The sequence below is a fragment of the Lepidochelys olivacea genome, assembly GCF_965140295.1.
Source record: "Lepidochelys olivacea isolate rLepOli2 genome assembly, chromosome: 21".
Taxonomy (NCBI): domain Eukaryota; kingdom Metazoa; phylum Chordata; order Testudines; family Cheloniidae; genus Lepidochelys; species Lepidochelys olivacea.
In genome coordinates, this window is record NC_140431.1 from 16,208,733 (window position 1) to 16,316,290 (window position 107,558).

At 52.1% G+C, this 107,558-nt stretch overlaps 2 protein-coding genes and 1 pseudogene across 7 annotated transcripts; 1 reads left to right on the forward strand and 2 right to left on the reverse strand.

Moving 5' to 3' along the window:
• Positions 1–12,327: 12,327 nt before the first annotated feature.
• LOC311511085 (ciliary microtubule inner protein 2B pseudogene) lies at positions 12,328–12,928 on the forward strand (annotated as a pseudogene). Its single transcript has one exon. The product of its transcript is annotated as a ciliary microtubule inner protein 2B pseudogene (transcript).
• A 12,648-nt stretch (positions 12,929–25,576) lies between these two features.
• INAVA (innate immunity activator) lies at positions 25,577–62,883 on the reverse strand. Of its 5 annotated transcripts, none has more exons than XM_084611067.1 (10): positions 61,525–62,883; positions 43,007–43,146; positions 39,711–39,835; positions 36,863–36,985; positions 35,393–35,615; positions 32,583–32,636; positions 32,059–32,311; positions 31,068–31,247; positions 28,981–29,713; positions 25,577–27,125 (listed from the first exon to the last, which is right to left on the reverse strand). In XM_084611067.1, the coding sequence occupies exons 2-10, from the start codon at positions 43,059–43,061 to the stop codon at positions 27,033–27,035; spliced, it is 1,839 nt and encodes a 612-aa protein (XP_084467193.1). In that variant the 5' UTR covers positions 43,062–43,146; positions 61,525–62,883; the 3' UTR covers positions 25,577–27,032. The 5 variants fall into 5 exon arrangements, with proteins under 5 accessions (XP_084467193.1, XP_084467192.1, XP_084467194.1 ...); XM_084611066.1 differs by having other exon boundaries at positions 31,068–31,244; positions 32,059–32,314; XM_084611068.1 differs by having other exon boundaries at positions 29,005–29,713; positions 32,059–32,314.
• Positions 62,884–97,753: 34,870 nt separating this feature from the next.
• On the reverse strand, positions 97,754–98,848 carry GPR25 (G protein-coupled receptor 25; the record flags this gene model as incomplete). The annotated part of the gene is made up of 1 exon (XM_084610923.1): positions 97,754–98,848. The coding sequence occupies one exon, from the start codon at positions 98,846–98,848 to the stop codon at positions 97,754–97,756; it is 1,095 nt and encodes a 364-aa protein (XP_084467049.1).
• Positions 98,849–107,558: the final 8,710 nt, after the last annotated feature.

Here is a 107,558-nt window from a genome sequence, read left to right on the forward strand (position 1 = left end):
GCCAGTGCCCCTGAGGCCTGACCCACTTTGCCACTCCAGCACTGGCTGCTTGCGGATCACATGCTGGTTTTGTGACGCCGCCGGGGATTCATTCACTAGACCCCTTCCACCTGTGGTTTATTCTGAATTCGGGCTCACAGCCCCCTCCCTGGCAAGCTATTCACCCCTGCGGGAGGGGGCTTCTCCAAACCAAACCCAGCCCCACTGCCTGCTGGTTCTTCAGCACAGCTCGCTCCTCACTCTGCCTTTCCCAGTCACCTCCCAGCAATCCAGTGTCTCCAGTCCTGGATAGGACCCCTCCCTCTCTGTTTACCCTCAGGCTCCTGGTCTCCACCCCTCAAGACACGTCCAGGGCTCTTCCCTGGCCTTCCTTTCTCCACAGAGATGCCTTGTTGATAGTGTGGACCTTGGACAGACCTTCTTGGTTTAGTTGTGAGGACAGCACCTCCCTTGTTCTCCTGACAACCAGCAAATACAAATCCCAGCAACTCAGCCTCCCCCGCACCCCAGCACAGGCAGGGGCAAAGCACCACAGGGGCGCCTGCAGATTATACAGAAGCCTTGGCTTCTCCATCAGGGGTTTAGTAGCACTGCAGAGTGGGGGGAGGGCTGGCCTCAGACTGCAGACCGTGTCCCACACCCTCTCTCCTTCTCCTCCCACTGTCCCTCCCCATAACACTCACCCTCACCTCCCCCGTCCCTGCCCCTTCCCACTCCTATTTGCCCCTCTATTCTTTCCCCCTCGCTCTCCTGTGGCTAGAGTAGTCAGGACAGGGTTAAACTAATCACAAAAGGGAAGGGTAAAAAGAGCAAAGATATGAGTGCTCAGCACAAAAATCAAGATGTTGAGAACAAAATGAATTAAGGCACCAAAGGGCAGAAGAGAATAAATTCTTGAATTTGCCTATACACCGATGCTAGAAGCCTGGGTAACAAACAAGAGGAATTGGAACTGTTCATTTATTCCATCTAGTTAATATTACTGAAACCTGGTAGGATGATTCACATGACTGTAATGTTAAAACCAATTGTTATAACCTCTTTAGAAAGGATCAGGTGGGCAGAAGCGGCGGGGGAGTGGCACTCTATGTCAAAAATGGTATTATCTGTTTCCGAGTCACTGATCACTGGGAAGACAATGATCTTGAATGCTTATGGATCAATGTTCTAACAGAGAAAGCACAAGATGGGGTATTCATTAGTGTCTGCTACAGATCATCAAATCACACCAGGGAACAGGATGACCACCTCTTTACAGACCTATCTATAATGTGTAGGGAAAAAACCATGGGGACTTCAATTTGAGTGACATCTGCTGGAGGTCTCATGCTGTCAGTACGAAAACATTCTTGGAATTTCTAAACATTATAGAGGACAATTTCCTAACTCAAAAAGTGTTGCAGCCAACACAGGGGAACTCTACATTAGACCTTGTCCTGCCAGATAAAGAGGAACTGATCACAGTACTAAAAGTTAATGGTAGCTTAGGTACAAGTGATCAAGACTTGTTCACATTTATAATGACAGGTTTCAGAGTAACAGCCGTGTTAGTCTGTATTCGCAAAAGGAAAAGGAGGACTTGTGGCACCTTAGAGACTAACCAATTTATTTGAGCATAAGCTTTCGTGAGCTACAGCTCACTTCATCGGATTTATAATGTACAAGCAGAATAAAATCCAGACCAGTAATATATAAATACTTGACGCTTGAATAGGGTCGGTTTCACAAAGCTGAAAACAATTATGAGCTAAATCAGCTGGGAGGAAGGATTTAATCAGAAAAATGTGAATGATAATTGCGAATCATTTAAGGACACCTTACTAGATGCTCCAAAAGCCACAATCCCACAGTGAAGGAAGAAGGTTCTTCTGATGTGCTGGTTAAAAAACCAACCTGGTACAGAGGGTAAGCGAAGGGAGTTGTAAAAAACAAAAAAACAAAAAACCCAACAACAAATGGAAGAAAGGGGAAGTTGATAGTAAAAAATCATAGAACTAGAACGGACCTCAAGAGATCATCTAGTCCAGTCGCCTGCACTCATGGCAGGACTAAGTATTATCTAGACCATCCCTGACGGGTGTTTGTCCAACCTGCTCTTAAAAATGTCCAATGTTGGAGATTCCACAACCTCCCTAGGCAATTTATTCCAGTGCTTAACCACCCTGACAGTTAGGAAGTTTTTCCTGATGTCCAACCTAAACCTCCCTTGCTGCAATTTAAGCTCATTTCGTCTTGTCCTTTCCTCAGCGGTTAAGAAGAACAATTTTTCTCCCTCCTCCTTGTAACAACCTTTTATGTACTTGAAAACTGTTCTCATGTCCCCTCTCAGTCTTCTCTTCTCCAGACTAAACAAACCCAATTTTTTCAATCTTCCCTCATAGGTCATGTTTTCTAGACCTTTCATCATTTTTTTGCTCTTCTCTGGCCTTTCTCCAATTTGTCCACATCTTTCCTGAAATGTGGCACCCAGAACTGGACACAATACTCCAGCTGAGGCCTAATCAGCGCGGAGTAGAGTGGAATAATTACTTCTCGTGTCTTGCTTACCATACTCCTGCTAATACAGCCCAGAATGAGGTTTGCTTTTTTTGCAACAGCGTTACACTGTTGACTAATATTTAGCTTGTGATCCACAATGACCCCCAGATCCCTTTCCGCAGTACTCCTTCCTAGGAAGTCATTCCCCATTTTGTATGTGTGCAAGTGGAGTACTTCGCATTTGTCCTTATTGAATTTCATCCTATTTACTTCAGACCATTTCTCCAGTTTGTCCAGATCATTTTGAATTATAATCCTATCCTCCAAAGCACTTGCAACCCTTCCCAGCTTGGTATCATCTGCAAACTTTATAAGTGTGCTCTCTATGCCATTATCTAAATCATTGATGAAGATATTAAACAGAACTGGACCCAGAACTGATGCCTGCGGGATCCTACTCGTTATGCCCTTCCAGTATGACTGTGAACCACTGATAACTACTCTCTGGGAATGGTTTTCCAAATATAAATCAGAAGCTAGGAATTGTAGAAAATTGATAAGGGAAGCCAGGGGACACAAGAAGACCTCTATGGCCAACAGAGTTAAGGACAATAAGGAGTTTTTAAAATATATTAGGAAGAAACAAAATGTGGACAATGGTATTGGTCCATTACTAGATGGAAATGGTAGAATTATCAAGAATGCAGAAAAGGCAGAAGTGTTCAATGAATATTATTGATGTTGTAGCAATTGTCTATGGAAAAAATCCCAAGGCTTGCCCTCCCCAAAATCAAACGCTTGATTACAGGTGTGTTAGTCAGTGTGACAAAGTTCCTCCTCTATCTTGGTGGGTCTTGCACTTATTGGCGGATTTGCTCACCTTGGAGCTTCACGGCAGCCCTCAGTTTGGCCATTTTCATGAACCTACAGTTCAGGTCAGCTCCTCCTGTGTCTGACCAGGAGTTGGGAGGATTTGGGGGGAACCCGGGCCCGCCCTCTACTCCAGGTTCCAGCCCAGGGCCCTGTGGAATGCAGCTGTCTAGAGCGCCGCCTGGAACAGCTCTGCAACAGCTACAACTCCCTGGGCTACTTCATAGAATCATAGAATATCAGGGTTGGAAGGGACCTCAGGAGGTCATCTAGTCCAACCCCCTGCTGAAAGCAGGACCAATCCCCAACTAAATCATCCCAGCCAGGGCTTTGTCAAGCCTGACCTTAAAAACTTCTAAGGAAGGAGATTCCACCACCTCCCTAGGCAACGCATTCCAGTGTTTCACCACCCTCCTAGTGAAAAAGTTTTTCCTAATATCCAACCTAAACCTCCCCCACTGCAACTTGAGACCATTACTCCTCGTTCTGTCATCTGCTACCACTGAGAACAGTCTAGAGCCATCCTCTTTGGAACCCCCTTCCAGGTAGATAAAAGCAGCTATCAAATCCCCCCTCATTCTTTTTTTCCATAGACTAAACATCCCCAGTTCCCTCAGCCTCTCCTCATAAGTCATGTGTTCCAGACCCCTAATCATTTTTGTTGCCCTTCGCTGGACTCTTTCCAATTTATCCACATCCTTCTTGTAGTGTGGGGCCCAAAACTGGACACAGTACTCCAGATGAGGCCTCACCAATGTCAAATAGAGGGGGACGATCACGTCCCTCGATCTGCTGGCTATGCCCCTACTTATACATCCCAAAATGACATTGGCCTTCTTGGCAACAAGGGCACACTGCTGACTCATATCCAGCTTCTCGTCCACTGTCACCCCTAGGTCCTTTTCCGCAGAACTGCTGCCTAGCCATTCGGTCCCTAGTCTGTAGCTGTGCATTGGGTTCTTCTGTCCTAAGTGCAGGACCCTGTACTTATCCTTATTGAACCTCATCAGATTTCTTTTGGCCCAATCCTCCAATTTGTCCAGGTCCCTCTGTCCCACTTCCCCATGGCCTCCTCCCAACAACTTCTTTATCCTCACCATAGGACCTTCCTCCTGGTGTCTGATAATACTTGTACTCCTCAGTCCTCCAACAGTCCGCGTTCTCACTCTCAGCTCCTAGTGCCTCTTGCTCCCAGCTCCTCACACGCGCCACAAACTGAAGTGAGCTCCTTTTTAAACCCAGGCGCCCTGATTAGCCTGCCTTAATTGATTCTAGCAGCTTCTTGATTAGAACACCTGCAGCCAATCAGCCTGTCTGTCTTAGAATCATAGAATCATAGAATATCAGGGTTGGAAGGGACCCCAGAAGGTCATCTAGTCCAACCCCCTGCTCAAAGTAGGACCAATTCCCAGTTAAATAATCCCAGCCAGGGCTTTGTCAAGCCTGACCTTAAAAACCTCTAAGGAAGGAGATTCTACCACCTCCCTAGGTAACGCATTCCAGTGTTTCACCACCCTCTTAGTGAAAAAGTTTTTCCTAATATCCAATCTAAACCTCCCCCACTGCAACTTGAGACCATTACTCCTCGTTCTGTCATCTGCTACCATTGAGAACAGTCTAGAGCCATCCTCTTTGGAACCCCCTTTCAGGTAGTTGAAAGCAGCTATCAAATCCCCCCTCATTCTTCTCTTCTGCAGGCTAAACAATCCCAGCTCCCTCAGCCTCTCCTCATAACTCATGTGTTCCAGTCCCCTAATCATTTTTGTTGCCCTTCGCTGGACTCTCTCCAATTTATCCACATCCTTCTTGAAGTGTGGGGCCCAAAACTGGACACAGTACTCCAGATGAGGCCTCACCAATGTCGAATAGAGGGGAACGATCACGTCCCTCCATCTGCTCGCTATGCCCCTACTTATACATCCCAAAATGCAATTGGCCTTCTTGGCAACAAGGGCACACTGCTGACTCATATCCAGCTTCTCGTCCACTGTCACCCCTAGGTCCTTTTCCGCAGAACTGCTGCCTAGCCATTCGGTCCCTAGTCTGTAGCTGTGCATTGGGTTCTTCCGTCCTAAGTGCAGGACCCTGCACTTATCCTTATTGAACCTCATCAGATTCCTTTTGGCCCAATCTTCCAATTGGTCTAGGTCCTTCTGTATCCTATCCCTCCCCTCCAGCGTATCTACCACTCCTCCCAGTTTAGTATCATCCGCAAATTTGCTGAGAGTGCAATCCACACCATCCTCCAGATCATTTATGAAGATATTGAATAAAACCGGCCCCAGGACCGACCCTTGGGGCACTCCACTTGATACCGGCTGCCAACTAGACATGGAGCCATTGATCACTACCCGTTGAGCCCGACAATCTAGCCAGCTTTCTACCCACCTTATAGTGCATTCATCCAGCCCATACTTCCTTAACTTGCTGACAAGAATACTATGGGAGACTGTGTCAAAAGCTTTGCTAAAGTCAAGAAACAATACATCCACTGCTTTCCCTTCATCCACAGAACCAGTAATCTCATCATAAAAGGCGATTAGATTAGTCAGGCATGACCTTCCCTTGGTGAATCCATGCTGGCTGTTCCTGATCACTTTCCTCTCATGCAAGTGCTTCAGGATTGATTCTTTGAGGACCTGCTCCATGATTTTTCCAGGGACTGAGGTGAGGCTGACTGGCCTGTAGTTCCCAGGATCCTCCTTCTTCCCTTTTTTAAAGATTGGCACTACATTAGCCTTTTTCCAGTCATCCGGGACTTCCCCGGTTCGCCACGAGTTTTCAAAGATAATGGCCAGTGGCTCTGCAATCACAGCCGCCAATTCCTTCAGCACTCTCTGATGCAACTCGTCCGGCCCCATGGACTTGTGCACGTCCAGCTTTTCTAAATAGTCCCTAACCGCCTCTATCTCCACAGAGGGCTGGCCATCTCTTCCGCATTTTGTGATGCCCAGCGCAGCAGTCTGGGAGCTGACCTTGTTAGTGAAAACAGAGGCAAAAAAAGCATTGAGTACATTAGCTTTTTCCACATCCTCTGTCACTAGGTTGCCTCCCTCATTCAGTAAGGGGCCCACACATTCCTTGGCTTTCTTCTTGTTGCCAACATACCTGAAGAAACCCTTCTTGTTACTCTTGACATCTCTGGCTAGCTGCAGCTCCAGGTGCGATTTGGCCCTCCTGATAACATTCCTACATGCCCGAGCAATATTTTTATACTCTTCCCTGGTCATATGTCCAACCTTCCACTTCTTGTAAGCTTCTTTTTTATGTTTAAGATCCGCTAGGATTTCACCATTAAGCCAAGCTGGTCGCCTGCCATATTTACTATTCTTTCGACTCATCGGGATGGTTTGTCCCAAACCATGGGTTTGTCTTAATTGTCTCCAGAAGGTTCCCAATTGTTCTGGAACCTTCTCTTTTACCTTACCCAGGGGAAAGGGACCTACTTAACCTGGGGCTAATATATCTGCCTTCTATCACTCTCTTGTAGCCATCTGGCCTGACCCTGTCACATCAGAAACTAGATTTTTGATTCAAAAATTCTGTTAAGTTTTTCATTATTTGCTGTGGGGCAGGGCACTTTTCAACCTTCCTTGGAAATCATTTGAGAAACTCTGTTTGCCTTCTCTGAACAGCCCCGAGCTGCACTGCCCCCAGACTAGCCTGTGTGCAGGGACCAGAGTGACCCGCCCTGGCCAGAACCCAGACTGCTCTTGGCTTCATCACAGCATATCAAAGAGCAGGAACCAGTTGCCCTTAAGCTTCTGCCTGTTATCCAGACCTCTGTGAAGCGTCCATAGCCACGTGGGAAGTGGATGCATTGTAAATGGGTGGCCAGCGGGCAGATCTCCCCTTCAGGGGCACTAGAGGTTCAATGTGCCAAAAGTTCACTCCCATCGCTCCTCTACATAGATATGCTCAGATCTGGCACCGGATCTCCTGCTCTGAACCTCATGTGCCAAGATGAGAGAGGGTTGTCATGGTGTTGGATAGATGCTGGCAGCAGAACCTTGGATCCTTTTCTATTAGCTGCCTTTTCCTCCAATACATGTTCTCTTTCCTCTATGAACACTAAGTCTGCCAGGTTACTTGGCCACTGTGATTTATTGCTCAATGTTATGGGAGCCTGCTTAGTTTTCAACCTACTCTATGATGCAGTGTGTGTGTGGGAGAGATTTTATTGTAACAGCCTCAGAGATGCTGCTGAAGGGGATCAGCTGAGCAAGGACTTTGGGAGTGGAAGCCACTTTTGGTGGATCCAGGCGCATTCAGTTCCCCATCATCTCTGGCAACATCATGATTCTTGCTGCCAGGGAGAATCGAGCTGGATTCAGTTCCGCTTAGTGAGTTGGCAGAGTTACCAGCTAAAGGTCAATGCCAGTGTCTTCACTGCAGTGGATGCTTGAGGCAGCAGAGAGAGCTCAGCTTGGCAATACCAGACAGAAGCTAGAAACTGAGCTAGGGATGAGCTGAGGCGGGGGAATAAAACCAGTTCAGGAAACTCATCTTTACAGTCACTGGTCTAATCACTAACACACCGTAACAGGCAGCCGCCACCTGAGTGCCTCCTCAAGGCCAGGGCAGCTAACCAGTATCCTGCCTCAGTTTCCCTTCTTTAGAGCTCCACCCATCCAAAGTCCTTAGAACATTTACCTTCAGGGTCTAGTTTATTTACATACAATTCAAAACACTCAGTGCTTGTGCTCCCCCCAGGACAGGATCCTCCCATGCCCCTGGGCCACTCCCAGCCCTACCTGGCTGGAGTCTTTTGGTCCCTGTGTCTCAAACTCGCCTGCAACCTCCTGCTCTCTACAGAGCGTTCTTCTTTCCTGCAGCTTCACTATAGCACAGCTTCCTCTCAGCCATGCTGGCTGTTCCTACAGGGCAGCTGCCCTCTCTCAGGCCCTATTGAGAGGCTGTTCATGAGGCACAGATGAGCTGGACCAGTTTCCTATTAAAGGGCCCAGTCCATTCTGTGACACCCTTTGATGGAAGATAGAGATTTTAAAGCCAGCAAACAGAAGTGGCTAGGGCTGGGAGCATATGCAATAAGCAGAGCCTAGCCTACCTCCAGCCGGGATAAGCTTCAGATGAAGCAGTGTAGACAGAGAAGGAGGCAGACAGCCAGAACAAGGGAGTGGCGATATTCAGATATGGAGGATGCGGTCTTCTTCTTCTTCTATGTCAAGAGTAGCAGAGTGTATCGCTATGATGCTGCCTTCGGATTTGCAAATTTGGGCATTGAGTTGTTATAGGTTCCATGGTCTGTTCTGGGTGGCCACAGCTGCACTCTGGAGAATTTTTAATTTTCCATTTGTGCATCAAGGATCCGCGCCTGCCATGGTTTGAGCGGATGCAGTTTAGGCTTTCCCATAAGCTTCGTGGAAGATCAAAGCCAAGCACATCCCTCAGCCCTCGCGGCTTCCCGCAGCCCCCATTGACCTGGAACAGTGAACCGCGGCCAGTGGGAGCTGCGATTGACCAAAACTGTGGATGCTGCAGGTAAACAAACCGTCCCTGCCCTCCAGTGGATTTCCCTGATGGGTTGCGTGCCAAAAGTTGCCGATCCCTGATCTAGACTAGATGAGAGCCTGGTAAATGGGACAATTTAAAGGTATTTCAGATATCTCATTATGCTGCTTATTCCGCAAATGCTGTATTTTATTGCAAAATTATTCCAGCCCCAGCAGATTCCAGATCCTGTTATAATAAAAAATAAAATAAAATAATGGGCATATTAGATGGTCTCGCTCCCCTGGAGTCTGCCAGATTAGTGCTTGCCTGGGGGGCCCCCACACAGACTGTTTTATACTGAGATGACCCAAAGACATACAAAAAGACACGATCACGATAAATCACATAACCCTTTTCTCTCAGTTCCTCACCTAGCTTACTATTAGATTAAAAGAGCCAAGAGTTCTCAGACATTCTGGTTTACTTTCCACCATTTTTGCTGTTTCCTTTTTTGCACCTTGCTTCCTGCAGACTAGACCAATCAGTTTCACTTTGTTTCTAAAAGTTTTTAGTTTCTCTGATGCTACCAGAGATTCTTGAATCCCACTCTAGGGGTAAACTATTGTTACCAACTAGTGCAGGGGTGGGCAAACTACGGCCCGGGGGCCACACCTTCCGATGTTTTAATCTGGCTTTCGAGCTCCTGCTGTGGCTTTGCATGGCCCTCAGAAACAGCGGCATGTCCCCTGTCTGGCTCCTACACATGGGGCAGCCAGGGAGTTCCGTACGCTGCCGCCACCCTAAGCGCCACTCCCACAGCTCCCATTGGCTAGGAACTGTGGCCAATGGGAGCTGCAGGGGCGGTGCCTGCAGACCAAGCAGCGTGCAGAGACGCCTGGCCGCACCTCCACGTAGGAGCCAGAGTGGGGACATGCTACTGCTTCCAGGAGCTGCTTGAGGTAAGCACCACCCAGAGCCTGCACCCCTGACCCCCTCCCACGCCCCAACCCCAGCCCTGATCCCCCTCCCCTCCTCGAACCCCTCGGTTCCAGCCCGGAGCACCCTCCTGCACCCCCAACCCCTCATCCCCAGCCCCACTCCAGAGCTTGCACCCACAGCTGGAGCCCTCACCCCCCACCCCAACCCCCTGCCCCAGCCCGGAGCACACTCCTGCACCCTGAACTCCCCATTTCTGGCCCCACCCCAGAGCCCTCACCCCCTCTTGCACCCCAGCCCCTAATGTCATGAGCATTCATGGCCCGCCCTACAATTTCCATACCCAGATGTGGCCCTTGGGCCAAAAAGTTTGCCCACCCCTGAACTAGTGGAATTACTCCTTTAGCTCACGGAGGTGAGAAGTTGGTGCTTCCCACCCATAGGGGTAATGTAAAGGGAAATGGCTCTCTCCTCTGATGATCTAATCTACCTCTTTGTGTGTCTGATCCAGCTCCTAGTGAAGACAGTGGTAAAAGTCCCATTGGTTTCAGGAGAGCAGGATTGGGCTCTAAGTGCTTGAAATCTTTAAATGAACACAGGATGTGATTCAAAGCCTCATCTAAAACATGGCATCACTCGTCGCAGAGCGCTCCTAAAGCAATGCCTGGGCATTGGTTCATCGCTGACTCAAAAGTAGATCTCGTGATCTCCAGTTTGGGAGACATTTGGGTTTTTTTTGGAATCTGGGTTCACTCTGGAACAGAATGAAACCAAATTTGCCAACATTTCTTTGCAAATTAAAAAAATTCATTTCAGAAATACCGAAACAGGGTGTTTCTAAAATGAAATGAGACACTGACGTTGTTGTTGATTACAGAACTGCTATTGAATAAATACTAGCCATGAAAATGAGAAGACAGTCAGTTTCACCGAGCAGCTGCCTGCGCTCCCAGGGTCTGTGGCTTCAGGGCAGCCCTGCCGTACAGACTATCCCTGGGCCAGAGACCCCAGGGCTTCTGGACTCCCAGCCTACCTGGCTCTCTGGGCTGCCCAACTCCTGAGCTGGTGTAACCTTTGGGTGGGCTAGAGTTCACTTCATTGCCCATCTCCAGTGCCTTAAAAAGAACACCCAACTCCCACAGAAAGTAGCTGGAGACCCAGAGTTCAGTCTCTAAGGATTTTCAGCAAGGATTGCACCAGGTCAACCTCCCCACATTCAAGTCCCAACAGGAACTAAAGAAATAAATTTAATTAAATAACTTTATTATTTGTTTCTTTACCATAAGATTTTATAATCTAATGTTTACAGCATGACATGGCTATTTTATAATCCACAGACATTACCTTCACAGGTTTCAGAGTCCCAGCCGTGTTCGTCTGTATCCGTAAAAAGAAAAGGAGGACTTGTGGCACCTTAGAGACTAACCAATTTATTTGAGCATGAGCTTTCGTGAGCTACAGCTCACTTCATCGGATGCATTCAGTATTTTCCACTGAATGCATCCGATGAAGTGAGCTGTAGCTCACGAAAGCTTATGCTCAAATAAATATTAGTCATTACCTTCACAGTTTTACATAAACACAAATTAAAATGAAAATCTGAACAGTTCAATCCCCACAGAAATAGTGAGAAGAAACAAAGTTCCCAAAAGCTTAGGTTTTGATTACCTAAGTCTCTATTAGAGTCTTTGATCACCAAATCTAGACAGTCTGCTGAGTCTAAAAGAACATCTTCCCTCCACTTGCTTGTAGGAATCTTCAGTTAGATCCATGCTCTTCCTCTGCCGAAATCACTGCTAGCCAGTCGGCTGACTGATTAACCAACCACTCAGTTACCTGTCTAGAGTTAAAGAAAACTCTGTTACAAGAAAATACACAACTGAGAATAGCAAACTAGAAATGACTCCTTCCCCATTACTGCATTGAAAGAAAAGTTGGCAACTCAGACGAGTTGAGAGAATGTAACTAGAACAGTTTGGCTAAAATCAAAACATTCAAAACATACAATTAAAATAGAAGTTATTTTCCCTCCCAATTTCCCCTGGCTATAATTAGCATTTCCCAGGCTTCCCTGTTCGAGGGTTCACAATATCACTAACAGGTTTCAGAGTAACAGCCGTGTTAGTCTGTATTCGCAAAAAGAAAAGGAGGACTTGTGGCACCTTAGAGGCTAACCAATTTATTTGAGCATAAGCTTTCGTGAGCTACAGCCGATGAAGTGAGCTGTAGCTCACGAAAGCTTATGCTCAAATAAATTGGTTAGTCTCTAAGGTGCCACAAGTCCTCCTTTTCTTTTTGTGAATATCACTAACCTGCTGCAAAATCCTTCCGAGGCAGGGACAGCAGCCTGCTTCCTGCTCCTGGGCTCAGCTTCTCCCAACTCACCCAGGGCACCTGGCCTTCTGCAAAGCAGCTGCCCTGCCTGCTCGCCCTCCTGGAGTCTGACCCCAGCAACAGGGAACCTATGGGAGCAGACCCAAAACTACCACCCCCAAGTCCAGAAGCTTCAGGATGTGGAGTGCTTAATCTGCCTCGCAACAGCATCCACGGCCGCCGCCTTCGCCCCCAAGCTCAGCCGGAGCCTGGTGAGTCCGGACCCGCACCACGGCCCCGGGATTCATTCCCAGGGCCCAGAACCTCTTCGCCAAGACCTACCCCGAGATCTGCAAGGAGTGACTTTGCCAGGCAGCAGCTGAGAGCCGCAGGCAAGGAGCAGGAGCTGCAGAACGCAGGGTGGCTGCCCCAGGGCACCAAGGGCAAACTCCTCACCACCAAGTACAGGACTCCGGTCCCGGCAGGCCTGGCAGCAGCTGCCCCGTATGTATCGCCCTTCGCCTTCCAACCGCAGGGCTCCCCCTACTCCATGGAGGACAACAACCCCCACAAGTGCTTCATCTCGGGTTTCACCGGCTTTGTGCCCTGTGCCCGCTTCCTGATTGGGGCAGGCTACCCGCTGACTCCCCACCACGCCCTGGTGGAGTTTGGCCAGAACAGAGGGAGCCAGCCTGAGGTCGGGAAAGGCAGCACGGTCCTTCCTCCGCTGCTGAAGTCGTACTCCACAGACATGGGGCCGCTGCCCCACTACGCAGGCTACGTCCCAGGCTACAAGTTCCAGTTTGGCCACACCTATGGGCAGCTTACCCACAATGCCCTGGGGCTGAGCACCATGGAGAAGCAGATGGCTGACTAGCAGCCTGGGCTGGACCGGTTCCTTCCCAGAGCTGTTTGGAGCCTGCCCCGCGGTGTGCACGAGCAATAAAGAGAAGGAGCCACAAAAAACAACAACAACAACAAAAACCAGTGACCAGACACAACTCACTCCTACCTGCCCCCAATGGGTCTCTTCAAGAGATATCTCCCTATTAGGCACATGAGTAACACTGGCAGAGAGTCTGGAAGCCCTGGGTTCCCTGGCGGTTGGTGGGACTGCCTTGGGGCCACAGACCCTGGGAGCCAGGCTCCCAGCTCCATGGAAAGGAATTGGAAGCTCTGAGCCCCTGCTTGAGCCAGGGCACTCAGGGTTTCTTGGCTGCCACTCCACAGCGGGGAGCCTGGCTGAGCTAGGAGCCTAGCCAGCTTGGAGAGCCCTAGCTCCAACCGAGCTCTGGGGGCTGGCAAGCTCCCTGCTGCAGATCAGGGAATGTAACAGCTGTGAGAACTCCTCCTCCAGCCAGGCTCTCCGCTGTGGGGCTGTCCACCCTGCAACACCAGCAGTTTTCCATGGAAACCTGCCTATGTTTTGTTGAATCTGCAACACTTTGAATAAAACATTTTGCTCCAGCAAATTGGCATTTTCCAACTAAACTAAGTTTCCCACTCACCGTACTTGGAAGCCCTGTCAATCCTAGACACATTAATTACTAGTGTTACAGCAATTGCTATCAATGGGTCAGCTGCACGGGCAGCAGCAACAGCATGAGCACTAGAGCAGACAGGCTGTCTTAACCACTGTATCTGGAAAACCATCTCTGAGCGATTTTCCATGACCTGGTGGTAATAACTCCTTTGAGCCCTGCCTGCGTTCGTGCCTTAGTACCTGTTGCTGCTGGACCATTCGTCATAGTGTAGAAACACCGAGGTGGATGTCACGTTCACGAGGGGTGTTCTGGTGCAGTTTATTCCTGGCCTGCTCCTCACAGGAGTCTCAAATCTCTCCCCAGTTGCACAGAAATGATGGACTGAGAAGTAGCTTGTGTATCGGTTGGGAGTTCTTACTGTGCGAAGCAGCTGCCAGGATGCGAGGTTCTAACGTAACACAGCAAGGCAATATGGACTAGTGTGGAGAAAGCGCTACATCGGCGACCGTTCCGACGAGGGTCCTTTGACTCAACCGTTGATGGATACTCCGAAACCCCACCCCGAAACCCGACTACTTGTGAGGAAGACCGACGAGCGTGACGGCCTCTCGTTGTCCGCCCCTATGGAGGAAGGCGACCACGGCTCGGGGGAGTCACCGGTGGACAAGGTGAATGGAAAAGACGTCGCTCAGATAAATGAAAGATTAAGAAGGGACGGTCGAGGATGGGGTGTAGTGGGGTTAGGAACCGACTCGGGGTTGCGTAAATCTAAAAACAAGCAGTGGGGGGGCTTACACTGTTTATTTTCTGAAAAATTTCTCAACAGCTCGACAATGCCTTTCTAGAGGCCTTTGAGACTTTACACATAAGGAGCCCTGTGGGAGTAAATATGTCATGCATCAGCTGTTTTTGCTCATGTCTGAGACACAGATCTCAAGAGGAAAATCCAGAAAAGGACAAAATGGAAGAATGAACCAGCTCAGACTCCCTAATGGTAGGGGTCATGGCATCAATTTTCACAGGCGGCTGTAAAAGGTCGTGTTAAACCAGGCGAGTAATAAAATTTGTCAGTATGAATGTGTCCCCTCCATACTCGTGTTCGTAAAAGACGGTACCAGTAACAGTCATGTCTACGCAGATGGTTCTGTTAAAGAAAATATATTACACTCCTGGGGAAGTTGGGAGTTTCAGCGGGGTGAACCCTCTTTTTCAAGTGGCTAAAAAGCATAGTAAAACTTTAAACAGAAGACAGGTAATAGCTTGGCCTTCAGACCAGGATGCTTACACTTTACCATCTTTCTCACCCACACCTATGTATTTACTTAAAACACAAAACCTCATAAAATAACCAAACCAATATGCAAAATATATTTACTGGGCTTCATCCATCCACCAGCCGTTGATGCTGGTCAGTTTTCCTTTTCAGTTGTCTCTTTCCCTTTTCTTTTGAGTTTGTTTACCCTCTGGTGTAAGGATCTCTCCTGCCATACTGTGAAGCAGACAACATTATTATTATGAAACGGTCTTGTAAACTTAAGGAAATGAAATACTCATTAGGGTGTTTTTCTATTTAAAAAGTCATAGCTTTAAAACAAAATAATCCATTTTAAGCTGTACAACAAACAGAGGTTTTGAGTTTATTTCTAACACTTTAAAAAAAACACCACCACGAACATTTTTAAAAACACATCTCATTTTGAAGAATAAAACCAAACTGCTTTAAAATCAACTTTTAAAATCCCTTTTAAAAACACATTTTGCACAGAAACTCCCTGTTAGTTTGAAACTCACCAAACCAAGCTTTTGACACGGTCTCCCACAGTATTCTTGTCAGCAAGTTAAGGAAGTATGGGCTGGATGAATGCACTACAAGGTGGGTAGAAAGCTGGCTAGATTGTCGGGCTCAACGGGTAGTGATCAATGGCTCCATATCTAGTTGGCAGCCGGTATCAAGTGGAGTACCCCAAGGGTCGGTCCTGGGGCCAGTTTTGTTCTTTTTGTTCGTTTTTGTTCGTTTTTGTTCAGTTTTGTTCACAGTTTTGCACTTGTGGGGGTTGTTGTCCTCCATGGAGTAGGGGGAGCCCTGCGGTTGGAAGGCGAAGGGCGATACATACGGGGCAGCTGCTGCCAGGCCTGCCGGGACCGGAGTCCTGTACTTGGTGATGAGGAGTTTGCCCTTGGTGCCCTGGGGCAGCCACCCTGCGTTCTGCAGCTCCTGCTCCTTGCCTGCGGCTCTCAGCTGCTGCCTGGCAAAGTCACTCCTTGCAGATCTTGGGGTAGGTCTTGGCGAAGAGGTTCTGGGCCCTGGGAATGAATCCCGGGGCCGTGGTGCGGGTCCGGACTCACCAGGCTCCGGCTGAGCTTGGGGGCGAAGGCGGCGGCCGTGGATGCTGTTGCGAGGCAGATTAAGCACTCCACATCCTGAAGCTTCTGGACTTGGGGGTGGTAGTTTTGGGTCTGCTCCCATAGGTTCCCATAGGATTTGATAGCTGCTTTCAAGTACCTGAAAGGGGGTTCCAAAGAGGATGGCTCTAGACTGTTCTCAATGGTAGCAGATGACAGAACGAGGAGTAATGGTCTCAAGTTGCAGTAGGGGAGGTTTAGATTGGATATTAGGAAAAACTTTTTCACTAAGAGGGTGGTGAAACACTGGAATGCGTTACCTAGGGAGGTGGTAGAATCTCCTTCCTTAGAGGTTTTTAAGGTCAGGCTTGACAAAGCCCTGGCTGGGATGATTTAACTGGGAATTGGTCCTGCTTTGAGCAGGGGGTTGGACTAGATGACCTTCTGGGGTCCCTTCCAACCCTGCTATTCTATGATTCTAATACTTTGCAGCCATATACTTTTTTTTAAAAAAACACACCTATGTTACACACACACACACCAGCAGTTTAAAACACCAAACCAACAGTTTGCAACAAAATATTTTTAAACACCCACATTTATCTCTAGCTTAGGCCCCTGAGTTGCTAACAATTTAAACATTAAAGCCAACTCTTTTAAGAAGACAAACAACCCCATTTAAAAAAACAAACAAAAAACCTCTCATTTTTTGCATAATAAAAACCAACTTTTAAAAACCATTTTGCACAGAAACCCCTGTTAGTTTGAAACACACCATACCATCAGTTTGCAGCCATAAAACCCCAGCAGTTTAAAACCAACGGCTTGCAACAAAATACTTTTCAATACACTCACATGCATTTAAAAGCCAATTGCAGAAAGTTACCTTCTACCACAGGATAAAGGGTTGCTGGCACATAGTTGTTCTGTTCCCCCCCATGTATGTTTGGGCCTTTGGGTTAAAGAACAAGCAAACATTTTAGTTACTATTACCCCAAATACATATGCAACCTGTGTAATACCAGAAGGTTTTTTTTGTTTTGTTTTTTGGTAATTTAACAGTATTAAGCATAACTATAATTCAAAATGTTTTTCACCTTGGCCTGATGGTGAAATGCAGCTTAAAGTTACAGGTTCCATGCTAAACAGATCACACTGCAATAACGATAGGTACCATTATTTAAAAAGGACAGCATGGCCAAAGAGTGACATTATATAATATATATTTTCAGAGTTAAAAACAGGGAGCATACCTCTTCTTGCAGTCCAGCAGCAATTCAATTCATGATAGTTTCTGTTGAAAGAGGATAGTCTCCAAAAAATGGAGGTTTTTATACCATCCTAGCTCTTTGTTTCAAACAGACTTCAAAAGTCTGTAGTTAGCAGGTTGATTCGATCACCACAACTCCGAATTAATAGATACTTAAGGACTGTAGGTCCCTCTCCCTAACATTCCTTTTTGTGGTCTGGGCTGGGGGAATTAAGTTGTATGCACAACTGGGCTGCTTTTGGCTAATTTTTTTTCTTTTTGTTAAAATACATTTTTCTGTAGGGCCTTCTTACAGCATTAAATAGTAAATCACCATACACAAGAATCCTTAACGTTACTGTACCCATTCCTAAGTGTGGGGCCCCTTGCAGCTATCAATGAATGTCTTGGGGCTTGTTTGTTTTTTAAACATGTTTCTTTCATGCTTAAAGTTTGGGGACTGTTTTTGAAATAAAATGGATGTATCACAACCATAGTAAGCACCCTACAAATACCCATAGCTTTTAAATGTTTGATTGTCTTCAGAGCAAATGCTTGTTCTGAAGTATGGTGGAGGTTTGTGAACTCTTGAAACATTTCAGTTTTGGGTTAGACCCTCGTTTCTTTTTGTAAATATATTATTTTAATGACTTTTTGTTGCTAGAAAGAGTGACCCATAGCGTTCAACCTACTCCTGGGTTATATTTAAATGGTCCAATAGCGTCTGTGGACTCCTGAGGTTTTATTTCATTTCATATTAATCAGAGCTCATCATCCTGGATTATCTGGATTAAGTTTAGAAGTGTGAGCAACAAGGGTGATGTCGTGGTGGGAGTCTGCTATAGACCACCGGACCAGGGGGATGAGGTGGACAAGGCTTTCTTCGGCAACTCACAGAAGTTACTAGATTGCAGGCCCTGGTTCTCATGGGAGACTTCAATCACCCTGATATCTGTTGGGAGAGCAATACAGCGGTGCACAGACAATCCAGGAAGTTTATGGAAAGTGTAGGGGACAATTTCCTGGTGCAAGTGCTGGAAGAACCAACTAGGGGCAGAGCTCTTCTTGACCTGCTGCTCACAAACCGGGAAGAATTAGTAGGGGAAGCAAAAGTGGATGGGAACCTGGGAGGCAGTGACCATGAGATGGTCAAGTTCAGGATCCTGACACAGGGAAGAAAGGAGAGCAGCAGAATACGGACCCTGGACTTCAGAAAAGCAGACTTTGACTCCCTCATCCGAGAGTGCTAAAGGAGTTGGCAGATGTGATTGCAGAGCCATTGACCATTATCTTTGAAAACTCATGGCGATCGGGGGAAGTCCCGGACGACTGGAAAAAGGCTAATGTAGTGCCCATCTTTAAAAAAGGGAAGGAGGAGGATCCTGGGAACTACAGGCCAGTCAACCTCACCTCAGTCCCTGGAAAAACCATGGAGCAGGTCCTCAAGGAATCAATTCTGAAGCACTTGGAGGAGAGGAAAGTGATCAGGAACAGTCAGCATGGATTCACCAAGGGCAAGTCATGCCTGACTAATCTAATTGCCTTCTATGACGAGATAACTGGCTCTGTGGATGAGGGAAAAGTGGTGGACGTCTTGTTCCTAAGCTTTTGACACAGTCTCCCACACTATTCTTGCCAGCAAGTTAAACAAGTATGGGCTGGATAAATGGACTAGAAGGTGGATAGAAAGTTGGCTAGATTGTCGGGCTCAATGGGTAGTGATCAATGGCTCCATGTCTAGTTGGCAGCCGGGATCAAGTGGAGTGCCCCAAGGGTCAGTCCTCGGGCTGGTTTTGTTCAATATCTTCATAAATGATCTGGAGGACGGCATGGACTGCACCCTCAGCAAGTTTGCAGATGACACTAAACTGGGAGGAGTGGTAGATACGCTGGAGGGTAGGGATAGGATACAGAGGGCCCTAGACAAATTAGAGGATTGGGCCAAAAGAAATCTGATGAGGTTCAACAAGGACAAGTACAGAGTCCTGCACTTAGGACAGAAGAATCCAATGCACCGCTGCAGACTAGGGACCGAGTGGCTGGGCAGCAGTTCTGCAGAAAAGGACCTAGGGGTTACAGGGGACGAAAAGCTGGATATGAATCAACAGTGTGCCCTTGTTGCCAAGAAGGCCAATGGCATTTTCGGATGTATAAGTAGGGGCATTGCCGGCAGATCGAGGGACGTGATCGTTCCCCTCTATTCGACATTGGTGAGGCCTCATCTGGAATACTGTGTCCAGTTTTGGGCCCCACACTACAAGAAGGATGTGGAAAAATGGGAAAGAGTCCAGCGGAGGGCAACAAAAATGATTAGGGGACTGGAACACGAGTTATAGATTCATAGATATTTAGGTCAGAAGGGACCATTATGATCATCTAGTCTGACCTCCTGCACAATGCAGGCCACAGAATTTCACCCACCACTCCTAAAAAAGACCTCACACCTATATCTGTTATGAGTTATGAGGAGAGGCTGAGGGAACTGGGGATGTTTAGTCTGCAGAAGAGAAGAATGAGGGGGGATTTGATAGCTGCTTTCAACTACCTGAAAGGGGGTTCCAAAGAGGATGGCTCTAGACTGTTCTCAGTGGTAGCAGATGACAGAACAAGGAGTAATGGTCTCAAGTTGCAGTGGGGGAGATTTTGGTTGGATATTAGGAAAAACTTTTTCACTAGGAGGGTGGTGAAACACTGGAATGCGTTACCTAGGGAGGTGGTGGAATCTCCTTCCTTAGATATTTTTAAGGTCAGGCTTGACAAAGCCCTGGCTGGGATGATTTAATTGGGGATCGGTCCTACTTTGAGCAGGGGGTTGGACTAGATGACCTCCTGAGGTCCTTTCCAACCCTGATATTCTATGACTCTATGATTCTATGAACTGAAAAGGAATTCACCAGCCTCAATGGCTGATGGAAGGATGAAGCCCAGTAAATATATTTTGCATATTGGTTTGGTTATTTTATGAGGTTTTGTGTTTTAAGTAACTACATGACAGGGATTGGTCCTGCTTTGAGCAGGGGGTTTGACTAGATGACCTCCTGAGGTCCCTTCCAACCCTGATATTCTATGATTCTATGATACATAGGTGTGGATGAGAAAGATGGTAAAGTGTAAGAATCCTGGTCTGAAGGCCAAACTATTACCTGTCTTCTGTTTAAAGTTTTACTATGCTTTTTGGCCACTTGAAAAAGAGGGTTCACCCCGCCGAAACTCCCAACTTCCCTGGGAGTGCAATATATTTTCTTTAACAGAACCATCTGCGTAGACATGACTGTTACTGGTACCGTCTTTTACTAACATGAGTATGGAGGGACACATGCATATTGACAAATTTAAACAAGTTTTATTACTCGCCTGGTTTAACACGACCTTTTACAGCTGCCTGTGAAAATTGATGCCATGACCCCTACCATTAGGGAGTCTGAGCTGGTTCATTCTTCCATTTTGTCCTTTTCTGGATTTTCCTCTTGAGATCTGTGTCTCAGACATGAGCAAAAACAGCTGATGCATGATATATTTACTTCCACAGGGCTTCCAATGTGTAAAGTCTCAAAGGCCTCTAGAAAGGCATTGTCGAGCTGTTGAGAGATTTTCAAAAAATAAACAATGTAAGCCCCCCCACTGCTTGTTTTTAGATTTATGCAACCCCGTGTCGGTTCCTAACCCCACTACACCCCATCCTCGACCTTCCCTTCTTAATCATTCATTTACCTGAGCAACATCTTTTCCATTCACTTTGTCCCCGGTGACTCACTCGCTGGCAGTGTTGCAGCCAGACAGGGGTTGGCCACCCCTGGGTCACTTCCCAGGTCCCTCTCAGGGTGTACGTGGCTCTGCAGAGGATCATCCTGGTCATTGGGGAAGAAGGCCTCTGTCAGCGCTTGCAGCTTCTCCCCGCTTGGGTCTGTAAATGGCCTTGGCCAGTCCTGGGCTCCCTAGGGGTCTGCAGCAGCCTCCCGGCTCAGGAGCTCACAGGAGGCATCTCTGTCCCTTTCTGCAGCTTCCCATTGTCTCCCCTCTGCTTCTTCTGGCTTGTGTGGGGTTATTTTCATGCTTGTCTGCTGCCTAGCTACAGGGAAACTGCGCAGCTGCATGGTCTAGTGGTTGACACTCAGGAGCAGGGAGTTGAGACTTTGGGGTTCTGTTCCCAGCTCTGCTGTTGTGTGACCTGGGGGAGTCCCTGGCCTCCTTGGTTTCCCTGCGAGTTAGTGGGTGATAATGATCCAGACCTGCTTTTGAACTCTGTGGATGAAAGACCTTTTATAGGGATCAATATAACTGGAGCTTCAGCCACCAGGTGCCTGGGATTTCTTCTCCCTCCTCTTCCTCACACTGTGCTTCCTCATCCCTTGCCAGCTCCATGGCCAGAAAGAGCTCCTGCCCCTCACCCCCATGCATAGCACCTGCTGGCTCTGCCAAGCTCTCTCCCACCATCACTGCCAGCCAGGACTCTGTGGGGGACAAGGCTGTGGTGCTGGCCACAGGGATTGACCAGTACCTACAGGAGCTCTTCCACCACCTGACTTTCAACTGCCAGGACCTCCTGCCTGGATTGGGCTTCCGGCTCCTGTGCTCTGTGCTGGGGCTGGCAGGCAGAGCTGCATCCCCGAGGAGCTGGTGTCCCACACCTTCCACATGCTGTTCTGTGCGACTACTTCTGCCTCAGGCCCCAGCTGGGTGGCTGCCGGTCTGGGTGGAAACGGAGCACGTGGGGAAGCCGATCTGGCTGCAGGCATGCTGGGAGAAGGGCAACTCCTTTGACCTCCCAGGGAGTGGAGCGGAGCCTAGTAGAACCCACATATCCTGCAGGAGACCTGGCTCCATCCTCAAGTAGGAGGATCCGCACAGCTGTGCCAGGGATGGCCCAGAGTGCACGGGTAAGGGGCTGGGAAGGGGAGGGAGCCCAGGGAGACGGTGGCTGGGGTGGGAGCACAGCAGGTGGTTGAGAGAAGGGTTCCATGGGCTCCTTTCTTCTCCTCCCCCAATCCCCGTTCTCTGGCTTTGGCCAGGATTCGCTTCTGACCCCTCCCCCACCCCAGGGTTAGAGACCTAAAAGAAACCACAATACACATATGGGGTGGGCCAGGGCACCCCAATTCTCCCATCCCTTAACTGACAAAGAAGACTTACCTATCCTGGGAACCCCCACTCCTTTATCTAGGCTCCAACAAGCACCTCTGTAGATGCTGCCCAGAGACAGAATATCTAATTCCCCACCTGGGTACAATTGCCAGTGTGTGCTCCCCCTCCATCTGTGCCAAACTGCACCTTCATAGGGGGAGGGGGGCATGCTGGGACACTCTGGGAATGAGGTTTGAAAGAGACTATTCTGCATGAAAACATCATTATCTCTCGAAGCCTCAGTTCCATTCAGGCAGCCAGGAAGGAGTAAGAGTCTGTTTCATAAGCCTGGAATTCCAGAAGTTAGCTGGTTTTTTGGCTGTTCACTTCCTCCTTGTTGGGAAAGGTACAGTCCAGTTGTTTACCGCTGCTTTTCACTGCATTTGTATGCAACAAAAACTCCCTTTGTGTTTATATACAAATCAAAGGGTATAGTGTATTATTTATTGTTTGAAAACATTATTTTCTATGCTCAGTTTTAAAACGTTTTTGGAAGAAACCCAGAGGAATACTGCATTGAGGCCGACTAAACAAATATTAGACTGGATAGGCTAATATGTATGTGTTATCACTGCCCTCTCCTGGAATAGACCAGGACTGCTGAGTTGTAAACCACAGGTCCTGCAAACCCACTAGCTAACAGGGGTTCTCCTTTTGCTCAAGTGGTAGGGGCCTGTGTTTTTGGAGCAAGAGGATCAGGATTTATTCTTGCTATCCTTGTCAATGCTAAGTGACCACACCTAGTACAGCATAAATGACAACCGCCAGGCGCTCAGATACTGCAGCAAAGGTGCTCAGCAGGAGTTACCTGCTTGTACCTGGATAGACAGAACCCTAAAGTCTTAAGGGACCAGCATTTTGTTACAACAGATTGAAAACTCAAATGCAGTTTTGAAACATTATGGTCAGAAAAATAAAGATATTTGAGAGATCTGGGTGAGGGAAGGAACTAAGAATTAAAATTCCAGTAAGAAACTTGAAACAGCTGACCTAAAGCTAAACCCAACAGAAGCCCAGGTTAAAACAGTTCTGACTTTCATATAGTGTGATGGACAATAGCCACCTTTTATTGATGAGTGCAACAGAAGGGAAGACAAAGAACTGTTGTCATCCAGGAATCTCAAAGGCATCGCATCCATATTGCCTTGTTGAGTTACGTTAGAACCTCGCATCCTGGCAGCTGCTTCGCACAGTAAGAACTCCCAACAGATACACAAGCTACTTCTCAGTCCATCATTTCTATGCAACTGGGGAGAGATTTGAGACTCCTGTGAGGAGCAGGCCAGGAATAAACTGCACCAGAACATTCCTCGTGAACATGACATCCACCTCGGTGTTTCTACACTATGACGAATGGTCCAGCAGCAACAGGTACTAAGGCACTAAGGCAGGCAGGGCTCAAAGGAGTTATTACCACCATGTCATGGAAAATTGCTCAGAGATGGTTTTCCAGATACAGTGGTTAAGACAGTGTCATAATCATATAGTTAAGGGTAGCATAAAATCCCTCCTTTACCTGTAAAGGGTTAAGAAGCTCAAATAACCTGGTTGGCACCTGACCAAAAGGACCAATACGGGGAGAAGATACTTTCAAATCTGTGGGGGAAGGTTCTTGCTTTGTGCTCTTTGTGGTTCTCTCTGGGACAGCGAGGAACCAGGGCAGGGAAAACAGATCTCCTGAATCCATACCTGAACTAAGCATCTAAGATTACAAATTGTAAGTAATAGGAAGGAAATGCGTTAGATTATCTTTTGTTTTAGCTTGTGAATTTTCCCCAGGCTAAGAGGGAGGTTTATTCCTGTTGGGTTTTTTTTTTTGTAACTTTAAAGTTTTGCCTAGAGGGGAATCCTCTGTGTTTTGAATCCGATTACCCTGTAAAATTACATTCCATCCTGATTGTACAGAGGTGCTTCTTTTATTTTTTCTTTATAATAAAGTTCAGTTTTTAAGAATCTGATTGGTTTTTAATGTCCTAAAACCCCAACGAGCTGGTCTGTGCTCACCTTGTTAACCTATTTGGTTGGTATATTATTCTCAAGCCTCCCCAAGAAAGGGGGTGAAGGGGCTTGGGGGGATATTTTGGGGAACAGGAACTCCAAGTTGTTCTTTTCCTGAATCTTTGTCTAACTCACTTGGTGGTGGCAGAAGTACCCATCCAAGGACAAGGAAGGATTTGTGCCTTGGGGAAGTTTTTAACTTAAGCTGGTAAAAATAAGCTTAGGGGGTCTTTCATGCGGGTCCCTACATCTGTACCCTGACATGGTGGCAGAGCAGTGGGATGATTTTGAACCAGAAGCACAAACCTCAGGATATTAAAAAAACTTTTTCCCCCCTTTCTTTTGGCTGCTTGGAAAGCAGGGAGGGGTTTTTTTTAGAGGACACTTTTTTTGTTCCCCCAGCCCCTGCTTAGTTCAGCCCCAGCCCCAGCCCCGATCTGCCCAGCTCCCACCCAGTCCCCATCACTCCAGCCTCATCTCTGCTCCTCCTGGGCCTCTTCAGCCCCATTCCCTCAAAGTGGTGGTGGAGAGCGGGGCGGAGAAGCGCTGTCCCATCCCCGTTGCTCACAGGAGGGGGAGGGAGTGGAGCCCTCTGGGCTGCTGGGCTCTGTGGTCCCTCCCCCGAGAGCGGCTTTGGGTTGCTGAGGGGCTGGGGTGGGAGAGCTCTGATTGGCTGCTCTATCCCACGAGGCGGGCAGTTAGGGCAGGCAGCCAGTCAGAGGGCTCACATTTTCTGACAGGCTGGAGCTTCTGGCCCCGCATCAAAATCTCATCATTTGGCAACCAGGCCCCATGATATTCTGCTGCTGTCATGGGGGATCCTGGGGTGGAAAAGGTTGAGAACCCACTGCTCCGGCTGGTCCCTGGGGAACTAAGGGTTAACCTCAGCTCCGACTCCCTCCGCCCCCAGCACAGGAGCTGGGCTGGCACTGATCTATTTTAAGCTTTTCTCCTGCTGCCCATCACCATAGCACCTGGGCACCCTGCGTGTATGGCAACAGCATTAGTCAAGTCCCTAATGGAGGCCCCAGCCCCGCTGGGAGGGGCCTTTGGAAGGCTGGGTTCCTGGCCTAGGACTGAGCTGAATGCCAGGTGGGAGAGCTGCTCCATTCACTACCCAGCGACGTTGCTGTCTCCTGACAAACACTGAGCTCTGGAGCAGGCACCCGGCCGAGGGTCACAGTGGGTTCTCGCTGCTGGCTCCTCCGCTCAGCCCAGCCCCACAAGGCACCCGGCAGCGTTAACAAGCCAGTGACAGCACCACACCTTCCCCAAGAAATTCATGAGACTCAATTCAATGCCTCAAAAATGAAGTCTCAGATACCAAAGGGACCCCAAAGAACAACAGCATTTATTAAAGAAGGGAGCTTGGAATAAATCCAGACCAGCATGAGCCCTTGCTGTTTGGTACAAACCCACAGGGTGGGAACCCAATACTGTACCTTATTGCAAATAAGTTAATATAAAGAAATGGTGCCACAGACACTGTATATCCTTCCTCTGCAGCGTGGGGCACGGGTCACTTGCTGGAGGATTCTCTGCTCCTTGAAGTCTTTAAACCACGATTTGAGGACTTCAATAGCTCAGACACAGGTGAGAGGCTTTTCGCAGGAGTGGGTGGGTGAGATTCTGTGGCCTCCGTTGTGCAGGAGGTCAGACTAGATGATCATAATGGTCCCTTCTGACCTTAGTATCTATGAATCTATGAAAATAAACTCAGTCTGCTACCGTAATTAGTGGGTTAATTTCTCTAGCCTAACACAGAAAGACACCTGGGCAGTTATAAATGCCACAGGGTAGTGAGCAATAGGGGACTGCTGCAGGGAACAGGGAGACACAGCAGGGATGTGCTGGCCGCCCTTCCCGCAGCCCCCATTGGCCTGGAGCAGCGAACCGCGGTCAGTGGGAGCCGCGAACGGCCGAACCTGCGGACGCGGCAGGTAAACAAACCGGCCCAGCCCACCAGGGGCTTTCCCTGAGCAAGCGGCGGACCGGCTTTGAGAACCACTGCTCTAGAGCCTAGAAAGGGGCAAGGCACGTACCCCTGTGGGAGAGCTGCAATGGTTTATGGGACTGCAGCAAGACTAATAGCCAATCAAATCCTCCCATTCCCCAGTTGCCCAAACACTCTGATCTTGACGGCCCTTGCTGCATTCTCCAGGAATGTGCCATTTGCACGGAGGTAGTGGGGTGCTCGGCAAACCAGCAGCTTCTATGCTGAATCAACAAGAGGACAATTCCCTGGCACTGGCCTGAACCAGGACACATAACGCATGACCCTGCAGGTGTCTCTCTATCAACAACATACCATGACCCCAGCAGCTGCTTGCATGATCACAAGGCAACTGCTGCTATTCTTATCAGCTGCATGACACCTGTGAAGCAAGGACGTCTGTCCCTTGGCGAATATCCAGCAGCTGAACCAGTCCAGCCCCAAGCCGCACAGGAGGTTGTGGCCCTAAGCCGGCCCTCCTCCTCTGCTGCAGCCCACGCAAACCCATAGACAGACAGAGGGGAGTTCTTGTGGGAGGAGGCACCCCATAGTCCAAAGAGAAACGCCTCAGAAGGTAACAATGCCAGAATGAATCCAGTTCTTCCAAATGGCAGTGTCCAAATAACATGGTCAGGACTGGTGCACCCGGGGTCCTGCCCCCTTGCTAGCCCCGTCCAGGGCAACCAGCTGGCTTCCTGAGTAAGCCCCTGCGCCCAGGCTCGCTGCCGCCGCTTCTCACCAGCTGGGCGCGGGGCTCTCTTGGCGAGGGCTTGGCAGCAGGCCCAGGCTGGCTCTAGACCTGAGTGATGACCTCCCCATTCTCTGGCACGTAGACCTGCACAGGAGCTCCCTCGGGGGACTGCTTCAGGACATGGATCTGACACACCTGCATGGGCGTGAAGGAAAAAGCCTTTCAGGGCAGCCATCCCAGCCAGCAAAGCAAGAGTGTGACTCAACAGCCAGCCCGTCCCGGCCGCTCACAACCCCTGGGGGTTTGGCACTATTCCCCACCGCACACAGGGAGCAGAGGCCCGTGGGAGGAAGGGACTGGCCCAAAGTCACACAGGGAGCCTGTGCAGAGCCAGGCGCTCAGCCCCAGTCTCCTGGGGGTGCCCAGGCCCCTGCCCCCAGCATAGAGCACCCTGCTTTGACAAGGCCAGCTGCTGCAGGCCTGGCCTTTGGTGCATGGGTGGAGAGGGGCTGGGTGTGCATGGAGTTACCCCAGGGATTCCTTGGCCCTCTTGCTAAGCTCACGGGTGACGTGACCCCTCATGCTGCCCACCCTGCGGTGCTCGCAGGACGATGTGGTGTGCAGGGCCGTGCTCCCCCAGGCAGCGCTCCCGGGGCGAGGACAGCTGCCGGGCTGCGTGTCACTGCAGAGAGCAGCTCTCTGGTTCCTGGCGGGGGCGGTGATGGGAGGAAGCCAGGCACAAGCCCCAGCCTGCCTGGCGTGGGCCACTGCCCTCTGCTGCAGGCAGGGAGCTGCCCGGGCAGGAGAATGGACGTGGCTCAGGGAAGGGCCTGCTGGACAAGTGTTGCCAGTTCCACAGCTCAATGGGCTAAACCTGGGCTCTGGAGCCCCTTCCTGCACTGAGTGTGCTCGCCAAGGGCCTGGGCTTCCCAGAACGCACTGCCAGGGGCAGTGTGCCCTGCTCTGCCCAGGGAACCCCTCTGCAAGGCCTCTCTGCAGCTGCCCGTGGGAGTAACTTGGGCCAGGCTGTGCGTGGCTCTTGGGAGCTGGATGTGACCAGCAGCACATTCAACTGGCCATGGGAAAACAGCAACACTCAGATGCCCCCGGCTGGGCGAGATTTGAACTTGGAGGCTTTCCAGCACATCGCCAGCCCCGGGGTCGGCCCGCACGGACCTGGGGGAAACTTGCTGGGAAGGGCTGGTCCCGCTTGCTGCTGGGGGTCGTGTGGCATGGGGAGGGGGCGAGTTCAAACATTAATAAACTCAATTCCCCCCCAGACGGGCAGGCTAAGACGAGTCCAATAATATGACATTAACCTTAGAGAGCGGGGAGGGCAGGGCCGCAGCTGGTATCAATCTGCATCGTCCCCCTGGCATCGATGATGCTGATTTACACCAGGGAGGGCCTGGCCCGCGGGCTGTGGTGCTGCCATTCCACATGCCACGTGTTACCCACACTGAGCTGAGCGTGGCCGTTCTGTGAGGAGCGTTTTACTCCCTGGCCGATCCCTTTGCAGAAGCCCAGCGGGAGGGAGCTGCTGATGGACGGTGCTGGGCCCCTGGCGTGGGCCTGCCCAGAGCAGCAGTGACCGAACGCTGTCGAAAGCCGAGAGCTGCTGGGGGCCCAAATGCTGGGTTTTGAGGGTGTCCAAGCTGGCATGAGCTGCCCTCGCTGAGAAGGGATCACGGGGGATTCCCACAGAACGGGCCCTCCCAGCAAAGCCCTCACTCCCGACCCGCAGCCCCTGCAATCCCAGCCCTGGGCTCCCCTCACACCCTGCTCTGCCGATGGGGTTTGTGTGAACTGGGGAATGATCCATGCTAGGACAGTGTATGACCCAGGACATGACTGAACCTAGGCCTGCAAAGGAGAAAGGCTGGTACATTCCTTTGCCAGCTCGCCCTTACTTGCTGGGCACTGAGAGGTGATGCTCAGTAAGGGGCCCCCAGCTTCTCCGAGTGCCCCAGGCTGTAAAGAGTCACTGGTTCCCTTCCCCTAGCACTTTCCCGGTACAGCAGCACCTCCTGCCCTGGCTGTCGCTACCCACCCCGTGCCACGTGCCGGTCCTTGCCTGAGGCTGCTGCCCGGCGGAGCGGGAGGCGTGCAGCTCCCTGCCCGGCGTGCTGCGCGCGCGGAAGGCCCCCTGCCTGTCCAACGAGTGGGGCCGCAAGGTCCGCAGCTTGGCGCGCTCGTGCCACGACTTCAGCTCCTCCGACACGGCCGACTTGGCGAGGGCCCTGCCGCTGCCAGGGGCGTAGTCCTTGAGGGACGGGGTGCGCAGGAGTCTGCTGGGGGCCGGTGCCAGCCGCTGGCCGTGCAGCTGCACCACGTCCTGCTCGGAGGGGAACGGAGCTGGGCTGCCAGCCCGCAGCAAGGGGTAGCCCCGGCAGAACTCCCGCCCAGCCACATGCTCCACAGCTGGGAAGTAACCGGGAGGCAGCAGCCGCTTGTGGGGGCTCTGGTAATAGTACGCTGCCCCGGGCCCCACGGAGCGCGGGCCCCTGAACTCCGGCGAGGGCGGCTCCGCGGACGGCGGGGGCATCGGCCTCCGGAAGGCGTCAGGGCTGCCGCTGCCAGCCGACGGGGTGCACGGGGTGCTGGAGACGTCCGAGCTGCTGTCCTCGGAACCGGAGTGGTAGATGGAGCGGGAGGCCCGGCCCGGTTTGGATGAAGGGAAGCAGTAGTCGGGGACGGGGACGGTGACGGTGTAGTAGGTGGGGCGCCGCCTTGGCAACACGCTCCTCCCCCGGGGCTCCGCTCGGTCCCGGGACACATCCAGCCTGCGGGCAGAGGGAAGCTATTTAGGGGTATTCTAGCACCGGGGGCAAGTGAAGGAAGCTGAGAGAAGCGGTCTCAGAAATCCAAAGCACCGTGTACACACAGGGCACGTGTACCAGTTGGAATAGCTCAGTTGGGAGAGCATTAGACCGAAGATCTAAAGGTCCCTAGTTCGATCCTGGGTTTTGGCAGACGTTTCCCTTGGTCAGAGGAGGTTAGTTTTGGCAGGGGGAGGATAGCTCAGTGATTCGAGCATTGGCCTGCTAAACCCAGGGTTGTGAGTTCAATCCTTGAAGGGGCCATTTGGGGCAAAAATTGGGGATTGGTCCTGCTCTGAGCGGGGGGTTGGACTAGATACCTCCTGAGGTCCCTTCCAACCCTGAGAATCTATGATTCTAATGTACAGACACACCAGCCCTCCCCACAGACCTCAATGGAGAATACCTCCGAAATCCTTCCAGACACCCTTAACCCTGCCCACCCCGAGCTCCGCTCTGCCTCCTTTCTTAACCCTGCCCACCACCTTAATCCTGCCCACTTCTTAGCTCTGCCCACGCCTTAGTTCCAGCCACCCCCTTAGCTGACCCCCCGCTTCCACCGCCATACCCCAACTAACCGACACTAACCAAGGACATTAATAACATCAAAACAAATCAACCCCCCTCCTCCACAGCAGAATTTTGACCTTGAGAAGGGAGCAGAGCCAGAGGCTCCATGGAGTCCACTAGAGACATGGCTCTTGCTAGTGATTTTATGTGGCAGGCGCCCAGACACAACAGTGGTGGGTGTCAGGGTCAATGCTAAGGTAGCCAGCTGGAGTTGATTCTGCTAGAGCGAGGGCAGCTCAGGGTGGATGCGCTAATTGGGTTCCACATCCCTGCTTTGCATTCGGGGGAAGACAGATCAGTAGCACCAAAATCAGAAGCTCTCCATGAGCAGAAACTCTGGGGCTAGGCCCAGGGTCCCTCCCTTGCTGCTCCCATCTCCTCTCATTTGTCTCCCTTCTGGGGGTCCCGTCTCACACCCACATTCTGTATTTATCCCACACTCCTTATCATTTCCTACCAGCACTGCCTGGAGGCCTCAACCACTATCACCTGTGCTGCACAGAGACAGCCCCCACCCCGAAGAGCTCACAGACCAAACAGAGAATAGGTGGGAGGGGAAACTGAGGCATGAGGCTGGGAAGTGACTTGCCTCAGGTCACTCAGCAGGGCAGTGACAGAGGTAGGACTAGAAGCCTGTTCTCCCCGTTCAGTGTCAGAGCTGCTAGGCCACACAGCCGCTCTTCCTCTCCTGCCCCATCTGAGCCCAGTGCCACCCAGCTGGCTGAGAGAGCCCGTTGCTGGGCAGTACCTCATGGACTGAGATTGCCCTCGCCTCGCCTGCATCTCTGGGGTCGGGGGCCCACTGGAACCAGCCTGCCTCCACAAGGCCAAGGTCCGGATGGGGACAAAGTGGTAGGGGGGCATCTCAGGTGTCCTCTGAGCAGCTGGGCTGCGGGCAGGCGCTGGCATGGGTGTCCCGGCTGCGCTGCTGGGGAGAAACACAGTGAACAGAAACCAGTGCAGGAGAGCTGTAATCCCTCCCCTCCAATGCAACATCTGCACGGCTCCTTCCGTGGGAGCGGAGTGGCCCAGGGCCCTGGGGAGACGGGGACAGTGCCCAAACCTCTGCATTGGTGCCCTGCCCTTCAGCAACTCTGCCCCGCTACAGGGACCCACAGAGCATCGGCGTGTAGCTCCCACAAGAGACGCAGGGTCCCGGTTCCCTCCTGTGGCCAGCGACCCACCCAGGGCATCACGTTCCAGAGGGGAGGGAAGGGAGAGCGGGGCAGAAGGGTGAGGAAAAGCGGATGGAAAAGATGATCCCCCGCTCAGTGTCCCAGGGAGTTCCGAGCAATGGAAGCTGGGGAGGGCATGACCTCCAGAGGAGCGGGAGAGCCAAAGACACGCGTTAGCCTGTCCAGAGCCCCAGGCAATGGCACAGAACCCAGCCGCTTAGGCCAGGACATGAAGAGCATCAGGCCCAGCGGACACCTGGCCAGGACACTGGGGTCACCCGTCAGGCAGGGGCCCTGGATTTGCAATGGCTGCAGGTCTCCGCGCTCTGGCTTCCAGTCTCAGCTGTAGCGCCCCAGCGCGAGGTTGGGTCTCTGCCGGCTTAGAAGGAAGAGGCCACCAACAGCCCACCAGCACTTCCCCTGTGGTTCTCCTGCCTTACAAGCCAAGTTGTTTCTATGCCCCTTGTGGTTACAGCATCTCTCCATGGCTATTCCCCCAGACCCCTGATCCGCAGGGCTCCCCAGAGTAGAGATGGGGCGAGAGGTGCTGCCCATGCTCTGTACCTTGGCAGGCTGCAGGGCTCAGCCGCGTGCTTCTTGGGCTTCTCATAGAGCCTATCGAGGCTGGTCTCCTTCCAGGGGCTGTTCTGGATGGGCGAGCGCTCCAGCTCTAGGACTTCGCCCTGCGTGGGTGGCAGCCCCTCACGCTGCTGGAGAGGGGCAGAGCGGGCGGGCAGGGCCGGGGAGCTGTGCGGTGTGCCAGGCTGGACTGGCACCATGAGCTGCTGGGCAGCATGATGATTCGGAGCCTGGGTTTCTTCTGAAACAGAACGAGGGGGGTGAAAGCAGTGCAGGAATCACGGTGTCTGCCCGTCACCTTCCCTCCAGCTCCAGGCTCAGATCCCCACACAGCCCAGAGCCCATCCCCCAGCAGCCCTGCCTGGCTCACCCCACATCAAATGCTTATCTCTGGGGGAACGGAGCAGATGGGCTCATACCCCTTTCCCAACGTGGCGGGGTGCAGACACTGCCCTGCCCGCATGCCCTGCCCACAGGAAGGGAAAATCCAAACCCTGCTCATGCCTTACCCTCCTCCAGCAGGACGGCATCGGAGAGGGAGCTGTCATCCGAGGAGCTCAGCTCTAGGGAAGCAATGGGGAAAGAGGCAGAGGTGAGGAAGGGCAGCGACGCTCACTGGGCTCGGCCAGGGGCCGCAACACAGATCCCATTGACTCTCCATGGGGCCTCAGTCAGCAGGGATTGTTGGGATTCCAGCAGCACGTAGACGCAACGCTGCACAAACCCCTAACACAGCTACACGAGCGGGGCTGGGTCTCCCGCTGCTCTGCCTCGGCTCCAGGAGCTGGGGTTAACTATACACAGCAACAGTGAAACTGTCTGTCGTCCCACGAGCTCCAACCTCTCCGGGGCCACCTCACCCACCACTGCAATGCAGCTGCCTCTGCGGTGGAACCCGTGGGACCATCCCAGGCAGGATCAAGCCGGTGGAGGCAGGGAGCACTTTGGTGCCTGAAGGGTTAACTGGCACCATGCAGGAGGCATGTCCCTACAGGCTTCCCACCCGCTCCTCTCTGCTGAGCTGGGCCTAGCAGCTGCTCCTGCGGGTTTCAGCCCCCCTCGCCCATCCCCAGACACGGGGAGCCCTCCAGAGGGCACCGGAACATGAGCATTGCAGGTGTGAAGGCACCCCCATCACTGCCCTGGTCTCGCTAGCTGTGCCCCGGCCACCCCTCTTGGGAAGGGAGATGCCAGCCCGGGGGCGAGGGGGGAAAGCAGGGTACCAGAGGGGAGGGCACACAGCGTAGACCCCAGAGCTCAGCCCAGGCCACGCAGCAGCGAGAGTCCCCTGGCCCGTGCAGAGAAGTCGAGTGCGCTGCCTCTTGCCCCCACTCCGCCACAGCCCCCAGCCCGCCTGCTGGCTCAGAAAGCAGCCCCACGCCCAGACACATGCTCAGTCCCTTTTGGGGAGACCGAGAGCCTCTTCACTCTCCTTTCCCTGCCCTGCACTCTGCCTGCATCACCTCAGGGGCTGGGTGGGGAGAGGACCATGGTGCCTGGGAAGTCCCCTCATCTTTGTGCCTCTGGTCTGTCGGGTGAGCCCTGGGTGGAGACGACGAGGCAGCCAATGTCAGACGTGGCTCAGAGGTTCCCCTTCACCTGCACCACAGGCCAAGTTCCACCAGCCCGCCCAAATCCCTGAGCTTTCAACGGGACAATCCTAACTGCCTGTTCTACATGGATGCTTTCAGCTGTTTAACAGCCCCTGGGCTCCACTTCAGAGTAGGCTGCATTTTGACAAGGATTGGAATTGCCCTGGATATCCCCTACCTGCCTCAGGGCTGTTGGGATGCTTTCATTAATTAATGTCTGAAAAGAGCTTTGAGGGCCTCAGCTGAAAGGCCCTGTAAAAAGGCAAAATATTATTCTGAATTCTTCTGCTCTCCTTCGCGCTGCTCACAGCTAGAGCTGGAGGCAACATGATGTCTCAGCCCTCCAAAACTTTCAGGAGTTTGAAAGTGTTCCCATTCTGAATTGGGACAAAAAGTCAAACTCTTGAAAATATTAGTTAACCAAAAACTGCAACAGTTTTGGTTCGAGTGACTCAGAAGATTCTGTTTTCATTTTAATCATTTTGAAACATTTCATGTCAGTTTCCACTTGTGTCTCTTTTTAAAATCTTTGTTTTGTCTAATGAGCTTCAATTTTGAAACCAAAAGTCTTTTGGAATTGGAAAACTGGAATTTTTCATTTTGAAAATATCACAACAAACCACTTCAACAATTTTGAAATATTCCCCCCCCCCCCCCGCGCACACGTTTTTCTGAGTCAGGAGATTCGCTGACTCCAAAAGGACTCCACGTACGGCTTCGCTTGGCACAAATCAGCATTTCTGCATGAACACATGATCTATGGAAACACCTCCTGCCCTGCCTGCCACAGCCCTGAGGTGGGGGAGTGCAGCGGGAGCTCTGGGGAGGGGACAAACAGAAGCATGCAGGAGAGACAGCAGCAGTTTGAGAAACGGAGTCCAGGAAGGCAAGTGAAGCCAGACTGGGGCGGGCAGTTCAGGGTGCTGCCGCGGATGACCACTCGGGCAAGTTGGTGGGCCTGATTCTTCTCCCACTTGCACTGGTGTCACTCAGGAGTAACTGGTCTGATTCCCCTCTTTCAGGCACAGCAGGAGGAAAGCAAAGCTAGGTGCTTTTAGCTGGAAGAGGAGACCTCTGGAACAGGCTGCTGCAGGAGCCCTGGGAAAGCTCCATAACCTCCAGCTATTCACTGGGGAGCTGAGACATATGTAGCTTCATCTCCTGCTCAAGGGTTTAACTTCATCAGCAGAGGAGCCAGGGAGAGCTTGCCCCCAGTCACGTACCTCCAAGAGCAGCTGAGCTCGGGGGCCCTGCCCTCTCCTTCCTCAGCAACAGCCATTACCGAACATTTACAGAGCTGGGAGACGGGCCCTGGCGGACCAGTGAGACCCTCTCTGGGGCTACAGGAGACCCTGCCGGAGTGCGAAGCTATAGCAATAACCCAGCGGACACCAGTCTCGGTGATCGGGGCAGTGCTGGCCATCCCTGTACAGCTCTACCAAGGAGTCATGGGAGTTACCACCTACCCCCCGGCCGACACGTCCCGCGGCACAGTTAACGTGCCAACCGTTGGGGCAGGACAAACCCTCACAGGGGCTGAGCCACCCAGTGCCAGTCCCAGTCACGCCAAGGCTACAAACAAGGCCCTTTGCTCCTTGGAGCCAGGCAAGCCAGAGGCAGCTGATCTCTGGGCCAGGGGCTCCCACTGGATCACGCCCGCTCTCTCTCGCACTAGGCAGGCCTTGATGGAGCAGTCGGCCAAGATCTGGCCTGCACACGCAGCTCACCCCCGAGGGCCATGGGGCTGGGCCTGGGCTCCTGCGTTGCCCTCAAGCGGCACTCATTGAGGGCATTCTCCAGCTCCTTCAGCTTCTTCTCCTCCTTCAGCACCATGTTCTTCCGCCGCTTCTTGATGTGCTTGCTGATGTTCTCTTCCCGGTAGAGGCGATGCGTGGCTGCGGCAATCTGCAGCTGCAAGGCCAGGTCTCTCTCCAGCGTGCTCAGCGGGTCCTGGATGGGAGGAGGACACAAGCCATGGAACAGCGCTTGGGGCTAGGAGGAACCACGTCCAGCTAGGCCTTCGCTCAGGGGAAACCTGAGGCTTCCATAGGCGCTGACTTCTGCTTGTGCCAGTGGGTGCTTGACCCCCCTCTGCTCCGGCCCCGCCCCGACTCCACCCCTGCCCCACTGCACAGATCAGGAAACACCCTGGACCCCGGGAAGTCCAGATCCCGGGCGCGCCCCAAGGCAGCCATACGGAGTCTGAGCTGGTTGCCCGCCCTGTGCTCTCCCCCGCGTGGGCCCGCAGGGCTGGGAGCGCTGCATACGAGGCATGTTCAGCCCCAGCTAGCGGGGAGTCCCAGGAACGATTCAGGCTCTGGAGAGAGCCCCGCCTGCCCCCCCCCGGTGCGGGGATCGCTGCGCACTGGGCTCCCGGCTCCGGCTGTGTCTCCTGAGGCGCTAAGGCAGAGGCTCAACAGGCTGGTCCCCAAGACTGGAGTCAAGGGAGAGGAAACATGCTCCCACCTCTCCCTCCCGCCAGAGGGAGCAGTCGTCCCCCGCTCCCGTCCCCCCATCCTCAGCACCACTCTGGACGCTGGGTCATTATCTTGGGGCGTGGGCTGGAAGAGGAAGCTGAGGCAGAGGTCACCAGGAGGTGGAGAGTTTGGCATGTTAACGAACTCTTGCAAATCAAGCATCAATGGACTCTGCCCATTTGATGGAGCCATGCCCTTTCCCCTCCTCCACCCTGATAGCTTGAGCATCAAAGCCTCAGCACCTCTGGGCTTCCTCACAAGAGCTGGGACAGCTCCAGCTTGCTGTCCACCACCCCTCAGTGCTGGGCTCTCCTCCCTTGGAGACGGCTAGGGACAGACAGAGCCGGCTGGGACAGGCATCCGGGTCGTTTTCAGTACCGATGGGGTGGGGCAGCCTGGAGACTCCGTTGATCTACTGGGCGGGTACAGCAAGGGAAGCATCCGTCCCCTCACCGCTGCCTCCCCCTGACCTGGAAGGGCCTCCTCACTCTTTGGCCTCCGCGCTGAGAAAGCCAACAAGGGGCCGGAGCAGTTCCTGTGCTGTGGACCGACCGAGCCAGAGCCCACCAGACCGGGCTTGTGGGGGTGCTGGGGACTGTGGAACTGTTCTGAGACCCTCCAAACTCATTTCACATGAGCCACCATGAAGTGGTGGCGGTGACCCATCCGTGCCCTGCCTAACGCCAGGGAGAGATCCCCGGGCTTCAGCAGGCTCCTTACCACTCCTCGTGAGATGACTGTCTTCTCGTCCAGTTTGAATGCGGTGCCAATCCTCCGCCGCACCATGGGGGGCCTGTCCCCCTGCTTCAGGGGGTACTCCTGCGGCAGTATGCCCGTGAGCTCCTGGGGAGGGCAGGGACAGACATCAGCCTCCAGGGCAGCACAGGGCACCACCAGGGGAAGAAGGGATCACACATGGCACGTCTTTTCCACCAGAGATGGGTGAGGAGCCGGGGCGCACTGGGGAGCGTGTCCTGCGTAGGAGTGTGCTCCCACCCTACACGCACGTGGCCCTGGGGGGCAGGCCCTGGAGGAGTGGGCACACCAGCCAACGTGCACGTGGTCCTAGCACACGGTCAGCTTTGCACTAACTGACTGGCACTGCCATGTATTCCCCATCCTCCTGGGATAGCCCAGACACCAGAGCAGCTATGGGCCCAAACTAACCCCTCAGTGCAAGGGCTAAGGTTTGCCCCAGCCATCCGGCCTGGCCGTGGCAGCCTGCAATCAAGGCCAGGGGGTTGCCAGCCCTCCAGGACTGGCCTGGAGTCTCCAGGAATTAATAACAGGTTTCAGAGTAACAGCCGTGTTAGTCTGTATTCGCAAAAAGAAAAGGAGTACTTGTGGCACCTTAGAGACTAAGCAATTTATTTGAGCATGAGCTTTCGTGAGCTACAGCTCACTTCATCAGATGCATGCCGTGGAAACTGCAGCAGACTTTATATATACACAGAGAATATGAAAAATTACCTCCTCCCACCCCATTGTCCAGCTGGTAATAGCTTATCTAAAGTGATCATCAGGTGGGCCATTTCCAGCACAAATCCAGGTTTTCTCACCCTCCACCCCACCACACAAATTCACTCTCCTGCTGGTGATAGCCCATCCAAAGTGACAACTCTTTACACAATGTGCATGATAATAAAGTTGGGCCATTTCCTGCACAAATCCAGGTTCTCTCACCCCCTCACCCCCCTCCCAAAAACCACACACACAAACTCACTATCCTGCTGGTAATAGCTCATCCAAAGTGACCATTCTCCCTACAATGTGCATAATTAAGGTGGGCCATTTCCAGCACAAATCCAGGTTTTCTCACATCCGCCCCCCACCCCCATACACACACAAACTCACTCTCCTGCTGGTAATAGCTCATCCAAACTGACCACTCTCCAAGTTTAAATCCAAGTTAAACCAGAACATCTGGGGGGAGCGGGGGAGGAAAAAACAAGAGGAAATAGGCTACCTTGCATAATGACTTACATGTAATTACATTATGTAGTACAGGACAGGACAGGCCTAACAAAGAAAATAACAGAATGCCACTAGCCTTCACCTTCAGCCCCCAACTAAAACCCCTCCAACGCATTATTAAGGATCTACAACCTATCCTAAAGGATGACCCAACACTCTCACAAATCTTGGGAGACAGGCCAGTCCTTGCCTACAGACAGCCCCGCAACCTGAAGCAAATACTCACCAACAACCACATACCACACATCAGAACCACTAACCCAGGAACTTATCCTTGCAACAAAGCCCGTTGCCAATTGTGCCCACATATCTATTCAGGGGACACCATCACGGGGCCTAATAACATCAGCCACACTATCAGAGGCTCGTTCACCTGCACATCCACCAATGTGATATATGCCATCATGTGCCAGCAATGCCCCTCTGCCATGTACATTGGTCAAACTGGACGGTCTCTACGTAAAAGAATAAATGGACACAAATCAGATGTCAAGAATTATAACATTCATAAACCAGTCGGAGAACACTTCAATCTCTCTGGTCACGCAATCACAGACATGAAGGTCGCTATCTTAAAACAAAAAAACTTCAAATCCAGACTCCAGCGAGAAACTGCTGAATTGGAATTCATTTGCAAATTGGATACTATTAATTTAGGCTTAAATAGAGACTGGGAGTGGCTAAGTCATTATGCAAGGTAGCCTATTTCCTCTTGTTTTTTCCTACCCCCCTCCCCCCAGATGTTCTGGTTTAACTTGGATTTAAACTTGGAGAGTGGTCAGTTTGGATGAGCTATTACCAGCAGGAGAGTGAGTTTGTGTGTGTATGGGGGTGGGGGGCGGATGTGAGAAAACCTGGATTTGTGCTGGAAATGGCCCACCTTAATTATGCACATTGTAGGGAGAATGGTCACTTTGGATGAGCTATTACCAGCAGGATAGTGAGTTTGTGTGTGTGGTTTTTGGGAGGGGGGTGAGGGGGTGAGAGAACCTGGATTTGTGCAGGAAATGGCCCAACTTTATTATCATGCACATTGTGTAAAGAGTTGTCACTTTGGATGGGCTATCACCAGCAGGAGAGTGAATTTGTGTGGGGGGGTGGAGGGTGAGAAAACCTGGATTTGTGCTGGAAATGGCCCACCTGATGATCACTTTAGATAAGCTATTACCAGCTGGACAATGGGGTGGGAGGAGGTAATTTTTCATATTCTCTGTGTATATATAAAGTCTGCTGCAGTTTCCACGGCATGCATCCGATGAAGTGAGCTGTAGCTCACGAAAGCTCATGCTCTAATAAATTGCTTAGTCTCTAAGGTGCCACAAGTCCTCCTTTTCTTTTTTCAGGAATTAACATTAATCTTTAATTAAAGATACTGTCTTCTGATGAAACTTCCAGGAATAAGTCCCACCAAAACTGGCCGCCCTAGGTAGAAGCTGTGGCTTTGGGCTAGCTGGTGGAGCCCCCTCCGTCAGACGCAGGGATCCCCAAGTTCCTGGAAAGCCACCAGGTTCCTCTCCAAACGAGAGATGGCCGAACAATCTCCATCCAGCCAACCCGCAGCCAGGCCCAGCCCACGAGATCCAGGGCTCCTTACTGCCTCGCGCAGACACAGCTTCCTCAGCTCCACCAGACAGGCCTCCAGCCGCGCTGCCAGCTCCTGCTGCTGCTTGCGCACCGCCTGGGTCAGGTCCTTCAGCAGAGACACGGGGCTGTCCTGGCCTGTGGGGGATGAGAGCAGGAGTCGCGATTCAGCAGCCAGAGGGGAGACGCAGGGCCAGCCCTGAGCACAGACTGGGGCCACTTGGGGCCTTGGATTCTAAGGTGCCTGGGGCTTGGGCACCGAATCTTGTGCCATCTCCGCAGCTCACCCCGAGCTGGTTTCTCCCCCAGCCAGCTGGGGCACCTTCATTCATACAAGTCACCTTGGCTGGGGACACTGCCCCTTTCCAGGATGAGAGCGGCAGCCTCCACGCCATGCGCAGGGCTGGGCACCAGGAAATCGATGGCTCTACTCCAGTCACCGACAGTGACTCCCCCCCCGTGGCCTCGGACAAGTCACTGCCCCTCTCTGTGCCTCAGTTTCTCCCTCTGAATAACAACACAAACCAACCTGCTGTTGGAGCCGTTGTGAAGATTTAACTAAACAAGTGGATTCACTGTGTGTTGTTACGCTGCTCTCTACAGCTTGCTCAAGGGCATCCCAGGATGCTAGTCCCTGTGCTGAAAAAGAGCCCAGAGACGGTCCTGCCCCACAGAGCTCCCCACCAGTCCAGAGGGATCAAGCGTCCTCCAATTCTGCTCACTTCGCGTTAGCAGCTGGGAGGTGTTGGCTGATCCCGCTGCCAAGCCCACCAGCGTCACTGATCTGACTGAGGATTTACTCGGGGGTCTGGAATTTCCCATCTAAATGTGTTTTTTTGATGCAAGATGCACTAACTGTCAAATCAAAATTTTCGGCAGGAAAAATTTCAATTTTGCCAAAATGTGTTGTTTTTCTATTGGGAAAATCAAAATGGGAGATTCGGGTCTGGGCTGGGCCAGCCCAGCGGCGACGCTCTGGTTTGTCAAACCCAGGTTTCATTCCGAGTCAGTTTTACATTAATCTGTCCACCAGCACTCGTGCCCCCACCGGCCTCTAGGGACTGGGCTCCTGGCTGGGCTATATCTCCCATGATGCACTGCGGTCACCCTGTAGTTAACCGAGGCAGTGCATCATGGAAGTCATGTGACCACAATCTTTTGACTTTTCAGCCCAATTTGGGATAAAAATTAATTTAGAAATATCGGAATTTTCCATGGGACAGAAATTCCAATTTTCAGCCCGCTCTGATACTTCCCACAATGCGTCTGAGGCTAGTTCCCTGCCCCAGCCTGTCAGCCCAGCGCCACTCCTCATCCTCTGTGGGCTGGAGCGGGGGCGCTGCTGGAACCAGGTGACCGTGACAGCTGATGTTTATTGACCCAGACAGAGCGGCCCTTCAGGCCCTCCCTGGAGTGGGATTGGGGCTGGTACCTAAAAAGGCTGACCTTTAGGGCTATCCCAGAGCAGGAATGGCCCATCTCAGGGTAAGTGGCACTTCAAAGTACAGGCTGGCCTGCAGGCTCCCAGCCCAGCCCGGAATGTTTCTAGCTGGAGCATCAGCAGGCTGCAGCCAGCTCCAGGTCACTGCCATCAGATAAAGCAGGGAGCCCTGACTGCAGGTTTCTGAGTGGAAACACTGCTGGTTTCATCCACAGCGGGGGCTGAGCTGGGTCCTGGGAGTGGAATGCAAATGGAGGGGCAGGAGAGAGCCATGTTTCCCCTTCGCACCAGGACATTCCTTTTAGCCCAGAATTTCCTACGGCTCAGCACCTGCCCTTGGGGCTGGATTTTGCCGAGAGCTCAGCACGCCTGTAGCGTAGAATCATAGAATATCAGGGTTGGAAGGGACCCCAGAAGGTCATCTAGTCCAACCCCCTGCTCAAAGCAGGACCAATTCCCAGTTAAATCATCCCAGCCAGGGCTTTGTCAAGCCTGACCTTAAAAACCTCTAAGGAAGGAGATTCTACCACCTCCCTAGGTAATGCATTCCAGTGTTTCACCACCCTCTTAGTGAAAAAGTTTTTCCTAATATCCAATCTAAACCTCCCCCACTGCAACTTGAGACCATTACTCCTCGTTCTGTCATCTGCTACCATTGAGAACAGTCTAGAGCCATCCTCTTTGGAACCCCCTTTCAGGGAGTTGAAAGCAGCTATCAAATCCCCCCTCATTCTTCTCTTCTGCAGGCTAAACAATCCCAGCTCCCTCAGCCTCTCCTCATAACTCATGTGTTCCAGTCCCCTAATCATTTTTGTTGCCCTTCGCTGGACTCTCTCCAATTCATCCACATCCTTCTTGAAGTGTGGGGCCCAAAACTGGACACAGTACTCCAGATGAGGCCTCACCAATGTGTCACCACTCCTGGCCATTTCTGTTCCATGCTGCAGACTTTCCTGAGCTGCCTGGAGCTAAGAAGCTTCCTCTGACACATCTGGTACCGGCCCCTGCCGGAGCTAAGGTCCTGGACCGGGGGCCTGATCCTGAAGGCAGTGTTCTCGTCGGTGAATCCAGCTGTAAATCTTAGCAGTGGTTACCGTGCCCCGCTCACTGACAGCCCAGGGGATTCAAGGTAAGGTCTCAACCTTCATGAAGCTGGGGACATCCTCAACCTCCCCCCACCCTCCAACCAGCATCTCTAGGTGTGGGGGGCACCTTTAGACTGACTTTGGGAATGACTGGGCACATAGGGAGCAGGATTTTCAACTGGAAAATCTGAGGGCGGGGGGGAGGGGGAGTTGTGACAGTATCAGCTGATTATTTTTGCCAAATAAATGCTGAAAACTGGAAGTTCACAGATACATTGATGACTCCACTCACTCCCGGATCTTCAGCCACCCCAGGCTCTCCTCACACAGGCCAATCTGCCGCTGCTCCTCCGTCCTAACACACAGCCCCTCTGCTACCCCAGCCTGGGGCTCCCCACCAGTTCTGCCGGTGCCCCTCTCTCCCAACCCGCAGCCCCTGCCAGCCCAGCCCTGGGTCCCCACAGCTCTGCCGGTGCCCCTCTCTCCCAACCCGCAGCCCCTGCTAGCGCAGCCCTGCCTACGGTTACAGTTACAGGACGGATGTGTGTGACATACAGGCACTTCAGGGCTCACGTGTCCCTGGCAAATGGCCTCCCGCTCCAGACACAGCTCTCAGTGCAGGGAAACCTACCTTGAGAAGGGCCCAGGAGGGGAATCCCCAGAAGAGACACTGACCCAGAACAGCTTTTCCCCCCACACCCGCCTTCCTGGGCTCACATTCCAGACCCAGGCCGATGCAGAGGGCGGCAGCCGGCAGCTGGACTTAGCCTGCCATTCACCCACCTGAGTGCAGCATGATCCCGCTGTCCGAGTCGCTGATATCCTCTTTACTCTCCATGGGCAGTGGTGGCCCCGGGGGCAGGAACAGTGAGGGGCAGAGACCCACGCCGAGGCTCCCGGGAGTGGGCGACCCTGAGTGGGAACTGGTTAAATAAAAGACAAAGACTCAGAAGTGCTTCACACACACACACAGAGTGTTGTGTAAGGCCATCGCACAGACACACACGTTGTGTAAGGCCATCGCACAGACACACACAAACAACGAGGAGTCTGGTGGCAGTTGTTCTTGTGGATACAGACTAGCACGGCTACCCCTCTGATACTTGGTACACACACACAGAGCTGTGTAAGGCCGTCACGCACACCCGCACACACACACACACACACTGGGGCATTCGTTCAGCTGGAACGTTCCTTCTCATGCCTTCTCGCCAAGCTCCCGTCTGAGCTGCCCTGCAAAGGGAGCTGGGCCCACGGTGCAGACGGGCCCTGGGGCAAGGCTCGGGGTTTGCCTCAGGCCCCCTGGGTTCACTTAGAACATTAGCTGCACCGGAGCTTTGGCCCAAGCTCTCCGATGCTGCACCAGGCTGCGTGGGGGGAGCTGGGGCCGGGAGCTGCTGAGGCCCCTAGAGGGCATCTCAGATGGCACCCCTGGGGACTGGCAGCTCATCCCCTTCCCCAAGCCCTTTCCCTGCCTCTCCGTCCCTCCATCCCCTGGCGCAGGAAAGCCCTGCGGGCAGCTGGAGTGCACTGTCCTTCTGGAGCTGTAGGGGCCACAGCACTGGCTGCCCCAGTCCCAGTGAACAATCCCGCTGCGTGGCCCCCAGCCTGCGAGAGTGGAGCCCTGGGGGCCACCTGTCCCACTCACTGCTGCTCACCCTGCAGCTGTTCTGGTGGGGGCAGAGCCGGCGTTTGTGCCTGTCTCCCCGCCCCCGCCAGCTGAGTCAGCCTGTTACATGAGAAACTGAAAGTCTCCCAGAGTTCCTGTCTGGAGCTGGGACTAGCCGCTCCCTAGGGGAGGGGCAGAGGGATCCCACCCAGAAAGAAAGCGAATCCCCCCGCCCTGCGTATCTGTATCTCTGTGGGTCCCCAGGGCACGCTGCTGGGGTAGACCCTCTGCACTAGTGCAAAACGCGGCCTTTGCTGGGGTGACGAAAGCAAGCTGGCATAAGCAGCCAGCTAACTACACCCCGGGTCCCTGCACCGATGGAGCAAAAGTGCAGCCACTCTGGGTGGCCCCTGGCCAGCCTCCTGGTGTGCAGAGCTCTGGAGAGCGGGACCCTGGGGCCGGTGACTTTCACGCAGTCACTCCATTGGCTGGTGTCCGTCCCGGAGGAGGAAGGGCAGCTCACCAGCCAGATCCCAGCCGAGTCTGCCAGCCAAGCACGGCACGCAGAACACCACCTTTCGGTTCACAGGGCCCAGCCCCCCAGCAGTTTCAGAAAACGCTGGAATCCCAGCCACCGAGTTTCACTCGCACTTTCGGGTTCCTGAGCCGAGCTGCTCACCGTTCGCCTCACTGTGAGCGGAAACCACAAGCCACCAGACTGGCGTTGACTCCGCGTACTCCTGCAGACCTGCCCTGATTGATTTAGCCAGTTCTTGTGAACGGAGCGCGGGAAGAAACCCAGTCCGTTTCCCGAGGGGAGCTACAGGCTGAGCCGCGTGCCTAGCCAGCGTGGGCACCCAGCCCTGACAGCAGATACTCCCAGTACCATCCTGCTCCAGCCAACGAGCTCTCAGATGCAGCCTCTGAATTTCAGGAGCCTAAATACCCCCAGCCAGGGCCTGGGGCCAAAGGTGCTGAACATCCACAGGTCACCCCAGCTTCCTCACACCCCGGAAATCAGATCCACTGAGACCCCCACAGCGGAGGCCCCTCAAATCAGAGGTCACTTGGAAAGTTGGGCCCCAAACTGTTTGGCTGAATCCCCAGGAGCCCCCTGTGAACCACCCTGCCCATGGGCCCCCCTGTCGGGAGCACTCACAGGCTGTGTTCTGCCTATGGGGCTATGCCAGGAACTCAGGTCCAGGGCACAACCCTGGGCACAGGCTCAGCAGCGGCCACACGGTGGTGAGGAAACTGGTGAGGCTGCTGCAGCTGCTGGCATCGATTCCCCGGAGTCACCGGGCAGACCAGCTGTATGCTGCGAGTCACACAGTGGGGAAATTCAGGCTCCCTGCGAGTCGGCCGAGGAGCACGCCTGGGAGCACAGTGCCGGCTCCAGGGTTGCAGGGTCCCTGCAGATCTGCTCTGGCGCCCCCCTCTGGTACGGGCAGAGCTAGCTCTGAGTGTGGGGCGCTGCTGAGCAGCAGCTAAGCTACGTCTACACGGCCACGAACACCCGCAGCCGGGCCGGCTCTGCTGACGCAACCTCACGGGGCTTGGGCTGGAGACCAGGCTCTGGGACCCCAGGAGTGGGGAGTGTCCCTGAGCCCGAACATCGACCCTGCAATTCTACAGCCCCATGGCCCGAGCCTCGCGGCCCCAAGGCAGCTTAGCTGGGCCACCCACGGGTTCATCACAGTGTAGACATAACCTGAGAGTTTAGCTCAAGGCCCCGCCGGTCTCTGTCCTGCCTCCCGCATCCACCCACTGCTGGACAACAACCCCGCTCCATCCCACCCCATGTCCACTGGGATGTCATACCCTCCCCTAATTCCTAATTAGGCTCCCTAATTCCACCCCTCCGCCTGCTCCCAGCCGTCACCCCCACCCCTGCCCCAGCCGACGCCTCCACCCCTCCCCCGGTCCTGGCCAGCTCTTCCTTTCTCCTCTCCCTCTTGCTGCGGCTCCAGGCTGTCTGTGTCTCCCCCCTCCAGCACCCTGAGCTCACCTAGTCCCACTCCCAGGCTCCTGTCTCAGCAGCAGGGGAAGGGCCCCTCCCGCTTCCTGTGACAAAGGATTCGCCCCCTAGCCCTGGCAGGTTCAGTCAAGGGAATGGCCAGTTTCTCTGGGCACCAAGCCCAGGTTTTGTTTAACTCTCACATCTGTCAGCTGGGAAACGGGCACGGTGCAGAGCTGCCTAGTGTGAGGCCAGCACCGGAGCTGCCGGTGTCAGTGGGGGGCCTACGCCCACACTTTAATGGGCTCCGGGGAGGGACCCATCCCCCTCATTTCTTCCCACCCCCATGTCCTCATCCCCTGAGTTCAGCCTGGCTAGTTGGGAATCCCAGCACAACAATCCAGATTCCACTTGGTTTTGCAACCAAACCTCAGCAGCCCCATAAATCCACCCCTGCTCCCTCACGGCCAGGTCCCTGGTTCAGGGGGAGGCGTGTGAGCTGCACAGCACCCGGGGCGGGAACTGAGCATAAGAACATCCGAACAGCCAGACTGGGTCAGACCCAAGGTCCAGCTAGCTCAGCCTCCTGTCTTTCAACAGTGGCCAGTGCCAGGTGCTTCAGAGGGAGTGAACCATCCTATCGTCCAGGCCCAGCATCTGGCAATCAGAGCTTTAGGGACACCCAGAGTATGGAGTTGTGTCCCTGACCATCCTGGCTAATGGCCACAGGTGGACCTATTATCCAGAAACTTGACTAGTTCTCTTTTTTAACCCTGTTATAGTCTTGGCCTTCACAACATCCCCTGGCAAGGAGTTCCACAGGTTGACTGTGCATTGTGTGAAGAAATGCTTCCTTTTATTTGTTTTAAACCTGCTGTCTATTAATTTCCCTAGATGACCCTTGGTTCTAGTGTTATGTGAAGGGGTAAATAACACTTCCCTGGTCACTTTCTCCACAAAAGTCATGATTTTACAGACCTCTATCATGTCCCCCCTTAGTCGTCTCTTTTCCAAGCAGAACAGTCCCAATCTTTTAAATCTCTCCTCATACGGAAGCCGTTCCATACCCCTAACCACTTGTGTTACCCATCTCTGCACCTTTTCCAATTCCAATACATCTTTTCTGAAATGGGGCAACCGCATCTGCACGCAGTACTCCAGGTGTGGGTGTCCCATGGATTTATATCGAGGCAGTATGATATTTTCTATCCCTTTCTTAATGGGAAAAACAAGAAACTGGGAAAGCTTCCTGAGGTGTCAGCCAGGATTAATTTATGAACGAGAACAGAGCAGAGCCCACAGGATCACCCTGCTGGCTGCATGCCCCTGTTCTGTCCAGGCCAAAGCCTGCCTTGCTCCCACCACAGCCGTAACAAATCATAATATTTCTCACGCACCTCTTCCTAGCCCCTCCCCTTGTCCTCTGGAAAGTTCACCAGAAATCCGTATTCCGGCCCGTTGGAACCTTGGCTCTTTGCCTCTGTGATTCGTGCGCTGCAGCCCTGCATGTCACTCCATCTGGCACCTGCCTGCCAATGCCAACGGCCACCCCTCCTTCTGCTGCCCACGCATGGATCCCTTTTGGGGATCAGGCTGAGGAGCCCCTGCTGCTGAGGGAAGATCTGCCATGAGCGCAGCCCCTGAGGACACCGTCTGAGTGTCTGGCTCACTCTGTTTTCACATTTGATTCGGCAGCCATCCTGAGCCAGTGTCTACAATTCTTTCATGAGCAGCCTTCTCCAAGCCAGTGCCAACCTCCCTGCTCTGCCCATGCACAAAGGGCCAGCCCCTTACAGCCTGTGTTTGACCGTCTGACTCTCAAGATGAACAGTGTGGCCCGGATTCTCTGAAGCATTCAGTGTGCTGGGCTCCCAGAAAATCCAGACTTGCATCTCTCCAAACCGAGAGCCCATGTGGCTCTGTTGTGGGCACACAGCCACGAATGCAGCGTCCACACAGCCCTGTGCTCTCTGTGGAAGGGAGGCAGGTTGGTTTGCTAGGGACGCTGCTGAGTTCCCTCACCCCCAGGGAGAGGCAGCAGGGCCAGGGCATGACACCTCCACTCCTGCCCAGGGACAGCCAAGTCCCCTTCCCGAACCCACTGGCGTCAGGGAGCAAGTCACAGGAGCAAGTCACAGGAGGCGAAGCAGCCTGTCTCCTTCCTCATTACTCATGCAGAGCGATAAGTCACTGATTGTACATTTCACCCGGCAGGCCCATGGGGGGAGCAAGGCAGGGCAGAGGAGCAGGGGCCAGCAAGGACACACCCACACTGGGCTCAGTGGTGAGGGGAGTGGAGAGGCCAGGTCTCAGGTCAGGACACAATGCAGAGCAGTTCCTGGCACGGACACGTCCCAGAGAGGGGCCACCCGCTATAGCGGGAGAGGGACCGGCGCAGAGCAAAGGCAACACCACAACAGGCTGATTCTTCAAACACCCCTGGGCTGCGAGGCGCCCCCAGGCAAATCGGAGAGAAGCCTGGATGGGCGTTAGCCCAGGTTCCAGTGATTCCTATTTCTACTCAAGATAAGATCATAATGAATAAATAATAGCCGCTCTTATCTAGAGCTTTGCATCAGCAGATCTCAAAGTGCTTTACAAAGCAAGTCAGGATCATCATCCCCATTGTACAGATGGGGAAACTGAGGCACAGGGAGTGGTAGTGATTGCCGGGATCACCCAGCAGGCCAGAGGAGCCGGGGAAAGAAGACAGGTCTCCTGAGTCCCAGTGTAGTGCCCCATCCAGTAGGCCAGTGGTTTTCAAACATTTTTCTGGCGACCCAGTTGAAGAAACTTGTTGATGCCTGTGACCCAAAGGAGCTGGGGCAGAGGGGTTTGGGGTGTGGGAGGGGCTAGGGTGCGGGGGTGAGGGCTGTGGGATGGGGCCAGGAATGAGGGGTTCAGGGTGTCGGAAGGGGCTCTGGGCTGGGACAGAGGGTTGGGGTGCAGGAGGGGGCGAGGGCTCTGGGCTGGAGGCGCAGGCTTGGGTGGCACCTGGGATGAGTGGTTTGGGGTGCAGCGGGGGGCTCAGGGCTGGGGATTGGGACATGGGGTTGCCTCAGGAGGCTCCCGGTCAGCGGCGTAGCGGGGGTGCTAAGTCAAGCTTCCTGTCTGTCCTGGCACCGCGGACCACGCTGTGCCCCAGAAGCAGCCAGCGACAGGTCCAGCTCCTAGGCAGAGGTGCACAAGCAACTCCGCGCAGCTCTCACCTGCAGCCACCGCCCCCTCCCACCCCAGCTCCCATTGGCCAGGAGTGTGGAGCCGGTGCTCGGGGCGGGGGCAGCACGCTGCTGGCCGCGTCTGGGGGCAGTGCGGTGTCAGAGCAGGTCGGGACCAGCCTGCCTTAGCCCGGTGGCACCACCAACGGGACCTTTAATGGCCTAGTTGGCAATGCTGACCAGAGCCGACATGACCCAGGACTGGGCCGCGACCCGCCGTTTGAAAACCACTGCTCTAGGCCACGTGGCCAATGACCCCTAAATCTTTGGAGCCTCCCATACTGTATCAGGAATGGCTCCCTCAGGGTCTGGCTCTGGGACATTTAGGAGGCCCCAAGTCCCTTGCTCCAGTCCTGCTCACACTTGTAGTCTTTGACCCACTCCTGGGCCCTGGAGTTTCCTTGCCTGACAGCACAGGGCTCCTGGCAGTGACTCGGCCCCATTCGCTGCCTCCCTGGCCGTTGGGCGTGAATCTTCCGGACGGGTCCGTCCACCAGAGCCATATCCTGGCTGCTCTGCCAGCCGAACAGCACAAACCTCCTGCCAGCCCAGACGTCAGCACCGGGGGCTGGCAAACTCTGAGCCATGGGGATTTAGCAGAAATAAAAACCCCCAAGGAGCGTCCCCAGCCCCAGAGACTGCAACGAGGGGAGGGAAAGGGAGGGGGCTCCGGAGAAAGGACTAGGGGTTGGTTTTGTCTCCACTGAGAACATACTCCTGTAGTGAGTGCTGGGGATGGCACGCCCCCCGGAGCTAAGCCAAGCCCACTGAAGTCCCTGGGTGTCTCTCTGCTGGCTTAGTGTTGAGCGAGGTTACTCTGCTAGTCCCATACTGGGGGGGCGGCGGGGTACCAGCAAAGAGGGGCCTCTCAGGCCCTGCCACGGCAGCTGCCCTCTCCCTCCCAGGAGCTGTAATTAGCACCCTCCAGAGAGGGGAGGGCCAGAGCCACTCTCCTTGAATACAAAGGGCTTGTGGTAAACAAGGAGGCTGCCTTTCCCCTCTTCCTTCCCCCATCTCCCCGCAGCCCCAGCGGAACCAGGGGGCTCCAGAATGGCACAGGAAGGAAATGTCTCCCAGGCCACAGCCATGTGCTCTGGTACCACGAGTGGGGCTGGCAGGGCTGGCGAATTTCTCCACCCCAGGCCCCCGGGTTTCCCTTCCATTCATTCCCCCGCCCCAGCTCACCTACCGACCCCCGGGAAGGAGCAGAGCCGTCCTTACCTGGCGGGCTTCTCCACCCTGCGCCGGCCCAGAAACAGCTGCCTTCTGATTTGAAATCCAGCTCACGGATTTCTCCCAATCCCCCCCAAAACAGTCGACTGGTCCCCTCCGCCAGCCTCTGTCTTCGCTCTGGCTCCACTCCGCTGGCTCTTGCCGTGCCAGGGGAACCAGTGAGTCAGAGAGGAGGGGCAGGTGAGCAACACCGTCCCAGCCCTGCCAGGCGCGGCGGGGCCAGGCGCAGAGGCAGCATGCAAGCGGCACAAGGCGTTCCCGGGGCAGGGAGGAGCAAGCCCTCTTCCAAGAGCTGCGTGGGAAACCTGCACCACACAAGACGCACAGCCAGGGCGCAGTGGCCTGTCCCACCCAGCCAGAGGCTCAGCTGGGCCACCGGCCTGGGCCTTAGCACAGCACATCGCCTGCACCCCACAGTGCGTGCGGATCCCTCCTGCTCGGTCTGTAGCGCTTACACCCCTCCCACTGCCCCACAGCAACAGGAGAAGCTCAGCCACGCACACCCGCACACAGTGCTACGATTGTGCAAGCTCAGCTAGGGGTAATCTGAGCTCACCAGCCCACAGCTGCAGGGGTGAGGCGGGAGGGAATCCCTGCACGCTGTCTCCCAAACACAGGCCTTGCCTAACCGGCCAGAGGCACACCAGGGAGCAGTGGCTGTCACAGAGGGATACGGGAACGGACTGAGCTCTGAGCAGGACCAGCCTGGGTAAACGACACATCCGATTCCCCTCTCACTCCCCTCCTCCCTCCCCACTGAGCCTGATTCCCCTCTCACTCCCCACAGTGTAAATCAGGCGTAACCCACTGGGGCCAAATCCCCCTCACTCCCCTGGTGCAAATCAGAAGTAAAACCCACTGGGCCCCATCCTCCTCTCTCTCACCTGGATGTAAATCAGGAGTAACCCTCTGAGCCCAATTCTCCTCTCACTCACAGGAGTAATCCCATTTAAGGAAGTGAGGTTACACCAAGATGAAAGTGGTGTGAGAGGAGAATCAGGACCAGGGTTCTTAGCTAATCACAACACACCTGAACAGCTGAAAAAGCAGGAGAACTGAGGCACTTCTTCCCTCCAGCAAGCAAAGAACCTGACGGTCCCAGAAAACTCCTTCTGAACAAAGATTCAAAACAAAAATGAAACTAAGCTGGAAACTCGGCCAAGAGAAGCTCTGCCATGACTGCTCCTTCCCTCAGCGCCGGCCTGGGGAGCACCAAAGACAGAGCTGGGTCTCAGCCCGCCGGGCGCCATTCTAGCCGTGCCGGGGACGGTCTTCACGGCGGGCTGCACGCGGGGCAGGCTGGCTCCAGTTGGAGCGCCCGTACTGAGAACTAGCATGGGAGCCGCTGTGTCCACACAGGCGCAGCGCACGACTTCTGGGGCACCCTGCCTGGGTCTGAGCGCTGCAGGAAGCCGAGCTGCCGGGTGAATTCCTTGCCAGCGTATCGTGGGAGAACGTCTCCGTCCATCTCTGTCTCAGAATGGTAACAACACTGCAGCATTTGCCAAGAAAACCCCTCACACAGCCTAATCATTACTCAGCCCCAGTGCGTTCAGCCCTGGACAAACACTCCCCTCCCCAAGTGGCTCCCCTGCTAACCCAGACCCAGACAGTCCAGGAACGTCACATCTGACACACGGGTTACAGACACAGCACGATAAAGGCAAAGGAAGGGCTGGATTTCTCTTTAGTGGAAATCACGCTGAGCGGCTGGATTCCAAAGGCCAGGGAGTGGAGACTCCGCCAAACAGCCGGGATCCTGCCGCTGCCACAAACGCTCTGCTGCAATCAGTGCCCACGCTGGGCGGCTGCTGGTTCTACATTCACACGCTCGGCTAGACGCACCCTGAGTCAGAGGAACTCCAGCCAGCTGCCAGAGCTGGGCCACGGGGCCCGGTTCTTTCAGTGCAGCCCCGTCACAGAAACAAATGGAAGGAAATTCACCATCTCTGACCAACCCTCCACGGCGGGGCTGGAACAACGCTCCGCACCTGTCTCCTTCAGACAAGACGGCGTCTAGGCTGGCTCAGTGATGGACATGCAGTAACTGCATAGCCAGAGTGAGAGGTCGCATAGAATGGAGCCGCCCCTTGCAAGGGGCTGATTGGTCACAGAACTGTGACTTTTCTCTGAGGATATCTGCAGGGAGTACAGTCTAGTGGTCAGAGCAGAGCCCAGGGGTTCCTCTGCTCTCAACTGGCCGGCTGGCAAGTCACTTCCCCTCCCACGACTTCGCTTCCTCACCTGTCGAAGAGGGCTAGTGAGACTGGTCTGCTGGGAGGCTGAATTAACCAACCTTTACAGTGTGCTTGGAGATCCTCGGATGAAAACCAGGCTACTGATGGGCGGCACTGGGGGGTGATTATTAGTTGTTCTCATCACTAACCAGGCCCAGGTGTGTAAGTGCCACCAGTCCCCCACAACCCTTAGCCCTCGTCTCCACACAGAACTTGTACTGGGTTACAGGGCCATTAGGGTTAAAGTGGTCCAAGCCCCGAGTGTGGACACAACTATACTGGTATGAAGGTGTTCTTACCGGTCCAATTCATCCCCAACCAGGAGGGGGAACAGACTCTCCTGGCTTAAGGCACCTGTATACTGGTATAACTGCACCCACATTAGTGCTCGCAGTGGTATAACTGTACTGGTAAATAATTACACTTCTGCCTGACAGCGATACCAGCAGAAAGCGTGTGTGCATAGCAGGCCTTCAAAACAAGGAAATGCCCAGTTAAAGGATTTTCTTTACCATACCCGACCCCACACACATCCCAGGAACCGTGCTCAGCAGCACATCTGCTCCTGCAAACATGGCCAGAAACACAGTCCCCGTGCCCCGTCCAGCACACTGGGATGTATAGCCCATCTCTGCAGCACTCTTCAGACATCTCTGCCTGAATGAAGCGGGAATGGGAGGTGTCATAAATATAAAGGGAAGGGTAAACCCCTTTGAAATCCCTCCTGGCCAGGGGAAAGCTCCTCTCACCAAGAAGCTAAAGGTAACCTCGCTGGCACCTGACCAAAATGACCAATGAGGAGACAAGATACTTTCAAAAGCTGGGAGGAGGGAGAGAAACAAAGGGTCTGTGTCTGTCTGTATGCTGGGTCTTTGCCGGGGATAGACCAGGAATGGAGTCTTAGAACTTTTAGTAAGTAATCTAGCTAGGTATGTGTTAGATTATGATTTCTTTAAATGGCTGAGAAAAGAATTGTGCTGAATAGAATAACTATTTCTGTCTGTGTATCTTTTTTGTAACTTAAGGTTTTGCCTAGAGGGGTTCTCTATGTTTTGAATCTAATTACCCCGTAAGGTATCTACCATCCTGATTTTACAGGGGGGATTTCTTTCTTTCTATTTACTTCTATTTCTATTAAAAGTCTTCTTGTAAGAAAACTGAATGCTTTTTCATTGTTCTCAGATCCAAGGGTTTGGGTCTGTGGTCACCTATGCAAATTGGTGAGGCTTTTTATCCAACATTTCCCAGGAAAGGGGGGTGCAAGTGTTGGGAGGATTGTTCATTGTTCTTAAGATCCAAGGGTCTGGGTCTGTAGTCACCTAGGCAAATTGGTGAGGCTTTTTACCAAACCCTGTCCAGAAAGTGGGGTGCAAGGTTTTGGGAAGTATTTTGGGGGGAAAGACGTGTCCAAACAGCTCTTCCCCAGTAACCACTATTTGTTTGGTGGTGGTAGCGGCCAATCCAAGGACAAAGGGTGGAATATTTTGTACCTTGGGGAAGTTTTGACCTAAGCTGGTAAAGAGAAGCATAGGAGGTTTTTCATGCAGGTCCCCACATCTGTACCCTAGAGTTCAGAGTGGGGGAGGAACCTTGACAGGATGGGAGAAGCATAAGGGATAGGATACAGAGGGCCCTAGACAAATTAGAGGATTGGGCCAAAAGAAATCTGATGAGGTTCAACAAGGACAAGTGCAGAGTCCTACATTTAGGACGGAATAATCCCATGTACCGCTGCAGACGAGGGACCAAATGGCTCGGCAGCAGTTCTGCAGAAAAGGACCTAGGAGTTACAGTGGACGAGGAGCTGGATAGGAGTCAACAGTGTGCCCTTGTTGCCAAGAAGGCCAATGGCATTTTGGGCAGTATACGTATTAGCATTGCCAGCAGATCGAGGGACGTGATCGTTCCCCTCTATTCGACATTGGTGAGGCCTCATCTGGAGTACTGTGTCCAGTTTTGGGCCCCACACTACAAGAAGGATGTGGAAAAACTGGAAAGAGTCCAGCAGAGGGCAACAAAAATGATGAGGGGGCTGGAACACATGAGTTATGAGGAGAGGCTGAGGGAATTGGGATTATTTTGTCTGCGGAAGAGAAGAATGAGGGGGGATTTGATAGCTGCTTTCATCTCCCTGAAAGGGGGTTCCAAAGAGGATGGATCTAGACTGTTCTCAGTGGTAGCAGATGACAGAACAAGGAGTAATGGTCTCAAGTTGCAGTGGGGGAGGTTTAGGTTGGCTATTAGGGAAAACTTTTTCACTAGGAGGGTGGTGAAACACTGGAACGGGTTACCTAGGGAGATGGTGGAATCTCCTTCCTTAGAGGTGTTTAAGGCCCGGCTTGACAAAGCCCTGGCTGGGATGATTTAGTTGGGGATTGGTCCTGCTCTGAGCAGGGGTTGGGACTAAATGACCTCCTGAGGTCCCTCCCAGCCTTGAGATTCGATGACTCGATGAGGTGACTGACTTCGATGGAGTCACATACCCAGGCAGCACCTCGGAAGGGCCCTGGCTTCTCAAGTGGCTCTGCCAAAAAAAATGAGTGCCCACATCAGAAAATCCCTGGCCAACATTTCTGGCCCTAGTTCCATCCCTGCCAGCCTTCTTCCCACCCACCAGCCCGCCCACCCACTCCGGTAAGAACTCAGCCATGGGCCAGGGCAGCCAATGCCTGGCCAGCCGCAGAAGGAACACAGCTGGGTTCTGGCCTGAGAACTTTCCTTGTTGTCCAAGACAAAGACTTGACCTGCCCAGCCTTGTCTGGTGCAGGCACTGGACACACGGGTCGGGATGTTGCAGCAGCAGAGGGATTATTAACCATGCTCTGGGAAGGCTGAAAATAAATACTAACCATGAAACGTCAGCGCCGCAGGGAGAGCTCTTCAAAGAGGCCGAGTAGCCTTGGATGACAGCACTGAGTTCAGGTGGAGAGGAAGGTTGGCCTTGTGGAGATGTGGATTCAGTTCCTGGGGCAGCCCCAGAGTCTCATGAGCTCTTGGACAGGTCACTTCCCCATGCTGTGCCTCAGTTTCCTCAGCTGTACAATGGGGATAACACTTGCCTGTCTTGGATGGAGCCCACTGATAGCTGGCAGATGCTCAGATACTCCAGCGCCAAGAGCCACAGAGGCTCTTAAATAAATGCAGAGCCAGAGCCATGGTCTCCAGGTGTTTGGAACTGGGGCAAAGGTTCTGATGCTGTTCCTCAAAGCCTGTGGCGCTTGTCAGTGCCACTGAGTGGACTGCCATGTGGGGCAGGGGCTGTACCCTTCATATGGGCAGGACAGGTCACCATGCGACTGAAGACAATGAAAAGGGGAACAGAAGGAAGATTGGTCCTGTCCCAAGCTCCTGAGAAGCTTCTCTGCTCTCCCAAAGCCACAGCAACAGCTGATCTGAACAGGCGGGGGCTTTACCCCTCTTGCTGACCCTGGGTTTACCTGTGAGTAAGGCCAGTGACTTCAGCAGAGTCACTCCTGATCGACACAGGTAGCAACACAATCCAAGCCCAACCCTGTGCATGGCCTCCCGGCGTTTCCTGACATCTTCTCCCTCCCCGCTGGGAGGGCCACGAAGAGCAAGCCCGTCTGTGGCCATGACCAAAGCAGGAAGGGGGAGGCAGCCAGCAGAAGGCGCACGTTCTGCCAGCAGAGAAGAATTCTGCACCCGAGTGCCTCGAGCTGCACTGACAATGGGGCTGTGGGACTGTGCACATGGGCATCAGAGCAGTGCAAAGGACGAGCTCCCTGCTCTCACGGGCAGGCGGGTGTTATATTGTGCACACAAAGGCAGCCCAGATACCACAGTGCCAGGCGCTCACCAGGTGGAGGTGGTGTATACCTCCAGGGTCACTTTAAAACGAGACTATGGTCTACATCAGTGGGTCTCAAATTTTTGTACTGGTGGCCCCTTTTACATAGCAAGCCTCTGTGCGCGACCCCCCTTTTAAATTGAAAACACTTCTTTACATATTTAACACCATTATAAATGCTGGAGGCAAAGTCGGGTTTGGGGAGGATGCTGACAGCTCGCGACCCCCCCGTGTAATACCTCACAACCCACCCTGGTCAAACCCCCAGTTTGAGAACCCCTGGTCTAGATGCTCCGTTGGTGGAAATCAGTCTAGGTCGATAAGACTTCAATGGAGCTATGTTGATTTACACCGGCTGAAGATCTGACCCGCTATCGTTCCTTACAGCTGATGTTACAGAGAACCCTTGCGGAAGGTGCAAAGGTCAGGATTTCCGATTCCCCACTGAGGGTGTGGGCCCAGTGACACCCCTGTCTGGGCTAGGGAGGTACCGCTAAAGTACCTGAAAGTCAATGGAACTTGTGCTCCTAACTCACTTGGGTGCATTTGAAAATCCCATCTGTCATCTCTGTGGGGAACTTTTTCAGAAGTGCCTCAGTTACCGAGGAGCCTAAGTCCCATTGGCTTTCAGTGTGTCACCGAGCACTTCTGAAATATTACTCACAGAGACTGCAGGTGGGATTTCCCAAAGTGCCTAAAGTGAGTTAGGCGCAAAAGACCTCATTCAAACAGGCCTATGGTAGTGCAAACCAGCTACCTTTTCATTTGGTCCAGCAGCCTCCCCACGGGGCGGTTAGAGCTCCCTACTTTTGGGTGCACTATCATTCACCCACCCCCCACAGTCCACACTGCAGTGCAGGGTGGGCGATCCCTTAGGCCGGTGCCAGGGAATCCCCTGGAACTTCATGCTGCTGATTTGAGATTTTATTCTTCGTGTTTCCAGCCTGGCCTGATTCCCTCGTCCCCCTCCAGGGGAGTCGGCAAAACAATTTGGACAGCTCCTGGTTAAATAAAACCAAGGTTGTTCCAAGGTGATGAGCCAATCGGACAATTGCTTAGCGCTGCTTTGTTCGTGGGAGATCACATGTTCCCTTGTACTGGATCAATCTCATTGGCTCACAGACGCCCCCTTCTCTCCACATTCCTGCTATGTCAGTCACAGCAAGGCCAAGCTTATCTGGCTTTGTCTCAGATGCCAACACCTGTAATCCAAGGCCAGGGCTACCCTAGACATTTTTGCTGCCATAGCAGTGTGGGTTGGGGTGTATTTCACGCAGGGAACTGGTACAATCTATACTGCCAACGGCGCTTTCTGGCCAGTGGATACTGCATCCCCACCAGGAGGGTTTGCCAGTCCAGCTGTACTGATCGAGCTGTGCTGGTACCCCGTCCAGTGCAGCCTCGGCCTCTCTTCTCACAGGAGACTCCCCCCAATTCACAGCAACAACGGGGAAGCCGATGACTGCATCCTGCGGTGTCCGGCCAGGCTGGGATTGCCAACAGGGACCAGGAGAGTTCATTGCTAAACCACATGTCCCCCTGGACGTTCGTCTAGCCGAGCTACTCTAGCTCAAGCACAGCGTAGGGGCTGCATGCGGGAACCCAGGGGTGGGTCTCTGGCCTGTGCTGTGTAGGGGCTCAGACTAGATCATCAGCGCGGTCCCTTCTGGCCCGACCCTCTGCGAACGCCTGACACACATATCAAGCAGGCTGCATCACAAACATGGTTTGTTCACTTCTTTTGACGAACGACAGACTGGGGCTCTGGTCCCAGCTCTGACACTAGCTTGCTTCGTGGCCATGGGCAAGCCTAGTCCAACCTCCCTGTCCCTCCGTTTCCGTATCCGTACCGTTGGGTGACAATACTGAAGCGTGCTTTGAGCTCTGTGGGTGGAGCGCGCTATAGAAGTGCAAAATAGAATTGGTTTTAATAGACTGTCCTCAGATCATTCATATAGTGCCTTCCACACAGGGATCCCAAAGCACCTCACCAACAGGGGGCTCAGTCGCACAACCCCCTGGGAAGCAAGTCAGGAGCTCATTTTTCCTTATTTGTAATGGGGGAAATTGCAGCACAGACGGGTTAAACTGGTTTAGGGTGCTTGAATTTGTGAGACCCCCCGGGCCTGATCTCCGAGATGCAGACACCCCCAGGGTCCACTGACTTCATCTGGGATTTGGGGGTGCCCAGCACTTTGGGAAATCAGGCCCGAAGTGTTTCAAGTTTGACACCAAAACCAGCATCTAGCTTTGAAAATTTGGTGTGATGAGCCCAAGGTCGACAGAGCCAGAAACAGACTCCTGGGCTCCTGCCCCCATCCCCTGTGAATAACACCACACTGTGCTCTCCCTCCTGACAGTACCCTGGGGGTGGCAGCTTCAAAGTGCCAGAGTGATTTAGGAGTACAAGTCCCACTGACTCCTAAGTCATTAAGGAAAATCCAGCCCACTCTGGAAAAGCAAACAAACTGCAATGGCTTTTGGAGAAGTGACCGTGCTGAGGAGCGGGTGAAGGCCAGTGGCTGTTGGTGGGTGGGAGAGGCTGGATTATCAGGTTTGCATGTTAGCACAGTGAGCAATAAAGAGCCTGTTGATCTCAGAAACCTTGTCACATTTTTGGCCTCTTGTCGCCAGGGATCAGGACGGTTTCTAAACCTGCCTTGCTCTGTCGCTCTCAGCTGCTATGTGCCAAAGGAAGCAGCACCCAGACCAAACTGCACTGTGCAAACATTCCCTGCCCAGGAACAAGAGAAATTAAAGGCAGAAAGCCAGTGATAAAGCAGTGGTGATCCCCAGCGGCTTCCCTTCCAACACCGCTCTCCTGCCTGTCTGCACCTAGGCTCCTTTGTCTTAGCTAGACGGCAGGGAATTCACAGGCCACTGTGTGGATTCATCCCGCTTTGATAATCAGCTCTTTAAAAATAATCCACACTGCAGGACAAATGCCGGTTAATGTCTCCCTGCCTGGTCACAGACCATCCATCATCCCGCAGGGCCGAGAAAGAGACTGATTTCCCTTGCTTCAAAGATGCAAACCTCATCAGGGATGGGGATCCTTCCCCCCGACAGGCAGTAGGAGGTTTTCCTGGACAAAAGCCGCTCCACAAGTGGGCTCCTGAAGAACCGCTCTTGCCTGCACAGCAGGATTGTCAGGCGGCGTCTACACTGCCGCTTTCAGTGCTAAAACTTCAGTCGTTTAGGGGGTGTGAAAAAACACCCCACGAGCGACAAAAATTGTTAGCGCTGAAAAGCGCCAGTATATAGGGCTTTAGCTCCGGGAGCCGCGCTCCCGACGAGAAAGCGACCACCGCTCGTTCGGGGGGGTTATTTGTTATTGCCGGGAGAGCTCTCCCCTGCCGATAACACACGCTGCGCACATCGCTGTAACGTGGGTAGCCTAGACAGACCCTTAGCAACTAAAACCTAAAACCTTCTGCATTTCAAGAGCCACCTCATTTGTGAGGCCCTGGGTCAGAGTCTATTGGAACTTCCATCACACGCAAACAGACCAGGCTCTGCATGGATTTCCCTCGCTGCTGTCAAAAGTTGCCCCAGGGCAGACAATGGACATTCCTGACCTCAGCTCTTTGGCCAAGTCACTGTTGAACCTTTCTGAGAAGGGAAAAATTAACCGGCTCCGCCTTTTATTTTAAAAAGTCAGTGAAGTAGAAGGTGACTTTATGCAGCGTTTGTCCCGTACTCTGCATGCACTACGCTTTGCAGAGGTCAGAGCCAACCCTGCAGTTCCATCCCCGCAGGCCCATGCAGAGCCCCGCTACAGCTGATGGGCTCCTCCCAGGCACACGTGGCTCCGGCTGCAGGATTGGGGCCTGGGATAACGCCTTTCAAACACTAAATAGCAGCCGGTGAGAAGCCCTGAGATTGGCGCTGAGTTCCCAGCACTGTCACAGACGTTCATCATTCTGTGCCTCAGTTCTCCATCTGTAAGATGGGAACAATGATATGTCCCTCCCCCCACCATCTGACACATGTGTGGGTGTGGGCGGGCGGGCTGTAACCCTGCCAGGCAGGGAGTGCCTCTCCCTGTGTGTGGGGCGCCCAGGCTAATGGGGCCCCGATCTCAGCTGGGGTGTGTAGACTCCTCTCTGATATTGCTCCAAAGATCTGGATCTAGGACTTTGGCCTATTCTTCACACACAGCCCCTCCCCCAGGGTCCCGATTCCAAACCCAGAACCGAAATTCCCTGAGCTCAAGAACCCTGGGCCAGACTCCAGGCTCAGTAACACTGATGTAAACCCAGAGTAACTCCACTGAAGCTGATGGCGTTACCCCAAATTTACGCCAATGTGGCCTCCTGGATCCAATGATCCCTGAACTCTGAGGAATGCGAAACCCAAGTCAGACTGGTGAGGGCCTGGCCCATCTCCATTGTAAGAATCCTTTGCAGGTTTCATGCAAGCAGAGGCAGGGACTGTCTTTGTGTTACTGGTTTGTAGGCTGCAGAGTTAGGGGCCCTGATTCCTATCGGGGGTTGGTAGGTCCTGCTGCAAGAGAAATGATGGGCCCGCTCTTCAGCTGGTGTAAGCTGGAATAGCTCCACAAGGCAGCTGAGCTATGCTGATTTACACCAGCTGAGGACTGGCCCGAAGGATCCCCGGGACTTGCACACCTCACCAGCATAGCAGCCAACCCTACCCTTCATTCCTGCTCTGAACTACGGGGCCTGGCTGGCAAACTCCTGCTCTTGTTCCTTCGGACAGCGCGAGCCAAGGAGGCGAAAGCTGCCGGCGCTGGGGATTGCCGGGGAGCCGGTCACCCCATGCCAGCGATGGCTCCCTGTCTCAGCTCCCAGGCTGCCTCTGCCCGGCTTTCCTCCTCCAAGCAGCAAACCTCACCCTTCCTTTGGCCAGATCTCAGCGGTGTAAATCCAGACCCAGGCAGCGCTAACCTACACCAGCCCCGGAGCGGGCCCAGTCTCTGTGCCTGATCCCTGCACCCTGGAGCCAGGTCCAGAGGTTGCAAACCCACCTCTCACAAGGACCCCAGCGCCCTTCAGTCTCCGGGCTCCGGCTGGTCTGAACTCGGCAGGGGGACGCAGCAACGGGGCTCAAAGGGGCCCTGGCTGCCTGCTCCTTCCTTCCCCGCGGGGAGCAAGTTCCAACAGCAACAAGTGCCATGAGAGGGGAGCAGCGCGCACGACCCTGGGGGCATCGCGAGGCGCTTCCAGCCGCAGATCCGAGCTCCCCTTCACAGGGAGCCGGGGCTGGGTTCACTTACCCGGGGCCGGCTTCTCCCCCTGCGCAGCCCGGCCGCTCCCCAGCGGCTGGTTTCACGCCGGCACAGCCCAGCGGCGTCCCAGCGGCTGGAGCTCCGGGGGCCTCTGTCCAAGCCCCGCGGGGCACGGGGGCGGGCGCTAGCGTGCTTTACAGACTCGGCCCGCGGGCCCCGGAGCGGCCCCGGGGCGCAGCAGACACGGCGAGGGCGGGGTGCCGCGCCGCGGAGCTGGTGTTCGCTTCGCCCCCTGCGTTGGGCGGTGGCCATGGAGGCCACTAGCCACCCCCCGCCCCCACGTGCTGCCCCTTTTCCGGCGCCCCGGGCTTGGCCGGGCAGCCACTGAGGCACAGGGCTCCTCCCAGCAGCCCGGTCCGCCCCCGCGGCGGCTGTTCTCCTGGAGCCCCGGGCGCGTGGGGGAGGGAGGAATCTCCAAACCCGCCCCCGAGGGACGTGTGGATTAGCAGCGACCCGCCGGCTGGGCAGATGCACAACGGCAAACTAAGGGGTTGTCTGGAAAGCCAGCTCGCCTGGGTCCTTCTTAGGGGCCGAGCAAATGAACTACCCGGGGATCCGGCTGAGACCGGAACGCCAGGACTGTGTTCAGCGCCTGTGGGTTCATTCTGCACGCTCCGGATTGCTTCGGGGACCTAGGGCCCATCCGCATGAGGACACGACTGCTGATATGATATGAACAGAACAAGGCTTTGGCCAGGGCCAACACAGAAATGCACCATCCAGCTCCGGGGATCGTGGACTCAGTCGCGCATTGTGTAATGGGCTCAGACCCGTTTGGTCCTAGCACCACTCACAGCTGAACCCGTTTCACTCCGGCAAGGACCCGTCAGGACACCTCGAGTCAGCAGTGAGGGTACATGGGGCCCTGCAGTCTAGATACCAGACCCTGGTAGGCCAGATCCTTAGCTGATGTAAATCAGTGTAGCTCCATGCCTGATCTGGCCCTCTGACCCCCACCTCACTTGGAGGAGGAGTAGTGAACAGTTTGCTGGGAAATGGGTTTGGATGCGGAACACCTTCACGCCAAACCATCTCAACGCTCCATAACATCTGGGCAGAACCTTGCTGGTTCCTATTCTGAGGCCTGCCAAACCCTCCCAGCCTTCTGTGAGGTCAGCGAGGTCACTGCCCCATTGTACAGACTGGGAAACAGAGGTGCAGCAGTGACCATACCTGGATTCACTGACCAAGCCAGGAAACCCGATACTCCTGGGGGAATTCTGCACCACTGCGCATGCGCAGAATTTATGTCCCCTGCAGATTTCTTTGCTGCCCTGCAGAAAAACGACTTTCTGATTTCCCACCTCTGTGCAGCCAGTGCCTTGTGCTCCCCAATGCCATGCTGGAGCCTCCACATTTGTTTGACAAATAAAATTTGCAGAATTTTGCAATACTGCGTGCAGAATTTTTAATTTTTTGGCACAGAAGTAACTCGAGTCCCACAACACTTAGGATTGTTAGCTGTGATTCTTTTTCACTCTGCCCCACTCCCCTCTCACACCTGCATTTTTTTGCTGCATTTCACTCTGTTTCGCTTCCTCTTTCTTTCCCACAGCTTCCCAGAGCCTGGGCTCCAGTCCAAGACTGAATGACCACACTTCAATTTTATAGCTCTGCGAGCCCGAGGCAGCTGATACAGGCCAGTTGCAGGTGTTTTATTGCGGTGTAGACGCACCCCAATAGACTTGACCCAGGTCACATTAGGAGTCTATAGCAGAGCTGGGACTTGATCCCTGATCTCCCAAGTCCTAAATTAGTGCCCTAACCACTGGGCCTTCCTTCCTCTCTACACAAACAGACACCATGACTGGACCTGCCTTTGAGAAAAGTACTGGATAACCGAAGGTAGTTAAAAGTCCTCACTCACAGTCCTGGCTCTGCTCTTCAGTTGTAGAGGTAAAGTACAGTGAAACCAGTGGGGTTTTGCTTGTATTGTCTTTACAGATGAGTGAATTTCAGCTGAAATGCAGCCTTCTCTGGGGTAGGACAATGCAGCTGTTCAATGTTCACAGCAGTTTGCAAGAGAAAGTGAGTAAGAATACCATAGCTGATTGAAACTGCGGCGGGGATTTTATATGCCTTGGTAGCAAATAAAGTAAAATATGACAGGGGATAGCACTACTCCTTTGACAAAACTGTTGTCCAGTAGAAGCGGAGAGGTTATATGCAGACAAGTAGCTAAACAGTGCATATACAACAGGTTTCTGTGCTCATCAGAAGATGATCATTATATCTCAGTATTTCTGCGGCCTCCTGGCCAGGATTCCGATGTGCAGTTATGCTGCCTTTTGGTAGCCTGGCTGTGACTCTCCACTGCCTCCTGCTGAGATGACACTGTTCAGCACCCCGGAAATCCCAAAAGGATCAAAGTCTTCCCTTGGGTCAGAATAGGGTGATGTCGTAACCATACAGCTAAAGGTAGCCTAGAATTCCTCCTTACCTGTAAGGGCTTAAGAAGCTCAGATAACCTGGTTGGCATCTGAACAAAAGGACCAATGGGGAAAGAAGATACTTTCAAATCTGGGGGGGAGAGAGGGGGGAGAGGCTTTGTTTGTGCTTTTGTTTGTGTGTTCTCTTGGGAAGCAGAGAAGCATCAGGTCAGAAAACTCCTCCTATAAACCATCGTAAAGTGAGTCTCAATATTGCAAAAAGAGTAAGTAAATAAGGCAGGGCGCGTTAGATTACCTTTTGTTTTTAACTTGTGAATTTTCCCTGTGCTAAGAGGGAGGTTTTTCCCTGTTTTTTGTAACTTTAAAGTTTTGCCTAGAGGGGAATCCTCTGTGTTTTGAATCTGATTACCCTGTAAAGTTACCTTCCATCCTGATTTTACAGAGGTGCTTCTTTTACTTTTTTTACTTTTTACTAAACTTTTACTTTACTTTTACTCTTTTTACTTTACTTTACTTTTTTTATTTTACATTTTGTAGTGATGGTAAAATAGTCCCTGCAACTCAGCTCTCAGCTGTGGTCCTTAGACGTTTCTCATACATCATGCCCACTGCTGCCTGGCCACCTTGCCATACTGAATCAGGTCCCACCAGGTCCACTGTTCTGCCTTCAGCTGTGGCCTGCACAGGAAGCTCACAGCAGGCAAAAAAAATCTCCCATCACGTGCCTGATCAACAGCTATATTGAGTGTAGAGGGATATGGTCCTTCCTGCCCATGTGCCATCAGCTACTGCCATGAACCATGACGTCTTCCAAGGTATCGCTAAATACTGTGGTTCGGCACCGTACTTTACAGCCACAGCATGTGACTCTAATTCCCTGTGGCAGGGAGTTTCTCAGATTATCTGCAACACACTATTAAGAAGTAGCCTTTTATTAGTTCTAAATTTCCCAGCCATTAATTTCATCACATGACCCCAATTTGTTCTCACGTTATGTATAGAGCAGAAGACAAGGGAGCAATTTGCCTTGACTCCATGTTCTTTGTCAATCTAACAAAACTAAGCCCAGAGCTCTGGGTTCCCGCTGTGCAACCAGGGCCTGATGTAAGGAGCATAGCCAGCATTAGGGGCTGGTTCTGCCAGTGGGATGAGGTAATTGGTTTGGAACAGGTTTTAAATGATTTTCCACTCAGCTACTTACCATTGGTATTTAAAGGCAGCCTCCAGCCTCCATGAATAGCCACGTAGCAGTGGGGTGAGAAGGGCTGTGTATTAAGGCTTGTGGAAGTAGCTGGTAACCGTGGCGAAATGGCAGGCATTATGAAACCAGCTCCCTGCTGTATCATCTCTCTGGTGCCCCAAAGATTCAGTACTGCCAAGTGCTGAGCTCCCTCTGGTTCCATTGACCTCAGGGCATTGGGCTCTTTATGCCCACCCAGTGCGTTTGCCCCTCGCTGACCCACCCCCAGCGCGGCAGGGCTGTGTAATGTAATAAGGATCATTAAAAAATATTACCCAGCTCATGTGAAAAATACTAGGAGACTCATAAGAGCCTATAAATTGTCCTTGAGTGTGGAGACCCAGGGCTCTAATCTAGTGCCTGAGGCGATGGGGGGATCTGTAGGGCAATGGGCAGGGACCGAGATCTGAGCAGGGTTACAAGGCCAGAGCCTTTCGGTGGCTTTACTACAACACCCTGAAAACCTCACTGCCAAACCCTCTCACCATGTCACTTGCAAACCAGCCTCAGCAAACGCTTGCAGGCAGTGACTTTTGGTTAAAGCCAGGGCCCAGCGTTCCAGTCTGGGATTTGCTTGGCGCTGTGCGTGGACAGCTGAAAGCGTTCACATGAGCAAGAGGATGCTGTGGGCATCCAGTGCACCCTGAATAACCCCCAGAGATCTATCCCTGCAGGGAGTGTGACTGTTAGTGTCACCCCACACGCCGCCATTCGGTGCCTGCTCCATCCCCCTCTAGTGGCAGCTGGGCCCCCTGGCGAGGCAGAGGAGCCGGCCACCACCCTGGCTAGAAGAGCTGGGTCTTTAACACAGGCAGCATTGGCTCTGATCCCGAAGTCGTAGGTTTGCTCCCCACCCAGGGCACCGTGTGACATTAGCTGCACCCACACCCCCAATTGGCTGCCAAGCTCACTGGGAGCCTGGCCTGATGCTCCAGGGTGGACAAAAATCCTTCCCGGTGGGTGAATCACAGTGGGCTTTGGTCCCATTCACAGCCCATGAAAGAGCGGGGCAGACAGAGGCAGTAGGACCCGGTGAATGGAAAATGGGAGCTGAGCTGGAAATGGAGGTCTGGGGTCCAGGGGAGGAAGGCATCTGAGATCTGAAAGAGGGCCCTGATGGTTTGGTTCACCCAGGGGACCCTGAGGCCTGGCCAGTGGCAAAAGAGAGACTGAGGTGTGGCCCGGCTGGGGGGGAAGGGACGAGGCTGGAGGCCTGGCTGCGCAGGGGCTGACGTGCAGAGCAGGGGGCTGGTTTTGGGGGGAAGAGATGAGGATGGAGGCCTGACTGCGCTAGGGCTGATGTGGAGGGGGCTGTTTTGGGGGGAATAGACGTGGCTGGAGGCCTGGCTGCGCAGGGGCTGACGTTCGGGGCGGGGGGTTGGTATGGCAGGGAAGAGACGAGGCTAGAGGCCTGGCTGCGCAGGGGCTGATGTGGAGGGGGCTGTTTGGGCGGGAAGAGACGAGGCTGGAGGCCTGGCTGCACAGGGGCTGATGTGCAGGGCAGGGCGGGGGGCTGGTTTGGGCACAGAGGTGAGGCTGAGGAGAAGCCCAGGGAAAGGAAGCTCACGTGGGGTAGAAGGGAGGCTGAGGTGAACACTGGTTTGGGGCCAGTTTGGCAAGGGGAGCTGAGGTGAGACCCGACTGGGGAGAGGCTGAGGTGGCCTGTTGTGGGGACAGACCGGAGGTGGGGCTGAGGCCCAGGCTGTGTGGGCAGAAGGGGAGGCTGCGGTGAGAGGCAGAGGCCAGGCTGGGTGTGAGGCAGTTTGGGGGGACCCCAGGCTACCCCAGGCCAGGTGCTCCCTTCCAAAGCAAGCCAAAGTGAAGTTAGCATGACAGCCCCCAGGCAGCCTGGTTGCCCTGGATGCTTCAGGCATCCCAGACACCCAGGGACAGCCCCAGCTGCCAGAGGTGCTGTGAGGTACACGCTGACATGGCTCTGTCACACACACCTGCCGTGCAGTTTGCTGCGCAGAGAAGTGAGGAAACCAGCCCAGGCCTTGGCAGCAGTTCCCTTGCCTAGTGTAGATGGGCCCAGGACAGACCCTCCAGGCTGGCATAGTATCTGGGCTGCCCTGTCCATGCCCCCAACTGCCCTCGTGGGAAATGATCTCCTGAGAGCCCGCACGGCACTAGAGATTAATCACAGACTGCGACTGGTTTCTGCTGAGCTGACCACATCCTCTACTCGTGGCAGATGGGGCAGGTGCTGGAAAATGTGCATCAACCCAACTGCCAGCCCCAGAGGGTTACAAGTTTGCAGCAGCAGACAGTGTCTTGAGGCCATGAACTTCCATCCGTCCGTCTCTCTCCAGTCTGATGCCGAAGGCTTCACCGTGCGAGGGTGGCAGCTCTCCACAGCCGGGCTGATGCTGTCTGGAGATGCCCCAGGGAATGGAAGAACCCATCTGAGAGCTGGTGAGTCTCCGGGATTTTTCCTTAATTCTGAGTCTTACTGGGGATTCACTCCAAGAACTAGGACCTCCACAAATTGGCCAAGGTGACTGGGGAAGCAGCGTCCCACTTATGCCATGGGAATTACTACAGAAGTCTGGCTGAGCCTACAGGACCTTTTCTGAAGTGACCCCCCCTTCCCCAAATTGCCTTCCTCCTCCCCCTGCCCCATGGCTCAAAGAATGGGCACAAGAGACACAAGATATTTCAATGTCAGCCCCATTTCAATGTCAGCTACTGTCCTGGGTCTGAGCCCCGACAGGAGATGTGAGGGAGAGTTTGAAGTAAATCCTTGCAGTCACTTTGAGTTAGCAGGGTGGAGCTGGGGGAGAAGTCACCGTTTCAGTCTTTTATTTTACTCTCCAATAACTTAGAATAGGCTGTGGGGCAAAGCCCGCAAAATGCTGGGCTCAAGTTGGGGACGGGAGAAAACTTTCCAAGGCCAGGGGGTTGTGGTACCAGGGGCTTGTCGTTTCCCCAGGGATCACACAGCCACCATGGTGACATCTGTGCAGAGGAGAGCTGGTCCCAGCCGCAAGGCATCTCCTCGTGAGTGACAGCCTTCCACAGCAGGGACAGGGAGACACGGCAGGGAGACACAGCTGCCTCCACCAGCACAGGACCAAGAGCAGCTCCGAGACGCAGACACTGTCTGTGCTAGCAGGCGTCAGTCCCACACTCCCTGCACTGCTGCACTGTGCTGACAGACAAGCACTGCCCGCAGCCCGTCCTCTGCACCTCGCACTAGCGAGTGCAGTCCCTGGTTGCAGAAGGGGAAACTGAGGCTCAGAGGAGTTAGGCACCTTATCCACAGACAGACACTGAGTCAGTGTCAGCAGGATGAGCCCTGGAGTTCTTGCCTTCTAGCGCCAAGCCAAAGCCACTAGACTGTGCTGCCTGTTGGGTGTGACAGCAGTGCCCAGTGCAGCCAGGGGGTCCCCTCCCATAGCAGGTGCAAGCCAATCTGCCCCACACCACTGCCCTTCAGAATTACACCTGAGGGGGCTGTCTCCCTAGCTGGCAGTGCCCCCTGGTGGGCATTATGGTGTCCAGCAGGTTCAGTGCCATCCTTCCTGTCCCCTAGCTCAGGGGTGGGCAAACGTTTTGGCCTGAGGGCCACATTGGGGTATGGAAATTGTATGGTGGGCCATGAATGCTCATGAAATTGTGGGTAGGGGTGCAGGAGGGGATGAGGGCTCCAGCTGCTCTTGGGGGTGCAGCCAGAAATGAGGAGTTCAAGGTGCAGGAGGGGGCTCTGGGTTGGGGTACGGGGGGTGAGGGCTCTGGGGTAGGGCCAGGAATGAGGGGTTTGGGGTGCAGGACGGTGCTCTGGGGGACCGAGGGGTTCAGAGGACAGGAGGGGGATCAGGGATGGGGCAGGCTGTTGGGGCATGGTGGGGTGAGGGCTCTGGCTGGGCGTGCAGGCTCTGTGGTGGAGCTGGGGATGAAGGGCTTGGGGTACAAGAGGGGGCTCTGGGCTGGGATCAAGGGGTTTGGAGGACAGGAGGGGGATCAGGGCTGTGGCAGGGGATTGGGGCGCGGGGGTGGAGAGGTTCGGGGTACAGGCTCCGGGTGGCGCTTACTGCAAGCAGCTCCTGGAAGCATGTCCCCACTCCAGCTCTGAGGCGTGGCCAGGCGGCTCTGCGCGCTGCCCCGTCCGCAGGCACCACCCCTGCAGTTCCCATTGGCCGGGAACAACAGCCAATGGGAGCTGTGAGGGCAGCGCCTGTGGACGGGGCATTGCGCAGAGCTGCCTGGCCACGCCTCCACGTACTAAGTAGGAGCCGGAGGGGAGTCATGCCGGCTGCTTCCTAGGAGCCGTGCAGAGCAGGGCACGCCGCCAACCCCACTCCTCCACTGGAGCGGCGGGCTGGATTAAATGGTCTGATGGGCCGGATGTGGCCTGCAGGCCGTAGTTTTCCCACCCCTGCCCCAGCAGATATAGTGCCTGGGAGTTAGCAGGGACAGATGATGGGAATCAGTAAGATTAAATGGCAAAAAAGACTTCATGCAGAGTTCGGGTTCCCTGGCGACAGTTCATGTCCTTCCAAATAATCGAATCCAAGAAACCTGAGATTCCAGTTCCAGTGTCCACGTCCGCAGCCTTCCCTCTGCCCCCCACAGCTGGACAGGCCCTGGGGATTAGCTGCATGCATGGCAGCTGCAGTCAGGGCACACTGTGGGGCTGGCTGGTCGAGGGGTAGGTGAACAGAGGAGCTGGGGATGGGCTTGAGGTGCGTCAAGGAGCTGGGACTGGGGCATGAGGAGATTGGGGCTTGCATCCACCCCCTCTGGGCAAGGCAAGGTAAGGGGAGCATGTGTGCCCTAAGGCGCTAGGCTGCGTCATTTCATGCCACACTGCGCAGGCTGGCTCCCTAGCAAGGCACCGGAATGGGGCCAGCCACAGGCATTGTCGAGCCAGGAGCTGAGAGCAGGCTCTGGTTTGCGGCTGGGGAAGGGGTGCCATCCTGCGAGGGAGTGTGAAGTGGGTGTCCAATTTCACAAGGGTGGGATTCTCCCTGGAGAGTAGGCTTAGGCATGGGCTGTGCTTAAAATGTAGGTTGATATAGCCACGGCACTCAGGGGCATGAAAAATCCACCCCGAGTGCCAGAACTGTGCTGCCCTAACCCCAGTGTAGACACCACAAGTCCATGGCAGAATGCTTCATTGACCTAGACACTGTCACTTGGGGAGCTGACGGTAAAACCCTGCCATCAGCCTAGGCTGTGTCTATGCTCCTGGGCTATACTGGGACTATGGCACCGTAGCTAGGCTGGTCTAGTTCCCACTGTGTACCTGTACCTTGGTGTTTGAGTGGCGGGCGAGTGTCCTTTACGGTGACATTACAGCAGAGTGTGAGTATGGGTGTTTGGGGCATCACTGGAAGAGGGCAGGGGGAGGGCCAGTGTGATGATCTGAGCTGGATCAGAACACCTCAAGCTGATGGAGACAGCTTTATAAAGCAGTGAGCAAGCAACTAGGGAGCTTTGCGAACAGGGACTGCTAACAGGGAGTTTTGAGAGGGAGTTGGGAAGGAGAGTGGGAAGGGGGTGAGGCTTACCATTCTTTGAAACCTTTGAACTAAACTATCATCAAAACTTCTTGATTTAAACAAAAACCCTACCATTAACCTAGGTAGCTGTAGGAGAGAATGCAGGCAGAAGCCCAGCAGCAGAGTGGGGGCTATTTATTGCGCTCAGTGTAACATGTATGATTACCTGCCCTGTGGGCGGGTGGCGCATGTGTGCATTCGGTGCAAGGAGCTCCTGGCCCTCAGAGACTGTGTACGGGCTTTGGAGGCCAGGGTGGCGGAACTGGAAGAGCTAAGGAAGGCAGAGAGGTATGTTGATGAGGCTTTCTGGGACACTGTAGATTTGTTCCACCTCTGGTCAGACAGCCCCTGCGCTGTTAAGGAGGATGAAAGGCTCAGAGAAGGAGAGCAGTCAACGGGAGCAGAGGGAAACCTTCCCATAGTTGGGACTCTCCTTCCAGATGATGTTGGGGTATCCTCTCGCACTGAGGTTACCTCTCCGGGGGAGGGAACTCCAGTCATTAGGAAAAGGCAGGTGTTAGTAATGGGCGATTGGATCATTAGAAACATAGAGAGCTGGGTTTGTGATGACCGGGAGAACCGTATGGTGACTTGCCTGCCTGGTGTGAAGGTTGCGGATCTCTCGAAGCATCTAGATAGACTTATGTGCAGTGCTGGGGAGGAGCCGCCGGTGGTCATGGTACATGTAGGTACCAATGACCTAGTGAAGGGTAGGAGAGACGTCCTGGAGGCCAAATTTAGGCTGCTAGGAAAGAGACTGAAATCCAGGACCTCTATGGTGGCATTCTCAGAAATGCTTCCAGTTCCAGGCGCAGGGCCAGGTGGGCAGGCAGAGCTTCAGAGTCGCAATGCGTGGATGAGACGATGGTGTAGAGAGGAGGGGTTTAGATTTATTAGGAACTGGGGAAACTTTTGGGATGGGGGAGCCTATACAGGAAGGATGGGCTCCACCTAAACCAGAGTGGATCCAGCCTGCTGGCACTTCACATTTAAAAAGTTGCAGAGCAGTTTTTAAACTAAGATGGGGGAAGCCGATGGCTGCAGAGGCACACATGGATCGGACAGAGACGTCTCTTAGAGGAGAGTCTATTGATAGAGATTCTCTAGGTTTTAGTCAGGAGGAGGGGATGGAAGAGGATCAAGTATGGGCCAGATCAGATGAGAAACGTTCACATAAAGAATTTGACACATCAGAAAAGGGCAGACAAATAAACAGTGACAAGTTTTTAAAGTGCTTGTACACAAATGCTAGAAGTCTAAAGAATAAGATGGGTGAACTAGACTACCTCATGTTCAAGGAGGTGTGACAAAGTTCCTCCTCTACCTTGATAGGTCTTGCACTTATTGGCGGATTTGCTCGCCTTGGAGCTTCACGGCAGCCCTCAGTTTGGCCATTTTCATGAACCCACAGTCCAGGTCAACTCCTCCTGTGTCTGACCAGGAGTTGGGAGGTTTGGGGGGAACCTGGGCCCGCCCTCTACTCCGGGTTCCAGCCCAGGGCCCTGTGGATTGCAGCTGTCTAGAGTGCCTCCTGGAACAGCTATGCGACAGCTACAACTCCCTGGGCTACTTCCCCATGGCATCCTCCCAACACCTTCTTTATCCTCACCATAGGACCTTCCTCCTGGTTTCTGATAATGCTTGTACCCCTCAGTCCTCCAACAGTCCGCGTTCTCACTCTCAGCTCCTAGCGCCTCTTGCTCCCAGCTCCTTACACGCGCATCACAAACTGAAGTGAGCTCCTTTTTAAACCCAGGTACCCTAATTAGCCTGCCTTAATTGATTCTAGCAGCTTCTTGATTGGCTGCAGGTGTTCTAATCAGCTAGTCAGTCTTAATTGTCTCCAGAAGGTTCCTGATTATTCTGGAACCTTCCCTGTTACCTTACCCAGGGAAAAGGGACCTACTTAACTTGGGGCTAATATATCTTCCTTCTATCACTCTCCATCTGGAGGAGCCCCGGTGGGCCAGCCTCTATTCCACCTTAGTGCCGAGGCCCGCCGGGGATATCAGTTGGCGGCTCCTTCATGGGGCCGTGAGCACGGGCGTGTATTTGGCGCGGTTCACCTCCATTCCGGACACTTGCCCCTTTTGCGGCGTGAGGGAAACCCTGGCGCACGTTTATCTGGAGTGCGCCAGGTTGCAGCCCCTATTCCGGCTCCTCACCAATCTTTTGTTACGGTTTTGGTTGCACTTTTCTCCTCACCTTCTCATCTATGCACTCCCTGTCCGTGGCCCCACTAAGTCGCGGGACCTCCTGGTCAACCTCCTCCTGGCCCTGGCTAAAGCGGCCATCTATAAAACCAGGGTGAGGAGGTTGGCCGATGGAGCCTCCTGCGACTGCGGGGCCTATTTCCGCTCCTCTGTCCGTTCACGCCTCCGAGCGGAGTTCCTCTGGGTGGCGTCCACCGACTCCCTTGACGCCTTTGCGGAGCGGTGGGCGCTGTCCGGGGTTCTCTGCTCGGTGTCCCCGTCCGGTTCCCTTCGTTTGACCCTTTGACCGCACTCCCGTCCCTGTTTTTCATTAGTTGTCCCCCGTAATTAGTTGGTTCTCCAGGCCCTGTGGATCTCCCCCTTAGGCTGTGGGGGGATCCTTTTGTAGTGGACGAGCTCTGCCCGCCCACGTCCTGGATTCCCAATAGGATCACTCTCCATCTGGAGGAGCCCCGGTGGGCCAGCCTCTATTCCACCTTAGTGCCGAGGCCCGCCGGGGATATCAGTTGGCGGCTCCTTCACGGGGCCGTGAGCACGGGCGTGTATTTGGCGCGGTTCACCTCCATTCCGGACACCTGCCCCTTTTGCGGCGTGAGGGAAACCCTGGCGCACGTCTATCTGGAGTGCGCCAGGTTGCAGCCCCTATTCCGGCTCCTCACCAATCTTTTGTTACGGTTTTGGTTGCACTTTTCTCCTCACCTTCTCATCTACGCACTCCCTGTCCGTGGCCCCACTAAGTCGCGGGACCTCCTGGTCAACCTCCTCCTGGCCCTGGCTAAAGTGGCCATCTATAAAACCAGGGTGAGGAGGTTGGCCGATGGAGTCTCCTGCGACTGCGGGGCCTATTTCCGATCCTCTGTCCGTTCACGCCTCCGAGCGGAGTTCCTCTGGGTGGCGTCCACCGACTCCCTTGACGCCTTTGAGGAGCGGTGGGCGCTGTCCGGGGTTCTCTGCTCGGTGTCCCCGTCTGGTTCCCTTCGTTTGACCCTTTGACCGCACTCCCGTCCCTGTTTTTCATTAGTTGTCCCCCGTAATTAGTTGGTTCTCCAGGCCCTGTGGATCTCCCCCTTAGGCTGGGGGGGGGATCCTTTTGTAGTGGACGAGCTCTGCCCGCCCACGTCCTGGATTCCCAATAGGATCACTCTCCATCTGGCCTGACCCTGTCACAGAGGATATTGATATAATAGGCATCACAGAAACCTGGTGGAGTGAGGACAATCAATGAGACACAATCATTCCGGGGTACAAAATATATCGGAAGGACAGAACAGGTCGTGCGGGGCGGGGGGGTGAGGCGAGTGGGCACTATATATGAAAGAAAATATAGAATCAAATGAAATAAAAATCTTAAATGAATCCACATGTTCCACAGAATCTCTATGGATAGTAATTCCAGGCTTTACTAAGAATATAACAGTAGGGATCTATTATCGAGCACCTGACCAGGACAGTGATAGTGATGATGAAATGCTAAGGGAGATTAGAGAGACTATCAAAATAAAGAACTCAATAATAGTGGGGGATTTCAATTATCCCCGTACTGACTGGGGACATGTCACCTCAGGACGAAATGCAGAGACAAAATTTCTCAATACTTTAAATGACTGCTTCTTGGAGCAGCTGGTACAGGAACCCACTAGGGGAGAGGCAACTCTTGATCTTGTCCTGAGTGGAGTGCAGGATCTGGTCCAAGAGGTAACTATAACAGGACTGCTTGGAAATAGTGACCACAATATAATATCATTTAACATTCCTGTGGTGGGAAGAACACCTCAGCAGTCCAACACTGTGGCATTTAATTTCAGAAAGGGGAACTATGCAAGAATGAGGAGGTTAGTTAAACAGAAATTGAAAGGTACAGTGACTAGAGTGAAATCCCTGCAAGCTGCATGGACACTTTTCAAAGACACCATCATAGAGGTTCAACGTAAATGTATAACCCCAAATTAAAAAACACAGTAAAAGAACTAAAAAAAAGCCACCATGGCTTGACAACCATGTAGAAGAAGCAGTGAGAGATAAAAAGGCATCTTTTAAAAAGTGGAAGTCAAATCATACTGAGGTAAATAGAAAGGAGCATGAACACTGCCAAATTAAATGTAAAAATGTAATAAGAAAAGCCAAAAAGGAGTTGAAGAACAGCTAGCCCAAAACTCAAAAGTTAATAACAAAATGTATTTTAAGTACATCAGAAGCAGGAAGCCTGCTAAACAACCAGTGGGGCCCCTGGACGATTGAGATACAAAAGGAGCACTTAAAGACGATAAAGTCATCACAGAGAAACTAAATGAATTCTTTGCTTCAGTCTTCACGGCTGAGGATGTTAGGGAGATTCCCAAACCTGAGCCGTCTTTTGTAGGTGACAAATCTGAGGAATTGTCACAGATTGAAGTGTCACTGGAGAAGGTTTTGGAATTAATTGAGAAACTTAACAGTAACAAGTCACCGGGACCAGATGGCATTCACCCAAGAGTTCTGAAAGAACTCAAATGTGAAATTATGGAACTATTAACTATGGTTTGTAACCTGTCCTTTAAATTAGCTACTGTACCCAATGACTGGAAGATAGCTAATGTAACACCAATATTTAAGAAGGGCTCTAGAGGTGATCCTGGCAATTACAGAACGGTAAGTCTAACGTCAGTAGAGACAATAGTAAAGAATAAAATTTTCAGACACATAGAAGAACATAAACTGTTGCGCAAAAGTCAACATGGTTTCTGTAAAGGGAGATCATGTCTTACTAATCTATTAGAGTTCTTTGAGGGGGTCAACAAACATGTGGACAAGGGGGAGCCAGTGGACATAGCGTACTTAGATTTCCAGAAAGCCTTTGACAAGGTCCCTCACCAAAGGCTCTTACGGAAATTAAGTTGTCCTGGGATGAGAGGAAGATCCTTTCATGGATTGAGAACTGGTTAAAAGACAGGGGATAAAGGGTAGGAATAAATGGTAAATTTTCAGAATGGAGAGGGGTAACTAGTGGTGTTCCCCAAGAGTCAGTCCTAGAACCAATCCTATTCAACTTATTCATAAATGATCTGGAGAAAGGGGTAAATAGTGAGGTGGCAAAGTTTGCAGACGATACTAAACTGCTCAAGATAGTCAAGACCAAAGCAGACTGTGAAGAACTTCAAAAAGATCTCACAAAACTAAGTGATTGGGCAACAAAATGGCAAATGAAATTTAATGTGAATAAATGTAAAGTAATGCACATTGGAAAAAATAACCCCAACTATATATACACAATATGATGGGGGCTAATTTAGCTACAACTAATCAGGAGAAAGATCTTGGAGTCATGGTGGATAGTTCTCTGAAGACATCCACGCAGTGTGCAGCGGCAGTCAAAAAAGCAAACGGGATGTTAGGAATAATTTAAAAAGGGATAGAGACTAAGACAGAGAATATCTTATTGCCCTTATATAAATCCATGGTACGCTCACATCCTGAATACTGTGTACAGATGTGGTCCCCTCATCTCAAAAAAGATGTACTGGCATTAGAAAAGGTTCAGAAAAGGGCAACCAAAATGATTAGGGGTTTGGAACGGGTCTCATATGAGGAGAGATTAAAGAGGCTAGGACTTTTCAATTTGGAAAAGAGGAGACTAAGGGGGGATATGATTCTCATGGGTGACTTTAATTTTCCTGATATCTGCTGGGAGAGCAATACAGCGGTGCATAGACAATCCAGGAAGTTTTTGGAAAGCGTAGGGGACAAGTTCCTGGTGCAAGTGCTAGAGGAGCCAACTAGGGGGGGCGCTTTTCTTGACCTGCTGCTCACAAACCGGGTAGAATTAGTGGGGGAAGCAAAAGTGGATGGGAATCTGGGAGGCAGTGACCATGAGTTGGCTGAGTTCAGGATCCTGACGCAGGGAAGAAAGGTAAGCAGCAGGATACGGACCCTGGACTTCAGGAAAGCAGACTTCGACTCCCTCAGGGAACGGATGGCCAGGATCCCCTGGGGGACTAACTTGAAGGGGAAAGGAGTCCAGGAGAGCTGGCTGTATTTCAAGGAATCCCTGTTGAGGTTACAGGGACAAACCATCCCGATGAGTCGAAAGAATAGTAAATATGGCAGGCGACCAGCTTGGCTTAACGGTGAAATCTTAGCGGATCTTAAACATAAAAAAGAAGCTTACAAGAAGTGGAAGGTTGGACATATGACCAGGGAAGAGTATAAAAATATTGCTCGGGCATGTAGGAATGTTATCAGGAGGGCCAAATCGCACCTGGAGCTGCAGCTAGCCAGAGATGTCAAGAGTAACAAGAAGGGTTTCTTCAGGTATGTTGGCAACAAGAAGAAAGCCAAGGAATGTGTGGGCCCCTTACTGAATGAGGGAGGCAACCTAGTGACAGAGGATGTGGAAAAAGCTAATGTACTCAATGCTTTTTTTGCCTCTGTTTTCACTAACAAGGTCAGCTCCCAGACTGCTGCGCTGGGCATCACAAAATGGGGAAGAGATGGCCAGCCCTCTGTGGAGATAGAGGTGGTTAGGGACTATTTAGAAAAGCTGGACGTGCACAAGTCCATGGGGCCGGACGAGTTGCATCCGAGAGTGCTGAAGGAATTGGCGGCTGTGATTGCAGAGCCATTGGCCATTATCTTTGAAAACTCGTGGCGAACCGGGGAAGTCCCGGATGACTGGAAAAAGGCTAATGTAGTGCCAATCTTTAAAAAAGGGAAGAAGGAGGATCCTGGGAACTACAGGCCAGTCAGCCTCACCTCAGTCCCTGGAAAAATCATGGAGCAGGTCCTCAAAGAATCAATCCTGAAGCACTTGCATGAGAGGAAAGTGATCAGGAACAGCCAGCATGGATTCACCAAGGGAAGGTCATGCCTGACTAATCTAATCGCCTTTTATGATGAGATTACTGGTTCTGTGGATGAAGGGAAAGCAGTGGATGTATTGTTTCTTGACTTTAGCAAAGCTTTTGACACGGTCTCCCACAGTATTCTTGTCAGCAAGTTAAGGAAGTATGGGCTGGATGAATGCACTACAAGGTGGGTAGAAAGCTGGCTAGATTGTCGGGCTCAATGGGTAGTGATCAATGGCTCCATGTCTAGTTGGCAGCCGGTATCAAGTGGAGTGCCCCAAGGGTCGGTCCTGGGGCCGGTTTTGTTCAATATCTTCATAAATGATCTGGAGGATGGTGTGGATTGCACTCTCAGCAAATTTGCGGATGATACTAAACTGGGAGGAGTGGTAGATACGCTGGAGGGCAGGGATAGGATACAGAAGGACCTAGACAAATTGGAGGATTGGGCCAAAAGAAATCTGATGAGGTTCAATAAGGATAAGTGCAGGGTCCTGCACTTAGGATGGAAGAATCCAATGCACCACTACAGACTAGGGACCGAATGGCTAGGCAGCAGTTCTGCGGAAAAGGACCTAGGGGTGACAGTGGACGAGAAGCTGGATATGAGTCAGCAGTGTGCCCTTGTTGCCAAGAAGGCCAATGGCATTTTGGGATGTATAAGTAGGGGCATAGCGAGCAGATCGAGGGACGTGATCGTTCCCCTCTATTCGACATTGGTGAGGCCTCATCTGGAGTACTGTGTCCAGTTTTGGGCCCCACACTACAAGAAGGATGTGGATAACTTGGAGAGAGTCCAGCGAAGGGCAACAAAAATGATTAGGGGTCTGGAACACATGACTTATGAGGAGAGGCTGAGGGAGCTGGGATTGTTTAGCCTGCAGAAGAGAAGAATGAGGGGGGATTTGATAGCTGCTTTCAAGTACCTGAAAGGGGGTTCCAAAGAGGATGGCTCTAGACTGTTCTCAATGGTAGCAGATGACAGAACGAGGAGTAATGGTCTCAAGTTGCAGTGGGGGAGGTTTAGATTGGATATTAGGAAAAACTTTTTCACTAAGACGGTGGTGAAACACTGGAATGCGTTACCTAGGGAGGTGGTAGAATCTCCTTCCTTAGAGGTTTTTAAGGTCAGGCTTGACAAAGCCCTGGCTGGGATGATTTAACTGGGAATTGGTCCTGCTTCGAGCAGGGGGTTGGACTAGATGACCTTCTGGGGTCCCTTCCAACCCTGATATTCTATGATTCTATGATTCTATGATATGATAGAGGAGGTGTGGAGAAAGTGAGTGGTGTGGAGAAAGTGAATAAGGAAAAGTTATTTACTTGTTCCCATAATATAAGAACTAGGGGCCACCAAATGAAATTAATGGGTAGCAGGTTTAAAACAAATAAAAGGAAGTTCTTCTTCACACAGTGCACAGTCAACCTGTGGAACTCCTTGCCTGAGGAGGTTGTGAAGGCTAGGACTATAAGATGGTTTAAAAGAGAACTGGATAAATTAATGGAGGTTAAGTCCATTAACGGCTATTAGCCAGTGTGGGTAAGGAATGGTGTCCCTAGCCTCTGTTTGTCAGAGGGTGGAGATGGATGGCAGGAGAGAGATCACTAGATCATTACCTGTTAGGTTCACTTCCTCTGGGGCACCTGGCATTGGTCACTGTCGGTAGACAGGATACGTGGCTGGATGGACCTTTGGTCTGACCCAGTGTGGCCATTCTTGTGTTCTTATCCCCTGTGCTACCTCTTACTCAGAAGTATTTTTTTGAAGAACTGGGTGTTGTGAGAGTGGAATAAGCTTGTTAATTTTACATAAATAAATAATATGTGACTATGTATGCTGAGAAATGTTTGAGGACTTCATCATTTTTTTTGCAATATGTCATTCATACTTAGGCCCTTCCCCCCATTAGCCTTAGGCCTCTCATAACCTCAATACAGCCCTGCCTAGGGGATGGCCATTTCCCTCCCGTGGCATGTAGCCATCCCCCACATGGGCCCACAGCTTCCTGCAGCCACAGGCTGGGATGGTCTCTGCGCCTCCCAGGACCCTGGTTCTCCCCTGGCTGGGGAGTCTCCCTCTCTCTTGCTCTGGAGTCGAGGTCAGGGCGGACTCCCCCGTGCTGCAGTGCCGGAACAGCCAGGTCACAAGCATGTGGCCCAGACGCCCCTCTGTCTTTACGGTGGGGCAGCAGGTCAGATGTGAGTGGCACTGGGATCGCATGGCCAGAGCAAGGCTCCAGCTGCAGCCGTCCTGATTTAGTGTGGGACCCCTGCTTGTGAGTGGTCAGGCCAGTCCCCTCCCCGCCCCGGATCTGGCCCCTATGGAACTTTGAGTAAGTGCAAAAACCTTTGGGGTGGCATTCGCCCCCAGCAAGCCCCCTATTTGGTATCACTCATGCCCCTGCTCCTACCTCCCTGCTCCCTAATGTCCCAGCCAGCCGCGTGCTCCAGAGGGGTCAGCCAGGGCAGATTGGGCTCAGCGAGGGTTTGACCCCTCTGGGTGCTCCTGACCTTTTCAGAAGGGGGCAAGTGACCTCAGAGTGTCCCAATGTGGGGGGCAGGAACAAAGGGGCAGGACAGGGGAATAGTTACAGGCTCAGCTGCTGCTCTGAGACCTTCCCCAGAAGGCACAGGCTAGCACAGCTCCCCTCGCACAGCCCCCCATGGGCTCCCACAGCTGCAGTCCCATGGCAGAGCCCAGCACATTGATCCTAGTGTGGGAGCAACACAAAGAGCTCACTGAGAGAAGGGAGAGAAAGGGGTTGGGGAAGGAACCATTCCCCAGAGGGCCCCACCTTGGAGGACAGGGTTAATTAAGTGGGTCTCTGGGACAACATCACTGTCAGAACCATGACAGTGCTGGGGACCCAGCTGCTAGTGGGCAGAGGAAGATTTCAGGAGTTCAGGCCCCTTCCATCCCTGCCCCTGGAGGAATCACTCCCCTCCTATTAGCAGGGCATAGCCCAGAAGCCATCTCCTTCCCTATCCTACGAGAACATTTCTTTCCAGCGGTGACAGAATACATCCCTGTATTCACACCCAACACACTAGTGTAATAATCTGGGTACATGGTATGCCTTGGAAGGTAACATTTGAAAGTCATAATTTGCTGGTCAGTATTGTCCTGGTAAAATATGTGTGGCAACACTGTATGTGAAGTTATAAGATTCTCCTGTATGAGGTTATTAACACACGTTCCAAACCCTACAGCCCTACCCAGTGTGATGGGATCCCTGGGGTACAACCTAGGACTGTGGGACCGCTGCGCCTTCTTAACTCTCTAGCCCGAGCTGTCTTTCACAATGCTTTGCTAGGGACAAGTAGTAAACCCCTCCCGGCACTGTTATCACTCAGCACAACAGCACGTGGAGCCCCACACCCAGCCAGATTGCATGAATGCTCCCAAAGCCACTCACAAATCACACAGAGAAAGGCACCAGCCAATTCCCCCCTGCTCCCCAGCCTTATACCCCAGAGCTGTACTGTCTTGCCCTGGTCAGAAGCCTGACCAGTGTAAATTCATTACCCAGTCCACTCTTCCCTTGATGTGGAGAGGAGACAAACAAGCCTTTGTAACCTGAGCTATTTCCCAAGCACTTCAACCAAAACCCACTGTTTTAGGGAAAATGTAAAACAGATTTATTAACTACAGAAAGATAGATTTTGAGTGATTATAAGTGGTAGGCACAAAATGTCAGAGATAGTTACCAAAGAAAATAAAAAGATAAGCACACAGTCTAAATCTTAAACCTTCTTAGACTAGACAATATTTGGATCAAGCACTTTTTCTCACCTCACTGGATCTTGCAGGTAGGTTACAGCCCTGAATACACAGGCTTGCCCCTTAAGCCTGGACCAGTCTCCTCAGTTCAAGTCTTTGTCTTCCCAGGGTTCTTGTTGCCTCTGGCATAAGTGTGGGAAGGAGAAAGGCCAAAGCATGATGCTACTGTCCTCTATTTTATATCCCCAGCCCATGTACCTTGAAAACTCTAGTCCAGACATGTCCTGGTGGGTTTTGCTGAGTCACAGGGTTGAGCAATCCCCCATTGTATGATGTTTGCACAGCCCTCTTACAACATTGTAAATCCCTTGATCACAACTTCCCTGCTGATAAATGGTCATTTAACACCCTTCTGTGAGTGGGTCACCTCCTTTGTTGTCACTGGAGAAATGGAGAACCCTCAAACTTACAACATATTTCAGAAACAATCATACAAGAAAAATCTCATAATTTCATACACTAAAGATATACATATTGTGACAAAATAATGACTTTTGGCAGATTGTGACCTTTCCTATGATATCTTACATGGCATATTTTGGATGAATGATGAATGATGCATATGAGGGTTTTAGGGTGCTGTTTTGAGGTACAAAGTGCCACACCCAGGCAGAAATCAGGTCTGTCCTAATCAAAAGAAGCAATGTGTTCTTGCCTTAATTTGCATTTAAGCAGGAAACAGGTTCATCAAGCAGGAAGGGAAACAAAGGAAGCTCAAACAGGTGAAAAAACCATCAGGGAACATCCTTCCACATAGACTTTTTGCCTCCTGGGTCTCAGCTGGAAATGTTTTTCAATAGGGGGACTGAAACTATAGAAAGGAGGGACAAATATCCCTCTCTCTTTCCCTGCCCACATAATTTTCTGCACCTGAGAAGACAAAGGGAAACAGTGGTTGGTTTCTGGGGGAGGAGTCCTGACCTGAAAGTTTGGTGAATAATCTGCTTGAGCATATGGTGAGAATGTTTGCTTTGCAATTAAGCTAGTTGCTTAAGTAGATACTAGTTAGCATTTTATCTTTATTTCTCTTGTAACCATTTCTGACTTTTATGTCTCATTATTTGCACTCATTTAAAACCTCTCTCTTTGTAGTTAATAAACTTCTTTTACTGTTTGATCTAATCCAGTGTGTTTAAACTGGAGTGTCTGGATAACTATTCAAGGTATCAAGCTGGCATGTTATTCCCTTAAAGGAATAACAGACTTAATATATTTGTACTGTCCAGGAGAGGGCTGAGCAGTACAGGACATAAAGTTCTGGGTTGGAAACTGGGACTGAGAGTGTGTTGGGGTCCCCCTGCAGTATAACCAAGGCTGGTGAGAGCCAGGGTGTAACTGGCAGGCTGCAGTTACACACGGGTACTCAGGGAGTGGCTTGCCTGCTGGAAGCCTGTTTGTGAGCAGCCCAGGTGGGAGCTACTACAGTATGGCATTGTGAGGCACCTAAGGTTGCAGGGCAGGAGTGACACAGCCCCCCACTGGTCTGGACTGTGCCCCAGTATCTCACAGTGATGCAGTGAACTCAGGTGTTTGCACAGCTTGTTACTGTAAATGAGGTTTATACCTTAAGCCCTGGTGTAGCAGCTTTAAGTGAGTATCAAGTGTGGTGGCTTCAAACAGTCACAGAGAGGTAACAGTTTGTTGTTTTTGTTTGCTTATTTTGGGTACAAGAAATAGAAACAGGAAAGTGTAAATGTGAGCCCCAGCAAAACAGCTGCAAAGCTAGAACTGGCCAGGCTGGAGAGAGAAGAAAGAGAAAGAGCCCCTAGAGAAGGAGAAGGAGAGGAAGCATAATCTGGACATGATGGCAAAACATGGCCAGACCCCACCCTAACCCTAACCCAACACTAGTCTCTCCCCCACTCAGGAAGCCTCATCTGGGTCAAGTTGTGCCCTGCACAGAAGGGAACAGATTGCACTGAAGAATACCTTACCACTTTTGAAAGGTTATGAGAGGTTCATAATATTCCTGAGGACAAGAAAGTCCCCATCCTGATTGCAACACACTCTGGTAAAGCTTTGAATGTATTTAATGAAATGCAGATTGAGGAAGCTTTGAGATTTTCTGAATTTTAAAAAGCTGTTTTGCAAAGGTTTAAAATTACTCCTGAAGTGTATAGGTTGAAATGTAAGAATCTCAGGAAAAGTGCTGACATAAATCATAGAGAATATGCCTATAAAATGTGAGCCCTAATGGGGAAAGGGATGAGGATGTTTAATCTCTTTGCCCAAGGACATTACTTAAGTACCTGCATTGACGAAGTTAGGAATATGTTATGGGACAAATCTTTACATTCTGTGGAAGCCATGCACACCCTGGCTGACTGCTTTGTGCAAGTCCAAATGTCTAATGAGCACCAGCCACAGAAAGAGGAGGGTACAAACCCAGTGTAAAGGGGGGACCCTGTTTTACATCTCAGAAGGAGGGTGTTGGGAGCCCAGGAACTCACCCCCCAGAATCGCTCCCCTTCTGAAAATCCCCATCACAACCCTGCTGTGAAGGAAGAGGATCCAGGAAGGTGTTTCCACCGTGACTCCACTGAGAAATCAGCTAAACTCCGTCCAATCCAGGGCTTAACGCAGAAGCCCCAGAGCTCACCTGATGAGTCTTAGGAAGGCTGATCCTGAGGGCATAGGTATGGAATTTATTCAAGTTGACAGAGAAAATAGCAAGGAGTGTGTAGGATGGAGAGACACTGGAGCCCAGATTTCTCTGCTCTCTGGAAGTGTGGTCCAAAGACTGGTATGTTGCCTGGCCGGGAAGAGGAGCATCTGCCAGTGGGGGACATAAGATTCCTGGCCCTCTAGCCATGGTGCACATGGAACAGGAAGGCTTAGAAGGTGTTTGACAGCAGGTGTTTGACAGCTTTTATGAACTTGGTGGTAATAATAATTTGCACATGGCTAAGGCTATTAATCTGGTAACCCTCAGCAAAAGGGAATGTTGTGCTGGAACCCCAGAAGGGAGTGGGAAACCTCACCGACTGCTGGTGGGGGAAAGGGAAGGTCTCTCTAACTCCTCTGCAGCAGAATGACCAGTGTGTTTCCAGGTGTGGAAGGAGCTGAGGCTGGCCAGGGGGAGGAGATGACCCCTGTGACTGAAGAAGCTGTCCCAGATATCAGCGTTTTGCCATTGAACAAAGGATAGATCCTATTCTGGGGAGCATAAGAGGGTGTGTCCTAGAGAGGGCCCCAAGCAGGGGAAACAGGGAGAAGAGTTTTGAAGAAGATGGAAAGTTGTATTGGGAGGCTCCTAGGGGAAAACAAAAGCTCTGGGAAGCCCTATAAGCAGTTGGTTTTGCCCACCCAGCACCATAGAGAGTTAATGGTGTTAGCACATGATTGTCCCTTTGCTGGTCACTTGGGGGCACAGAGAACCTAGAAGAGGTGAAAGAAAAATTTCTACTAGACAGGAACACAGAGGGACTGTTGCAGATCTTGTGCCTTGTGTCAAGAGAGAAAGAGACTTGCAGGACCCCAGAAAGCTCCCCTGTGCTTGGCCTGTGATACAAGAGACATTTCTGAGGGCATTTCTGTGGGCCCTATGTCATGTCCTACCCAAAGGGGAAAGAAATAATCCTGGTGGTGGTGGATTTTGCCACTAGCTATCCTGAGTCAGTAGCTCTGCCTAACACTGAGGCAGAATCTGTAGCAAGAGCCCTTGTCACTATCTTTAGCAAAGTGGGTTTCCCTAAAGAGATGTTGCCTGACCATTGGTCAAACTTCATGTCTCAGCTATTCAGTGAGTTATGGAGTTAGAGTGGGGTGAAACAAATACATGCCACCCCATGTCAGCCAGAGACAAATGGTTTGGTAGAAAGATTCAATGGGACTCTAAAATCTATGCTGGGGATGTATGCAAATAAAAGGTTTCATGATTGGGACAAGTTGCTACCATATTTTCTGTTTGCTTACAAAGAGGTATCCCAAGAATCAATAGGGCCCTCCCCATTTGATCTCCTATATGGAAGGAAGGTAGGGGACCCTTTGATCTCATCAGAGACTCCTGGGAAAGGGACACTGAGGCAGAGCCAGTAACTGAATACATACAAAGGCTCAGGATAGAGTTAAGACATGATGGGTATTGTTCAAACTACCCTCACAGACATTCAGTCCAGACAAAAGGTGTGCTATGATAAACCTACTTGCAAATACTCTTTTGTGATTGGAGTGTGATAGGCATTGGTGTTAAGCCCTGTCGGAAAAGTACAAAATGCCAAACTCTTGGGAATAACCCTTTTAGGTGATAGTAGTGGTACTGTAAATGAAGATACATATGATGTTAAAAAGCCTCATGGTAATGCCATCCCACAGCTCATACATGTAAACAGACTTAAAGCCTTTCACAGCAGGGAAGCTACAGCAAATATCTGCTGTGTAGAAGGGGAAACCAAGGCACATCACCTCACTGATTTGATGGCTGAATGCCAGACTGACTCATCTGTGGAAAGCATTGATGTCTGCAGTGAGTTAACACCAGTTGAAAGGGAAGAGGTGTTGTCTGTGCTGCAAGAACACAAAGAAGTGTTTTCTAGCAAGCCAGACACTTGCTGAAAAACGACCACAGCCACCTCCCAGCAGCTCCTACCCAATCCTAGCAAGGTGCAGGAACTAATTCATACAGAAACGCAAAGCATATTAGATGTGAGAGTAATTAAAGAGTCTGACCATTCTTAGTCATCACTTGTGTTCTTGTTCACTAAAAAAGACACACTCCAAGATTTTTGTGTTTATTATAGAAAACTCAATGCTGTTTGTGATGTTCCCCTGATGTTATCGGGACCGGTGATCTGCTAGGTCACTCCAATCCTTGACTCTGGGAGCCAGCCTTACCCTGCTCTGCTGAGAGAACCCCCACTCCTGGGCTGTTCACACACAGCCTCTGACATGTGAGCTGCTCCTTGGATTGTGCAACCGAATGAGACTAGCCAATATCTCCGATTCCAGACACAACCCTAGGAACCTCCGTCTTGCAGTGTCCAATTATGCCCACTGGACACTACAAACTTATATGAGTTCGTCAATTTAACAAAGAAATTGATACGTACCAGGCTTGTGATCCCAAGGGGAGTCTCTGACCTGCTTCAAACCAAACACACTGCTTCAGGTAGAACAAACAAATAGATTTATTAACTACAATAGATTTTAAGTGATTATAAGTCAAAGCACAACAAGTCAGATTTGGTCAAATGAAATAAAAGCAAAATGCATTCTAAGCTGCTCTTAACACTTTCAGTGCCCTTACAAACTTTGACGCTTCTCACCACAGGCTGGCTGATTGCCCTTCAGCCAGGCCCTCCCCTTTGATCAGTGCTTGAGTCACTTGGTGGTGATGTCTGTAGACAGAGGAGGAAGAGCCTGGCAAACATCTCTCCCTTTTATCATGTTCTTTCTTCCCTCCTGGCTTTGCCCCACCCTTTCGGGGTCAGGTGAGCATTACCTCATCATAGTCCCTGACTGACCAAAGGAAGGAGGGTGACTCACTTGAAAGTCCAACAGATCTTTTGTTGCTGCCTAGACCAGTGTCCTTTGTTCCTATGAGGCTGGGCTGGGTTTGTCCCATGCATGCCCTGATGAGAAGTAAACTGCCTCTCTGTTCCTGGAGAGTTTTGCCTGGGCTTGTTTTAAGCCATGAGTGGGGAGCGACAGCTCAGTGGTTTGAGCATTGGCCTGCTAAACCCAGGGTTGTGAGTTCAATCCTTGAGGGGGCCATTTAGGGATCTGGGGCAAAAATCAGGGATTGGTGCTGCTTTGAGCACGGGGTTGGACTAGATGACCTCCTGAGGTCCCTTCCAACCCTGAGGACCCTTCTATGAGGACACATTTTTAGCCTCATAACTATATATGTGAAATTACAACCTATAACATTACTGTAACAACAATGCTCAGTGTATCAAGAGCCTTCCGAAGACACCCGACATGAAAAACTTTGCATTGATTACCACACAATCATATTATAAGGATGAACATGGGGGAGCAAGGTGTTCCCCGAGATACAGCGTGTCACACTGTCATAGTCCCAGATGTATATCCTATGCTTAGAATAGATGATATATTGGCCATTTTAGGCAAAGCTTATCTCAGCTCTTTTGATTTAACTTGAGGATATTGGCAAATTCCTTTAGATAAGGATGCACTGAAAACGTCTGCTTTCATCACTGATATGGGATTCTGAGTTCACAGTGTTAGCATTTGGCGTAATTAATGCAGGAGCCACCTTTCAGAGACTCATCAACCAAGTGTTAAGTGGTTTGCAGAGGGTGAATCTGGACAACATCGCAGTGTTCACAATACTCTATGTGATTACAAAAATCACTTGGGAATTGTGCTCTCACCGCTCAGAGGCAGGGCTACCCGTAAAAGCCTCTCAGTGTAAAATTGGAGCAGCCAGAGTTCCTTACTTGGGACACTGGATAGGGGAAGATAAAATATTCCCTGATCCCTTGAAAGTTGATGTCATTATAAATTGGCCTGTTCCCCAAACCAAAGAACAGATCCAATCTTTCACAGGTCTGCTACACTCCGATGGAAGGTTTGTGTGGGTTCAGTGGCATTGTATCTGCAATCACAGATCTGTGTAAAGAGACTAAGCCTAACAAAGTTGTATGGACAAAGGCATGTCAAGAGGGTTTTAATAAGGTAAAGAAAATCTTTTCTAAGAAGCCTGTTCTAGCCAGTCCAGATTTTGACAAGGTATTTAAACTGTGTACAGATGTATCAGACACTGGGTCAAGAGCATACAAGATTTTGATATGGAAATTGTGTATATAAAGGAAAAATGCCCTGTCCAGAAAAAAAGGGCATGACCTGCTGCCTCCAGAGGCAGGTGTGACAGAATATGCCCCTGTGTTCACATCCTACACGCTAGTGTAATATTTGTACAAGGTATGCCTTGTAAGATATCATTTGAAAACTCAGAATTTTCTGGTCAAAATGTGCTGGTAAAATGTGTGACAATGTTTCATGAGAAGTTATAAGATTCCCTTGTAGGATGTCATTAACACATGTTGCAAACCCCACAGCCCTGCTCGGGCAGAAGTCAGATGTGTCCTAAACAAAGGAAAAATGTGTGCTCGCCATGGGCAGTGGGTGAACGCACCCCTGGGGGAGGCTAACCCTTGGCCCCTCCCCCTCTGCCCAAGACCCCGCCCCTTCTTCCCCCCTCCCCTGTGGGAGCTCAGAGCACACCCACGGCCATCGGCCCCCAGCCCCAGTGCTGGGCGGGCAGCGCGGCCAGAGCACCCCCCAGCGCTGGGCGGGAGGGCAGGCAGCATGGCTGGACTGCCCTCAGACCCAAAGCTTGGGGGTCTTGTATGCACCCAGCTCCCAGGCTCAGCTTGTCTGCCCCAGCTTCTGGGCCACCACAAGGGAACAACACCAGGCAGGTAGGAGCTGGCTAGGGTGACCAGACGTCCCAATAAAATCGGGACTATCCCGATTTTTAGTTCTTTATCCCGTATCCCGACTGGCTTTGGCCACTCCGACTGCTTTTTTTTTTTTTTTTTTTTGCTTCCCCCATGTGTCCTGATATTTTGTCCGTTTCATCTGGTCACCCTAGAGCAGGCCTGGGGGTAGAGCATGGGCAGGGCCACATCAGGTAGTTTGGGTAGGCTGAGCCTTCTCTTGCTTACGAAACCTGCTGCCCATGGTGCTGGCCTTAATTTGCATTTAAGCAGGAAACAAGATCATCAAGCAGGAAGGGAAACAAAGGAAGTTCAAACAGGTGAAAAAACCATCAGGGAACATCCTTCCACACAGACCTTTTATCTCCTGGGTCTCAGCTGGAAATGTTTTTCAGGAAAGAACCTGACACTATAAAAAGGAGGGACAAACACCCCAAGGCACCCCTCTCTCTCCCCCTGCCCACCTCATTCTCCGCACCTGAGAAGACAAAGGGAAACAGCCGTTGGCTTCTGGGGGAGGGGTCCGGGCCTGAGAGTTTGGGCAGTAATCAGTTGGAGCATGTGGTGAGAATGTTTGCTTTGCAGCTAAGCTAGTTTCTTAAGTAGATACTAGTACGTGTTTTATCTTTTTTTTTAACCATTTCTGACTTTTATGTACTTGTACTCACTTAAAATCTCTTTGTAGTTAATATACTCCTTTTACTGTTTGATCTGAGAGTCTCATTGGTAGCCAAAGAAATAACAGACCTAATATATTTGTTCTGTCCAGGAGAGGGCTGAGCAGTACCGGACGTACAGTTCTGGGGGAAGAGCCAGGACTGGGGGTGTGCTGGGGGTCACCATGCAGTATAACCAAGGCTGCTGAGAGCCAGAGAGTAACCCAAGTGTGGCTGGCAGGCTGTAGTTACACACAGATGTTCAGGGTGTGGCTTGCATCCTGACAGGCTGTTTTTGAGCAGCCCAGATGGGAGCTACTACAGCAAGGCATTGCAAGGCACCCGAGGCTGCAGGACAGGGGTGACACAGCCCCCAGTGGTCTGGACTGTTCCCTGGGGTGTCACACGAATGTGAGCAAGGGGAACAGAGGGAAAGCCTTTGCACCAGGAGGCAGTGTTCAGTGATCAGGGTCTGTCTGCCAATCTTGCAGTTCTGCCTGTGTCCAGCAGGGGGCATCGTGAGCCATCTGCCCTTCCCTGCAGCCGGCTCTTCCCCTGCTAGCTGCTGCCCCCCTACCCCGCTGCTGGGCTTGGCAGGGCACGAGAGGCCCCTGAGCCCTGCGTGGGGCTGCCCAGCCAGGACCCGCCGGCTGGGGCAGGGAGGGTGCCGAGGGTAGGAGCTGGTAGCAGGGGCAGGAATGGGGGCAGGGGTGGCAGAGGTGCCACCCGGTGCGATATTACCGTGATGCAAGCCGCCCCATGCTCCAGCCCCCTCGCTAAAACTGGCCACCATAGCCCATTGCTCTCACAAGCCGGGGGCTGGGCTGCCTCAGGAGAAACGCTGCCCGTGCAGCCCCATGGCGCCCAGACAGGCAGTAAGGGGCCTGGTTATGTGGGACAGGGAACGACCCTGGGGGCAAGGGGGCTATGAGGGAGCAGGGACTCCACGGTAACAGGAAGAAGGGTTAGTGTGGAGGAAGGGAGACAGGGAAAGTGATGGGGCAGGCAGAGGGTCTGGGCCAGGATAACATGGCTGAGGCAGGAAGGAGATGGCACAGGATCCCATACTCAGGACGGGCAGTGTGAGTGGAGAGCAGGGTAGATGGGGAGGGGGCTGGAGAGGAACAGACTGGTCCCCTCATGCCCAGGGGTCAGCAGAGGGTAAGTGGAGCCCCATCCCAGTCAGCCAGGACGCGGCATGTCTGTGTGCTTGGAGGCAGGATTTTCACGCAGAAGCTGCGGCAGAGGCCAGGGGCAGAGCAGGCATCAGAGCCAAATGGAGCACGTGGGCCTGGCATTTGCTGCATGCATGATCGCTGGGCCCAGCTGGCTCTTCTCTGCAGGGTGAGAGACTCAGTGTTGGACCCATAGCGCCTGGCAATACTGGGAGCGTCTCAGGGGGCTTGGCAACAGGCAGGGCATCAGGGGCTGCGAGCAGGGGTAGGACAGGATGCAGCGGGGGCAGCAGGGAGGCTGCCTGGCGCTGGCAGTGCTGGTTGCTAAATAGAAGTGGATGCAGAATGGGTCAGAGGCTGGGAGATGGGTGGGAAGCAAGGGTCAGACTGGGGGCGTTGCTGGGCGCAGTGGGACTGGACAGCAAAAGGCTGAGATAGGGCAGATGAGTAGGGAGAATTTCCAGGGGGTGGAGAGACGCCCTAAGCTTGAGCTGGAAAGTGAGACTTACACACGGTGAGAGACTCAGGGACTGAACCTGGGGGATGCAGGGTGGGGGGACCCTTCGTGGGAAAGAGCGGAGGAGAGAGTCCTCCCAAGTGAGAGGGAGGGGAAACCTGAGACAGCAGCTCCTGGGCCCAACTCTGCACTCATGCCTGCCAGTGCGACGTCTCACTGAGCCAGACACACTCCTGAGTCCCAGCAGCCAGAATGAGACCCTGGGGTGCGGTGGGTGGCAGAGGGGAGGCGAGCGAGTGACCAAAGGAGGGAGGGAGGGAGGGGAAGGACAGAGAAGAGAACCTGTGTGAGGGGGAGGAATGGAGATGAGACCCAGGAGGAGGGACAATTATTGAACTTCCCAGGGAGAGTGGATCTGGGGGGAGCAGAGTCCCCAGAAGCTGCCAGCTATGGAGGGGGGACCACAAGGAACAGAAGGGAGATGGCAAGGGATGGATTTGTATCTTGTGGCAGAAAAGATGCTGCCCATGTGCTCTGTCCCCTGGGCTGTCTCGGGGCACTTCTTCCAAGTGACCTGCGTGCCTCCCTGGGTGGCCTCCCTTTAGACTGGCTACCTAGACAGCACCCTCCATGTCCACCCACCATCCTGCCGGGTGACGGAGCAAGTGGTGCCCACGCCCCAGCAGTTCTCTGCTAGCTGCACCTCTCCCCGGGTGGAACCTGCAGCTCTCCTGTACTTAGACTGGACCCAGGGCCACAGACCCATTTCCAGCTGCTAGCATGATGGGCCTGACCCTTCTCCCTGGGAGCCATGGCCAGCAGCTGGTTACAGGGACTCACAACAGCTCCTTCCAAACAGCTGTACTGTCCAGCCGCCCAAAGGTACACAACGAGCAGCGCAAAGGGTTAACACCATGATGGGGCCACACTCCTGGGCCTTCCAACAGCTCCTTGCCTCTCTCAAAGGATGGATGAGCCCAGCTGCCTCAGCCGCATCCCGCAGGGCCTCTGCCTTCAGCCACAGCCCTGCTGCACACACAGCCTAGCTCCGGATCTGTCTGTCTGACATGCACCCCACAGCCCCGTCCTCTCTAGGCAGCCATTGCCCAATGGGTCTCTGGCCTTTGGAACTTAGGCTCTAGCCTGGGCCAAACAGCTGGGTCATGTTAGGCCAGCACCTCAGGAGAGCATCTGCCCTCGCTCATGGTCCAGCCATTGTCCTCCTGAAGTTGTTTAGCCTGAGCTATCTTAGCGCTGACCATTGTGCTGTTTCCTGCTTGATTTTTCCTAACAACCCTTTGCATTCAGTGCCGCACAGTCAGAGTCATATTGAGCAGGTAAACTGAGGCACATATATAATTCATTACAAAATCATGCAGCTCTTGCCCTGGTTCTCCACCCCATTTTTAGGGCTCTCCTAGTGGGACCATCTGTGCTATCAATCGCAGGCTGTAGTGCAGTTCAGTGAGCATGTTCGAACCTGTTGGGCTGGAGAGGGCACGTTCCTGGGCAAAGCCAGCTGAGTTTAGTTTCAGTATTCTAGGAGGTCATTGCATTAAAATGTTAACGTGCCAGTTATTGTGTGGGGGAGTGTAGGTAACGACTCTAGGGGGAGACAGGGATAATGCACACACCGGGAAGGGTTATGAGCGCCGAGGGACTCTTTTAACCAATGTGCCAGACAAGACTGAGCTCTTAGCTGAGTGGGTTTCCTAGGAAATACTTGGGAGGAGGGGACGGTAACTTCTCCCAACCAGACCTGGAGCTCATTGGCTGCTGATTACCAGTTCCCAGGGCCCGGAGATCAAAGGTGAAAGCTGCATTTAGGAGGGGCTTGTATCCATGGGGTGCTGTCTGAGCTAACAGCTGTTATGAACTTGTGAACACAGGGAAACCCTCTTGGTGGGGTTTGAAGGACCTACGCAAGCCCTCGCTGGAGTTGGGGTGAGCTCTGGTAAGCTTATCAGCAGGCGTGTAGGTTCCTTTATGCTTTCTCTGTAATGCTTTCACCTTAAGAATATCCATGCTTGCTTAGAAAGGGCTATGTGCTAACTTAACTGTGGCAACTGCACTGTGCAGCGCCTCTGAGGAAGGAAGGCAAAGCAGCGTGCTCTGGCAGTCTGCTGAGCTGGGGCACTCAGAGTGCAGGCAGGGAGCTGTGCAGCTGGAAATACCCCAGTCAGGAGGGAGAGAGATGTGGGTCTTCGCTCAAGAGAGGTGATGGCTGGGGATCTAGAAGCCTGAGAGATGATGCCCTGGTTGGACGATGAGGGGGAAATAGAATCATAGAATATCAGGGTTGGAAGGGACCCCAGAAGGTCATCTAGTCCAACCCCCTGCTCGAAGCAGGACCAATTCCCAGTTAAATCATCCCAGCCAGGGCTTTGTCAAGCCTGACCTTAAAAACCTCTAAGGAAGGAGATTCTACCACCTCCCTAGGTAACGCATTCCAGTGTTTCACCACCGTCTTAGTGAAAAAGTTTTTCCTAATATCCAATCTAAACCTCCCCCACTGCAACTTGAGACCATTACTCCTCGTTCTGTCATCTGCTACCATTGAGAACAGTCTAGAGCCATCCTCTTTGGAACCCCCTTTCAGGTACTTGAAAGCAGCTATCAAATCCCCCCTCATTCTTCTCTTCTGCAGACTAAACAATCCCAGCTCCCTCAGCCTCTCCTCATAACTCATGTGTTCTAGACCCCTAATCATTTTTGTTGCCCTTCGCTGGACTCTCTCCAAGTTATCCACATCCTTCTTGTAGTGTGGGGCCCAAAACTGGACACAGTACTCCAGATGAGGCCTCACCAATGTTGAATAGAGGGGAACGATCACGTCCCTCGATCTGCTCGCTATGCCCCTACTTATACATCCCAAAATGCCATTGGCCTTCTTGGCAACAAGGGCACACTGCTGACTCATATTCGGCTTCTCATCCACTGTCACCCCTAGGTCCTTTTCCGCAGAACTGCTGCCTAGCCATTCGGTCCCTAGTCTGTAGCGGTGCATTGGATTCTTCCGTCCTAAGTGCAGGACCCTGCACTTATCCTTATTGAACCTCATCAGATTTCTTTTGGCCCAATCCTCCAATTTGTCTAGGTCCTTCTGTATCCTATCCCTCCCCTCCAGCGTATCTACCACTCCTCCCAGTTTAGTTACAGGTTTAAATACAGGTGCAATTGCCCTGAACTGAGACTCCTGGTTCTGTTACTTCTGTGCTCCATGACCAGTACCTTCACTGGGTACTGCAGGTCACGTTAGCCCTTTGAGTTCAGCCAGTTCCCTGGGGTTTATGAATTCTCTGGCTTGCATCCTGTGGGAGGACAGACTAGCTGATCATAGCAATCCCTTCTAGCCTTAAAGCCTAGGGGTCTATCAAAGGCAATCTGAGGAGGGAGCAAACTTTCTTACTGAGGACATAGCTATCAACACTAGCAAGGCACTGAACATGCTGAAACAATAATCGCTTTACTGGAGCATCAATTCTGCTGCAGCAAACGAATAAGGGAGGGCAGGACCCACTTTCTGCTCCTTTATGGTGGATCTCAAACCGAGAACAAAGTCTCGGAGAAAAATCTGAGCTTCTGCACTGCCAGCCAGCCTGCCAGTGAGTGTGGGGAGCAGGCATCCACCCCAGCCAGGCAGGAGGGCGGGAAGCCTTCAAGCCCTCTCCCAATCTGAGTCGCCACTCATAGTTTAGAAATTGCCCCACTTTTCTTCTTCTTCAGTGCCCATGGTGGGATCGGAGGGGGTGGGCCTTGCGGGTTTTCCCACAAATGAAGACCCACTATGGCAGCTCCTCTGGGAACTCTGTTATTTCTAACAGAGTGCAGGGTTCTATGGGCATATCCAGTGGTGAGCTGGAGCCGGTTTGCACCAGTTCGCGCAAACCGGTTGTTAAATTTTTCAGCCGGTTTAGAACCAGTTGTTAAATTTTGCAGCCAGTTGAGAACCGGTTGTTAAAGGGGTGGGCAGACTCCTGTCCTGCCCGTCCCGCCAGAGCTCTCGGCTCCCCCTGTGAATTTGTAGTCACCTGGCGGCACTGTGCGCCTTTGGCGGCATTTCGGCGGCGGGCCCTTCACTTGTTCCGGGTCTTCGGCGGCACTTCGGCAGCAGGTCCTTCAGTGCTGCCGAAGACCCAGAGCGAGTGAAGAGCCTGCCGCCGAAGTGCCGCTGAAGACCCGGAGCGACTGAAGGAACTGGATCTTCAGCTTCTAGCAGCTCATCACTGGGCATATCTGCACTCTGACCAGCAGACCGCTCTGATGCCTTGGCAGCATGGGATGGGGGAGGCTGGACAAGGTACAGGAGGCCCATGATGCCCTGGCTTCACTGCTATTATTATGTGAGCTAGCTTGGATTTAGCTAGGTCAGAGCCTGCGCTGGTATGTCTACACATGCTCCAATCACACCCCCAGACTGCAGAGTAGCCAGATTCTTAGACATTCTTACTGCTGTCTAAGCTACTTCCCTTCGGTATGACAAGTGTCTTCCCCAGGGAGAAGAACCCATGGCAAGGCTAATAACATTGGGCTCTGTTATGACACATGCCCTAACACAGAGGTCCAGTGGGATTTAATTAGGTTATTGTGTGTGAGTGAAATGGCAGCTGATTAGTAAAAACACACTTACTGGGACTGAACAAGAGCGTCACAGACATCTCTGGTAGCTGGAAACCTCAAACAAGGTTTCAGTAATTAACTGATATTTAATGAATAAGATGATTGTTTTATTGTGCTGGGGCTTTTAGAAGTTGAGGGAAGGTCATGCTATAGTGCAGAAGTTAGGGAAATATAGTATAAAAAACTGTCCAGTGTTATGGGCATTGTTTGTAACCCAAAGAATCCTCATGGGCTAAACGGTAAATGTGGAGTGGCAGCACTGTGCAATAGGTCTGTCTCGAAAGATGCTGATTTTAGATACCAGAGCGACTTCCTTCAATTCAGTAAAACCAGTCAGTATTAAAGCATATTTATTACACAACTATGTAATAAGAACAGAGCTGTTTTAATTGTGAATGTGTCTTTTCATTAAACGTACAGATTCTTGCTACCAGATCTATTTTTAGTTGTGTTAAGTTTAATAAAGCATATTTATTATACAACTGCTTAACAGAGAGAGAGCCCCACATGGTTCTGTCACATGGTCCCAACTTCAGTAATTCCGCCTTTGTTGTTACTGTAGATCTGTAACAGGAGCAAGCAGCCATGGTTTATTGAATTTGCAATAACTCTGAGAGATAAATTCAGGGGTGGCGATACACATTTAAGGCATTCGGTTTTACAACGTACACCTCAGGTGTGATTCCAGCCTTGGTTTCCCTGGTAGGAACCCACTGACATCAGAGCCCAAACCTGCCAGGCCTTGATCATGCGAATAAGCACATAGGCCCAGATCCCCAAAGGTAAACAGAGGTCTAGTTCCCCGTGAAGTTAGGCAATGACATACCCTTGAGGATGTGGGCCATAGAAATCAGTGGGGCTACTCACATGAGCAGGGATTGCTCCTGTGAGTAAGACTGGCAGAAGTGGTTCTCTGGCTTTGTGCTGGGGTAACCGAGACCAGAGTTTGGCCCCCTCTCCGGAATTCTCTATTTTTGTTGCTCAAGCAAACCTATTTGTAGTGCCGCATCCTGCCCTGCTGCTGCCACTGTTCCCCTCCTCCCTCCCCCGCTACTCCTGGGGAGTGTGAGCTCTCATCGCCGGAGCAAACCTCAGGGCTTGTCTACGTGTGAAACAGCTGCGCTGCTGCAGCCCTTCAGTGTGGACACTCCCTACGCCGGCAGGAGGAATTCTCCCATCGCTGTAGCCAATCCACCTCTCCAGGAGGCAGTGGCTAGGTTGAGGGACGAATTCTTCCACTGACCTAGCACTGTCTGTGCCCGGGGGTTACGTCAGCTTCGCTACGTTACTCAGGGGGGTGGATTTTTCACATCCCTCAGCAGTGTAGCTGGGTGGATCTACAGACCAGGCCTAAGTAACCCTGATGCTTCTACGGGCTGTGAGGCTGCATTCAGGGTGGTTTCTCCCTCACTGTATTTCTGGGATGTGTGACTGCCCCTGGGAAAGGCACTGGATGTGCCTGATTTCCTTAGCAGGGGAAGGCAAGGCCAGTGGAGAATCCCTCTTCTCCCAAGGGTGCTGGGGAAGGAGAGAGCAGCTGTTAGGCGAGGTTTTCATTTCAATGGGAGCTGTGTGGCTAAATCCCCTAGTCATCTTTGAAAATCTTCAGCCTCTTCCTTTTCAAAACCTGTGTTATAACCTCTACGAATACCGAGTGAAACTCTGCTCTTGCAACTCCCTGGACATCAGTGGAGTTATGGCAGGAGAGGAGTGGATCCACTAAGGTTCTGCTGACACCCAGGTGAGACAGACTGGCGTTACAGCTCTACACAGACCTGGGGGGTAGCTTAGCGATGCTTTTAGAATGAGATCTGTCAAGAAAGAAAAGCCCTTGTCAAAATTAACCTGAAAGCTGTCCAAATAACTGGCACATTTTACCTACACAAGAAGCAGCAACAGCGACTACCTAGCCTGCCTCAGCCCTCAGGGTGGAGGCTTGTAACCCTACCCATCCCCTCTTACATCTCCAGCCGAATGGAGGCAGGTGATGGTGGCTTGTTCCGGCTGGCGAACATGAGGCTGGACTCAGTAGCGGATGAGACGGACAAGACCGAGGTTTGCCGTGTCTCCTGGAAAGCACCACAGACCCGGAGCCGTTGTTGCAGCACCTGGCGTCGGAAATGGTGATCCATCAAGGCATAGATGATGGGATTTACGCAGCTGTTCATGAAGGCCAAGCAAGCACTGATGGTCAGGCCCCGTCTGAGAGCCATTAATGCCCAGCAAGACAGATCTGCTCCCTGGAACGTAGAGGAGAAGAAGAGGAACGCTTTAAAGGCATTGAAGGGCAGCCAGCAGCAGATGAAGGCACCGATGATCGTGAAGATGATCTGGAGGGAGTTCTTTGTCCCCTTTCCCAAGCTGATGTGGTTCAGCAGCTTGAAGGAGATGGAGCAATAGCAGAATAAGATCACTCCCAAGGGCAGGAGAAAGGTCAAGATAAGCAAAGCCAGGCTGAGCACCTGGAAGGTGATAGAGTCCTCATCCTCGCACAGTTCACCAGTGGTATCCTCTGAGGGGCTGAGCTTCCTATACATCATAGAGGGAATGCCTAGGAGGAGAGAGACAGCCCAGATGCAACCACAGGCAATGATCAGACAGTTCTTGGTCCCAGTAGATTTGGAGTCCACACGCTTCATGACCACCAGGTAACGCTCCACGCTCATGCCCATTAGGAACAGGATGCTGGAGCTGCGGTTCACAGAGATGATAAAGCTGCTGAATTTACACATGCCTTCACCAAAGTACCACTTGTTATCATAAGCTGCTGACACTGCCCAGAGAGGCAAGGTGCAGACAAAGACCAGGTCGGCAACAGCCAGATTCAGGACAAAGGTATCCACCAGCCTCTTGCTGCCTTTCTTCTTGGCCATCAGTACAATCACCAAGAGGTTGCCAGTGAAGCCAACGAAGAAAGCGATGAAGTAGAGGATGGGAATGTAGCACCAAGCGTAGGGTAGGTCCTGTGGTAGGCAGGTATTTTGGAGGGGATTATAATCCGAGTAGACAGCAGAAGATGCTTCATAATTTACAGTCCAGGGTTCAGTTGTCATTTTTACAGCTGTCTTCCCCACTGAGCAGCGAGAGTTGCAGGAGAGCGTTCTTCAGGCACCTGCACAGGGCTGGAGGAAGCACGCTAACTGCGTAGCTGACTGGGTGGTGTTTAAATCTCAGAATGTTTTTTTTGTTGTTCTGAAATCTTCTTAAGGCAATATTATGCACTTCCTCTTGCTGTGAGGGCAAGGATGGCAGGGCGGAGAGTGTATCAGTGGGTGTGAACAACTTGGGGATGAGATGAGTTAGATTTAATTTTGGAAACAAAAAAATAAAGAAAAATAGAAAAAATGAAGAGTGCATGACAGAGGTGGGGTGGTGGGGAACAGGGAGGGTTAGAATTTACAAGCAAATAAAGGCCAGAAATGCAAAATGCTCTTCTGAAAACACCCTGCAAACACAAAACCCTTCAAGTCCCAGTTCTTTCCTCCACACCTACAAATCTTGCAAAATGGTACAAAACAGAATGAACAGGATCAGTGGGGGCAAGAGGAGATACAGCTGCTGCTTTGCAATGTATGTACATAGCCTGAAAGGTTACTTTTCCCACCTTGGTTTTTACTTTGCAGAGCTCAAGAATATTATGTGTGGTGCTCCCTGCTTTTAGCTGAAGCACTGCTTGGAGGGTCTGACTTGACTTGTGAGCTTTCTTGAAGGGGTGGGGAGTTGAAACTTTAACAAAGGCATTTTTCTCCAGAGTGCTTCTTGAACATTTGATCTAATTAACCAAAGCAGAGTTTTAAACAGTGTGAATAAAAAACAGCCCCCCTTCAATTGGAGGCTTATCCAAAGCCCATGGAAGTCAAGGGAAAGATTCTCATTAACTCCAGTGTGTTTTAGATCACACATTTAATCAAAAAGAACAGGAGGACTTGTGGTACCTTAGAGACTAACCAATTTATTTGAGCATCAGCTTTCGTGAGCTACAGCTCACTTCATCGGATGCATAGAATGGAACATATAGTAAGATATAGATATAGACACATACACTGTTCCAGAAGCAGTGTTAGCCCATTTGTACCCACTGGGTAGCAATGCAGTGTGCAGAGAGGAAACTGAGGCATGCCTAGGCTTCAGAAAATTCCCACTTCATCACACACAGGGTTAACTTACTAAATGACCGATCCTTTAAATGTTAAAACTTCACACTTCCCTAGTCTCAGTGAAGGATTACTGGAGGTAGGGTGACCAGATGTCCTAATATTTGGGGCTTTGTCTGATATAGGCACCTATTACCCCCTCCACCCCGACCTGATTTTTCAGAGAATCATAGAATATCAGGGTTGGAAGGGACCTCAGGAGGTCATCTAGTCCAACCCCCTGCTCAAAGCAGGACCGATCCCCAACTAAATCATCCCAGCCAGGGCTTTGTCAAGCCTGACCTGAAAAATATCTAAGGAAGGAGATTCCACCACCTCCCTAGGTAACGCATTCCAGTGTTTCACCACCCTCCTAGTGAAAAAGTTTTTCCTAATATCCAACCTAAATCTCCCCCACTGCAACTTGAGACCATTACTCCTCATTCTGTCATCAGCTACCACTGAGAACAGTCTAGAGCCATCCTCTTTGGAACCCCCTTTCAGGGAGTTGAAAGCAGCTATCAAATCCCCCCTCATTCTTCTCTTCCGCAGACTAAACAATCCCAGTTCCCTCAGCCTCTCCTCATAACTCATGTGTTCCAGCCCCCTCATCATTTTTGTTGCCCTCTGCTGGACATTTTCCAATTTTTCCACATCCTTCTTGTAGTGTGGGGCCCAACACTGGACACAGTACTCCAGAAGAGGCCTCACCAATGTCGAATAGAGGGGAACGATCACGTCTCTCAATCTGCTGGCAATGCCCCTACTTATACATCCCAAAATGCCATTGGCCTTCTTGGCAACAAGGGCACACTGTTGACTCATATCCAGCTTCTCGTCCACTGTAACCTCTAGGTCCTTTTCTGCAGAACTGCTGCCGAGCCATTTGGTCTCTAGTCTGTAGCGGTGCATGGAATTCTTCCGTCCTAAGTGCAGGACTCTGCACTTGTCCTTGTTGAACCTCATCAGATTTCTTTTGGCCCAATCCTCCAATTTGCCTCGGGCCCTCTGTATCCTATCCCTACCCTCCAGCGTATCTACCTCACCTCCCAGTTTAGTGTCATCTGCAAACTTGCTGAGGGTGCAATCCACACCATCCTCCAGATCATTAATGAAGATATTGAACACAACCGGCCTGAGGACCAACCCTTGGGGCACTTCACTTGATACCGGCTGCCAACTAGACATGGAGCCATTAATCACTACCCGTTGAGCCCGACAATCTAGCCAGCTTTCTATCCACCTTATAGTGCATTCATCCAGCCCATACTTCTTTAACTTGCTGGCAAGAATACTGTGGCAATGCCAAAAGCTTTGCTAAAGTCAAGGAACAACACGTCCACCATTTTTCCCTCATCCACAGAGCCAGTTATCTCGTCATAGAAGGCAATTAGATTAGTCAGGCACGACTTGCCCTTGGTGAATCCATGCTGACTGTTCCTGATCACTTTCCTGTCCTCTAAATGCTTCAGAATTGATTCCTTGAGGACCTGCTCCATGATTTTTCCAGGGACTGAGATGAGGCTGACTGGCCTGTAGTTCCCAGGATCCTCCTTCTTCCCTTTTTTCACACTTGCTGTCTGGTCACCTTAGCTGGGGCTGAGCCTGAACAATATATTTAGTTTAACGGTGGGGTTTTTCAAAGCCTCGTGCATTGCCTGAAACCTCGTGCACATGGGGAAGTGATTGTGCTTTAGCTATCCCAATCGAGTCATAGCAGTGCAGCGCCCCCTAGTGTGGACACACGTATACCAACATAAAGGTGCCCATACTGGCATCAATCTTCCCGTGCGGGAAAGGGAATACGGGTACAGTTAAAGCTATAGGCCAGGTCTACGCTAAGCATATGCCAGTATACATATACTGCCATGGGCTTTGGGTCAGGATCCAGGAGAAGGTTAGCAGGTGGAGTCCTCCTCTCTTTCACAACTCACTGGGAGCAGGAGCTTCCTTGTAAAGTTGTTGGTTTTTAGAACTGTCTCCTGCTTAAAAGCAAACAGGCTCTTCTTTTGATCAAATCTCATGGATTTTTAAGCCAGTCCCATGATTGTTGGGTCTGACTCATGCTTTTGGGGAGCTCACTAAATTGGAATAGTGAGGGCCTCACTATCTATATGGGGTGGGGTTAGAGAAATCCTCAGCACTAATTAAATCTGTTTGCGAGTATAAATGAGGTACTCTTGGAAAGGAGATGAGAGAGACAGATGTGGTTAGAACTGCAAATGCAACTCATTTCAGGTGGCATTTTCTCAGTGGTGCTCATGGCCGGCAGCTCCAAATAAGGTAATAATCTCAACTGGTTTTGAATTGATATAGGTGTATTGGTCTGTTTGCAAAGCTAGACTTGATGCAGTGTAAGAAACAACACTCATGCCCTCACCCCTTCCCTGGCGAGTTCTTGTTTCGTAGGGGATTTTATTTGATTTAAGTATTATCAAAGTTGATCAGATCATGAGAACAATAAGTGTAATCGTAGGGAAAACAGACTATCAACTTATCAGTTGATAAGAGTGTCTTGCCCAAGGTCACCCAGCAGCATAGTGTTCAGAAATGTAATATCCAGGTTATGGTAATACCCATATACCAAATACCAGTGTCTTGACACCAGCTTCTAAGACAAAATGCTGATGGTTTAAGGGCTATATTTTATCTTTCCTTTTCCATCATTAACACCCGAAACATTCCCCGATGCAGCTGTTTTAAGAGGCTGATTTAAGTCCACTAAAACCAGAACATGCAGGTCACTGTTGGAGACTGAGGGTGGAGTGTCACTCTCACCTTTTCATCTAGTTCTGCTCTGTGTCGGTTTGCACACACTGTCCCCTCTCTCCCGAGCTGCCCTATGAACCTCCAAACTCAAAGCTAAATATAGTCAAAACCTCAGACTCTCCCCTCCTCTTGCATCTCCCTGTGGACTGCTGAGTTGTGTGTTTATGCCCTGTGAAACCATAAATAGATTCAAGGTTCAGTTGAATGGATCCAGGTTCCCTCAACAAATTCACAAACCTCAGTAAACAAACTGGAAAGCAGTTTTGCAGTTTCAGATTTCATGGTGAAGACTGGCAAACTCCATCTCCCAGTCTATCTTTTGCCCATTCCTTGGTGCTGGCATGTAGGGTCAGCCCAGACCTAGGGTTGCCAACTCTGATTGAAGCTATTCCAGGAGCTATTTTTTCCAACATGACATAATGTCATTTTCTTAAAATAGCCTATTAAAATCTCCCAGATTGTTTTCATTAGTCACTGGGAGATTGATGCTGATTCCAGGAGACTCCAGGCCAATCCTACAGGGTTGGCAACCCTACCCAGACCCCCCCCAATAGCTCAGATAAGGCGCTGGGTTAAGGGTAGGTTTCCAGCATTCGCTCCAAACATCCCTGGTTTGGTGGGACCAGGTCAGGCCATTCACTATTCTCACCATTCTTGAGCTGCAAATGCTAAAGACTGTCCAAACACTCCATTACAGACAGCTGTGACTCAGCCCCATCTATATATATTTTAGTGGTTTATTTCCCCCGCCTTTCTTTAAATCCCAGCCATCTTGGTTTCATAACCAACTCCCCCCGCCCCAACATGCGAAACCAGGCCCATTCGCACTGCTCCCAGGGGCTCCGAGTCTGCAGCAGCTCTGGTATTCACTGGCGTTCAGACCCGCATGCAAACTGAGACACCGCTGCTTGTACCACTCAGAGGATGTGGTACTTTACTGAGGAGAAAACATATTTTTCATACAGGAGGGTAAACAACGGGTGGCCTGTGTCCTGGCTGAGACCTGTGAGCGCTCTACAGCTGGCTGTAGTGTAGTGGTCGCCCTTCCCCTTTTAGCTGCTCCACTCCCTTCCTCCGTCAGCTGCTCAAGCTTATTGCATCCGATGAAGTGGGCTGTGGCTCACGAAAGCTTCTGCTCAAATAAATGGGTTAGTCTCTAAGGTGCCACACATCCTCCTGTTCTTTTTGCGAATACAGACTAACACGGCTGCTACTCTGAAGCTTATTATTGGCCATGCTTTAATGTGCACATCTCGCCATTTCCTCTAAGGCAAAGTGTTCAAAAGATCTTAGCATCTTGGTGCGGGGCTCTTTCCGAAAGCTGGCCCTTGGTGCAGTGCCCACCCGAGAGCTGAGCCCTTCCGACAGTCAGCCCCTCATGCCATCACTCCGCTGGGCCCCTCTGCAACTACCCTGACTTCTGCCCTGGGGGATGGCCAAACTTCCCTCATGTTTGCAAAGGGCTGGAGCTCCTGGGTGTGCAATTGAGCTAGGAGTGCGATGCTGCACTCAGAGGATGTGGTACTTTACCAAGTAGAAAACCTGCACAGTAGTAAGAGCTGGAGTATGTGAGCTGGGGGGACGCTGCAGCAGAAAAACTGAGCACAGCCGCAGTCAGCGGGTCTTTTCCTTTGGGAATGAGCTTTATAGCAAGAAATTAAAGTGAGTGAATATAGGCAACAGAGAGCAAACCCTAGACGCTCCCCAGCTGGGGTCTAACTCTGTCCTATGACCCTCGGCGTGGAACCCGACCTCCCTTGGGCATTCTCCATCTCCGCCCCCACCCCCTTCGCAGCCACTTTTACCCTTTCCCCTGAGCACCCAAGCAAGATGTGGGGGGGAAGGGATCAGCTGAGGGGTGGTTAACCCTTTGTTCCCTGGAGACTATGGCGTGCCCCTGCACCCAGCACATACAAGTGCAAGGTATTATTGTTCTTATGAAACCTGATCATGTGGCTTTGTTTTCTTCGTAATAGAGAAGTACTGTTCTGGGGGTGCGGGGGGGGGTCTCAGGGCTCCATGAATCAGGCGTTCCTGAGTCATGCAATAGCAGCTGGCTGAAGATAAGTGGTGAGTCTGGCTAATCCCATTGAGGGCTTGGGCAGCAGCAGAAACTGTCAAGAAGTCTGGGATGGGCACAAGCACTTTGGGGAGGCAGCCTGCCATGCAGAGCACTATGTAACAGGGATCCTAGGGGTGCTGAAGGCCTCTGCTGTGGGGGAGATCCTGGCTCTCTGCAGGACTGTTAGACAGAGGAGGGTACAGGAAACGCTCTGGGGGCAGGTAGAGGGCACGTAGGCTGTTTGGAGCATGATTGCAAACCCTTCCAGCTGGTCAGGCTACGCAGCATCGCACAAGCCTAGGTGGGTATTGGTGGGGTCCAGGCTAGGGTTAGAGTCTTATTGTGGTTGTTGCCAAAGGGGCTAGTAGGGAGAGGATGGAAATTAGGAGCCTCCCATCCCATAAAGAAAAGTAAGTGGGAGGGGAAAATAAACTGGAGAGGGGCGGGGGGAGGCAAAGGTCAGGACACCTCCCCTCAAATATATCACCTCTTTAAAATTACACTGTAGGGGAGTACATGCTCAGCCAAGCATAGCCAGCTGGTCATCTCTGCCAAGCTCCAGCGCTCCTCCATTCCCCCCGCCTCCAAACTCCCTGTGGGCCACCCTCCCATCCCCCTGTAATGCAGGGACTCCATAGGCATAGTTTGTTGAGGGGAGCATGGGAGGGTGTTGACCCCCCCACCCCCAAACTGGCAGCCTGGGTGTGCAATGTAACAAGTTCTGCAGAGGAGACAGGAAACTGCTCCCAGTTTGCGCCCCGGATGCCGGGAGTCAGAATTTTGTTTATAAACAGAGTGATTAACAGATGATTAAGATAAGAAAGGACTGGTAGTGTAAGCAGGGTCTGAATGAACTGAATGAATTCTCCCTGACCACTAGCTCCAAGCGGGGAGACTTCAGGAGAAAACTGTATTTATATGAACACACCTACTCTGCCTAGTTATCCAGCAGATAGAGCAGTGTTGCTCAAAGTGATCAACTTTGGCTGGTGTTTGGTTACAAATCACTGTAGTACTGAATGCAGGGGGAATGAGATGCTGTTACCAATGTGCTGTCATTATTGTATGAATGAAGGGAAGCAGAACTGTGCTTAAGCTGTCCCCAAGGTTGGGGTCACCCAGTGATGCTTTGTACCTCCTAGGAACACTCTGCACCCTCATGGTCATCCTTATAATATGATTGTGTGGTATCTAATGCAAAGTCTGTCATGGCAGGTGTCTTCAGAAGGCTCATGATGTACTGAGCATTGTTGCTATTGTAATGTTAGCGTAGTCATTGTTACAGTAATGTTATTGGTTGTAATTTCATGTATATAGTTATGAGGCTGAAAATATGTCCTCATGGCTTAAAGCAAGCCAAGGCAAAAACTCCCCAGGAGCAGAGGGGCAGTTTACTTCTCATCAGGGCATGCATGGGACAAACCCAGCCCAGTCTCAGAGGAACAAAGGACACTGGCCTAGGCAACAACAAAGGATCTGTTGGACTCTCAAGTGAGTCACCCCCTTCCTTTGGTCAGTCAGGGACTATGATGAGGTAATGCTCACCTGACCCCGAAAGGGCGGGGCAAAGCCAAGGGGGAAGAAAGGACAGGATAAAAAGGGAGACACGTTTGCCATGCTCTTCCTCTCTCTTCCAGCTCCATCTACAGCCATCACCAACACACCAACTGACTCAAGCACTGATCAAAGGGGAGAGCCTGGCTGAAGGGCAACCAGCCAGCCTGTAGTGAGAAGCATTTATGTTTGTAAGGGCACTGAAAGTGTTAAGAGCAGCTTAGAAAGCATTTTGCTTTTATTTAATTTGACTAAATCTGTCTTGTTATGCTTTGATTTATAATCACTTAAAATCTATCTTTGTAGTTAATAAATCTAATTTGTTTATTCTACCTGAAGCAGTGCATTTGGTCTGAAGCGTGTCAGAGACTCCCCTTGCGATCACAAGCCTGGTACGTATCAATTTCTTTGTTAAATTGACAAACTCATATAAGCTTGCAGCGTCCAGCGGGCATAACTGGACACTGCAAGATGGAGGTTCCTAGGGTTGTGTCTGGGACTGGAGATACTGGCTAGTGTCATTCGGTTGCACAATCCAAAAGCATAATCAAATATTGGTGAGGAGCCGGAATAGGGGCTGCAGCCTGGCACACTCCAGATATGTGTGCCAGGATTTCTCTCACACCGCAAAAGGGGCAGGTGTCTGGGATGGGGTGAACTGCGCCAAATACATGCCCGTGCTCACGGCTCCATGAAGGAGCCTCCAACTGATATCCCCGGCAGGCCTCAGGACCAAGGTGGAATATAGGCTGGCCCACTGGGTCCCGCCATTTTGTATCGGGGCGGGACACGAGGATGAGGGCTTGAAGGGTGTGGAGCACGAGTGTGTATAGATGTTTCTTTGGCATGGTCTGGAAGCAGACTGGCTGAAGCTTGTGCAGCCGGCTCATGGTGAAGGGGTGGGGGCCCCATGAAAAGGTCCAGAGGGCCTGGAGTGGAGGGTGGGTGGGGCGTGCTCTCGTGCAGGACCCGGTCAAGGTAAGCCCAAGCAGCAGGCGGCAAAGCGGCCCTCACCTCCTGAAGTACGCACTGGGGAGTACAAGGCCTGGAGAGCCCCATACGCTGAGTGAGCGTCAGGGGATCCAGCCAGTCTCCCCGGTCATAATCCAGGAGGTCTCCGACTCTGGTGACTTCTGCCAGGACCAACCTCTGGTGCACTGAGGGGGACTCCACCACCTGCACATGGAGCTGGGGGTTGTGTAGCAGGGGCTCCGCGAGGAGATGGTGGCCGTCACGGACCTGGTT

What these genes read in the sequence shown, in the direction of transcription:
- INAVA (XM_084611064.1), bottom strand. Translation starts at nt 43,061, where the DNA reads ATGGAGAGTAAAGAGGATATCAGCGACTCGGACAGCGGGATCATGCTG. An exon ending in TGCCGTCCTGCTGGAGGAGG is followed by an intron (nt 32,315 to 32,582) that starts GTAAGGCATGAG and finishes GTTCTGTTTCAG; the next exon opens with AAGAAACCCAGGCTCCGAAT. An exon ending in GGACCGGCACGTGGCACGGG is followed by an intron (nt 27,126 to 28,980) that starts GTGGGTAGCGAC and finishes ACGCCCATGCAG; the next exon opens with GTGTGTCAGATCCATGTCCT.